The 144,179-nt window shown below is 29.1% G+C and overlaps 2 protein-coding genes, 1 long non-coding RNA gene and 1 other non-coding gene across 6 annotated transcripts; 3 read left to right on the plus strand and 1 right to left on the minus strand.

The window, feature by feature from the left end:
- The first annotated feature begins 17,502 nt into the window (after positions 1-17,502).
- On the plus strand, positions 17,503-17,574 carry TRNAH-GUG (transfer RNA histidin (anticodon GUG)). Its single transcript has one exon. It is a non-coding gene; the product is annotated as a tRNA-His (tRNA).
- An 8,537-nt stretch (positions 17,575-26,111) lies between these two features.
- Positions 26,112-47,337, plus strand: LOC107447417 (TELO2-interacting protein 2). 3 transcript variants are annotated; one of them, XM_087167773.1, is made up of 12 exons: positions 26,112-26,249; positions 26,650-26,747; positions 27,974-28,133; positions 29,574-29,780; positions 30,818-31,005; positions 32,289-32,414; positions 34,642-34,782; positions 38,478-38,627; positions 43,988-44,094; positions 44,996-45,081; positions 46,153-46,226; positions 47,178-47,337. In XM_087167773.1, the coding sequence occupies exons 2-12, from the start codon at positions 26,652-26,654 to the stop codon at positions 47,268-47,270; spliced, it is 1,428 nt and encodes a 475-aa protein (XP_087023899.1). In that variant the 5' UTR covers positions 26,112-26,249; positions 26,650-26,651; the 3' UTR covers positions 47,271-47,337. The 3 variants fall into 3 exon arrangements, with proteins under 3 accessions (XP_087023899.1, XP_087023901.1, XP_087023903.1); XM_087167775.1 differs by having other exon boundaries at positions 26,239-26,368; XM_087167777.1 differs by lacking the exon at positions 26,112-26,249 and adding an exon at positions 26,440-26,482.
- Positions 39,936-94,089, minus strand: LOC110282957 (uncharacterized). Its single transcript, XR_002376755.4, has 3 exons — positions 94,009-94,089; positions 48,980-49,084; positions 39,936-40,071 (listed from the first exon to the last, which is right to left on the minus strand). It is a non-coding gene; the product is annotated as an uncharacterized LOC110282957 (long non-coding RNA).
- On the plus strand, positions 64,704-96,350 carry LOC107447415 (uncharacterized). The gene is made up of 7 exons (XM_043040883.3): positions 64,704-65,082; positions 77,897-80,455; positions 81,760-81,878; positions 84,342-84,433; positions 90,170-90,447; positions 92,977-93,131; positions 95,272-96,350. The coding sequence occupies exons 1-7, from the start codon at positions 64,974-64,976 to the stop codon at positions 95,434-95,436; spliced, it is 3,477 nt and encodes a 1,158-aa protein (XP_042896817.2). The 5' UTR covers positions 64,704-64,973; the 3' UTR covers positions 95,437-96,350.
- Positions 96,351-144,179: the final 47,829 nt, after the last annotated feature.

Consider the following 144,179-nt stretch of genomic DNA (forward strand, 5'->3'; position numbering starts at 1 on the left):
GTTAAGATTGTTTTTGATCATTGCAATTAATTAAGTAGCATGGAAATGTTTTTTTTTTCTTAAATTGTATCGGAAAGTCGTTTATTTCGTTAATATCATTTAAATTTAAAGTAAATGCGTCATGATTTTTTTTGCCATGTATTTGTTTCTATATATTTATAAAAGTTACTAAACCATATTGCAGCTTTTAAACATCAGGAACTAAGCTATTTGGCTAAGTGTTCTAGTTGTTTACATTTTTTGCTGAATACTTGATTAATTAATTCAGAATTTTAAAGAAAATAAAAATGCTTATTAAGTTGGTTGAAAATACTTAAAAATTAAAATGGTGTTTATATTAGTTGAAAATGATTAAAAAAATTAAATGAATGTATTAACTGAAAAGCTTATTAAATTCGTTTAAAATCCGAAATAAAAAAAGTTAGCAATCATTTAAAAAAAAATGCTAAAGCAATGTAAAGGCTATTAAAATTAATTGACGAAACTAAAAAATTAAGAATATTTATTAAATATAAAACTGCGTAGAAAAATTAATATGATTATTTTAAAATATTCAATATTGTGAATTTTAAATTTGTTATAAAATTATGTTAAATTAATTAAAACGACTTAAATCAGAAAAAGAAACTTATTGTTGTCCTATGACGGCCCAGGGAGAAATAATGTTTCCGTATATAATTCGATTACAACTTTTAAATTACCTCAAAATATATTTCAAACATAAAAAATGGAATAAAATGGAGCAAACAAGGTTTATTAATCTCAACATCAAAATTAGCCAAAGCAATGTCAAATATAAAAAAAAGAAAGAAAAAAAAAGAACAATGGCATTTGTTAAAATACATAAAATTTATGATATAGTTCAGAGATGGCTATTAACGAAAAAAGAAAAATTCCATGGCCTAGTTATTTTCTGTGTACTACAATAGTAGTGACAAGAATGGAGTGATTTTTATGTTGTCTTCATCATTTTCTGGTATTCAGCTGCTGAAAAGGTGCGGAAATCCATTTTGCGGATAATAGATGCGGACCCGCATCGCTTAGTGTGAATATGTTTCCGCTCCGGAGAGCCAAAGTAAAAACTTAACACGCTACGATCGCATTGATATTGATGCGCTGAAGATGAAGAGTTATTTTGGTGTCTGCACTTGAAAACAAATTTATGCAAATTGAGGAGTAGAAGTGAAATTTTTGAAAAAAATGTAAATATGTATGATACGCGTCATGTTTTTTGAAAGCAAGATTGTTGCCTTTTTTATGTAACATATTTTTATACTGCGAATATTTTACCAAAATGTAAATGCTTACGATACGTTTTGGGAATAATTGTAGTTATTTTTTTTCAAATAGTTTCCATTTTGATTTATTGGTGTAAATGACTGATTTAATGAGTGGATGTCGCAAGAAGGATTAATGAAACACGTGTTTTTGGTTTTTCTTGACATTGAACTTGATTTAGAAACAGCAGATTTTTTATTCTCCCAACCTTTACTAATCGTGATTTTTAGCGATTATTAATTTAAAGGCACTATTTCATTACAACAAAATTTGCTTTTATTACAATGGAATAAATTACTACCTATGTGTTATTAAAATGATTAGAAAATAATGCATTGATTAGAATGTATTAGTAGATAAGAATGCATTGAAAAGCGTGACTCAATAGGAAGAAATAAATGAGGTGTTATTTCAATCGTTGACGAGACAATTCAGCCAGAGAATGGTTCTTAACTCTCTATTAAGTTTTTTTTTTCAATTTTTTAAAAGTTTTATAACAAATGTAAAGATTTACATCTGGCAACATCTAATCTCTCTCTCTCTCTCTCTCTTTACTATTTTTTATTATCATCTAATCGAACGTGATCTCATGAGGGAAAAATAAAATTTCTACAACAATGGATAAATAGTCAATATTAAAAGCAAAAAAATCTGAAAAAAAGATCACGAAAAAGCACTTAAATTCGAAATAATTTTCAAACGAATTACAATTTCGAAATAAAATTTACGTTAAGTTAACAAATAAATAATTATAAATGGTTCTTTCAACTTGTCACATTTTAACTCCGTGATTGTATTTCAACTAGCTACATGTCAATCAAACATGGTATTTTTTCCTGCAAGTTTAATATTTCTCGAACTAATAATTTAATCTTAAACCGTTTTATATCGTCGTACTTCCTGTATTATTTTCAACACACTTTCGTAAGTTCAAGTTTCTAACTTTTAAACATTTTGTGCAGCGAAGCAAAATGTAGCAGAAGAAAAAAAAATGATAAAAAAAATTCTCCAAAAAGCACTTAAAAATGTCATAGCTTTCGAAAAAATTAGAAAGTAAAAAAAAAAACAACTCTGCAGTAAGTTTATAAACAAATATGGCACACTCAGCATGACAAATTTCCTTCCTGCTGGCTGTAGAGCGGCCTGCATGATATTTTTTTCTTCAAGCATAACAACTAATAATTCTCGAACTAACTATCGAATGTTAATTCTTATACCTGTTTCGAACATAATAATACCGTACATTATTCTGCGCATCTTCGCAATTTCAAGTTTCTAAGCCTTACAGTTTGTGTGCAGCATGGCAAAATGTAACGTTAAGTTGAGCCATAAAGAGTAGCGTCGGCGGCCCTTACAATTTTATTAATCTAGAGAGGAAACTGTATAATTTTTTTAAAAATATTTTTGTGTGTTTGGCTTATGATTTAGAAACAGCACGATTTCACATATTGAGTAGCAGTTATTATACGAAATTAAAAGACATATTTCTTTAATTGTTATGTTTATATGATTCTTCACAATGAAGATTTAAACTAAATACTTTTCTATGGTCATTCCTATTTTAAATCTTGTTTTGAACGAACAGTATAGATTAAAACGATTTTGTGTGATAATTATTTTTTTTATAGATATATTGACAATTTTTAAGCGCACTGAAAAATTTTATAAGTGCTTAAAAAAAGAAAGTTTAATCTAAAATTGTCTCAATGTATTATAATCTAAAAAAATAATTTCAAACTTAAAATTCGAAAAATATTCAGATATTTATATTTTTAATTTACATTTAATCCATTTTTCCACTATCTCTTAGGATTTTTTGACATTATAATTAGGATATATTTTAAATTATAAATTTTTACAAAAATAGATCGAAAAATTACCAAGAAATGCCTTTAAAGCTGGTAACTTTTCAAACATAATAGTTTTAAATTCTACATACCGCAGATTCAGGTACAATGATAACTGATATAAATTTTCAAAAGATTTTTACCTTATACTTTAATGTTAAAAAAGTATTTATTTTTTTCGGAAATATTTCAAAGATATATCGTTTGAGAATCTCTAATTTATCTTAAAATTGGTTTTGAAATTCCTTATTACCTAAAATTGTCATAACTAGAAAGTTTATTTTAATCAGTTATTAATTTTTCCCTTTTTTAAAATTTTAACAGCCCCATATTGTATTCTTTGAAGGAGAATTTTTATTATATGTTTCGGTATTCAATAGTTTTTTATTATTTTTATTTAACAATAATGAGCAAAATTAAAGCAAAATCAATTCCCACTTTTCAGTTCAGACGTTGATTGGTAAGAAGATAACCACCTATTGAGTGCCATATAACATATGATAGTTTATTTAGTACATTGATGAAATGTTGAAGTACTATTGAGCACGCAAAATAAATGTTTACGTGTCATTATAAATAAAAAAAAATGGTAGGTTTTGATATGACTGTCATTTCGTGACATATTTTAGTCACAATTTTTTTTCCGTTCGTGATTTTGCTGACCTTAGAAAGCGTAAATAATTGCTAATAAAATAATATTAAAATAGAGCAAGGTGGTTTTCGTCACATTTTGACTAGTCTAACTGTGAAGAGTGTGATTTTATTTATATGAAACTAGATAATGTAATGCATTTTCAAGTTTGTTTTTATTTATTACATTTCGTTTATGCTTATTTAAATAAAACTATTTATTTAAGCAAATATCGAAGCAATGGAATAAAGTAATGATGTCTTGATTATTATTACGTCACAGAATTCTCATTTTTCTCTATAGAACTATCGTCGAATATGACTAACCTAGACTAATCTAGTTAGACCTTAAATAAAAGAAGTTGGATCTAACTACACCATTTGCGGTTGGTTTTCATTTTAAAAACATCATTAAATAAGACAGAAACAGCTTAGCAAGTAACTTTGTACGCTAAAAGAACGTATGGTGAAAAGTACCAGAATATGGTGAAATTTACCGAGTTTTTTCTTTATGGGAATAAGAAAAAGCTCGGTAATTATTATCGAAGCAGTTTCGTCCAGATTTTGGTAAAATTAACCATAAAATATGGTTTAATAATGCTAAAATTTAATAATTTTATCAAAATATCTTTGAGGATGGCATAAAAATAATTTATTTGGTTGAGTTTACTTTTCAGTTTTGTATATTTTACTAAATATGTAGTAATAAGAACTATAATTCTGAAAATCAGAATCTCCGGTGACATGTAAATGAAAAATTAACCAAATGAATGGATTAAATAACGCATATCTTGGTTTTACTAACCATAAATATGTACTTTTTACCAAAAATGTTATTACCATTACCATACAGTACTGTAATTTTACCAGAATTATTTCTTTTTCGTACTATATGATTCTGTGCTTATGATTTTATTTATTTCTCTCAGGAATTTTTGTTGGCATTTTGGATTAGTTTAAACGCATGTATTATAGATAATGGACACCCTATGCCAAATATAAGTTCGCCAAAAATGGCACTCTTTGCATGTTGTAAAAGTAAATACTTTATTTTACAGACTATTTAAATTTTCTTTTACCATCAATGAAATTTCCATTCTTGTAGTGGATTTTAAACATTAACATTCACTTCCATGTCTTCATAATTTAAAAAAAAAAAGGCTGGGAGATTCTGGATCAAATAAAAGTCAAACTAATTTGAGCACTTTTTACTGAAGAGAGGCGTTATGTATTGCAGAAAAATTTCAATGATTAGCTTGTAAACTGTAATGGGAGCAATTACAACCACTTATTATAATTTCAGTTAAAGTATAGATTAAAATACAGATTCTGTTTTGGGAATATAAGTTGTTTGTTAATAAAAATATCATACTTTTCTTTTAACATACATTTAAGAAAAATAAACTATTCACATAAAATATGGATATAAAAATCATTGTGTCGTAAAAAACGAAAGTGTTAAAAATGTTGAATACATTATGCAAAAAGGTAAACTCATAAATAATGAATATATTCATAAACTATGAATGTGTCACATTTCTTTCAAAAATTATCAGATGAAAGTTTAAGATATGAATATTTTATTAGGAATGAATAAAAGGCAATACATAAAAGTTAAACGCGTAAAATATGAATATCCCATAATATTTACTTTCATGCACAGCTTATATCTTTTTGTGATTTTATGCTGAATTTCTTTTAAGTATTTTTTTGAGCTTTAATAATTTTACAAGCCTTTCTGATTGTTTTATTTTGTCAAAAGACTAATGACTAAATGAATGCATGAATTTTTTTTTTTTTTTGAATTTAATGTTTTTATTGCTGAGAACACTAACTTAAAATTATAACTGAACATTTTTAAGAAACATGCATGTGGAAAAGGACTTTCAAATTGAATTTTTTATTTCTTAAAACACTAGCTTAAGACTATTAATGAACAAAACAACTTTTAAATATGGTGTTTACTAAGAACCAAAAACTTTAAAATTGAAATTATGAAACCACTAGCTTAAAACAATAACTAAACAAAACATTTTTATAATTTTTTTTAATTAAGATTATAATGGTTTTACTACTGAAAAAAATCTTGAAAATATTAATCAATAAACAGATTTCTAAATATGCTGTATAAAAATTGAAACTGTGATTTAAATGCAATATCGGTATAACACTAGCTTAAAAGATTTCTAATTATTTTATGGTCTACTTAATTTTTTAAGCTGTTTCTTATCGCCTTAAATTCAGCAAACGTATAAAATATTTTAAAATCATTACTGCTTAGATAATTACGATGGCACGATAATTAGATACGATGACACGATACTAGGCTAAATAAACTGTCAATATAATGTGGACTTTTATTTATTTAATATATTATTTCTAAATTAGTATTGTAAAAAGTTTGAATAACGCATGCCTGACGCGTCGTTGCAACTATTTTAAATCAATGCAAATTCATTTTGAAAAGTTTGGAATAAAATGTTTTGCAAATGAGGTACTCTTATGGCCAATCGTCAAATCAGCTGCGGATTTATAACAAGTGACTTTGGGATAAAAAATAAAAATGAGAAAAATACCTTGTCAATTTCTCTTTGGTTATAAAAAAATTCAATAAAAAGTTGAAGAAAATCACAATCACTAAGTGATAGCCAATGGACGAATGATAAGTGCATGAAAATCCTTGTTCATGGAAAATCTTTCATATCCCATAATTTTTTTCTAACTTCGGCAAAGGAATGCAAGTTTAGCTGGTAGTTTAAAATCCTCGTATTACTTATCTAAATCTTCGACAAATTATTTCCCTCCATATTATGGCCCTAATTTAAAGAAGCATGTCATAATAATATTTAACCTATTATGAAGTGGTAGTAATTGATGTTGTTTCTTCACATAAAGGACTAGGTCCTTTGAAGTCAATCCTTGGTGACGTATTACCACTCTGGTATCTCAACAATCACAAAAACAAAGAGTAATTTGCGAAATGTTCTTGAAAACTCAAAAAATATCTCATTCCATTGAACCATCCAGTGACTTCCTTTTCATGCTCGTCATATTTCAAAGCCTAATTTAAGGTTGCAGAAATGAAGTAGACACACTTAGTCTGTAAAACATTGTGGTATTTTCATAATGAGGAAGCTCATGTTAATGCTGTTGCCAAGGAAAATAAAAAAAGCCATAGTTTAAGAGATTACACTTGAAGCAATACGATGATTTAAAATAATATGTATAATCTTGCTTTGAAGAAGTATCTAGGCCTTAGAACGGACAAGTAACTTAAATATTTTAAAAGTTATTAAACTTTCTTAAAAATCATCAATTTGGAGAAATTTTTCCATCTAGATGAAAATTATCAAAATCACTGCCTTACTTTTAGTTTTAGCAAATTTTTATGAGCCCCTGCAATGCAGCATTAGAGTAAGTTTTCAAATATTAAAAAAATTAGACCATAAACGCTTTTTATTTTCACAAAACTGTGGCTTTTTTTCCATATTGACACTTTGCGCCATTTTCAATAAAGGCGTAGACAGCGCTGGCAGGCTAAACTTGATCTAGCAGTCATGAGTAACAATTTCAAACTCATAGCATTTATAAAAACAGTATATTATTTGCAAAAAAGCATTATTTCATATTACGACTGAGTCTTCGAATCCTTGGACTTTTCATGGAGTTTTCAGTAAGGTGGATTATTTTAACTAGCTTAACAAAAGTCCGTTGCAAAGCAGAGTTCAGCTTGATTTAAGAAAAAATATATAAAGGGCTTAATGATTTTTACTCTTTCAAAAATTATCCTCCACTGCTGAAGCGTGGCTCTAAAGAGTCAGTAATTTGATTTGGTATCACCAAGATATCAAACTGGGCTTTTATTATTTCTTTCAGGAAAGTAAAAAGTTTCTTCATAAACTTTTCATCCTAAAAACGGTAATTTAGATACCTGATACCTTATTTGGTTCAGGGATAGCTCCATATGCAGTTTATATATATATATATATATATATATATATATATATATATATATATATATATATATATATATATATATATATATATATATATATATATATATATATATATATATATATATATATATATATATATATATATATATATATATATATATATATATATATATATATATATATATATATATATATATATATATATATATATATATATATATATATATATATATATATATATATATATATATATATATATATATATATATATATATATTATATGTATATATATATATTTATATATACACTATTGACAGACGAAGTATGTGAGGATCTGTGATAACATATAACCACCTAATAATTTAATAATTTCAGCTTTTGCTTATTTGCAATGTCTCGGGAACTATTCAAGGAAATCAACAACAAAAAAATTCCGAGCGATTTTAAAACTCGTTTACTCAAAGTTAGTATAATGTAAAATATATTTGGTAATTATTTAGTTTAATAATGGTAGAAAATATTTGAAAAGTAAAGTGCACACATTTGTACACCATTTTAAGGCATGTTACTTTAAAAGTTAAATGATTAATTTAAAACTGAGTAATTTGAAAAGATGTAAAAATTAGAATATCTTACTACTCAAAAATTTTTCGACCATCATTAAATTCAGTAATAAAACACACAATATTACCTTTGAGTAAACTTGTTTTATAGCAGTGTGAGAAAAAACTGTTTGATTCACTGAAATAATTCCAGAGATATAGTAAATTAAACAAAAAGGGAAATTAACTTTAGGGCGTTAAAATTGTATACTCTATTTTTCAGATTTTGGTTACCCCTATATTTAGAGGCTGAAAAATCCTAGTCCAACGAAAAAAAGGCATTTTTATTCAGATTAAGTATGATTTCCTATCTGATTTTGCATCTCTTAAAATATCTTCAACTTAAGTTATTTAGCTGATTTAAAATTAGATCATTGAAACAATGAGACTGTTCTTTTATGAGTAAAAATTAATTCATAAGATCAAAAGTTAATCAGGTTATTCTTTTCCCCACGAAGAAAGAAATCTGGTAAAACTATCGCACTGTTTGGAAATGTCATTTCTGGTGGAAAAAAACAAAAAACAAGAAAAGCATAATTCTGGTTAATAAAACTAAAATATACGATGTTTAAATCATTGCTTTGGCAATTTTTCTGTTCATATTGTAACGATATACGGAAAATTCTAGCTTTCGGATATATAGACCTTATTATCACACATTTAGTAAACAATATAAAAATTAGAAGTAAATGCAACCGAATAAATGACCTTGTTACCACTCTCTAAGATATGATAAAACTACCAAATTTTACCACATTTTATCGAATATTATAAAATCTTACTTCATTATTAATTTTACCAAAATGATTACCAAAGCTCTTCAGTAAAAATTTCAGAGCTTTTTGGTGCTCCCATAAAGCTATATATACGGTAAATTTTAACTTATTATGGAAGTTTTGACGATGCTTTTTTTTCGGAGTGTCATTTTGCGTTTTGCACATTTTTCAATTTTTGTAAATAAAGGGCCTGCATATCCCGGCTGGTAGGGCGTAGGACTCGTGTTTGTGAAAACGGGAGTTCGAATTCAGCCGGCTGAAGAATCCCCGTGTAATAAATGGTGACTGGTGCATGTAAATTATGTCGGGGTCACATAGTCTTCCAATTTCCCATAACAAATTAATACCTCTGGGGGAGCAGTGATGGCTCAGGGGACAGAGCGTTCGCCTTCCAATGAGGCGAACCGGGTTCGAATCACAGTCGATAGAATTCCGCATCCAGCTTGCACCGACCACAGAGCTGACGTGAAATATCCTCAGTGGTAGACGGATCATGGGTTAGAGTCCCCCTGCGTCAGGCTAACTATGGGAGGTTCTCGTGATCTACCTCTCCTTGTAACGTAAATGCGGGTTAGCTCTATCAAAAAGTCCTCCGCGAAGGCAAATTTCTCCCAGTACTCGATCCAGGAGTTCTCTTATCTTCTGGATTGGGTTCAAAATTACAAGGCTACGCAGTTAAACATTAGTAGTCGTAAGCCCATAAAATTGGGTCGACTGTTCAACGACGGTTATAAAATAAAATAAAATACCCCTGGGGATACTGATCCAAGATTTCCTTGTCTTCTGGATTGGGTTCAAAATTGCAAGGCTACGGAATTTAGCACTGGTAGTAGCAAACTCAAATTTGGGTCGGCTATCCAACGATGGTTATGAAATAAATTATGCAAATAGCGATACTTCAATTTATTAAATTTCTCCGAAACTATACATATGTTTTTAAAATTTTAGCAGCAGTAATAAATTTATACGAAATTTAGGAGCGTTGTTAACACTGAACTCATATTAGTCTACTGAAGTAGGGAGTGTCTCTTTATCTAATTTACCTCACAGAAATGTTATTGAGAGAGGATTAAAACTCCCACAAAATTTTAAAATAGGGCAGATTCTTAAGACTGATAGATATGCGGTGTTAAGGTCTTTTTAACTTCTACGAAAGCTTCTAAATAGTAGAAAAATTACGTAATTCTGATTTTATGTATCGAAAGTTTAATCTAAGAAATGATAGATTGATTTTTAAATTTTCATCATTTTTTCAAATCATTTCTGAAATAAATTCCCTTTATTATTTTTAAAGCAGTCTGCGTAAATCTTTCAGCTATATAAAGCACAATTAAGGCATTTTTCCCGGTGCAAGCTATATAATATACTTTAAAAAAGAATATCTTTCATGATATTACTGTTCTTATACATTTCATAATTTATAAATTGTTAAAAACTTTTTCGATTTATATTAATTGTATCTATTAACATATTTTTAATTATTCAAAAAGTAATTATATGGTTTTAAACTTGATGTAATTTGTTAAATTAATAAAATATATACAAAATAACTAGCGAAATGTTTATGTTCCTATATATATATTATTCCTTTTCATCGAAATTATAGTTTTTCTTTTTCTTTAATTTTTTATCATTTAAGTGAACTTTATAATTTTAGAAGTTATCAAATTGTTATCAATCAAATGTTTTCTGTTGTCTCAAAACTATAGCCTTTTTATTTGTTCAGCACTGTTTACTTTTTATTATATAAGTACAAAAAAAAATAACTGTTTTGTATTAAAATTGATACAATTATTTAATCTAGTACACTAAAAACAACATTAATTAATTACATTTTCGTGCTTATATATGATATTGATGAAATTATATTTTTATAACTCAATATTTTAAAAATATTTTTCGCTGCTTCGAAAATTTTTATTTTCATTAATAATAATTATAGATGCAAATAAAAAAAATATGTGTATTTGGTAGTTAAATTTGATACACATTAATGTATTTTTCATTTTAAGAAACTTAATCGTTTATACTAAAGGCAATACAATATTTATTAAAATATTTACTTGGAGGAACTTCCTTTTCTTAAAACTAATCTAATGATTTTATCAGACTAAAATTAAAAGTTAATTTTGTAATACGAATGAAAAATTCACAAATCTTAAACCAGAATATTAAATGTCTCATAAATTTGTACACATTAATGTTTTTTTTTAAAAAATTGAAGTGAAATAAACAGTTTATTGAAATTTAATATTATTGAATATTTACTAAATATTTATTAAACATTTATATAAAAATTTTAATTTAGTAAATATTTATATTGATATTTATATTTTTTTAATTATTTATATTTATTAAATATTTATATAAATATTATATTTATTAAATATTTATATTGATATTTATATTTTTTTAATTATTTATATTTATTAAATATTAACATTGAAAAAAACTTCCACTAAGATTTGTGGAAATTCACAAATCTTGAACCAGAATATTATATGTCTTATAAATTTGGTACACATTAATGTTTTTTTTAAATTGGTAATCAAGTGAAATAAATACTTCATTAAAATTTAACAACTTTGAATATTTACTAAATATTTATTAAATACTTATATAAATATTCATATTTATATATTCATATTCATATTCATATAAAAAAATTTATATCGATATTCATATTTTTTCATTATTTATACTTATTAAATATTTATATAAATATTTATATTTATTAAATACAAATATCAATATATTTAATATTGATATTTATATTTTTTTAATTATTTATATTTATTAAATATTAACAATGAAAAAAACTTCCACTAATAAGATTTGTGGAAATTCACAAATCTTAAACCAAAATATTAAATTTCTTATGATTTGGTACACATTAATATTTTTTTTAAATTGGTAATCAAGTGAAATAAATACTTCACTAAAATTTAATAGCATTGAATATTTACTAAATATTTATTAATTATTTATATTTATTAAATATTTATATAAATATATATATTTATTAAATATTTATATTGATATTTATATTTTTTAGTTATTTATATTTATTAAATATTAACATGGAAAAAAATCTTTTTTTTTTAAAAAAATCTTCAAACATCCAAAACTTAAAATCCGATTATTAGTTCAAAGTAAAAATCCAAAATTAAATCTTTGACACGAAATAAACTTTTAAAAAAAATATAAATAACAAAATATTTAAATAAATGTAAATTTAAAACATCCTACTTGCAACAGAGAGACAGCCGCTATCAAAAACCTTTTGAAAAAATATCCATTTATAGTTTAATCCTTTCCGCAAATCCAACTCATCCTGGACAGTTCAATCTTCAACTAAAAAAACTCACTAACTGTTGACATTCAACCAAAAAGCTAGCATTCAAGTTCAAAAGTTTCTACTCTAGCGTTGCAGTGAAACTGTGCCTGACACTCTGGTTGGATAAACTCCTCTCAACACCACAACTCTCTCCCGCCTTAGTGACACACAACTGAATAGAGTGAGTATTTGTTATAACTCATAAATGATCCACTGAACTACATTAACCATTTGTTGTACAGATCAGCGGATAAGGGATGGACGCTTTTTTTTTCTTCTGAAATTGACCAGGTCAACCATGGGTGGTGCAGGAATTCTTGTTCGCGATGAATGATTTACCCCTTTGAAATCTGGAAATTCGCGACTGTACATAAAAAGGGAAATTTGATTTATGCTATATGAACAATGCGATATTTATGCGAGGGAAATTATATTTTTGACTAATTTTATTCATATGGTAAATTGTGCAAAAGTAGTTTTCATTGAAAATTTATATGATTGACTAAAGAGAGGAAAGGTATTTGCAAATGTGGTAATTTATTTATTTTCATCCGGTAGGGTACGTTTGTCTGTCAATATTTTATCAGTGAAGGTGAGGATTGCATATTTTGAAAACATCAACTTTCATTTTAATTTTTATTTTTCACAAGCTATAAATATTCAAATTACTTTCAATTCTGAACCGAAAAGTTCAGTAGCCTATGAAGAATTTATAATATAAAAGGAGTCCATCAAATGATGGAGTAAAAAATATTCTGGTAAAATTGCCGCATTTAATGGTAATGACATTTCTGATTTTAAAAAAAAGAAGAGAGAAACAATAATTCTGGCTAATAAAAATAAATATACCGTATTTGAATCATTCATTTCATAATTTTTATGTTCATATGGTAATGGTTTATGCGAAATACTGATTTTCAAAATTATAGCTCTTATTACCACATGTTTAGTAAAAAATACAAAACTGAAGAGAAATATTTACTAAATAAATGGTTTTCATGCCATGCTCTAAGGTATTATAATAAAATTATCCCATTTTGTCACATTTTCTAATTTTTATCTCAGATTATAAAACCATTTTTCATTGTTAATAATACCAAAATCATTACCTTGGCGCTTCAGTAAATAACCTGGCAGCATTAAGTCTATGGTTAGGAACATTTTATACCTTTACGGTTTTGAAGCCGTTTAAGTCCAACTGGTACGGTTAAAAAACCGTGAAAACAAAACTATACGGTTTTGTAACCATTTATGACTAATATCTTTTTTAAACCCTAAAAATGAAACTTAAATGGACATAAGAGCTCTGTGGGTGCTGCGCTCCACAGTGTGAATGATAGTTACGCATTCTTATTGTACATGGTCACCGATTGAAGAGTGCAGGCCACTGTAAACTCTTCATGTATCTATGGAATGAAAGAAACATTTTAGGATCAATGCTAGGATTCGAACCCTTGTTCAGCCGGTCTTGAGATTGACCGATTAACCCTGCCAGCTACAGAATCTACCCAGCTGCACGTAACAAAATGGCTTTATAAGGTAAGCCTAATTGGCATCGATAGAATTCTGGTTATTTATCCGTATTAGAAAAAAAACAGTAAATAAACGTTTTTCCCTCTCACTTAACAGCTTGAATATCATTTATTTAATGGTTATTTGACTGTTTAGGTTGAATATGGAAAAAATAAATTGCTATTTTACCATTGTTGCCAATAAATTTCTAAATCTACCATTAGAGTGCCGGTAGCTACTTTTTACCGTAAAATCCATTTTTACTGGAGCATATGTTACGGAACAAAAAATCTGATATACCGTCATTTTTGCAGAAATAATTACCGTTAAATCACGGAATCACTCCTAATTTAATAAATATTATTGTAACAATTGTTGTGTTATATATTACAGTGAAAATGGATTTTGCAGTAAAATAGATTTTACTTATGATGCACCCAAAGTGCTGGTATTTTATACCTTAACTTACCAGTACTCGATTACTGCAACTTGATCTGGAATTTTTTACAGTATATAAGCTTGTTATATTTCTGAGCGTATTGTATAGGATTTGGGATACTTATTTTGGTTCAGTGCTTAGTAAATCAGTGGTTAATGAATGTGTATAGTGAATGTGTATAGGGTCACAAATAGCAAACAATAATTACAGCATCTAAAGTGATGTTTTTAATTTTTTCTCTGAATGAGTTTTTAATCTTGAGTTTTATTTTCATTCTTTTAATTGTGCCCTTTAATCTTAGGAATGATTTTGGAAATTTTTTTATGTCTTTATGCTCAGAAGAATGATTGAAAAGTTGAAATATTGAAACTGTACGGAAAATTATTTCTCTCCATTCTCTCAAAATCATATGTTTTTTAGAAAAGGAATGGTTTTCCTTATTTCATATTGAAAATAACTATATTGTTTGGCTATCAAGCTATAGTAATACTAAGCTCGGTTTTCCCATATAAAATGTTCGTAAAAATGAAAAAGAAATTTTAAAAAGTCATTTTACAAACTAACAATCCTATTACGAATTAATTTCATAAAATAAACCCCTCTTACTTAGAGCTAAATTCAAATTGCTTACTTAAATACCTTTTGACTTTACATATATTTTTAGTTCAAAAGTATGTTAAAGAATATATTACATTGAATATTGAGAATTAGCCATATTAGATATAATTATTAAATTTTAAATTTGAATAAGATATATCTTTTGATATACGAAGGCATTTATGAAACATTATTTGTGTATATGAACAAATATTGAAGAAATATAAGTAAAACATGATGGGAGAAAAAAATTCTGGTAAAATTACCGTACTTAGAGTTCGGTAATTTTACCAGAAATTTTTTGGCAATGACATTTCTGTTTTTTTTTCTTTAAAAAAAAAAAGAAAAAGAAAAACATAATTCTCGTAATAAAACCAAAGTATACGATATTTAAATCATTAACTTGGTAATTTTTCCGTTCTTATAGTAACGGTTTATCGAAAATTCAGGTTATCAAAATTATACTTCTTATTATCATATTTAGTAAAACATATAAAACTGAAAAGTAAATTTGCACAAATAAATACTTTTTTGCCATGCTCTAAGAAATCATGATAAAATTAAAAAATTTTGCAACATTTACTAAATTTTATCACATATTATAACACTATACTTTATGGTCAATTTAACCAAAATCATTACCGAAAGCTTTGGCAAAAATTATTGACCTTTTTGGTGTTCCCACAGAGCCAGAAAGACGGTAAATGTAACCATATTATGGTAGTTTTGATCACACTTTTTTTCTTAGTGTGTGATAAATTTACCAATGAAGTTAAAATTGCAGAGTTTGGTAAGCATAATCTATGATCACATAGAGATTACACACTGTATCAAGAAAATTAAGAAATCAAGTCTTTGATTTATTAAATAACTTAAGAGCATACAGAAAATTTCTGACCTTTTACGGAATAAGAACAAATACGCTTGTTGAAAATTATTATTCAGCATATTAATATTTTAAAACAACTCTCTTAAATGTTATCATTCTTAAATAAAAAATACGCTTTAAAAAACATGAATGAACATAGAAGTAAGTGAATAATTAATTTTATTTATCTTATAATTAATTCGAAGAGAAGGAAAATATATGATTAATTCATTTGTCTATCCGATTTGTCAGCAGAAATAAACATTTTAAACAACGAACGACTTAAATAGAACTTCCAGACCAGATGAAGTGAAGTTTGTTTTTCTTAATTGAAATAAAGATGGTATTTGTCGTAATCTAAAAGCAATATTTCACTCCAATAGATCGGAAACAATGTTAGGTAAATATCACATTTTCATAAAATAAAAATAGTTCTGCTTAAAGTATAATTATTGTCTGTTACAGCAATTAAACTGAATGAGCAGGCAAAAAGAGTGAAATTTATGAGCTCTTAAACGAACATTCACACACGACATTTACTTCTTAACTTAAATTTGTTTTCCCGATAAATATAACTACTTTCGTTTAATAGACCGGGATATGAACAATACATGAGAAATACATCAAATAAATAAGACAAACTTTAAGATTGGAGCTTAATGCGTGAGCCTTTGATTATGAGTTCTCAGACGAACATTCACTCCCAACATTTAGTTCTTAACATAATTTATTTTCAAGATAAATCATATTTTTTTCTCTTATAATATAGTACGAATAAGGTACAATAAATAATGAACTCCTCAATTAAATAAAAGATAAACCTTAACTCCTTAATTATGAGTTTTTAGACGAGCACTCACTCACAACATTTACTTCTTAACTTAAAATTATTTTAACTACAAGCCGGCCAGGTGGCCGAGTGGTTAGCGTGTCTGACTGCGGAGCCAATGGTCGCGGGTACGAATCCCGCTCTGGGCATGGATGTTTCTCTCTCTGTGTTGTGTGAATGAGTGAATGTGGCCCACCCTATGAACGGGTTTGTGGCAGTATGTCGTGGGTAACGTTGCTCGACTCCGTGACTTTGGTTCACAGGTGCCCACTGGGTAACGCTAATTGAGTAACAATTCCGGCATCTTCTATAGCGAAGAACGAAAAGTTCAGTGCCTACCGTTATATATATATATATATATATATATATATATATATATATATATATATATATATATATATATATATATATATATAAATTAACTACAAATTCCTTTAACAGGCTGGGGTATGAACATTTCTTAGAATGTCAAAATTGGTAGTTTTCCTATATTTTAATATTATATAAACAGTAACAATGTATATATATATATATATTACAACAAAATTAAATTTATCCAAAGGATGAAATACCAGCTGTATCACTTAAGGTGATATCTATTTCCTGTGAAACCTTATTTAAATATTGATTTACATAAAATATAATATGTTACACGTGGTAATGATATATTTTTCGTCCACAACTTGGGAAAAAATGGACGAAATTCTAAACGAATAAAGTTAATTTCACTGTCTCGCTTCAATAAGCTGAAAACCTATTTTTTTTTTTCCTTTTCTTAAATTGCTGAACACGAATAGATTTGATAAAGAAAACGTTCTGATAGTTACCAACGCCGTGATCGTATAGTGGTTAGTACATTGCGTTGTGGCCGCAATAACCCAGGTTCGAATCCTGGTCACGGCAAGCGTTTTATATTTTTCTAATAAAAATTTAGAAAAGAATTTAATAATAGGTACAATTTCTGATAACGTTCCTCAGATTGTTACTCTTATTAATTTATTTATTAAATTCCCGGGGATGTCTGATCGATACGAATTCCGCAACCGGCTCGCAACAGCCACAGTGCTGACGTAAGATATTCTCAATAATAGACGGATCATGGGTTAGAATACCCTAACTGCCAAGCTAACCAAGGGAGGTTCTTATGGTTTTGATCTCCGAGTAACGCAAATACGGGTTAGTTCCATCAAAAAGTCCTCCGCGAAGGCACATTTCTCCCAATACTTGATCCAGGAGTTCCTTTGTCTTCTGGATTGAGTTCAAAATTACAAGGCTACAGAGTTGAACATTACTAGTCGTAAGCCCCAAATTGAGTAGTCGGTTCAACGACTGTTTTAAAATAAAATAAAATTATAATTAGAGAAAGTAAGAACTGGATTTGCCTTGCGAATGCATAATAAGTTAAATTAAAATATTTTACATTTAAATTTGAAGATGAAAAAGCCTTTTTGAGCTTCAAATTTTTCTTTTTAAAAATATCACATTTTGTTTTGATACACAAATAAATCCAGATATTTTTTGTTCCTTTAATGAGGGAATTCTTTTCACAAGGAAAAAAATTGTAGTTTGATTTAAATTTTTGCAATTTCTATTGCGTGTTGATTTATAAAACTTTTAAGTATTTTTTTAAAAAATAAATTCAAAATTACTAGTAAGAAATGCTTTTTCAAATTAAACCATATAATTTTAAAGTTGAAGCATAAATGAATATTTAGTTTAAAATAGTTACCCCCATTGCTCTTCCCATTACATTACTATTCAAATAATTATGCCTGTTCATATTTATCTGAATATTTTAAACTGTTTAAATTGGTAAATGGTAATTTTGAGGATTTTTTCAGGGATAAGTATAAAATTTTCTATAGTGTGCTTATTATGTCAAATTGTTTCTTGATATCATTTTTACTAATTGATCAAATGAGTATTTGAATTTTAAATTTTCAAATTTTTTTTTCGACAAAAAAATTTATAACTTTAAACGCAATGTATATTTTAGTGTTTTATCTTTATTACTATTATGATACATATTAAAATCTTATATATATATATATATATATATATATATATATATATATATATATATATATATATATATATATATATATATATATATATAAATGAAAGACTGTCTGTGTGTGAATGTCTTTTATAGACTCCTTCACCAAACCGATGAAATTTGACGCACAGATAGCTCGAATTACGAGGATAGTCACGGTCGCGACATTAGAACATTCTACGACAAACCGTTCGAGCACGATGAGCTGAAAACGAAATGGAATTTTCTGATTGGTTAAGAGTGACCATTGTTTTAAATTTTATTTGATCAAAAAGAGTTTATTGCCCGCATTAAAATATTTTATGTTGATGTTAGATATATTCAATGAACTACATTAAGTGGTAGCACACGTTGTCTACGTCACCAAATTTATACTTTTAAATTTATCTGATACCTCGCGTTTTTTTTATTTACATTAATTCTTTTAAAACGTATTTCTGTAAAAGAAATAATTGGCTCTAGTGTAGAATCGAAGATCCCTCGCATTTTTGGCGATAATTTTCGTTTTCTAGATTCGTTTCTTATTTCTGGTTACCATGATATGGATAGTGTTTTCAACACTAGGGCGCGCTGCAAGCTCTTTACTGCATATACTTCCAGCTTACTGTTTCCGGTGTATTTCGAAAGCATGGCTCACAACGTGATCATTGTGTAATTTGAGACTCTCTTGAGTAGTATTTCCTGTATACGTATATTTGTTACCTGATTTATTTGTGTTTAAAAAAAGAATCGTCAATGCAAGACTTGAGAATCGTCATTTGAAAAAAAGAAAAAAAAAAGAAAAAGGAATTGTTATGAAACTCACCTTTTTAAGAATATATCAACTTCAAAATTTAAACCGAAATGATTTGTAGAATGAACTTAAGCTCGCTGATCTAACAATATGCTAACACTAACGTATGATGGTGCACTGCTTGCAACAAGAACAAACAGTAATAAGCAAGTAAAAAGAGTCCAAACCAGGACTGTCAGTAACCATCTCACCATTTCACCGGCTCGCACCAGCCATAGTGCTGACATAAGATGTTCTCAGTGGTAGACGGATCATGGGTTGGAGTCCCCTTGCCGTCAGGCTAACCGTGGGAGGTTCTCATGGTTTTCCTCTCCATGTAACTCAAATGCGGATTAGCTCCTTCAAAAAGTCCTCCACGAATGCAAATTTCGACCAATACTCGATCCAAGGGCCCTATTACCAACTCATCGAATTTTATTCCGCTCGGAAACGATTCCGATCGGAAACTAGCTTTCATCGGATTGCCAATTTCGTAAAATCCACTTTGCCGTAACATGAGCATATCGGAATCCGGAATCGAAATCGCCATTCCGCACGATTCCAGTGAAATTGGAGTTTGTAGGTGGGACTAACTTTGACCAAGTAGAAAATTACTATAATTCTAATTCATTAATCTGGCAACGATATGTTTGTTTTCTTTTCTTCTATGCGAGCTATCCTGCTAATGAATCTACCCTGCTAATGAATTGCCCTCAATAAAATGCTCTTCATTTTGTTTTGCTTTGACAAGGAAGAAAGATAAAATAACTCATAATTTGTGTAAATATTTAAACATTGCTGCCTTTATGTTTTTTTAAAATTTTTTTTAAAGAAAACAATCATATTCTGCGTTGCACGTAAAGGGAAAACACGAAAATATCTTTCAGATTGCTTGACGCTTAAAGAGTGCCAGCTTAATGTTCAGGAATCGTAATGAAGTCTTTTTTGTATAATGAATCATTTTTTAGCATCTTTGACAGACAGTCAGTTATATTTGTGAATATAACGAGATGCTCTTTATATTTTTTTTATTTATATTTATAACTCATCCCAAAAATCAAAGTAACTCGCAATTTCAGTATCAGCGAAAAACAATGTTTGTAAAAGTTACAAAAATAATTTATTTTAACCGTGATTAAGTTGAAATTCAAATGATCAAATTTTGCGTTGCACGGAGAGAAAAACTACGAAAATGTTTTTCAGATTGCTTGGCGGTAATTGGATTTCAACTAAATGTTCATCATTATCTCAATGAAATTATTTTTTCATAAGCAATCATTTTTTATTATTAATCAGGCCTAGCCGTTGTGGCTCAGAAGATCTGGAGTCTCCTTGAGGTCATGCTAACCGTGGGAGGTTTTCGAGGTTTTCCGCTCCATGTTACAGAAATGAGGGTTAGTTCCATCAAAAAGTCCTCCACGGAGGCAAATTTCACTCAATACTTGATACAGGACTCTCCTTGTCTTCTGGGTTGGATTTAAAATTACGAGACTACGGAGTTGAGCATCAGTAGTCGTAAACACAAAATTAGGCGACGGTTATAAAATTATGAAATAGATAAGTTATCATCTTTCTGAAGATAACGAAAAGCTCTTCTTTGTAACTCAATCCGTAAAACAAAATAAGCCGCAAATTAAGTATCGAAACACAATTATATTTAAGAAAGCTATAAGAATATCCTATTTTAAATAAAAATTAACTAAAATTATCAAATTTTGTGTTACACGCTAAGAAAAACTACAAAAATGTTTTTCAGATTGGATTTAATCGGTAGTAATGACAGAAAACAGCGCCATTTTGATCACTGAAATAAACAAACTGCTATCGGAATTTAGATTTCGCTTACTCTAAACCTGCCGGGATCGGATTTGTAATTATTTCGCATCGGAATTTAGTTCCGAGCGGAATCGTCCTGCAGTGGACTGATCGTTAAGACATGGTTCCCAGCAGATCACCGAAGTCAAGCATCACTGGCTGCGGTCAGTGAGTGGGTGGGTGACCACTTGGATCAGTCTGCGTAGGGACCGAGGGTGTGCGGTATTGGTCCTCGTTAAACTTTGCTACCGTAAAGTGCTCGACTTCGCGCGCAGGTCGTCGGGCTACCGAAGCGGGGGGGGGCCATCCCCTCCGCAGAGGATCAAAATTGTGATGGCATGTCTTCTGATCATCCTCCGGGATGCTTCCCAGACCGTCGCCAATAGCCCATTGTGCAGCTCTAGTGCGATGTAAATTAACAACAACAACTTTCGAGCGGCATCAAGAGCTCGTAATACGGCCTAACTGATATTCACGGATTTATGACGTCACGAGAGCTTCATTTCGATCGGAATGGCTGGAATTCAAACGTAGTTCGCCTCATTGGAAGGCAAACACTCTATCCCCTGAGCCATCGCTGCCTAATATGTATTAATTGAAATAAAAAAAAGTTATCTATCTGTTAAAAAGCACAGTTAATGGAGAAAAGATACTTATTTGTTTCGGGGAACCGTAAAAACTCGCCATATTATTATTGACCTAATGCTTAATTAATATTGATAATATGCATTAATTGAAATAAAATAAAATAATCTATGAGTTAAAAAGCAAAGTTAATGGGTAAAGGTAAATTTGTTCAGGAAAATAGTAGAAAATTGTCATTCACAGATGACATTTAATCTGTACTACCGACGGTAATATGTACCAATGCAATTATGGTAATTGGTGCAGTTTTGATAAAAACTCTACAACTCTTTTCTGTAGTTACAGAAAATATTTTTTCCAGCTGTAGCAAAGATAGTGAATTAACATTTTAATGAATAAGAATCAAAAGAAATTTTTTTCCACCACTTCTTGTAAATATTCAGACAGAGAAATGGTCATGCTCCAAAATCCTTATCAGGTTCTAATAAGAGTTCTATTTTTTTTAAAAAAAATAAGTAGTTTCACTTGGTATCAAAGTTGCCGTTCTGCTTGCCATGCAGAAACGCTTATTGAAATTTTCAGCATTGGGCCTCACATAAGCCTCATGTGCGGGTAGGGGGGACGGTGGGTATATGTCTCTCTCAGTATTTAGAACTCCCTAAAAGTCCCCCCTAATATTACAAATAGCGAAAACTCTCGTGAATTATTATCAATCCAAATTTCTTAAAATTAAAAACAAGAGCAAGATTTAATTAATAATAATAATAATAATAATAAAAAAGATGAAAAACAGAACAAGATAAGTAAATCACAGTTAAAGTTTTTATTCTTTTTTTGTGCGTAAACGTATTTTTATATCTTTATGGATAGCTCGTCAATTTCCAATTAGTTGAATAACTAAAAAATTATTTTAAAAAAGAATTGTGATCACCGCTACTCATTGGCAAAATGGTTGCTGTCTAATTTTTTTTTTGGAAAAGCAATTTCATTGTTTTCATCTTGAACATCTTTAACTGTTAATCCTGAACTGCTATGTAGTACACAATTTCGGAGCCATATTTGAATACAGCTCAGACACATTCTGTGTAAATTCTTTTGAAGACTGAATGGACATTGAGCAGAAAATCGAGATCAATATTAACATTTTCGGATTGGTAGAATGGTGTTTGAAAGAGATTGTAAGCTGCATCATACACCCGTTTCGGATTCACAAGTTCATACATGAAATATGATTTGGAAGCTAGGCTTTTTTTTCAATTTTACACGAATAGTGAATGAATCATTTATATTGGTTGGAAGACAGTCTACGGTTTTGTACAAGTCATTGGGTACATTGACAATTGATCATTTTATCCCTAACTGGTAATCAACACCCAGTTCTCGTATTTGCATGAATGGGGCTCGGAGAGCCACCATTCGCTTTTCGGTAGGGTTCAAGTCTCTCAACCGCTTGGTACTCTTGTAAGGGACAGGGTTCGTGCTTGGTTTCCGAACGGAATCCCTTCGTTTTTCCGTCTGTGTGTAACGCTTTAGGTATTCCCTTCTACGTTCTTTAAATTTGGCTTTTTCAACCTCGGTAAGTTTAGGCCTTGTCATCGTTTTTTTCTTGCTTCAACTCTAACTTTTGGGACCGTGACCCTCTTTATTTGTGATGTTCACCTGAATTAGTATTGAGAACGATACAGTTTAAACTGTAGGTTAGAATTTCCGATTCTTAATTAAAACAATAAAAACAAAAATATCGTTCAAATGATGAAATTCTCTTTTATTCACAACTCAGGAAGTATTTATGGGATCTCTCTGGTCCCATATCTCGAAAATAAACTCACTAACTTAATGCATAACGAAATTAAAAGTGAAAAAAAAGAATTCTAAAAAAAATTCTCAAACAGTAGCGGTCACCATAGCAACGCATGTAATGACGACGCATGCGCACTGTTTACTATTACTCTTGATTATTGCAGTTGAAAAGTGTGAGGACGCCATCAAATCTAAACCAAGACCCCTTTTGCCAATAGGTAAAAAAAAAAAAAAAAATCGTCTTTTGTTGTTTTTTATTGACAAATGTATTTTTTCACAAAACTCAAATGCTGAAGGGTTATCTAATTAGGTATGAAATATTATATTGATATAGTTGCTTATTATTAAAACGGCACCAATAGTACGCAGTTTTAATATCTATACTTAGGAAATAAGTATTTTACGGTCCCTCGAAAGGGATATGCACCAGAGAAAATTACTTGAAAGTAGTAAATTTTGATTACCATAAAGTTGGACGCGTGCAATAGCATCATGCATGCCAAGTGATACAAAATACATTTTATTTCTATTCTGATAGGATTAACTCATGGAGTCTAGTGGATTAACTCCATGGATTAACTACAAAAAACGATTTTTGCTTATTTCTATAACGTTAAGCCCCCAAAAAGGGCAACAAATAATATTAGATTTAAAAAAAAACTGAAATTATTTTAGCTATATTAACTAAAAAACTTAGTAGAAGAACCAGGTAAGTGATATTTTTAGAACGAAAAATTTTTTTATGAGAACTATTTTACTACCAATTTATTAGAAAATGGGACTAATTCTTTTCCTTATTTTATCTACCACGGCCTAATTTGAAATAAAAATCATGCAAGCATACTTCCACTAAGCTCTTTAATTGTGACGGTACTTTACACTGTTGAGCGTGATTTTGTGGTATTTCTCAGTATACTGATTCATTGATACTTTACTTTTTTTTAAATCACCATGTGAGAAGAACTTATAACTATAGTTATATTTCTTTAACTATAGTTATAGTATAATTATAGTCAACCGTATAACTATAGTCACCCGTATAACTATATTTCTTAATAATTTTGATGGTTTTTTTCAAAATCAGTATAAAATTTTTTCTAGTGTGCTTATAATGCTAAAATTTTTGTTAACCTCAATTTTATTAATTGATCGAAGGGACACATTAAAGGCAATATATGAGTTTCTCATGCCTTTATTTTCCTTTAAATATCCGATATTTTAACCATTTTTAATAACTTAAAACACATTGCTTGCATTATTTCTCTACTTTTATTGCTTCTTTGTTGTGCTCCAAAATTTTAAATCCCTCTTAAAATTCCAAAAACATATTTTTGAAGAGCGAGACAAGTTAACTCTAATTAAGCTATCTCTTGAAGCAAAAAGTACAAACATCAAAATATTTAGGATAAAAATATACACAGTGATTAGGTAGATAAGGATAATAAAATTTTTTTACAAGAATGTTATCAAATCTAGTATTTCTTTTTCTTTTTTCCAAAAAAAAAAATATTGAAATTTTTTTGCAAGAACTTGTTGCTATTTAATTTAAATTTATTGAAATAGCATCGATAGCTGTTAATTTTTTCCCAATAAATAAGTATTCATAATTATATCACGGTATGTAAAATTAGTTCAATGCGAAATGGAAATGACGATAGGATTACTTAAGTGCATAAAGTTTGATTCACTATCATAATAAATTAAAAATTTAAGTTTTTAATGTTTTCAGTTTTTTGAAAAAAATAAATGCTTCGAAAGTTACTAAAATATTGAATTTTTATTTTCTTTTATCATTTTCCAATCAAATTTTCTTAGTCTGTTAAATCATTTTTATCACATTTCTTTAGTGCTGCCATCTGAAGTAATTGCCTCAAAGGGAAAACCTGCTTTGATTATCTCCTATACGTTTCTCCTAATGTTATACTTACTGATATGGTATAATATTTGTCACTTTCAATGTAAAATACTTATAAATATATTTTTTATTTTTATGACGACAATTTACAAAAGAGACAGGAAAAAGTAGCTGTCCATTTTGATAGTAAATTAGAATTACTCTGGCTATCACTGGAGTGATTTACGCCAAAATTTGGCGAGATCTCTGCAAGTGCCTACAGGGAGTTTTTTGAGAGGGCGTGGTCAAAGAGTTAAATAATGACGTTTTCACGTATCGTCAAAAGTGGGATGGGCAGACAGAAAACAGTTCGTTTTTTAAAACTGGAAATGGAAACTGTACAACAAATATTAAAACAAATAAAAATAGTTTTAGTTCTACTATTTTTCAAACTCATGAAACACAGGGGAAATTTTCGTACCGTGATCTGCGCTAAAATTGCTGCCAAAATTTGGCAAGATTCCTGCTGGGAGTTCTTTGAGAGAGCGTGGTCAGAGTAGAATCATGTGAAAGTGACTCTTGTTTAGCCCCACCCTATCAGTGACGATTTCGTCTTTGGATGTGCTGCTTGGATCGTCTGGGTTGAATCACGTCTTGGCGAATTTAGTTGGCAGCACCAGATCACGATACTGAAATATCCACTAGGGATCGAACAAGTAAATTATTTTTTAGCATTTTCATTATAAAATATAGAGCATTAGATGCTTACTAAAGTTGTATGATGTACTATACACTGTATTATGTACACAATGTATAAGTTTATCATAAACAAAAAGTTTGTAAACATAATTTTATTTATATTATCAGTTTCTAAAACTGAAATAAAAATGTTTGCCACAATCCCATTAAACGTCTCTAAAAATATGAAACAAATTTTTTCAATTTACAAGTATAAAATTGATGTTTTTTTTAAATATGTACCCACTTTACCGTACTTTATTATTATTATTTTTTTAATAATTTCGAGATAAAACGCTGATTTTTTGCAAACAACAATAATGTTAACCTTTCGTTACTTTTTAAATGTTTTTTTTTAATATCTTTTAAATTTTTCAGGCATGGATGAAGTGAGTAATAAAGAAATCATTAAGAAATATGTAGATATTATTTCACAAGAGAAGTTACCAGTTGGTGAAACAGAGTATAACGAATTGGTAAGGAATATAACTAAATTGAATGTGAATTCATGAAAAAGTTTCCTACTGTGTAAAATTTGATTTCGTGTGAACAAACTTTAGAATCCTCACTTTATAGACCTACTTGGCAGGGCAAATTTTTATTTTGATTAATAATTTTATTCTTTTTTTTTATAAATTTTGGTACTTTTTGATTAGCTGGGTGTAAGAAAATTCAAATGTTTCTTTACTTTTTTAAAATTTATTTAATTTTTTTTGTTTAGATTTATTGTTTAACTAAACAACTTCTGTTTGATTGCTTATAAAGTAAATGAAGGGAAAGAATAAGTTGGTGCAGGCCTACATTATTTACTTGAGCCCAGCTAACCGAAAGGTATTAAAAATTTTCATTTTGGAATAGTAGATTTTTCAATTACAGTGCTGTCTGGCTATTAAAATCACACCAGTTCTTAAAACCATTTGATTTCATTAGGTGTCTGATTTTATAAACCAAACACTTAAGAAAAAAATATTTCAAAATTAATCTTTATAATTACGCTAAATTAATTATTATTTTCTATTGTTGTTGGATCTATATTTGATGGTTAATTAAAGGGTTTTAAAATATTAGCATAGCTTTGGGTGATTAGAAGGTTTGAAATTAAAGAATCATAATCACTTAAAAGCTTAGTAATTTTCAATATTTCTCTTTCTTTACTGTGAAGTTCATTTTAAAATATTAAGCACTTTTCTGACCTCTTTTGAAGATATATTTACCACATCTATGATTCTTTATGATATTCTTCTTATGATTGATTATGATTTTCTTACATGATTATCATATAAGAATAAATTATGATCATAATTTTTTAACTCTTATCTTTAAATTTCCCTTAGAAGTGTAATCCACAATTATTACTTTATTCCTTTTGTTTATCAGGGCTGCATAAAAATTTATGTTTTCAAAACTTAAGAAAATAAAAAATTATATTTATTCAGACAAAAGGAAAAGCTGAGTTTCCATTTTTTTAAATGTATCTTAACAAAAATTCGATCTTGCAAATTACAATAATGAAATTATTAAAGAAAGGGTAGTTGTTGCATTTTTTGATACTGTAGCAATTCCATTCCAGATTTGATGTTATAATCTATTGATATTATTAGTGGCAGTTACTGTGGTACTTATCATATTTTTATTTTTGAAAAATTATAATTGAATTGTTTTATGAAGAATGCAATATTTTAACTCATAAATTTTTTTGTAGGGTCTAAATATTGATGAAATAAGCTGGATTGTGTTTAACATAAAAGATTTCAACAAATTATTTACAAAACCTGGTATAACTGACCATCAAATTTTAGTGAAATTATATGAACTTATTGTTGGATTTGGTTTAACAAACTTTATAAAAGGAGAGGAAAGAGGTAATTAAAAGAAATTCCATTTTTTTTTTTTAAATGTTCTTTAGTAACAAAGAAGTACAGAGTCCCATATCCAAATGTCCATTTGCCGAAAGAGTCTCTTTTCTGGGTACTTTTTAATAATCAAAATAAACGAAAACTCTTTTACCTTTATAAATTTTTTTTATATTTTCTTTGTACTTTTGCAACCTGTTAAAAAAAAAGTATGCACGGTTAACAATCCTCCTCTTTTTTGCTTCTTATAATTTTACCTGACTTCCAATTTTTGTTCAATTTTAATCTAATTTCCAATATAACATGAAAAAAATTAGATGTCTACGAAAGGAAATTTAGCATTTCACTACAGTTCCAAAAAAAAAAGAATTTCATATTTTTTCTCGCATTACGTATAAAACGGTTGTTACTGCCAAGAATCACACACTCAATTTCAGAGTGTGAAGAAATTTCCTATTTTGAAATAGAATTGCTGATTTGAAATGAAATTGTTTTATAAAGCAGATCTTAATATGATTGTTTAAATGCGGGATTTGGAATTTGTGGATCATAATAATATTATATTAAAAATTGAATTGAAAATTTTAAAACTATGTGGAAACCCCAACTGTTGAAAATGCAATCAACAAAACCACACAGACAATAAATTCATCACAAATTGAGTGCATCAAAAAGTAATTCTTCCATTGTGCGATTCAAAATTTCCTGTGTATGATGATGTAGCATTAAAAAACTATGCAAATCCGTAGCATTAACTGCCAAAAATGCAGTCGTAAATCCATGTGGGATTGGGAGTGAATTGTCAATAATAAAGTGTGAAATGCGCAATTTGATCAATCGTTGCTAATCGAGTACTTCAAGAAATTATTAGTAACTGAAATACATGATTCGCAATTTGCTTTACATTATAATGACATATTAAAATATGTTAATTTTAAAAAGTGTAGGAAAATCTGTAACAGAAGATGTGAAAATAGCGCAACCATGCTTATTACGTGGATTTATGCATTGATTTAAATTGACATTAATCATGATTATTTGTTATTTTTTATTGAATAAGAATGTTTTGATAATTGTTTACTTTAAGGACCTATTATCTGGAAAAATCTGACATTTTGTGACTGATTATAATATGTTTAAAATTAATAAATTTTTCTGTGCAATTTTTCATAAATTTTTCGTGCAAATTCCATTTATATATAAATGACTTTTGGACTTCAATTTTTGTATGTTTACCTTCATTTTTTTTAATTTGCTAGAAAACAAATTAATTTACAGTTTTAAAATTCGTAGACTCATATCCGACACATTTTGTTTTCAAATTGAAAATAATAACTTTTGGGGTAGTCAAAATGAATACTAATAACTGTTATTATTAGAATGTTTTTTCTGAATATTAACCAACCTTATATACATATGTTAAAATGTGCAATATTTTTAATTTTTTAGACTACAGTTCAAGTGATTTTCCATATACTGCTGGCAATGCTGTGAAGTGTTTTAAGTATTGTGATCATTTACTGCATTCCTGTAAAGATCTACTATTAGAAGTGGAGAGGAATAAAGCACAGATAATCATCAAAAGCTTGATTCTTTGTGCTACACATAGTGATGTCCATATTTGGAGCAGTGATTGTTCAAAAAAATCTAGCTTGGGTAATAATACATTGTAGTGAATTTGATATAAATTGTAAATTAAATGTTTTGAAATCTTAAATTAATATTTGTGTACTTGTGAAAATTTTTTTTTTTTTTCATTTTGTAAAACGATTTTTATTTAAAATATGTTGAATTAATGCTGCTGGACATGATTCATACTTGATTCAACTATAAAAAATTGCATTTGTTTATTGATACAAAAGAATCTATTTTCTCAAACTAAAAAGTAACAAAACTAGGAACATTCATTTCCTGTAAGAAATTATTCCCATTATTTTACTAGAGAAAGGTTGTTCAGTTTTTATAACGCAATCAATCATTTTTCAAAACCTATAAACAAATGTTAGTTTTGCAATTTCCTTTCCATCTTCCTTATAAAAATTTATGCCTGATTTTTTTTCTTGAAAATTGCTCGTATTATGAGTTATCCATACTGGATGAGTGTTGAATGTATAAAATCTATATATAAGTGCATATATTAGTAAAGTACAGAACCTGTTATCCGGAAATCAGAAAGCCGGAAAACCAAAAAACCGGAACGAAATTCGATAAATTTTCCCGCAATTTAAAAAAAAAATTTTTTTTTTCCTCATAGGATTTTACCTTCTTTTTTTAAAGATGTTTACCTTACCATCATTTCAGAAATAATCATTAGTGTATTACCTCATCGTTTTTTCTTATTTTTAAGATTATTTCCAAATATTTATTTTTTTTACTTGGGTTTAACACTAAAAAAACGGCTTTTTGTAGCGATTCAGAAAACTGGAAAAATCAGTTATCCGGAATAGCGATAGTCCCGATCGTTCTGGATAATCGGTTCTCTACTGTATATAATATATATAAGAGTAGAAAAATATTTTTTTCTAATTAATAATTGGTTGGAAAGTTATGAAAAATATTTTTTTGTACAATATAAAATTTTTAAGCATTCAATGTACAAACTCAATTTTAATAAATGTTTTTTAAATATTATTTTATATATACTTTCATACTGTTATTACATTTTGCCATAAAAATTGTTTTATATATTTTAGATTTTCTGAAGTCTTTATTATCATTCTCAAACCATGAAGACTTGCCAAGTTTGTTGTGTGATGACAGCTTCTATCCTACAATTTTCAAAAGAATTTTAAAAGAAATACGTCCCTATTTTGAGAAGGACAAATGGTACAAAAATCCAAGTAGTTGTTACATATTTTCATGGTTTTTACTTCAAGTTAATGTAAGTTTACAAAACAATACGTTTTGCTGAAAAAAGAAATGTTTGTGGGAATTTTTTAACTTTTATTGTACTGTGCTAATTATTTTAATTTTTATTTTAGAACTGTTAAATATTATTTTATTCTTATTTTTATCTGTTGTTTAAAGCAAATTTCACCAATGCGGCTGGAGACATATTTCTCGCATCAAATTTATTTTTTGCACCTGTAAAGTTTTACCAGGGGAGAAAAAACTTTTCGTAAATTTTTTTTAAAAGCTATTCATTTTCTTGCTGTAAAAAAAAAAAATCCCTTCAAGAAATTAATCACTGTATAAATCTATATTATCAGTGAGTGTGGAAACAGTGGGGATAGTTACATCTCTATTATGTATTCTAAATTTAGGAAATATACTGCTCCAGCATTTTTAATACCTATAACTGATTGTGAAAAATGTTGTGCAACTCAAAATACAATACATCTAAAAAAATAAGTTTTGCTTGGTCATGAATGTTTAGATGACCTTTCTAAATTCTTTTGTAATGGACTCCCTTTTTGTATCTCTAATTAAAATGCCAAGAGTGGCATGTATTTTGCGTATACTGTTAGAAAGTGAATTCATTACTGTTAATGGTTAAATGGTGAAGGGGGTGGAAATAATATGGAGTAACGTTTTTTGGTTAAATAGTCACGCAGTTCTAAATTGTTCATTTTGTATAATTTATCTGATAACTATAATCTGTGTTATGAAATATGTAATTTACAAACATAATCTTCGTTTTGGAATTCTCTACTTCATTTTAGTCCTCAAAAACTAATAGAGGAGTGAAACTACAGTTAAAAAAAATTTTTTTTGGATAACACTGGTGCAAAGTAATATACAACATATTAACTCGAAAAACTTTATGATTTATCTAGTTCACTTCCACAGAGAAAAAGATTATACAAAATCTCTCAAGTATTTTTATTAGATTAGTTTACCCCCTATACTTTTTACACCTTCCTATAACTTCCGCACACCTCTGAGTTGGATTTTTTTCCCTGTTGATTTGATGTTGTCATCAATGTTGATATGTCATTTTATGCCTGATACAGAGGAAATCCTTAATTTCTAAATAAAGATTTTTTGTAAAGTGAAAAATAATATAATTATAAAAAAAAAGTGATCTTGCATCTCAAGATTTATTTCTTTTATAAATTCATCTGTTCATAATAAACTTCAAAAGGTATAAATTAATGAACATGTCATTATTATTGTGAGGTGTGCATAAATTTAGATTATTTATAAGTATATTTCTCTTTCTAGCATCCTTACTTAACAGACTATTTATGTGAAGTTTTCTCACCACCACATATATTTATGTTGGACAGTCATCAAAAATGTCATCATCTTATTGCCATAGAGTGCTTCAGTCATATACTTGATAATGTTGTAAGTTTATTATATTTAAAATTTTTTATATATTTATGTTTTGGAAAATTATATAATTTGTTTACTGAATATATTTTAATTTTTTTTTGAAAATTATTATTCTTTACCGTTTTTAATTAAACTGTTTTATGTTTGCTTTACTAAAATTTCATTTGTAAAACTCTCAAAATTTACAATCACATTAAAGCAAAATTTTAAAAAGTTTGCTTACCCACGAGGTCTTATCAAATGTTTTAAGTTTTGCAATATTTTACGTACTTAATTTGTGAAAATATTTATTACATGTTATTTCTTTTTTTCATGAAAAAAGTAACTCGTTTTAAAAATGACCATTATTTTTACATTTCAATTTAACAAATGATACAAATATTTTTTATATATTTTTTTTGGCAATCTAAATCTTATCAATCTAAAAAAAATCAGGAAAATATTTAGGACTTAAGCAAAAATATCAAATTTTTTTTTTAGTTAAAATGAATAAATTTATGTTTGATGCTCCTGATAGTCTGATATTTTTTTCCCAAATAATTGATCTTGTAATAATTTTTTTTCACTTCATATGTTATATAAAATATTTTTTGTTTAAAAATAAAGGATAACTTAATTAATAATAAAATATATGCTACTAGTTACAAAATCAAAGAAATTTAATGAAATTATTTTGGAAAAATCAGAACGAACTTTTTTTTTGTGTTGGTGGTCACTCTGTAATTATGTTTCAAAATATTTTCAAATGAAAACTTCTCTCAAAAAATATATATACTTGTTAAAACAATTATTTTCCTCTTCCTTCTTTTTATAAAAAGAAGTAGCATAAAAATGTCAATTTCAAAGCATTAAAATTTCACTTTTCTTATTTTACATATCTACATATATTTTACATATATTTTTTAACGTCATTTAATTTGTGAAATTTTTATGCCTTTTGTGCAATACATTGTTTCACATAAAAATAGAGATTTTTTTTGAATAAATTATTGTCAGTTATTGATTTCTTTCTTTCTTTTTTTTTTATTATGTGGCGGCATTTATAAATTTTGTAGGTTGTGTATTAGCTTTGTAAAGGTTGCAAAAAAAAAATATTAAAAAATCTGCCTTTTCAAAATAAAAGTTTGCTTTTTTTAAATTTCACAAAGAAAAATATTCATTTTTATGCTTTTACCTACCAATGCAAACACGATTTTAAATTGCATTCACACCATTTAAAATCACACATCCTATTAATGCAATTTAAGATTGAGCATCGTACATTGAATTTTCAAGATTTTATATCAGATATCATGTTTTGTATTCATGCAGTTTAAAAGCCGCTATTATGATTTGTGTTGAAATGACTTAAAATTTATATATCGAAATTCATATTCACGTGATTTTAGAATATAACATTGAGATTCATGTTCATTCTGCTTTAAAATCCAGCATCAAGATTCGTATTCACTCCATTTTAAAACCAAATATCGAGATTTGTGCTCACGCGATTTTAAAATCAAAAATTGAGGTTCAAAGAAGACAGAAGACTTGGGTTATTTTTTTACGCAATTATTCACAAAATTTTAAAATTTAACATCAAGGTTCATCTTTACACAATTTAAATAAATAAACAAACTCTTGCATCGATATTTTTATTAATGCAGTGTCAACATTCAAAGATTAAAATGCTTCTTACAGGAACTTTTTTCTTGCTTAAATTTCCGGTATTTTTTCAATTATTTAAAAAGTGTTTTTGCAAGTGACATTTTATTTCTCTTCTCAATTTTTTTGTTTTTTTACCATAGTCATCTCTGTGGTATAAATAAATATCGAGTTCTATTAAAGTTAAATGTTTGTAAAAAAAATACTTGATTTTCAAACAAATTTCCCAAAAAAGAGGTCATGACAAAAAGTCGTAACTTGTTACGAGAGTTAATCAATGTGTTTCACACAATTAGGTAGTTTTTCCTTTTAAGTCTGATCACAGCTTACTGCACATTTTTAGAATGTCTCACAAAATTAAAAAAAAAAAGAAAGAAAAAAAAGAAGTGACACTCTGTAAAAAGTTAAATTGTGAAACATTTCTTTAAGTATTTTTTTTCTTCATTTGTGTGAAAATGCGATTACTTAAAGAAAGTTAATTACTAACCATTATTCATATACTATTTAAAGTTTTTAATTGTTATATTAGTGCTCTTTCTTGACATTATTTGTTAGCATTTAAGATCAGATGAATAATTTCTTTTCCTTTGCCTAGCCTCCAACTTTGATAAAAATTGACAATAGAGCAGATGTTATTTATTCATTATTAAAAGGTTACATGCACAGTTCTGATGAAGATATTATAGCTGCATTAGCACCTTGTTTTTTAAAATTGCCAGATTTCAAGTACCAAAAGGTAAGATAGTTTTTCCATGAAATTTTGTTTCATTCTTTCATTTGTTCTTTTACTTGAATTTATTAATATATAGTGCTAGAAAAAAGTCTGAGGCCAGCACTGTATTAATATGATTACTGCAAAATAATAATTTTTTTTAAGCTTTGAATTAGTTATTTGTCTAAGAATATGTTTAAAAAAATGTAAAAAATTTTTTAAGTAAAAATTATAATAAAAATCAGATGATGTTACAAGCTGGAGAAAAGTTTGTGGGGTCTTTTTTAAAACTTAAAAAAGTCAAGATGATAAACTGAAAAAATATGTTCTGCTTTCAAAAACTTTACAATACCCAACTTAAGATCTTAGTTTTTTAATCAAAATTTTTATTGTCTTTTTTATATCTTAGAATATTTCTAACAAATATTGAATGGAAATTTCTAATAAATGTCAAAGGTCTAAAACCATTATGCAAAATTTTTTTTGTCAAGTCCAATAGGTTGCAGAAAGAAAGAAAAAGCAAGTGCCTGTCAAAGCTGACTTCTCGTTGCTAATCTCACATCATTAAAGCAGTGATAAAAAAATTTGCAACTTTAACAGGAATTCAATCGTTGCTGCAGTATTCTGTTGTATAAAAAACACAGTTTGAAATGCTGGAAAATTGTTCATTTTTAAAAAAATTTCAAATTAAAAAAAAAAAGGCATAGCTGATAAAATTACACATTGTAGAGTATTTATAGTTTCATCATGTAATGGTATTACATCAAATTTATAGTCTAAACTTATATTTACTGATGAAAAAAATTTAATCTAATCTTTAGTTAAAAAGATGTATATAAATAAAAGGCATAAGACAATTTATCAACTAAAATCTGTAATCAAAAAGTGCTAATTTCCATTTTTTAAAACCATGCAAAATCATTTAACAAAACGTCTTTTAGAAGTTAGTTGGTTAACTACAAAAATAAACTACTAAAACTATGATTTCAGAAGTATTTTTAATTAACATCAATACTAATGTATAACCTTTCTTCAGGCTTTTGTTGTAGCCTAAGTTAAAAACTATAAATTAATAATATAAAAGCATACTTAATATTATGTCTCTTTATATTATTAATTTATATTAATATCACATGTTCTTTAAAGTTTAAATTTTGAAACAATGACATTTCAAATTGCTAATAAAATTTGTTTTAAGAAATTAAAAGTGGTCTCAAACTTTTTCTCACCACTGTAAGTTCATTTTTTAAACCAAAAGAATAAATAAATAAAAAAAATGAAAAATATGACAACCAAAGCTGATGTCGTCAAGGGGTGCCAGTCCCAGAAGTCATAAATGCAAAACCTTTTCTATCGAGAGAGCACGACAAATGTCAAAGTTGCTCTCTCTGTACTCCAAAGGTTTTGCCAAAGTCTAGGTAAAAAAAAAAAATAATACAAATTACAATACAAATAAGAGAAACCAAATACAAAAGTATAATACTTAAACCAATACAAAATAATACAATGTTCAAAAACTTACTTAAAACTAATAAAACTTACTTAAAACTAATAATAATTAGGTATTATACTTAAGTATTTGGTTTTTGTTATTTGTATTGTAATTTGTGTTACACTTTTGCATTTGGTTTTAGTAATTTGTATTATATTTTCTCTTTACCTGGACTTAGGCATTTGTCGTGCTCTATCAATAGTAAAGGTTTTGCTTCTGTGACTTTCAGGGCTGGTACCCCCTGACGACGTCAGCTTCGGTTGTCATATTTTTCATGGTTTTTCTTTATTTATTCTTTTGCTTTCAATTTCCTTTTGGAATTTCTTCTGCATAGTGCATTTTTCCACTGGAAGTGTTGTTTCTAATTGCTTTAATAACTTTGATTTCTCTTCTTATTATTCATGTTTTAAATTTTCATTGTTTTTTCTTTTTTGATGTACAATAACGTAGTGCTTTATATACTGTATAACATTTTTATAATACATTTTGCTTGTTTGCATTTACTTAAGGTTAATCAGATGTTTTCTAGCCCCTTTCTTTTTTTTACAGGCTATTTTATTATAGTAGTTTTAAACATGGGGGCAAGTCTTCCGCCCACAGGACGGATTTCCGTCTTTCGAAAATGTCCGCGGACGGAAGTAAGACGGAAACAAGACAGACTCGAAGACGGAAATCGAAAAAAAAATTTCTGTCCGTAAAAATATTTTTTAGGTCTACGTTATTGGTCTACTTTCTTTTGTTCTGTTGTTATTTTATCAAAAGACAGATGAATAAATATTTTTTGTACAGTATTTAAACTTGATGTATTATGGTAAAGCTTTCTTAGTTAGTTTGCTTACGTCGAGGGGATAATGTGTATGTTAGGTATTTCAGTCAAAAAATTTTCAGTCTTGGCCTTTTTTCCAACTTGCACCCATGGTTTTAAATTATTTTCAACATTTGAAAACTTTATTCATGAAGAAAATTTGCTTAGTTAAAATTTCATGCTTATAATAATAATATTTTTCAGGTGTCTTTGTATATACCTAAATTGCTTGATTTTTTCAAATCTGATAATTTTTAATCCTTGTTATTTATTCTGAGTCAATTTTTTATATTCTATTTTTATGCACAAAGTTTTATTTTTTCAGTTAATTCAAATACCCATGGTAATCAGTAGTAAAATTCTATTGTAAGTGTTTTAATAAAAATATGTACACAATGTTAGATGACAACTGCAATTTTAATAATTTTAAAATATGTTCTTGAACTTTTATCTTATGTGCTCTCTATCATATATTTTTATTTTAAACATCTGTTGCATATTTACATAATACAATTTTATGATTATTTTGAAACATATGTGACGTTGAGGGGCTCATTATCGCTCCTAATTTTCAAGTTAAGGCTATTTCCCTTACACATAAAAATTAATTAATATATATGTTAATGTTAATCTTTTTTGTCCCGCTGAAAAAATCAACAATTCCTCTCCTTTTATTAATGCATTCTTCCACTACGTTTTGTGTATATTTTCACTGCACTTACATTAAAGTATTTATGATATAACAAATAAAATTATTAACAGTAAATTTTTGTCATACAATTTCTTTAAATTCTCTTTTTTGTCATTTCTAATACAAGATAGTCAATATTTCAATTTTTTTCGTATTTCTGTAAATAAAAATACATTATAATGTTAGGTTAAAATTTATTTTATTTTAAACAAAAAAATTTTTTCTTGAAATTCTTTTTTATCTGTCTTTTTTAATGTAGTAGCCTGTAATAGCAACTATATGTATCCTATTTACATGGTGCATTATATCACCAATCTGAACTATATACCATATTCAGTAGCTCAGTATCTTATCTATTTCACAAGTTCAGGCAATTTCTTTTATACATTTTGAAAAATAAGGAAAGTATTAATCTTCATTTTTTTGCTTCTTCATAAAAATATTTCAATTTATAATTAAAAGTATGTAAAATATTTCTATGAATTTGTATATTAATTCATTATTCTCTTTTAATTCTTAAAATCTGCATCATTTTATTCCTTCTTGTTTTCTACAAATGAATATTTTACTTATTTTGTTTATTTTCAAATTTATTTCCATTGTTGATTTTATTATAAGTATGATTGAATCTAATATGAACTATTATAGAATATAGAACTTATAGAATAAGATATGTAATATGTTTTAAAATTTTATTTTATAAGTTCTTAAAATGATTGTGTATATTTCAGCTGACGCAGATTTCTTGGAATCGTTATGATGAGTTCATAAATGTGCTTCTAATAAGGGCAGATATGGAATGCAAACTGCAGATCAAGTTGCTCTACCTTTCTCATATTCATTCATTTATTCAAATACTACCACCCTTTAAACACTTAAAGGTATATAAGTTTAATTTATAATTTTCTGTTCATTAATATATATTATTTGGGATTTGTATTGAAGAAATAATTTCTGATTATTGTAATTGTAAAAAATGGTAAGTTTCTTTATATTGACTGGTTTGCTAACTATTTTGCATGCTAATATTGCAATTCAGTGGTTCTTAAATGCCATTCACTATGTAAAGAAAAAGTGAGGAAAATAGTTTAGAAAGAAAATTAAAATTAAAGTTGTATTAAGGAAAACTTCACAATTTAACCATTAGTTCCCTATTTTAAATATTGATGCTTCTCCCGTATTTTAAAGATCTCAAAATCAAAATACAGTAGATTATCCCAGCCATTCCCCAAAGGTGTTTTGTGGTACCCTATGATTCTGTGGAAAGGTTACCGAGGTTCCGTGAGTTAGGGCCTTTTTTTTTAAACAAGTAATCATTTATGAAACGCGTAATAGGCTTGTATTCAACCAATAATCGATCATTTATTTAATAATTTGGTTATTATTAATGTAATCATTTAAGTAAATTGTCAATAAAAAATTTCAAATTTTAATGGCAATATATTTTATTTATATAAATTTTTGATACAAATATATTCAATAAATTACTCAAAGAATACACATTCACAAATGATTGTATTAGTATTTCTCATCAAACTTTAAAATTAAAAAAAAATTAATCAAATTCAAGAATTTTGATTGTTTTTCTCTGATAATCATTCTCATCTTTTCTGACAGTTCTTTTCAAAAACAACTATTCTTCAATTTTATTTATGCATACGCCATAATAAAACTAATAGACCAAAAGTTGCTGCAGACGACTTGCACTTGCGAATTTAACTGCTTTACATAAAACCTAATTTTTTTACTATTAATTGATGAAATATGACAAAATTTCATTCTTCACATTAAATGTTTCTAAATTAAATTGACGTTTTATTTGTTATTATTTTTTTTAGCATATTAACATCTGCTAATTGATTTTTTTAACGGTCAGGGTTCTGCCAAAAGAAGTTAGATTTTTTAGAGTTCCGTAACTGAAAAAAAATTGGGAACAGCTGGGTTATCCAACACACACAGGATCAGGGGATTTTCGGAAAATAGAAATCGTCAAATAATTGGGGAAACTTCTTAAATCAATTTTGTAAATATATACTTAAAATGATTAGTGACTATAATAAAGTTTAGTTAAAAACTTCTGTTTTATTTTTCTACCACAAATATTGATATAATATGAAAAAAAAATTGGCAAATCTTTGTCTTCAGCTTAATTGTCATCTTTTAGCTGTTAAGTCCTCTCTCATCAGTAGTTACATTAAAATGAGTTGAAAAAGTAGTGTTTAATGGCACAAGGTCCATCATCTCTAATTATGCTGAAAATTTTCAACTTGCTTTGAAATAATTGTCAGATGCTGCAGAGTTGAATGATGGGGGCTCTATTTTGTTCTGAAAAAAAGATGCGTTTATTCAGGGAGATTACATGTTAGAGCCTGGTTTCATAATCATCATTAGTTCACATATATACGGTGTGATTATTAAGATTGTTCCTTAGCACATCAGAATCTGGTCATAAGATTAAAAGTTTTATGATTTATTTTTATTTTTCCCATAGTATATTTCGATTTTTATGTTTTTATATATAGTATTTGATTAATTAAATGATAAACCCGGATTTTTTTATTTATGGCAAAGAAATATATATATATATATAAATATATAATATATATTATAGTGGCAATATATATATAATATATATTATATATATAATATATATTTTAGTGGCAAAGAAATAGAAGGAACAGGGAAGAAGTTATGGAGTCTTATAAGTCTGGAAAAATCAGAGAAATGTCACGGAACTACAATAAAATGTTAAAAAATTCGTGGGAAATGAATTAATTTGAGTTTTGTGGTTCTTAAATTACAATATTTTTTCTGAGAATATTGTTCTAGTAATTTTTTTTCTGAAAAGAAATTCTTTATTTTCCATTTTAATAATAAGTAAAAATGTTTGTGTAAAGAGTATCAGTAATGTATTTTATAAATAAGAATATCTATTATATATAATTCTCTTACGTGGCTCCCAAATTTTGGCTGTATTTCTTTTCCGCCGGTGGCAACGTTTGCTTTGTTTTGTTTACGTTTTGAAAACACCAAAGCATTCTGCCTTTTAATGATGTGTTTCTGATCTAATATATATAATTCTCTTACGTGGCTCCCAAATTTTGGCTGAAGTACTTTGTACAACTAAATAAGATTCTTTTCACAACAGTTAAATATTTACTTTATTTTCTTCATTCATAGAGAAAACAGTCGGCAAAGAATTCTGTTAGGTTAAAAAACATTTCGCTAAAAAAATAACGAATTCTAAAAGAAATAAAAATAAACAACTTTAAAAATAAAAATGCTGTTGCCAGCCATAGAATTTTTTGAAAGTTAACTTAGCAACATAATTCAAAATGACATAGAAGCGCAACTAGATCAAAATTATGATACCTGAGCGCTTGACGTAACAAATCCTTCAATTCTATAAGTGTTGTATCGCCAAATGCCCAAATTAACAATTGAGTTTTTAAAGAAATTCTACAAATAGTTTTAAATAAACAACCTACTTCTACAACTGCTTCTTGAAGAACTTGGCTCATTGATTAAAAATATTGTTTTAATTTTACAGTACTAACTATACTTCTACTTTCATTATTGCTATGACCCTCTTTCATTACATTTTACAACTTCATGCTAAATTTGAGGACTTTAAGTTGTTTTGTGGTTGAATACTGACATTTAGAATTGTGTATGTAAAAAAAATAATATTTAGAGGTTAAGAGTTGCCTCAGAAAAATTTGAATTGTTGACATTGAATTTAACAATGGAAACAATCGTTTTTGTGAAAAATTGAATTGTATTATTAACATCAAAACTAAAAATATTGTGTTTCAACTTAACAATACTACCTCAATTTATACTTTAGAATTGCCTCGGAGAAATTTGAATTGTTAGAAATGACTTAAACAAAAAGTTTTATTTTAACTGACAAATACTATATTATAATTTTAACTTTTTCTATGACTATACTCCTATTCTTACTCTTTTCTTTGTTTTTTATACATTTTATATTTTTGTGATAGAATAAAAAACTTATAGTTGTTCTGCTTCTGAACACAGATGAAAACACAAAATGATGGACTTCATCAACAATCAAAAATATATACATTTATTTTACAAATTCCATATTATTAGGGTGGCGCCCTTCAGAGAATTAAAAATACAAAATTATCTTCATCAAAGCCGATGCTTTACATCCGGCGTTCAGTGGCAGACTACTATTTCATATTGTTTTTTCACATGGTTTTAGCCCTCTGTTGGGAAAGACTTTAAAACAAAACTTACAACAGTTACTTTTCTCAACAACTGAAATTTAGAACAGTGTGATTAAGAAAAATATGTGAACTGTTTGCAATTTCAAATTAATATTGAAATGTACAGGTTTAGAATTTTCTACAGTGAAAAGTTTTCGGAACCTCAGTATTCGAAATAGTATACAAAAACTAGACGTTAAGAACGTATCCAATGAGCGAGCAAAGCGAGCATTGGACTGCGAAGCAATCCGAAATGAACTGCAAAAGCAGTTCCGGGGGTTGGCGAGCAGCAGCGAGCAGGGGGCGAAGCCTCCTAGTGTAATATAATTTACATCTAGGAATACAGCAAATTAAATAATTAATATTATAGTTTATGCATCCGGTTACAAAAAATAAGAGAAACTCAATTAAAATTCAAAGTTAAATTCAGTCTGAAGAAAAGGGAGCTTTTTTTTCTGAGTGTTTGTAGCCGTCCTGTTAATATCATTTACTATGAACTGCATAAAAAATTGTTATAAGTGTGATGCTTTAGCAAAATATCTGATTTAATTTTGCAGCATTTTCAATTTGAATTCTTGTAAAATTGTAATTTTTCTGTAGCAATGAGAACTGCATCTGATACAAGAATATGAATTTTATAACTTAATTTATTTTGTATGTAAAAAAAAGTTATTTAAAATCACGAAAGCAATTCTGAGGCTGTTAAAAATGCACACCATTGCGATGAGCTTTTTTATTTTTTCATAGAAAAAACTTATGGTGTTTAGATTATTATTATTTTTTTAATACATAAATTTGTAGAGATAAAACCTGTTCTATTCCTTAGCATAAAAAAAAATTCAACAATTTTATTTTAACATATATGCAACAGTTCTACAATTTTATTTTATTTTGAGAAAAAAATTGAAAGTGATATTACTAATTAAAATAACTTTTTAGTGGCCTCAATATTTTTTTAAATTTTCTTTTTAAGTTTTCAAACATATTATGTTCATAATTTGATTTGTAGAATTACCTCTTTAAGTTCAGATTATCTCTAATTTGTATTTAATAAATTGTTAAAAAAAATTTCCCCATCAGAAAATTTAATTCAATTATTTTTTGTGATTTTCTTCATTATCATTTGCTAGGTAGGCCTTAATCTATTAAAATAAGAAGAAAGTGAATGAAATAAGAGTTAGGCACAGTATTGAAAAAGAAAGTGCGGTGATTTGGAGGTTGTGATTAAGCTTAACTGGGAAAATTTGCTAATTGAAATTTTTGTTGTAATCTGCAAATTCAACAAATAATTGTGTCATATTTATCCTTGTTTGATACATTGCATTCATTCATTTTATTTTTTTTAAGTAGTGAGAGGGCAACATGTGATAATAATAAATGTGTATAGATTTTAAAATAATGAGAATAGTTCCTTGCCAACTTGTGCAAAATGTATTTCCTCTCATTGTTGCAGCTTTAGAAAACTTGCATTTTGATAAATCAGTGTTAAAGTATTTTCAAAAGTATTGTCATTCATATTCATATTAAGCTTTCATTGAATTTCATAAAAGAATAGAAGCACTTGATATTTTTTTCAATGGCAAAAGTATCAAAATTACTCATTTTTATGACTTACGACTCAAGTTTATTTTCATTCAGTTTGGCTTTTTCTGATATTGAGTAATTTACTTATTATATTTTTTTTTAGAAAATTTTTTGAAAGTATAGCTAAGTTTCGAAGGAAACTATTTAAATCAAAAAAAAAGTTTTTCATTTTTTGTCTATTTTTGTTGGTTATACTTTTGTGTTAATATAAATAGTGCAATTAATGAAAGCAGTCAAAAGAGGCTAATGCCATATAATAATGTCACTGATTGCTGCCATAAAAAAGAAATACTGTCCCCAAAGACTTAGCAAAACAGTTTTCACATTGTTTCACAACTTTTGTTATAAAATCATTCGTACATTAGTTATAATTTGATCTATTTACTTTGTGATTAAAATAGACTTTAATTTTGTTAAAATAGCGTCTATGGAAAGTGATTGAAGATGGTCTCCTGAAAGATTCTAATCCTCTCTGTTTGATAACTACCTTAAAAATTTTAAAAGATGTGATTAGAAGTTGTTGGCCAAGGTATGAAATTTAGTTATATTGTCTAAGAACAATTGTATAAAATTATGTTCTTTAAACAATAAATTTTTTGTGTCTATTAATATTTTTATAATTCAGATTGTCCCTTTTTAATTGTTTTTTATGCAACATCAATGACAATTACCTTTTTATTTTGTTTATTACATTGTGAAATAAAAATTAATCTGAATAGTTTTGTTTTTAAAAGTTTTTGTAACTATTCAGTTTTATTTTTTAATGAATAATTTTTTTTAAACATTATGTATGTTGAATTCTCATAAATTTTCTTTTAATGTCATTATTTGTCAATTAATAAATCTTTAAAAAAATTAATTATAAATTAATTTTATAACTGTATAAAATATTTATTTTTTTAGAAAAAGAACCTATTAAATATTTAAATTTTATTTAGTATTATGGATTCACAAAGACTTCTTTTACCTAATATTTACAAATTTTAATACTCTATATTTCAGTTCCTAAATATGTGCTCCTATACATAAGTTTTAGTACCTTTTGTTATTAAAAAAACGGTTCAACAAATCGACACCTAAAATTATTTAGCGTGCAACATTAATGTCAACCTAGAAACTTTCTTATCTAGGTTATTTAATTTTCAACAATGCTTAATTTAATCATAGTTAAAAAGTAAACTTTGATAATAATATTTTTTATTAACCCACTGGTGGTTTAGAAAAAGTGCAAAATTGGGAAAATGTTTTTCTCCTATACACTATTTCCCAATCAATTAATATGGAAACTATACAACTTTTTATGTTCAGAACCGCTAGTGGGTTAAATCATCTTTTACTCATTTTTAAATCAATATATTTTTTTAAATAGAAAAGTACATCTAAATACTACCATATATTTATTGATATTAGTAGATATTTCTTTCTTTTAGGATGTCTTACTATTGCTTTAGAATATTAAAATGTTTAGCTATTTTTTTGGAAGATTTTGACGAGCAAAAATATACTGATAAATGTGGTATGTATTTATTTATCCTTATTATTTATGATAATTATATTCAAAAGTTAATTTATAGGTTGTAGGTAACTGGTAAGATTAATATAATTTCCTTTTAATTTAGCAGTGTTAATTTAAATTTATTTTTTTCATACATTTAAATATTTTTTTCACTGAAAAGATCTAAATCGTTTGCTATTATGCATGTATAATTTCTCAAATATTTAAAGTATTTTAAATTTGTATTAAAATTTTTACATTTATACTTGATTGTTGCCTAACCCCTGTTAGTTGTAACTGACAAATCGATTCTTAGCATCATAATGACATTTGTAATAGCTTTCATAATTTAAAAGAAATTTTTTTAAAATTAAATAAAGATATGACTGTAGTTTCTTGTTGAAAAAGTAGGAATCTTTATTTTTTGTTAAATTGTAAATGTTGTCTTTTTCTTCAGTATTTATTGCTGAATATGTTTTTATGATCTCTGTTTTTAAAATAATAATTGATTAAAATTGATTACTTATTGTTAAATATTTGTTAAACAAGCTTAGTTTTTACTGTAATTTAAAAGCTGCATTGAAGGACAGTATTATTTCTCACTTCTTTATATTAATGTTAATTTTTAGTGCTAAATGTCCCTCATTAAAACGAAGCATCTGCTTTGTGGTTGGTCTCTAAATAGTTTACTTTACACTACATATTTTGCACTATATATTGGTTTATCTTTATTAATATTGAATGGTTGGATGGAACTTAAAATGAAATACTTGTTTTAAATTCTTTGGAAATTACAAAAAAAAAGAAGAAGAAAATAAAAAACTATGAACATAAAGCAGTTATAAGCTAATTTCAATATGGAACTTGAAAACTGAATAAAACTTACTTGTAATTTTCTTTTCAGCAAATTTTAGTATATGTTTTAAAAAGATATCATTTGAAATAAAAATTTTAGCATTTTGAAAAAGTTACATTTTTGTTGCTGATATTAAATCACTTAGATTAATTTTCTAATAATTATTAAGTGATATCTTTTCTCTTGTATAGCATTTAAGATATTGTTTTGTTATAAACATAAATTTTTATTTTCAGAAGTTGAAGTAATACACAAATTGTGTGAAGAGTGCTTGTTTCTTTTAAAGTGTGCTTCCAAAGAGGAATTTGAGGTATCATATTTTTCATAATTTCTTTAAAAATTTCTATTTTAAACTAATTATAAATAAGATTATTTTTTTATTGAAACGGAGTTTATAAACTCTTTCTTTATCTCCTTAAAATTAAACATAAAGTTAGTTATTTTTTGCTCTTATACATAATTAATAAATAAAGTAGTAACATAATTAGTAATAAACAATTTATACGATCAATGGAATGAAAAGTTTATGCAAATATGGACACTGTCGATAATGAATGTAAAGTCAAGAATTAAGTATTAGATAGTTTCCATATCATTTCATTCTGTAATTTTCATATCATAAATGCCTATTTTATTATCAAGTGCACCAGTACATAATAGACTAATGTGAAATTAATCTATACAAATATGTATGTAGATTTACTTTGTCAACTTTATACAGAATTCAGTTTTGCCCTATTATGTTATTTGAGGTATAATATTCAAAAGTAAAAACCTAGAACTTTAAAAAAAAATTATTAAAATTTATAAAAAAGTTTTCTCGCTTGATTGCTGATGAATTCTACAATTGCAATTAAAATAAATATCAGCATGCATGTTATCGGCAAGCATATTTTCAAACTTCCTACAGGAAATATATAAATTTTAATATGCTTAAATATTTTTGAAAGACTCTGTATGTGCAGTTAAAAGTAATTTTTTTTATGGGGAATATTATTTTAATGATTCTATACATAAATTCAAATTATAAATGTATTAGGATTGTTTCAATTTATCTTTATTCCCACCAAAAACAAGTATTTTAACTATCATTTTGGTAGCCTGTTTTGGGACTAAAAGAAAATACACTATTTATTTTGCTATTACGATTTCAAGTTCAATAATTTATTTAAAGTGTCATAGTGTTCGAAAATGTACCCGACTGTATTTTATCTTACACATGCTTTTTTTTCTGCTTTTATTAACTTTTAACTATTTTCAGGGCATTGTCACTAAATACATTGAAGATACCAAAGATGTTGATGCACTATGTGTAAAGGTATTGCAATCTGTGATAGATAAAACTGAATCTTAAATATTTAATTGTAACCTGTAAATAAGAACTTAATTTTATAAATAAATGTTATGTTCATATATTGTTAGTTTATTGTTTAGTTTTTTGTTGTTAATATTGATGTAATGTTTATTTAACTTAAAACTGCACACAACTTGTTTATGACCTTAATCTACATATAATGCTCTTCAATGACCCCACCCCTATAATGCGTAGGTTATGATTTAAAAATAGTTTTTGATCCTTGTAATAAAATGTATCAGTTGCTAATTCTTACAAATATGAAATAGCAAATATTTTTTGTTTTGTTATAGACACTTAAATTAGTAAAAAATGTGTTTTTTTTATTTGTTGTCTATAAAATAAATTATTTATAAAATATTCCTAGACAGCTATGGAACTGGAGCAGAAACCTCCAACAAAGGAAAGTATGTTTTTTGCTCTACATGTTCAAATAGTATTCTTATAACAGTCAGAACTCTGAAATATTTCTCACTTAATGAAACAAAAGATTTAGAATAAACAGTAATCTTCCATGGTACCTCCCGGGGGTAAGTACAAAAAAAGGATGGATACTAAGACTCCTAATGCAAACAATACTGGAAAAGAGAATCCTTTTGCATTTTTATCTCAAGAATTTTTTCAATAGTTAGAAAGTATAACTTGTAATTAAGATTTTTTTCCTAGCTTTAAGATTTTTCATTGGGGTTTTCATAACAGAATCATTTGTATAAATTTCCTTGTATGTTTTTATCAGAAGTTTTTAAATTGTAATCATAAAAAAATTAATAAATTTATTTATTGAGCTTTAATGTTCGAGGGAAAATGTTTTTACAATTATCGAAAGAAAATGCCGTATCAAACTTCGAGTAATGGAAAAAAATACTCATTATTATTAGCTGCATTTTTGCCTGGGATTTAATATTATTATGAATTGCCAAAAGCCAGATTTTCAAATGATAGAAATTTTACTGTACTTAACACACACATATTGAGTCTATAATTGAAGATTAATTTGATATGTTTTTTTTTTTTTTTTTTTTTTTTTTTTTTTTTTTGTAGAATGTAGCGTACCAATGGCACATTAACTGATTTTTTAACATTGCACGTAAAAGTTTTTTACCATATGTATCTGTAAATCAAAACTCTTGTTGAAAATTGTAGAGAGTGCAAAATATTTTGACTAACTTATGATCGGATTTTCACGTACTAGGACTCAATCAAGGGTTAGACCTCAAATTAGTGCTGATGATATTTTAAGCTACGAAATCAGACATAATTTATTTTTTTTGGTGTATTCGGATTTTTGACCCTTGAAATGTAGGGAGTAACAGTCATATGGTAAATATGATCGCAGTAGTTTGGTCTGGAGAGTGTTTGAAAATTTGTGGTTAATTTTACTTTTTGTATATTTTGTTCTATTATGTCAACTTTTTGAACAAATTGAAAAATTTTTGCACTCAAATTATAAAAATTAGTACATCCAAAGATAATTCCCGCCAAAATTTTTTTAATGCATCTTAATTTTCTTTTTATTGCTTTGTTTAATAATAGTCGAAAAATTTCCGATTGTAAGAGAGACAATTTCTTGCTTCATTTTTTCATTTTAAAGAATATAATTTTAAATGGAAAAATATGAACGAATATGAAATCAATAAAATAGTTCTTGAGATATCAGAATTTAAATATACTTCCTTTTTATCACTTTCTTATCCTTCATGATATCTTACCTTATTTTGATTTCTTATGTTTCCCACCACTGCCCCTCGACCAAGTAAGTCCCAGGATGCGCTCTTCAGTAAGCAATGTGATGGCTATTCATAATGACTTGATATCTGCAAAGGATACAAAGACACTAATTTATAAAGGTGCCTGGCAAGACCGTGCTGAGTATAGTTAAAACATTGTGCGTCTCGACAAGCTTGTTGGTTATGTTAATTTTAATTTGTTCTAAATATTTCCTACTTTTTTAGAAGCAGTTTGAGTCCTCGGTTCCCTTTGATGTCAAGACGAAGAAGAAGAAAAAAATCCCCTAATAATTCTTTTTATTGTACTTTGGATTTTCTGAAGTTTCTTCGTGGTGGGATTGATTGGACATTGCTACATGTTAGTTAATTTGCCTTTGTGTAGGTCTTTTTGATGAAACTAATTCTTTTTGATGAAACTAATTTCTTAATTAGAATTAACACAAATGCTAATTCTAACTAAGCATTTGTGCTACATGGAGAGGAACACTGCAAAAACTTCCCCTGGTTAGTCTAACAGCAAGGGGATTCTGACCCATGACCGTCTACCGCTGAAGATATTATAATACGTCAGCAGTGTAGTCAGTGCGAGCTGAGGGTGGAGTTTGTATCAACCAGCCATTGCTGGGATTCGAACCCGAGTCACCTCATGGAGAGACTATCACTCTATCAATACCTTCTAGAAAAGGGAAGGTCTATGCACGGATCATTTTAGTAGTCCGACGTAACGAACATAAACTGCGTAGTGAAGAAAAAATACGAAAGATGTAACTGCGTTCGGGACTACTAAAACTAAAGGATCGGATTTCTTGTTTATGGTGACCCGTGAAGAAGCCTTCGATTACCTAGGAGGCGTTGGCTCTATCCTCTGAGCCACCATGACCCAAAATGATCATATTCATTTGTTAGAACTTTTTCATGGTTAGTTGATAATCTAAAACAGATCAGGATCCTGGTGACAGAAATCCTTCAGCAAGGCAACGCGCTCTGTAAATTATCACAGCATTTGCAGATTATTTTTCCTCTCAAACAAATGGAGTAAACCTATTGACTGAAAGAAAGGAAAAGTTTTTCCTTCATCTATGAAAAATAAAGAATAGTTTCTATCAGCAGGTACCTGCCCATCAGATATGTAGTTGGGCCGGAACTCCCCGGTAATTTTCTATAAACAAAAAGTATTTTGCTTATTATTTTTAGGTTGGTTAGTGGCATAAGCGGAATAAAAAAGGCCCTCCTTCATCTTATTTGCTTATTTTTGTTTGTTTATTCATGAAAAAGTATTGAAAAAATCGTTTAAGGAAAAGTAATTGGCTCAAAAAGTTTATGTGAGAATGAGTAAGCTATATAATTTTAAATAAATGGGTAGGTATATTTCCTGAGGAGGGATTTTTTTTGTTTGTTTGTAATTTTTTGAAATTATTTGACTTATTCATTCAAATTGCGTCTTATCAAATCAATATAGTGGAATATTAGATAAAAAAATTTATCTGTTATCTCCTGTTTTCAACAATTAAGTTAATAATAATGAAACAATAATTAGAGTAATTTTATAATAGATGTGCAAAACTTTATCAGGAACCAGACGAGTTAGTATGATGAAAATCAGAGTTGCCAGGGTTAAAGACAGAATGGATTAATCCATGGTTTAAACCGTCCTCGTTCAAAACTCGTTATGTAACAATTTAAAAAAGTTATGTAACAATTTAAAAAAGAAAAATATTGCAAAAAATGAAAGGTTAATTTTTGAACCAGAAACGGAATGAAGACAAGTTTTTGTTTTATTAAAAATGCTTATTATTATTTTTTATATTACATTATTTTTCATTATTAAAAGCACATTTATTCATATTTATATTCACTTTTGTTGTTCAATGAATTGTGGAGCTTTAAAAGTTATAAATCTTTTCCTACTATATTATTTTCCTTGTTAAACCAAATTACATAAAAAGTATCAAATATTTATTGATATATGTAGTTATTATGTGTGCATTGGTTACACCTATAGAATTTTTAATTTTTACCAAAGTTCAAGGTTTTGGACACTTTAAGTCAGTTTCAGCCAGTTTAGGACAGTTTAAGACAGTAAAACCCACGTGTCCTGTCCAAAACCCCAACCCTGATGAAAATATAATGAAATTGATTAAAAACTTCAAGAATTTAAAAGCAGCGCTGTGAGGGTTTAAATATATACTGTTCTCCTGAATAAAAGCTTCTATTACGTTCGGAAAAAAATTTCTAATAAGAGAAACGCGTTTTTGTACCCGATGCAGTATGCAGCGCTTTTTAATTTGCATAATTCAAATACACTTTCACTATCGATACTTTTTTATATTAATACTCAAAAGTCTGATCCTTAAATTACAGTTATTTTAATTTTATGAAATTAATTTTTTTCAAATGCACTTTGTTTTATCTCACATTAGACTCGCTTGACTTACAGCTATAAAATCAAAAGTAATTATAATTTATGAAATCTGAAAAAAATTGATGAAGTGTGAAATTAACGAAAAATCTGCTTAATTTGAAGAAGAAAAAATTTTTTGCACCGTAACTAATGAACATTAGTTTTTTGTCATTTTTCACTTCAGTAATAATTGACGTCATAAGAAATTACGCTTTGATTTAAAATTAATTATCATTTTAATTATGCCTATAAGCTATTTTAAAATCATTGACTTTTGACATAGATGAGCAGTCGTGAAAACAATTTAATGTAAGCATATTTTTCAAAAAGTTTTATTTTTAAAAAACAATCTTTTATCCCATAAAAAAAATCATTAGATAACTTTGAACTTTGCCTAATTGATGTTTTAAAAAAGTCATTATTAAAATTAAAAAAAAAAACATTAATTATCTTTCACATTGTTATAAAAACTTTTTGATAATTTGAAAATTTTAAATAATTGAATTTTTAAAATTTGAAAAAAATTATTCGACCAAAAATTATTCGACCCATTTCGTTTATATTTTGTATTTTGCCTCACAAAACTACATACTTCAAAATTATGTAAAAAATTGTATACTTTGCGATTCTGAATTTTTCGACAATTATTGAATAAAATAGTAAAAAATAGGAAATAATTATTAAAAACTATTTTTTGCATGGAATTGTCTTTGGATAAATAAATTTTAATGTTGTGTGCAAAAATGTTTCAATTCACTTGAAAAGTTCTCATGTGAAGGCGAAATAGTCAAAAAGTAAAATTAACATTAAGGAATCCAAACTTTGGACCGCTCTCCCTGCCAAACTATTGGGACCAAATTTCCCAGATGGCGGCCACTCGCTATTAATTTGCTGGTTAGAAATCATAATCCGTCGAAAAAAAGGCATGTTTATTTAGTTGTTGTTCATTTACGACGCACTAGAGCTGCACAATGGGCTATTGGTGACGGTCTGGGAAACATCCCTGAGGATGATCCGAAGACATGCCATCACAATTTTGATCCTTTGCAGAGGGGATGGCGCCCCCGCTTCGGTAGCCCGACGACCTGCACACGAAGTCGAGCACTTTACGGTAGAACAGTTTAACGAGGACTAATACCGCACACCCTCGGTCCCTACGCAGACTGATCCAAGTGGTCACCCACCCGACAGCAGCCAGTGATGCTTGACTTCGGTGATCTGCAGGGAACCGTGTCTTAACGATCAGTCCACTGCGGGACGCATGTTTATTTAGAAAAAGTACGTTTTTGTGTCGAATTTCGTTACTCAAAATATCTTCTGCTTTAATTAATTAGCATATTTGAGGTCACCTTCCCCTTGAACCGTCAAGATTGAGTCCTAGTACGTAAAAATCCGATCACTAAATCAAAAGTCATTCAGAGTGTTTTGCACTATACACGCTTTTCTAATGTGGTTACAGCATCCTCCTACATCACCAGAGATGCTTGGTTCAATCTCCAACGAACTTATCTATCACCCATCTGTTTGGGTATGTCTCCGTCTAGATAATCTTGTTAGCTCTAGAAAGCTATTTACATTATAAAATAAATAACTAAATTAATAAATAAATAAATAAACTGCCTCAAAAGATTGCGTAGATGCACCTACATGATTCTTCTTCATGCCTACGAGGTATTATTCAAAATTATGCTAATATTCAAAAAGTGTGTAGATATCGCTACCTCTTTACAGGAAGAAAAGTTTAAAAATTTAATCAGACCAACTATTCCAAAAATTCGAAATCGTTTGCTTAAAAAAAAGAACGTTATTTTTCCTGATGCAAAGTATTAATTTTTAATCAAAAAATTATCTTTTTTATGCACTTTTTCGGTTTAGTTCACAAATTATGTACAAAATGTTCATTTTTTTCCCCATTAGAAAATACTAATGCAGATTTTTTCTGAACATAAATATTCGAAGACGACAACATAAAGATACTCTTATTTCTATCGCCAAGTTCTTTTACCTTTGGTGGTAAAAGACCTTGGCTTCTGCGTCATAACCTTTCGTGGCTAAAGGAAATTCAAAATTAATTATTACTTACATAGTATTTTCATTCATTTGCATATTTAAGATATATTTTCTGTTTGTTTGAAAGGTAACTCAATTATAATTATATTATATTATAATTATATAATAATTATACTATAATTTATAATGAAGTCATTCATGACGTTTGAATGACAAAAAAAAGGAAAAAACTGAGGAGTTTCATAACAAACGCCTCCTCGGTGACCTTTAGGGTGGGAAAACAAGGGTGGTCACAGAAAGTGGAGGGAGGCTACAGGTAGGTTTCCGATGTCGGCCTTCGGTGAAGGTCATCTGATTTTTCGATCCTTATTTTCAATTTAAGGCCGCATAGTTTCGCTATCGTTGGTTGAGTTGCGTCTCAGGTCATTGACTTCTTTTTCTGTAGTAGGTTTCATGCTTTGCGTTGGTGGAAAACAATCATAACTTAGACGTCAAGTTTGATTATTTTGTAAACCGTACTTAGGCTACCGGGGTAACTAAAGCTACTTTTCCTGGGTAAATTTTGAACGCTGAAATAAGCGACACTGTTATGTGAGAAATCGTAAATTTCACACATAACAGTAAAAAGTTTATTTTGTAAACCGTAATCCGGGGTTACTTAGGCTACCTGGGTAACTAAAGTTAGTTACTTTTTCTGGGTAAATTTCGAAAGCTGAAATAAGCGACACTGTTATGTGTGAAATTGTAAATTGTCGAACCATTAACTCCTTGTTTTAGCGAAGATTTGGGTCACATATTTTAATTAGTACTATGTATGCTTAGGTGTAAGCTTATAGACCTTTACTCAATGATTGATTTATCATAAAGCTTGGATATTACTATTTAAAAATTAGGATTAATTTAAAAATGAATCAAAAACAAAAAAAAAAGTTAAGTGTGTAATGTGAGAAAATGCTCTAATTTTTATTAGAAATTTTTTTAAAAATTTGATTGGTTGCAATATAAAAATATACTTCATAAATCAATATGAAAATATATATCATAACTGTAGTTTGTATTTCAAAGAAGATAAAGTTGGATTTTCTCTAAATATTAAAAAAATTGTAAGCGTCGTTGCTGTATTCAATGTTCAACTTTACGTTACATCATGTTTTTCTGTTTAAAAATTATAAGACTCAGGAACTTTAAATTAAGAAATTGTGTATAAATGTGCAAGGAGTGCGAAGGAATGAAAAAAAAAAAAAATAAATAAATTCTATAATTAATTCGGGAATTATTTTCTGTTAAACTTTAAGTAAAAAATAATCGGAAAATCAATTACAGAGTTGAAATTTGACGTGCATAACCATTTTTATTTATGAAACGCGAATTTTATGTTTTGAAATTCTACATTATGCTACATTATTGTTACATTAGCGCTTTTTCGCACTTATTTTTTCGCCTTAAATAATGGTTATTTATCCGAGATTTTAATTTTATACGCATGGGCTTGAGTTAATGTCAAAAGTAACAGAAAAAAAAAATGCATTTAACAAAAAACAGAGAGGGAGAGTTGTTAGATATAAAGCGTAATATTTGTATTGAAATTTTTGAAAATATTAAAGGCTCATGAGAGTTAAAAACGGTTTCCAATTTGAATTGTAATTATGTGATCTAAGGTTATCGTTATACTCGTATATTGGCAAAATCTAAAATTACTTTTAAGTTATTACTTCTTATTGTATCACACATTCTGTATTTCTTAGTTTAATTTTTTTCCAAAAACAGTTCACTAATTTCTCAAAGCTAGGTATCCGTTTATTTCGTTACGATTAACACGTTGAGGCAGAATTTTTATTAAACATATTTTTCATATATTTTTGTATTAATTTAGGTCAAAATAAGTGAAAAATATTATTTTTATTAATTTATGGTTATCAAATGCAGTATGAGTTTCCGGTGTTTCTTTCTGCGTTAAAGGTGAAATCTTCCTTACACTGCTTACTTCCAGACAATATTTTAAATTTATACTTATTTACAGTTATTTTTAGATCTGAGAGAAACAGTTATTCATTATTGAAATTTCTTTAATTTATAAAATCAATTATCGATACATTCTTAAAAAAAAATTTTTTTTTACAAACTACTATTTATTTGATTTTATATTTTAGTACGAGTATAATTTCGATAATCTAAAATATTTTAAATATTAGATTGTTTTTTACAATTAAAAAATACCTAAACATATTTTTACTTGTAATCTCAGAGTACGAAAAAAATATATAAAAGAGACACCGGTGTCCCATATGGGGTTAAAGGGTTAACATGTAAACAAAATGTGCTTACATAAAATTACATTTATTTTATATTTCATAAACAAAATGATCTTTTTTTTTATACTTTTAAGGGGAAAAAAACGATGACGAAAGAGAAGAGACGACGGAACTGGAAATATTCCTAGTCAATTTACAAATAAATAAATAAAAATTCAATTGTTTACATAAATTTAATTACAAACATACTAAAAATTCTAGTTGGAAAATATTCTATATTTCAAAATCTTTCACAAAAATGGGGACTGCTTCTGTAGTAAGAATGGGTTAAATGTAGGGGAGAGTTGGATAAAACGGGATAGTCGGACAAAACGGGATACGTCGCCTAGGGACCAGACTATTGCAGCTATCTAGTGGACAACGACAGAAACGTGTTATTCGATCGTTATTATATCATTCTCGGTGCGTCCCGCCTCGAGATCACTATTTGATAGAAAGTTGTAGGTCTCAGAATTTTTTTACTCTATTTTTTTGCCATTTTCTACATTTACGTGCGTTGTTTTTTACATTGTACTGCCTACATATATGGGAATAAAATTCCGGTGAATATTAAATTTAATTAACCATTTATTTACCAATAATTTTATGAGCAGTCTATCGAATTTTCTTTTCACATTTACGCAGCAACCATGTTTGTTTCAAAAAGTGACGAAGTCGGACAAAACGGGACACTTGTGAGTTGGATAAAATGGGATAGAGTTTTTCATGTCCCGTTTTATCCACCCATTTATTTATTGGATTTTTACATTTTAAAATAGCCACATATTAATGTAGGCCTAGGCTTTTTAAACAACTTATTTATATTAACTATATATATTTTTTGAATAATTTAGTCTCTTTATATAGTAATGAAAAATTTGTTTATTAACGTTCATTATTAAGCATTTTATTTTCGACTCTAGGATTTCACATCTTTCTTTAGAACTAATTGTAATGTATTTCTCTGATGAAGACTTTTTTATACATAAACAATTATTATACATAAACAATTATTTATATATATGCATTATTTATTATTTTATCTTTATATATATATGCAAAAAATTAAACATTGTAAACCCTATCCCGTTTTATCCAACCCAGGTATGCTAAAACGGGATATGTAAGAGTTTGGAAATGAATTTTTTTTTTCTATTTCGCTGTCATTAAAATTAGTTGAAAATATGTTTTTTGTGTGCTTCAATAAATGTTGTAGCTACAAAAAAAAATAATGTATTGTTTTCCTAAACAGATATTCCGTAGTAAATAAAAACAATAATGGTATCCCGTTTTATCCAACTCTCCCCTACTAGTTTAACATTACTTGTAAAATAAAACTTAAAAAACAATATCAAACAATACTTAAAAAATTAAATTTGTCACTTTTTAAAAAAAAAAGATTAAGGATTTTCAGTAATTTAAAATTGTGAATTTTCTATGAAATTTGAATTGTTATTCCATAAAGCAAGTTAATGTAATCATTGTTTTTTTTATTATTATTATTGTTGAATTAAGTTTAACGACATTTAAATCAATTTCATCGTCGGGTCTCAATTCAAAATGCACGAAATTTTTACATAAAATTTATATAACATTACATTGAATGAAATATTATTAAAATTATTTCAGAATAAACTGAGTTTAAACTTGTTTTCTCTGAATAAAATGTTGTATCAAGAAAAGTAAGAATTCCAATAGCTAATGACACTAATTTTTTTCAAAATCGATCTTTATTACCTTGAAAATCTCTGCGTTATTTGCATCTTAAAAGTTGTTTCATTTTGTTTTTTCAAAAGCTCAGAAATATACGTTACATACTAATTATATATAGAGAGTGATTCACAATGAATATTTTTAAAACTTGTTAGTTTCATTTTTCTGCATATTTTTAACACGACGATTTATTGTTATGCGCAATATCTTATTTTGTTTTTTCCAAAAATTCAAAAATATATGTTACATACTAATTATATATATTGAGTGATTCACAATGAATATTTTTAAAATTGGTTTATTTCATTTTTCTATATATTTTTAACACTGCGATTTCTTGTTCCACGCAATATCTTAATTTGTTTTTTCCAAAAATTCATAAATATACGTTACATACTAATTATATATAGAGAGTGATTCACAATGAATATTTTTAAAACTTGTTAGTTTCATTTTTCTGCATATTTTTAACACGACGATTTCTTGTTATGCGCAATATCTTATTTTGTTTTTTCCAAAAATTCAAAAATATACGTTACATACTAATTATATATATTGAGTGATTCACAATGAATATTTTTAAAATTGGTTTATTTCATTTTTCTGTATATTTTTAACACTGCGATTTCTTGTTCCACGCAATATCTTAATTCGTTTTTTCCAAAAATTCATAAATATACGTTACATACTAATTATATATATAGAGTGATTCACAATGAATATTTTTAAAACTTGTTAGTTTCATTTTTCTGCATATTTTTAACACGACGATTTCTTGTTATGCGCAATATCTTATTTTGTTTTTTCCAAAAATTCAAAAATATACGTTACATACTAATTATATATATTGAGTGATTCACAATGAATATTTTTAAAATTGGTTTATTTCATTTTTCTGTATATTTTTAACACTGCGATTTCTTGTTCCACGCAATATCTTAATTTGTTTTTTCCAAAAATTCATAAATATACGTTACATACTAATTATATATATAGAGTGATTCACAATGAATATTTTTAAAACTTGTTAGTTTCATTTTTCTGCATATTTTTAACACGACGATTTCTTGTTATGCGCAATATCTTATTTTGTTTTTTCCAAAAATTCAAAAATATACGTTACATACTAATTATATATATTGAGTGATTCACAATGAATATTTTTAAAATTGGTTTATTTCATTTTTCTGTATATTTATAACACTGCGATTTCTTGTTCCACGCAATATCTTAATTCGTTTTTTCCAAAAATTCATAAATATACGTTACATACTAATTATATATATAGAGTGATTCACAATGAATATTTTTAAAACTTGTTAGTTTCATTTTTCTGCATATTTTTAACACGACGATTTCTTGTTATGCGCAATATCTTATTTTGTTTTTTCCAAAAATTCAAAAATATACGTTACATACTAATTATATATATTGAGTGATTCACAATGAATATTTTTAAAATTGGTTTATTTCATTTTTCTGTATATTTTTAACACTGCGATTTCTTGTTCCACGCAATATCTTAATTTGTTTTTTCCAAAAATTCATAAATATACGTTACATACTAATTATATATATAGAGTAATTCACAATGAATATTTTTAAAACTTGTTAGTTTCATTTTTCTGCATATTTTTAACACGACGATTTCTTGTTATGCGCAATATCTTATTTTGTTTTTTCCAAAAATTCAAAAATATACGTTACATACTAATTATATATATTGAGTGATTCACAATGAATATTTTTAAAATTGGTTTATTTCATTTTTCTGTATATTTTTAACACTGCGATTTCTTGTTCCACGCAATATCTTAATTTGTTTTTTCCAAAAATTCATAAATATACGTTACATACTAATTATATATATTGAGTGATTCACAATGAATATTTTTAAAACTTGTTAATTTTATTTTTCTGCATGGCGATTTCTTATTCTGCGCAATATCTTATTTTGCTTTTACAAAAATTCAGATATATACTTTACATACTTATTATATATATATTGAGTGATTCTCAATGGATATTTTTAAAATTTGTTAATTTCATTTTTCTGTATATTTTTAACACGGCAATTTCTTGTTCTGCGCAATATCTTTTTGTTCTACTTACGACCACATCAATGATTTAACTTTTTAATTGCGGCGAGTTCCGGATATCTTACGCATCGCTAAATTTCGCCTCTTGTAAGCAACATTTCGGTAGGTAACAATTGACCCACTTATGTAGTAAGTAAACGAAATTCAAAAATGAATTATTAAAAAAGTATGAAAACGCAGAGTCTTATGTATTTCTTTTTAATACACGGAAATTTAGATAACGTAGGGGAGAGTTGGATAAAACGGGATACCATTATTGTTTTTATTTACTACGGAATATCTGTTTAGGAAAACAATACATTAATTTTTTTTGTAGCTACAACATTTATTGAAGCACACAAAAAACATATTTTCAACTAATTTTAATGACAGCGAAATAGAAAAAAAAATTCATTTCCAAACTCTTACATATCCCGTTTTAGCATACCTGGGTTGGATAAAACGGGATAAGGTTTACAATGTTTAAATTTTTGCATATATATAAAGATAAAATAATAAATAATGCATATATATAAATAATTGTTTATGTATAATAATTGTTTATGTATAAAAAAGTCTTCATCAGAGAAATACATTACAATTAGTTCTAAAGAAAGATGTGAAATCCTAGAGTCGAAAATAAAATGCTTAATAATGAACGTTAATAAACAAATTTTTCATTACTATATAAAGAGACTAAATTATTCAAAAAATATATATAGTTAATATAAATAAGTTGTTTAAAAAGCCTAGGCCTACATTAATATGTGGCTATTTTAAAATGTAATAATCCAATAAATAAATGGGTGGATAAAACGGGACATGAAAAACTCTATCCCGTTTTATCCAACTCACAAGTGTCCCGTTTTGTCCGACTTCGCCACTTTTTGAAACAAACATGGTTGCTGCGTAAATGTGAAAAGAAAATTAGATAGACTGCACATAAAAATATTGGTAAATAAATGGTTAATTAAATTTAATATTCACCGGAATTTTATTCCCATATATGTAGGCAGTACAATGTAAAAAACAACGCACGTAAATGTAGAAAATGGCAAAAAAATAGAGTAAAAAAATTCTGAGACCTACAACTTTCTATCAAATAGTGATCTCGAGGCGGGACGCACTGAGAATGATATAATCACGGTCGAATAACACGTTTCTGTCGTTGTCCACTAGATAGCTGCAATAGTCTGATCCCTAGGCGACGTATCCCGTTTTGTCCGACTATCCCGTTTTATCCAACTCTCCCCTACAAGAAAAGTTGAGATTTTAAACAAACAACTTTATTTTACTACTGGTATTGGGTAATATTTAAATAAAGAGCAAAAATTAATGGACGTTTAATTAAGTAAAAGTTTTTAATTTTTACTCGATTAACAAAACTAAGCACTTTCAGAATTTTCATTCTGAAATTACGGTAAAATGGCCGTCATCAGTCTGTCCATCCAATAAACCATAAAGTTTGGATTATTTTACACCTTTACGGGCTTCAAACTGTTTGCAACTGGTACAGTTAAAAAACCGTGAATATAAAACTGGACGGTTTTGTAATCATTTACAGCTAATAATAATTAATTAAATAGTTTCCGAACCGTAAAAATAATTCTTAAGCGGACATTGAAGATGTGTGGGTGCTGGGCCATTTATGCGTGAATGATATAGTAGTTTTATATTCTAAGGTCACCGATTGAAGAGTGGTAGAAATAGAAGAAATATTATGGTATCAACCCTGGGATTCGAACCACTGCTCAGCCGGTCATGAGATTGACAGATTAACTCTCACAGCTATCATAAGCATTTCATAGGGTGGGTCTAGTTGGCTCGGATAGAATTCTGTTTGTTAAACCCTATTAGGTAAAAACTAACAATATGCGTTTTTTTCCATGTATATTTGACTGTTTCGGTTGATTATGGTAAAATAACAATTAAATAAATTGCTATGTAAAAATTTTTACCTAGAAATTTCTAGCAGTTTAATATTTAGTTACTTAAGCGTCACAGTTTCAAAATGAATAAATTAAATTAAGTAGTGCAATAAATGACAATTTAATTAATGTATATTATTGCTGTTTTGTTAATGAATCTCATACATTACCTACATCACTTTTAAGCCTTATTTTTAAGCATTAGAAGTATAAGCCCACTTCATTTTTAAGCATTAGAAAATACTCCGTCCTATTTAATTATTAATTCAAATCAATAAAAAGTACTTTTCAAAAAATGCGTAATAGCATTAGAAAAGTAGAGAGTTTATAAATTTTTTTTTTTTCCAAATATATTCGGAATGAAGCAGTTTCTTTATTTTCTATTGCTGATAAATATTTAGTGAACAAAATTATAGAACATAATAACTTAAATATCTTAATAGGTCGATATATTATTATTAATTCAACACAATAAAATGAAATAAAAAACTATTCATAAAATTTCGCGATATCACAGATGATATAGGTCGATATCTTCTGTGATATAGACCTACATCTTCTGTGGAGGAGTTTATGGCAAGACGAAATTTGCCTTAAACTATATTCAATATTTTGAATAAAAGGATTTCATTTCTGACATGAGAATATGATCAAGAAGTCACAACTAGTAGAAGCAATATTTGAGGCTGTTGCATTATGGAAAAATAAAAACGAGAAATAGTTTTTGAAATAATGCAACTATTTTGCGAGTAATAAAAATTTAAATGACAAGTGATTGATTGAATCAAGTAAAAATGGCAACCAAATATATAATCTAGCTGAAACACTTCATTTTATTAAATTACAAATAAAAGATAAGCACTTCTTGATACAGGGGAAATTTTCTGGTCAATATCGGTCTCAGGGCGACTAAATATCACGAGTGACAATTGGGTATAATATAGCTTACGTCACAGGTTGTGTTGTTCCTACTAAATTTAACCCATGAACGGCATTTTCTGCGAGCCTAACTTCAAGCCACAAATAAACAAACGAAGTGTTCGATCGTTTATATAGCTGCTCGCCAGATTTTATTGCATTATAAAGAAAAGTTATTGAAACTAAATACAACTAAATAAACAACAACAACTAAAACAAATAACAACAACTACTAATAACAATAACTAAATAAACAACAACTAAATTCCATTCGTTTAGCATTGCGTCATATGTTGTTCCTACTAAATCGAAGTAGTTGTGTTTTTTTCATATTATACCCAATTGTCTAAACTCGTTGCTAAATCGTCATATTTTCGTCGAAATTGCCTTTATTTGTATTTTATTCTTATTTTTTTAATAAACATGGAATTATTATGAATATTTTTAATATACTAAAAATTACTTTATCTCATGCTTGTTTCTTAAAATTTTTTCTTAATTTTAGAAATGAACCTTATAAAATATATTTCGAAAAAGGCTTGGAAAGAAATATCTTATGTTATTATTACGCAGTTTTCGTAATCGCCTAAAATTTACAATCCCACTCATGTTTTAATCACATTTTTTGAAAGTAGGCACTATTAAATATGCTACAATTCTGTCCACTAGCCAATTAAAAAAAAATTCTACTTTTTACCTTATGGTTTTGGTTAAGTTCTTTACTTAAATTATTCCATAGTAGAAATTGCTAGAAAACAAATTCGTATTTACACATCAACTTTACTAACGAATTATCCATTTTAAAATTGAAATTGTAACCTATGATTATCCATTCCTAAAAAAAGTTAAAAGTAGTAAAATTCCTATAATTACATGGCGAAAAAAATTCCGGTTAAATTACCATACTGTATGGTAATGACATTTATGATGAAAAAAACAACAACATAACTTTGGTTAATAAAACAAAATATAAAATATTCGAACCATTCATTTGATAATTTTTCAGATCATATGGTAACGGTTTTCAGGAAATTCTAGTTTTAAAAACAATAGTCCTTATTACCACACATTTAGTAAAAAAATACAAAACTGAAATGAAAATTTAAGAAAATAAAGGATTTTTATGCCATGCTCTAAGTTATCATGATAAAATCACCAAATTTTTTCACATCTAATCAAGGTTTATCACATATTATAAAGCCAGATTTTATTGTTAAGTTCACCAAAATCATAATCCAAGCGCTTCAATAAAAATTACCGAGACTTTTGGTATTACCATACAGCCAGAAACACGGTAAATTTTAACATATTCTGGCAATTTTAACCATACAGTTTCTCTCTTTGTCGATAAAACCTCATTTTGCAAAAATCACAAACCAGACACTAAACGAAGAGAGATTTTAAGATTTTACTGACTCACCATATCCTGTAATCCTTAATGAATACCAATTCTTTAAACATTTGAAATCATTATTAAGGAATAAATGCATTTTTGAATAACATGACTTTTAAACAACCTTTTCTGAATTTATCGCTCTATATAAAAATTTATTTTGAATTGATAGAAGAAACAAATTTGCTTATAATTAATATATAAATCAGTAAGACCATTCGTACATATAAAAAAGTTTGTTTATAGATTAAACAATCACAAGCAAGAAGTTTATATTTTAGAAGACGCCAAAACAAGATGAGTTTTTTAATTTTTATTTTATATATATATATATTGATTTAAATCAGCTGAAAAAAAAACTGCTGCATCAAAACGACTTGGTGAAGTTTTTTCTTTTCTTTTTTCCATTTTTTTCCCTTGGAAAATGTAATACTTGTTACTAAATTAAAAAGAAAAAAAAAAGCAGCAATCGTCCAGCAACGAGTAATAAACATGATCGATTTAAAAAAAAAACTCAAAGTAAGAATCGAAAAATTAAAATAAAAACGAAAGTCAATGTTTGAACTCTACATGCGAAACTTTAGACCCATTTTTAATAGCTTTAAACCATCCTCTTCTTCTCTACCAGTTAATGCATTCCTTTTCCTTGAAACAGTAGCCGAGGGTAAAAAACTCATTTCGTAAAAAGAGAAATCAATATTTAGAAGGAAATTAAAAGAAAATAGCCCATTTTATGTATCCAATTAGATAACAATACTGTGCAAATCAATCCCTCAAAAATCAATGCCAACTGAACGTCTGGACACAACGATAAGAATCAACAAGGCGATGAAAATCTTCCAGGGAATTTGATCCATCCCAAGTTCCAATTTAAATCTGTTCGATATAGGGGATTAAATAGTTTATTGAGGCCGGGTGGGAGGAAAAAAAAAATTCGGTAAATCGAGAGTGAAACACCAAAACCGAAATCTAGAGTGGGAAAAGTCGAGAGCTCTTTTTCATTCGTAGCCTTGAAGCCGGTTTCTTAAAAATCTCATCAACATCATCCGTTATACTCAGTCTCATTCGTGAGTTACTCTCTGACCGGCAAGTAACGTTTTTAAGTTTGATGTCTTTGACAAGTGGCTTGAAAAAAGATTGGTCGCAGTTAACTATGCTTTGATTTATAAATTTGAAAAAAAAATTTTTGTCGCAAAAGTTGGAGTCTTGCATCAAAGGAAGTAGTTTTATTGGATTCATATAAAATGCATCGACGTTGGAGGTGCAACTTAAGACATGTGACCTTGACTTTGACTTGTGCCCTGACGTTTATCGGTCATTGCAGTAGTCAAGATCTAGGAAGTCTATTTGCAGGTAAAATAAAAATCTTCTAATTTATGGAATTATTGAATTTTTTCATCTCATATGCTTGCCAAATTGTTTGATTGCATTAAAAGATTACATTTAGACTTCGATACTTATGCGAAATATTTTCATCATTCATTCTTTTTATTCATTTTTCTTCATTCATTTTAGTTATTTCATCTTTATTTAGGTAAAATAAAAGTAAAATATAAGTCTTCTAATTTATGGATTTATTGAATTTTTTCATCTTATATGCTCGCCAAATTGTTTGATTTCATCAAAAGGTTACATTTAGACTTCGATACTTATGCGAAATATTTTCTTCATTCATTCTTTTTATTCATTTTTCTTCATTCATTTTAGTTATTTCATCTTTATTTACTTATTTATATGTTTTACATTAGACGGAAAATAGTTGATCTAATATTTGAATAATAATTTAAGAATTGAGCAAAGAAAAAATACAAAAGAAATATATCGAATATTTTTATTTTACTTCTGCGTGATTAAACCTAAATTTATTACAGCTAGTAAGCTGTAATACATAGTTTGATTTCATTAAAAGGTTACATTTAGACTTCGATACTTATGCGAAATATTTTCTTCATTCATTCTTCTCATTCATTCTTTTTATTCATTCATTTTAGTTATTTCATATTTACTTACTGATTTATATATTTTACATTAGACAGAAAATAGTTGATCTAACATTTGAATAATAATAATTTTCATAGTTGAGTAAATAGTTGAGTAAAGAAAAAAAGTAAAAGAAATATATCGAATATTTTTATTTTACTTCTGCGTGATTAAACCTAAATTTATCACAGCTAGTAAGCTGTAATAGTTTGATTTCATTAAAAGGTTACATTTAGACTTCGATACTTATGCGAAGTACTTTCTTCATTCATTCTTTTTCTTCATTCGTTTTAGTTATTTCATATTTATTTACTTATTTATATATTTTACATTAGACAGAAAATAGTTGAGCTAATATTTGAATAATAATAATTTAAGAGTTGAGTGAAGAAAAAATGTAAAAGAAATATATCGAATATTTTTATTTCACTTCTGCGTGATTAAACCTAAATTTATTACAGCTAGTAAGCTGTAATAAATTTAAGTTACAGTAAGTAGCTTTATTACAGCTAGTAAATTACTTGTAAGTAATTTCACTAGTGATTCGTTCATGAAGTCATTGAATTCCTCGTTGATGCTTACCAAAAATAACTTGTCATAGATTTTGATCTTTACTGGGTTTTCCCTTTTTATGTAATTAGTCTTACATTGAATCGCTGTTAGTCATGATCTATATGATACCGAAATTTGGTAATCATACGTCTTTGACGAAAAGTAACATTCTTAAAAAATTTAAATTTAATTAAAATTTAATTTTTTTATGATTGGAACAAAGCGCTTCATTAAATTAAAACAGAAAATGTTTAATCAGAAGTATTTTTTTTTATTATTGTGATTCTTAGAAAATATCTGAACATATAAACTGAAATTAATAGTTTGTTCATTTTATTTGCTAATTATGTAATTCTAGAACCTCATTTCTGACTATAAAATGAATATTCAACAAATTTTAGTTATGCTGATCTTGAGAAATCGGGGTTTATTTAGTTTTCAAATAAAATACTAAGTCTTATATGATTAATGCTTGACGGATTTTGTATACCAGAAAATGAAACTTAGGAAAAGTTTTTTTCACGATTTATTTAAAATATTTGTTTTTTTTTTTTTTTTTTTTTTTTATAAAATGTATAAACAAATATTTTTTTAAAAATATTTGTTTTAGTAAAAGTTTGTGCTCAAACTTAATATTGATATTCTGATTTATTTCTCATTGTTTATGAAGATTGATCAGAAATAAAACTATTTAGAAAGTACTTATGAAAATATTTTTAAGTTTTTGAATGTATTTTAATAATACGCAAATTTTTTTATACCTAAATTTATTATTAAAAAAAAGCTGGGTTAACGTTAGTTTTGTTAAAAAAAAATTTTTTTTTCTTCAAAATTACTTACTCCCCATGTAAATTACTAATTACTCCCCATTTAAATTACGTAACGTTACAAAATTTGAGTAAATATGCATCATACACTAAACCAAAAAAAAAAAAAAAAAAATGGTCAAAACTACTAGAGTATGGTAAAATTTCCCGTGTTTAATGCTCTATGGGAACTCCGAAAAGATAAATACTTTCTACCGAAATGCTTTGGTATTAACTTCTGGCAAAATTAAAAATAAAATATGGTTCTATAATGTGCGATAAAATTTGGAAAATGAAGTAAACTTTCGTAACTTTATCATGATATCTCAGAGCATGGCATAAAAACCATTTATTCGGTAAAATTTAATTTTCAGTTCTGTATTTTTTACTAAATTGTGTGGTCATAAGAACTGTAATTATGAAAACCAGAATTTCCGATAAACCGTTACCATATGACGGACATTGACATGTCCTTACCATTCAGTATATAAATTTTACCAGAATTTTTTTCTCCGCGTACTATAAATTAATGTTACACTTTACACTATCAGTAAAATAAGTACATTTCCTTTCTTCACAAGTTTCAAGCTTATTTAAATGTATTTTAAAATTTAATCTAGTTAAGAATGTAGCTATTTATTTATTTTTTATGTTCAAGTATAACATCTAAACTCTCCTAGCCAAAGAGTGAACATAAATATGCTATGTTCAATAAAGTAAATGTGGTACGTTTTGTCTAGATGCAGTAACACTAGACATACTAACATTATTATTTTTATTACGATAATTAAAGCTCTATAAAGTAATTTTAAATATATTAGAAACATAGAAGCTATTTTTATTTTAAAGTACGACTTTAAATTAGCTTATTTATTTATAAATCAATTTTTTAAACGATTAAATAACAATTATAATATCAATAATTTTAGCAGATTAAATTTATTTGATTAGTTTAAGAGGTAATAAAAATTGTCTTCTTGGATGAGGACAAATACTCTTATGAAAAGACTTATGACTAAGGAGGAAGACTTATGACTTAATGACACAGAAAGACAGAGTAAATTTTAATTTATGAAAAATAAAGAAAATCATGAATAATTTTTTTATCCGAGCCAATTTTTTTTTCTTTGAAAATGACTACTATGATACTGAATTATCTTAACATGAATCATAATTTATGTGTGGCAAACGGCAACAACTAGGAAGTTTATTTCGACTGGATACTACCAAAATACAAATTTTAATTGTAAACTAATATAATCATTAATTAACCATTATGTGCAGCATTACAGTGAATTTTAATTTACTAAAAATAAAGAAAATCATGAATAATTTTTTATCCGAGCCAATTTTTTTTTCCTTTGAAAATGACTACTATAATACTGAATTATCTTAACATGAATCATAATTTATGTGTGGCAAACGGCAACAACTAGGAAGTTTATTTCGACTGGATACTACCAAAATACAAATTTTAATTGTAAACTAATATAATCATTAATTAACCATTATGTGCAGCATAACAGTGAATTTTAATTTACTAAAAATAAAGAAAATCATGAATAATTTTTTATCCGAACCAATTTTTTTTCTTTGAAAATGACTACAATGATACTGAATTATCTTAACATGAATCATAATTTATGTCTAGCAAACGATAACAACTAGGAAGTCTATTTCGACCGGATACTACCAAAATACAAATTTTAATTGTAAACTAATATAATCATTAATCAACCATTATTATGTGCAGCATAACACAAAACATCGATACGATACCAATCAGTCTAAAAAGGAAAAAAAAAGTATTCTAACAATAGGCAGCTTCTTCCGCCTATAAGGTCACCATATAGTTCAGAGAAGCACTTTACTCGGAATAGTAAACTCTGACAGACAGACAGACGGTATAATGTTCCGTTATGTAGAAGATTTCATCGATTGAGTGACAATGACCCCTTACTCTTTTGTTTTCATTTGTGAAATCTGTCTCTCCCCCCCTCACCGGAAGAGAAAACTTGTTTCTTTAAGTGCTTCCTTAAGAAGATTTAATAAAAATAGAAACAAACTTCATATAACTGGATGATGAAGGAGAATAGTAACGTGAGTAATCTGAATGATTTGTTCCGCCTAAGGGTTTAAAATCATTTGCATGATTGATTGATAATGACCGGAAGATGATGGAATATCAAAGATAGTTAAGTAGGTGCACTAAAAAAGAACATTCATGTTCTTACAATGTGTTTAATTATAAGGAAATTTAATTCAAGAACTGTTAGAGAAATGCAGCGTTGAAAGAAAAAAAAAAAAAAAAAAAAAAAACATTTTGAAGTCAGTGACGTCACAGGCTTTTGTCGAAACTGATTGGCTTCTGAATCGACAACGTTTTACGAGCGATGACGTCATTAGCAGGTATCCAATCGTGTGCAAAAATTCTTTAATTTGCTTAAAAAGTTCTATAGATAAAATTAAATGCTTACTGATTAAAACTAATTGTAAAGGAGCCAAGTTTTGACCACTGATTAAACTATTCAAGATTACGAAATACCACAACATTTTGATAGTAAACATTACGAAATTTCAGTATGTTGAGGAAGTTCGTTTTTTTTTTTGTCTTTTTTTTTAACTTAAAATATCGTCTGCACTAAATTAGCATATTTAATATTGTCTCTCAAAGCATTAAGATTTCAGGTTAATACGTGATAATCTGTTTTTAGATCATATGTTATTAGTGTTCATTTATTAATTATTATTATTATTTGTCTCAATATACGAAAAAGTGTTATAAACATATCAATCGGTGGAAGCTTTTGATCGATATATTGCTCCCAGTTCTATCACAACGTATACCCGGTGTCAGTCGATTAGAGATATCTCGAAGTTGAGATAATTTTCTTTTATAATAAATTGCAGACTATCAGAAACTTTTTTGGACAAGCAACTTCCATTCGTTATTGTGTTAGGCATAATTTAAGACTGTGTTAAGAAATTTTCTTCGAAAAACTGAACCATAATCTTTAACCATATTCTTAATAAGTGGTGCTGATTTGTTCTCTTTCAAAGATTTAACGTACAAAGACAAGTTAAAGCTTGACAATTTACAGAAAAAGAAAAATGATAATATTTTTTTGACAGCTTACACAAAGCGTTTGATAGATTATGTAATTTGTGAGTCAGATTTAAACCCCAACAAGTTCAACAGACCGCCAGAGCAAGGAAAATAAAATCTGTCAACGAATCTTGAAAAATAAATTGAATTTTAGAGGTCACTTTAATAATTGAATACTCGTGAAATTAAATTCAAATCTTTCTGTATGAAAAACGCACGAAAAACTGCATAAGTTTTTTTTTTCAACATAGTTTGCTTTTATGAAGTATTGAAAAAAAATATTCTGCTTTTTTTTTCCCCTTCGTGAATGTTTTATTTTTGTTTCATTTATTTGTTATTATTAAAATTTCTTCGTTTATCAATGCATATCGAAAAATTGTAAGAGAAAAGTCTTGGATAAGAATATATGCTGTGAATGTTAAAATGTATTATAACGGCTTTCAAGAGAAGTTGAAAATTCATATTCAGAAATAAAAAAGTTGAATGTTCAAGCTTGTTCAATTATATGGAATAAGATAAATCGAATAAAGTACTAAGCTTATTTAAGCAGAGTATTTTGCGTGGAAAAATCTTCTTTAATACAATAATAAATACCCTTTGAGGAGAATTGCCAGGATGTAGAAACCAGGAGGATACTTAAAAAGATACAATGAATGATTAAGAAGAAACATTTCATGCAAATGAATACTAGAACTCTCTCCGTTTCCTCATAAATTAAGTGTTAGAAACAAAAACAAAAAATAAATAAATAAATAAAATAAATAATAATAATACTTTGCATTGAAAAATAGAACATTTGTTAAACGTAGTATTTATTTTTTTTTTGATAATAATTTTCCTTTAAATGTTATTCGTGGGCTATCGATTATTATTGTATTATGCAATTGTATCTATTTAGAAAATTTTATGAATTAAATTTCTTTAATTCCATAAATATTTATATATTTTGTGTGGTTATGATGTTCTTTTTAGTGCGATGATAGTATATTAAAGTAGGGTTATGTTATATTTTTATTTTATAACCGTCGTTGAACAGCCGACCCAATTTTGGGTTTACGACTACTAATGTTTATCTCTGCAACCTCGTAATTTTGAACCTAATCCAGAAGACAAGGGAGCTCCTGGATCCGGTATTGGGAGAAATTTGGCCTCGTGAAGGATTTTTGATGGAACTAACCCGCATTTCCGTTACATGGAGAGGAAAACCACGAATACCTCCTACAGTTAGCCAGACAGCAAGAGCACTTTAACCCATCATCGGTCTACCAGTGAGGTTATTTTACTTTATTACAGAAGTTGGTGCGAGCCGGGTGCGGAATTCGAATTGACCAGCCATCTGTGGGATTCGAACCCAGTTCACCTCATTAGAAGGCGAACGCTCTAGCCCCTAAGCCACTACTGCTCAAAGTATGTTTATTTTACATTTGAGAAAACTAATGACGATGCATTTTTAGGATTGAAAAAAAAAATTATATTCTCATTGAGACATTTGAAATTTCAAATGCACCTAAGAGCTTAGTTATATGACGATGATGCGTTAAAGTATAAATATATATGTACTAGGAGACTCCACCCCCTGCTCGCTGACGCTCGCCAACCCCCGAGAATTGCTACGTAGATCCTATGTGGTTCACGCCGTGAACCATGGCTCGCTGCGCTCGCTCGCCAATGAACACAATGTTCTAGCACAAAGACATAATATATTATCATCAAAGACATAGTATTTCATCATCAAAGACATAGTATTGTACTTATGTAGAAGAATTCTACCAATGTTCTTATTGGCTTTTAAAAAAGTATATTAGCTATTTAGATTGTACATGGTGAAAAAATCAAAACATTAGCTAAATAAGAAACATATTAGCAAAATAAATTATCAAATATTGCTTCACTAATATTCTGCATTTTAAAGCGTGAAAATTCAATGCATAAATAAACGCGAAATATAAAAAAAAATTCAATGCATTCAATACAAACACTTAAACGTTTTTTAGACGTTTAGGTAGCTCCCAGTAGAAAAATATCAATTCAACAGCGGCCTTTTAAAGCATTCTCACTTCAATTAATTAATTAATTCCTAATTGAGTTTAAATTAAATATTGTCATGTTTTTAGTGCATGAATCTGAATTGAACAATCTGATAATGCTCACTCTGGTTATTGTTATCTGGTTGCTCACTACGTGCTCTTGCGCGCCGAATCCAATCAATTAAAAATGAAAACTGTTGCCAGCGCGAGAAAAGAAATATCATCGGTTTTATTGATACATACATGCATACATACGTACGTATTAGCGTTTTATATAATATAGATAGGTAAGTTGGCAATGAAATGGTGGCAATGAAAATATTGCGTACTAAATTATATATTTCAGTTTCACAGTAAGATCTTAATTATACATAATTCATATTCATAAGATATTTTCATTAAAATATCATATTATTAAATCTCTCTATCATAAAATCTTATGAGTTGCGTAAGTATTTGGAATTGTTTTCCGTTATTGCATCTTTATTAAGTTGTAATTAATATTTTGTTTAAATTGCAATTTTAAACTGGGCAATCTTGACCATAAGAAATCAAACCTTATAAATGCGACATTCCTTTTTGGATGCGTAAAGCTGGTTTCAATAATTTAATTAAAAAAAATTACTTGCAGTCAAAAATAAAGCCAATTTAAGAGTCATCTTTCGCACTTGAGCAATTTTTAAGTAGATTTAATTAAATGAATAATAAAATTGCTGTTATTATTTTTTAAAAAAAATGCTACGTTTAAATAAATTTCTGAAAGCATAAATGAAAGTTAAAAAATTTTAATAATGCAAAATTTTTTGTTTTGAAAGAAACTCTCTACTTTCGTACACTGGGGAAAAAAGTATGGTGAATACTAAAAAAATAAGGCTAAACTTACCGTTTTTCTGGCTATATGGGAACACCAAAATCTCAGTATTTTTAGCCGAATCTCTTTGGTAATGGTTTTGATAAAATTGATAAAATGTGATTTTATAACGTGTGATAAAATTTGGTAAATGTGGTAGGATTTGGTATTTTTATCATGATACCTTAGAGAATGACATAAAAACATTTATTCGGTTAAATTTACTTTTCTGATTTGTATTTTTTCTAAATTTCTAATAATACGAACTATAATTTTGAAACTCAGAATTCCCGGCAAACCATTACCATATGAACGAAAATATTATTAAATGAATGGCTCAATTACCGTAAATTTTGGTTTTAATAATTACAATTATTTGTTTTTTACCAGAATGTCATTATCATACAGTAGTATAGTAATTTTACGAGAATTTTTTGTCGATATATTTATGAAAGAAATCCCGTATTTACAGTGTTTTTAGATGCCTATATCTACCATGGTTCAAGTTATCTATCATATTAAGACTCGGAAACTCATTACCATATTTTCGGAACTTAGATTATTCTAAAAACCAAACGATTGATTAAATGCTGCCAAGAGATCGAAAAAAAGGTTGAGAGCAAACGATTCATTATTATTATTTTTTTTAAAGAAATATTATTGCCGATCTCTTTGGCGACGATATTTTTTCAATGGAAATTATATTTTTATTTCTTTTTTTATTATGATTAACGATTTTGAATATTGCACGCATAATCTCAGTTTGTTATTAATGTGGTTATAAAATAATTATCTTATTTATTATTTTTTCTTTTTAAATCCATAAATTTCTAGTAATTTTTTGTATATTCAGGTTATTTAAATTTATTTTTAGTTAATTAAGTAAATTTTTGTTTATTTTAAGTAAATTAATTCCCATTCCTCGAAACGGATGTCATTTAATTTTTCAGAATTCCTATAGATGCATTAAAAAATACATGTAATATAATTTCGATTTTTCCTACTTGTTTCTTAAAAGACTGTAAGTCACACTTGAGCAATATTGCAGAAGAGTTTACTTATTTATTTTTTTTTGTTTAAACAGGACACGTTTCTCGCATGTCACTTATGTTAAAGAAGAAAAAAAAACCAAGTAAAAATAAACTTTTGTTCTGTTTTGATTTCATTTTTTGATAGATGCGGTTCTACTTTCTTTGCTCCGTATACCACACCTTTGTGAACATCCAAAGAAATATCCACTGTATTGTAAAACACATCTATTATACAAACTTATTCTGATTCTTTCAAACTTTTTCTTTCATTTGTAAATCTTTAAGAAATTATAATAGATTTAAGGTTCTCTATCTCTATAGAACTCAAAGTTAAATTATTCAAAGTTAATCGACTTTTCAAAAAATTCTACTTGATTTCAAAAATGTGATCAAACTTTTTTTTTAAAATTAAAAATTTGTTTCACGAAATTTGTAATTCCTTTTGTGATCTTATATTTCTTTTTATCGACTATTGTGTTTTTATTTTTATCTGAATTCATAATTTATTTGCTTTTTGAATTATTATAACTTATCATTATTTAAATAACATCAAAAATTCGAAACTTATTGCAAATTCAGAGTTTTAAAAAGACATAATAGCTATAATAGTTCGAAATGAATTTAATAAAATAATACGATATAAAAACAAAAGCCTTTCAATATGGCTGATATTTTATAGCGTTGCATTCGAAATTTAAAATGTATTTATAAACTTCCATCTTCAATCTTTACTTTCTTTAAGAAATGTGTAGAATTTTTATCTGTTACTAAAGTTATGAAATACCAATTTTTGAGAGGCATCTCACCTAAAAATCAAGATAAATTTTCTTAAAAATACAGTTTTTTTAGTAGAGAATTACTGCTTTTTTGAAAACTAAAACATTGAAGAAAAATTTTCTAGGAGAGTACTTTAATCAAAATTTTTGTCACGTTTTAATAGATGAATAGTTTAAAAAATCCTCCCATAACTTTTACGATTAAAAAAGAAACAGTTTTCATAAAACTTGCAAAAAAAATCTTCCATTCCTTTCTTTAAAAAATAAATAAAAAAAACCTGCATCGATTTATTTTATTTAAGTTATACCTTATTTGTTTTACTTCGATTTTAAAAATTAAAAATAAAATCATAAAAAATTATTCAGCTTCTTATGCTTGGATAAAAATGTGTGTAGTTTCTTATAGATGTAACGCCTTTTTTATTTTTCTCTATTTTTAATGAAATTTTAAAATTTATAATAAGTAACGTAGCTGCAACATGAACCTACAACGCAAGAAAAAAATATGTACAATTATGTCTAACTTTACAACTTTTTTAAAAATATTTATGCGTCAAGTCTAATTTTCGCACTTATGTTATCTAAGCTATGTTATCTAAGCTATATGTTATCTGGACTCCTCTTTTAAAGCTTAGTTTAAATTTGCAATATGATAGTGAACTTTCAAACATTATATTTCCAAACGAAATTTTGGTAAAAGCTTTTACTATCCATGGCTCAGACTCCTTTAAAAATAATAAAACTGACTAACTTATTGTTTTCATTTCAAAATAAAAATACTCAAAATCCGAATTTCACAATTAAATGTATTTATTTGAAATAGTCAATTATTATGGCGATTACTTACATTACATATTAAAATAAATTTCGTAGTTTTGAAATTATTTTTGATAAATTTTTTTTAAGAAAAGTTAAAACCACGTTAAGTAAATAAAACTTTACAAAGGTAACTTATGGATATTGGATAATAATGAAATCAAAATTTGAATCAGCACTTGTTTTAAAAAGTAAACAAATTTTGAAAAAATTCTAAAAAATAAAAGTGCAAAATAACTTTTCATTTTGAACGGAAACTATAAATAGGAAAAATGCCGATGTTTTCAATTTTTTTTAAACGCGAATAAATTGAACAATCCAAATCCATGTTTGAACGATAATAGATATAAATAATTAGTTTAAATTTAAAATTTAAACACTTTTTTTTTACAAAAGTATTTACTGTTACCAATTTTATAAAGTTTCCTTTTTACTTCCTTTTTTTTTCGTCTCGTTCATGTTTTTGAACAATTAACGGTTTACAATTTCTCGCGTCATTAGTCAAAACTCGACCAAAACCATCAGGTTAAAATATGAAGACTGTTATGTTAACAAAATTCCGGTCTGGTTTCAAGGGAAACAAAAACTGAAATTATAATTTTCCCACCGAAATAGAACACAAAAAAAGTCATTATATACAAAAAAAAAAAAAAATTTTATGTCTCTTATTAAAGAGAAGACGTTGTATTTTCTTAACATTATATATTTTAGCTTTACTAATTTCTTTACTCTCACACGTGCAGAAATTATTTACGCACTAGCAATTTCTGTGGCGCCTTTTTATTTCGAAATTATATAGGAGAAATTATTCTTTCACGCCAAAAAAAAAAAAAAAAAAATAGACTGTTAAATTTTTTTTAAATTTTGTAATTCTGAAGAAACAATTATAATAAATAACTATGAAATACAAAATATGTAAATTCTATAAACAATTATAATATATAAATGCTTTTGAATTAATAATGGAAACAAACTATGCTTAAACAAAGCGCTCTTTCCTAATTCAGAGCTTTTATCATTTAATTTTATTTTTTATGTTAGTATGCGAAAGCTGGGTAAAAAATTTAGATTAATTATATTTTTATGTTAAGGAAATATTGATTAAAAATGCCTTTTTCTATTAAACCTTGCAACGCCATATTGTTATTTTAACTACTTAGTAATTTTAGCTAGTTTAAAATCTTTAGGGAATCTCATGATAGAACTCGAAGTGAATAAATAGTTAATGCTAATAGACCTGGTTATAAATTAATAAGATAAGTAAAACTAATTCTTAATGAAAACACTGTACACTGTAAGAAATTTCTCGGTAAAAATGGTTAAATAGCAATTTATTTAATTGTTATTATATCCAATCAAAACAACTAAATAACCATAAAAAAATATTATATTTGAACTGTTAAGTAAACGTTTATTGATTGTTTTTACCTGATGCAGTTTAACAACCAGTATTCTATCCGCACCAACTAGGCCCACCTCACGAAGCTATTTTGTTCTGTGCAGTTGGGTACATGGGTACTGTACTTGAGAGGGCTAATACGTCAATCTCATTGCCCGGCTGAACAGGGGTTCAAACATTTTTATAAAAAAACTAATTTTTTTTGTCTTAGTTTTTTTTGACTTACTAATTTTTTGCTATAATTTAAACAATATTCAATTTATAAAAACAAAATTTTTGAAGTAATTTAAAATTAATACCAAAATTATTGTTTTAAAATTTGAGAAAAATTTGCTGTAAACTGCGCATGATATGAATATTTAAAGTAGTTATTTCATACTGTGCATTTACGAGGAAAATTCATTTTTTTTAATAATTTTGTTGTGAATCGAAAGCTTAAAATAATAAAGGATTTTCCACGAATTTTATTGTGCATCACGAGACAAAATTTAATAACAAATGATAACACCTTTCAATAATCGTCTGGACACCAAAATGTGATGAAAGAAAGAAAGCATTCGAAAGAAAACATACTTTTGTGGGGGATGATCCTCCACAATGCCTGTGTCATTATTTTTATAAATCTTTTCCTAAGTCGTGCACTCCATTTGTTAATCTTTAAAATGATAATCATGTTAAAGAAATTGTATTATTTTAATGTGTGGAAAAATAGATTGTTAAAAATTTAGTTATAAAATCAACTTTCAGCTTCTTGCTTTCATTTGCTACAGTTACACACTATATAAATTGTTATTGCTTAAGAGACCTTTTATTATTTTTTTCAGGTTTATTGGGTGCTGCAGAAGTACCAATGAATGACACATTTAACTTGGAAAATCAAGTTCCATGTCCTGGAGAATGTGTACACGCCTTAACATCCATTTTGTGCACTAGGGTTATTGAACAATTTAACTGTGGCGCAACTTATTTAAGATGTTGCGTTAGTAGTGATTTTAATTTCGGAACTGTAGTTGAAACTTCAGCACCACTTCCAGAAGAGACGTCGACGGAAAGTTCCACCGAATACGAAGTTTTCCTAATTTCAACGACTCCTAACAGGGGTAGTACCATAAATCCTATTCACGAGACTGTCCCTTCACCATCGTCCATTACTACTTACAAACCAAATAACACTTACCATCATCCCCCTACACCAAAACCATCAAACTTTCACACACAGCCAAATGCTACTATCAAGCTTAAACCATGTTCTGGTATTTGTGTTGAAAATATATTTGTGCGATATTGCAGCAACACTATTCCAGAGTGGTGCGAAACAGGATCAACCTGTTGTGCATCCCACCATCAAGATGAGAATGAATTTCCACACGATACATCAACTGCTGCTACTCCCACTCCTAAACCAGTTGGATATGATAGTGAACCAGTTAAGCAAGAGAAACCGGAGGTATCTACTATTCCTGAAAAGATAACAGCTCCACTATGCCCTGGATCATGCGTCTCCCCACTGTTCAGTCTCTTATGTGATTCAGTTGTTGAAGGATATCATTGTCCAAATGAAGGTCGATGTTGCATTAGCAATGAAGAATCTGAACCTGAAACAACGACAACAACTACTCCAAGTTATCCCAATTTACAATCCCCCTGTCCTGGAGCTTGCATACCCGTATTTTTGAGAGGGATGTGTAATCGCCCGTCTGAAGTTATAATTCAATCCGATTGTGATAGAGATTTTGTTTGCTGTTATCAACCAGATGTAAAGGATAACTTGCATATCGATGCTCCTCAAATTCCCCTTTTACGTCCAGGCTCTCCCCCTCAAGGCTATTTGAATAGTCCATATGGACCTCAGAGCAACAGGCCTCCAATGCGTCAGCCAAATCTTCCCAATCCTCATTATCAAAGACCCCAAGTACCTTATCCCTCAAACCCTGTCCCTCCTCCAGTGTTAGTTCCCCATGTGCATAACCAGCATAGTGCATCGGAAACCCACGTGCAAAATAACCATCCTGGATTTCAACATGCTCATAATCAACCAAGTGGAACTGATTCATTTAGTCACGATAGTTATTATGGATATCAAAATGTACCCAATGAACCAAGTGGACCTAATTCACAAATTCCTAATAATAATCCCGGTTTTCCCGCAATGCAGAATAAACCAACTGGTTCTGATTCTTATAATCCTTCATTATATCCTCCAATGCGAAATAAACCAATAGCACCGGATCAAAATATTTATAATGATAGTCCCAACTATCCCTTTGCACCACAAATCCCTTCTCACGTACAAAACTTACCCGATGGTTATGATATTCACGAAGAAGTTGATGGTCCTAAATATATACCACAGATACAACCTAACCAAGAAGTTGCATATGGAGTTAATCCTTCTTTACCTAACAATTTTCCAAATTATCCGAATGGTCAACAGAACTTCCCTAGTCGACCTCAATATCATAATAGCTCACTGGATCATCATCCAATCGAACATGGTGGACCTGATGTCGATCAAATGGGTCATCATTTTTATGACAGAAAGAAGCAAAATATTACGCGGTTAGAATTTCCACAGACATTTGTTAACTCGCAAGAACAGCCTCAGTCAGGAGTAAATTATGGCACACCTACTCGCATAAATCCTCCTATTATTCAAAATCCAAAACCAGTGATGCAACCCGAAGAGTTTACAATGCATAAAAAGCAGAATGGTGATCCTAATCGTTTTGTTGACGCACCAATACGTTTCGATTCCGATCGTGTCCGACCGATAATAATTGATCTCAACAATAATCCTCCGAACCTAGAAAAATTCCATCCCATTATTACGCCAAATCAACCTCCTTCGACATCATCAGAAAACAATAATGATGATTCGAAATCAGTTATTCACATTCCCTTAAACGTTCAGTTAATGGAGAAAATTCCTGAGCACTCAGTGCCCCATTCTTCCGAAGCAGCAGGAACCTCTTTCGTACCAGTTCAAGACAATTTCAGACCATATCCAATGCAGCAAACCTCATCAATTTTGAACCAAGCTAAGCCATCATCGCCAAATCAAAAGCCAACGAAGCCACCAATTGCTCCTAACGTAGCAATCCACAACTCCATACCAGCCAGTAATGTTTCACCCAATAACAGCGAACCATCTCACGTTGACAATACGAAAAAGGATTCCAGACCTGAATGTCCAGGATCATGCATAGGTTCCTTTTTAAGATTCACTTGTTTTGGATCAAGTGTTATATATGATGGATTCGGCTGTGAATCTGAAGGAACACTTTGCTGCACACCTGTTGAACACGTTCAGAAGTATGAAGAACACCTCAAATTAGGAAAACCATTAATTATTTCAAGCTCTGAGGAAGAAAAGAAAATGGAAGGTAATTTTTTTTAAAATTCCGAATAATTCTATTAGTAATATCATATTTTCGTTTGGTATGGGTTATAAGTTCTTCAGAAATTTTAGCAAAACTTAATTTGAGGTTAAAATTTCACACAAAAATGTTATAAAAAGTAACGTGACTTTGCTTAATAATACCCCACAAAGATATCTTTAAACGTAATGTCAACTTTTTCCAAAAAAAAAAATTATCTTTATCTTTCCTACCGGTTAACTTTAATACTAGTTATGATTTTATTTAAGTTTATGGTGAGAGGATTTATCTGGGACATTGCTGGTTCCTATATTTTAAAACTGAATTTATTGAAAATTTAAAGACGTGCAAAAGATTTTTTACAACTACGAAAAACTCAGCATTTTAAATTTTATTACGGATTTGTCATGATTTAGTTATCTGTAAAATTAAACTATTTTTTGTATAGCTTGCACCTGACAGTTCTGTGCCAGTCGGGTGAGGAAGTGCAGCAGGCAATTTTGAAATTCTTTAATTACGATAACAAAAAAAGAAGCTTTATCAAACTGGTACATTCAAATTGGTTAATCAGTGAAATGATTTTCTAGATGCTGAAAAGCTGACTTTTTCTGATAGATTGCACAATTCATACTTTGTATGACAGGCCAAATATGAACCGTACAGTCATAAAACGGAAATATTTGATCATCCCTTACAATTACGATAGCAAAAAAAAAAGAAGCTTTATCAAACTGGTATATTCAAATTGGTTAATCAGTGAAATGATTTTCTGGATGCTAAAGCTGACTTTTTTTAGATGGATTGTACAATTCATATTTTGTATGACTGATCAAATATGAACTGTGTACTGTCATAAAACGGAAATATTTGATCATCCCTTACAATTAAATATAACAATTATTTGTAATTTAAAAAATAAATAATGAAATCAGCAGTTAAAAATAATTTTAGATTTTAGAAATTACAATTAAGTTTTATGAAATAAAAAAGCATACAAGAACAACATACTAGTTATTATAAAGCCCATATTGTTTACCCATATAGAACCACATGGGCACTTTATTATACTATGTGACCACTATATTGGGTTTCACCATATTTGAATATGTTGGGTCTCATAATTTATGGATATGACCATAAAATTAGACCCCTGAAAATGGTGATATAACAAACATATATTTTCTTTTAACTTATTCAAATTGAATTTTTGTCATAATATATTTTAATTTTGTATCATAGGACTCATAATTTAAAGTGTGATTTATATTAAATCCTGATTAAAAAATTTAATTTTTTTTTTTTTTTTAAAGTTGCTTCTGCCGTTCGAAGACCAGGTTTGTATGTGTGTGGAATAAAAGGAAATCAAAGAAGAAGAGTTGGACGTGTTATGGGTGGTAAATCTTCTACTCCGGGTGAATGGTGTTGGCAGGTAATACATGTAACATCGTTCATCCATAAAGTTTTTTTTTTATTATTATTTTTTGCTTGTTTGAGGACTTGTTAATATGATAAAAAAAGTATAATGTAATAAATTTAGTTCCTGTTTACATCAATCAAGGAATACAATTATAAAAAAAAAAAGCAATTTTCATTGAGGAATAGTTCTTATTACAATATAATTTAAATTTTTATTTAATTATAAAAAAAATAAGTATTGAATTACTCTTTAAAAAGATCTCAAATAATTGTTTCAATTAGTGGGAAATAAAATGAAAAGAATGCTAAAACAGTTGTAGTTTCTAATTCAAAAATCAGACACTTTTAAAACTAAATTTAAAATCATTTTCATCAGCTTTTTTTTTTGTAAAATATTTTTATTTTAATTTAGTTTCTCGCAACTTTGTGGTCATGTTGGTTAACCATGACCACAAAGCCATGTAGGTTATTGTACATGCCTTTACCCCACTAACGGTTCTGCACGTAAAAAGTCGTATAAAAATCTACACTCCTCTCCGCATAGCAAAACCGGTCTTCTATGATATTAGATAGGGAAATAGTGCATTGGGGGGAAAAACACTCTCAATTTTGCCCATTTGTTAGATGCTCAGTGGGTTAAAAACGTAACTCATATGGAACTCTACCAAATAATCCCTCCGTTTATATGGGTCTCATACATGACTCATATAGACCTTACCATATGAGAAAACTTATGTATAATTTTAGAAGATACCAGACACTGAAGAACAACATACTCATTTATATGAGGCCCGTATTGCTTACCCATATAGGGCAGCATAGACACTTGATTATACTATATGACCAATATCGGATTCAACTACATTTGAGCATGTCGGATCCCATAATTTTATGGATATGACCACAGAAATTGGATCCCTGAAAATAGTGATATAACCAAAATTTTATTTTTCTCAAAACTGGTTCTTGTTACTTATTCCCTTCTACACTGTACATGCGTTGACTTTGCGTGCGACTGTAAAAACGTAGGTTTATTGTTATTGTTTTAAGCAAAGAAAGCTAAAGTCAAAATTCATTTTCTTCATAAAAGAAGAAAAAATTGATTCGGAAGTAATGTTATTTCATTTTTTTGCACTCTTGGAAATGAACTTTTTATTTCTCTATATTTTATACCAAAAGTAAGGAGACAAACAAAATTTAGAAGCCATATATGACTTTCTAAAGCATTTTATTAATTTCCATACCTCTTATTAACGATGGTATGGGCATTAAAGCCACACAAACTTTATTTTGCATTTTAATTTGCATCCATTTTTGTATTTATATTAAATATTTTAAATGAATTTTGTTAATTTTAATTTGATAGCTTTCCACATTGTAACTATGTGTTTGATTCAATTTATTATAAAATTAAGTAGGGGAGAGTGGGGTCAATTGTAACATTTTTTACTTAACTATTTTTAACTAACAAAATATCCAATATATTATCAGTATTAATTGACAGACGAGTAAAGTAGACTATTCTCTACTAGAAAGAAAAATAAATACCTTATTTTAAATGTTATTATATTAGTAATTAACAATTTTCGACAGTCGTGCACTTGTTACAATTGTCCCCACTTACGGGGTCAATTGTAACAGTTCATAAATTCATCTAAAACATGGTTAATTATACATATTATCATAGTGGTGATATATTTTTTTATTGATCAAAATAGTAGTGATATTTTAGGAGTAAAAATAATAATGAGCAGAGACCTAAAGGGTTAAACTTTTAACTTTAAGGGGTTAACAATTTTAATTTATGCTGTGAAAGGTGACAAATAAAATAATGCACATGCAACATAATATAAATGGTATAGGAAACTATTGGTGGTTCTTAAAGAGTTAAGTAATGGTTTGTAAGCATAAGATTATTTATTTTCAGCTGTTACAATCGTCCCTTTACTTATTGTTACAATTGTCCCCAAGACGCCATTTCAGCTTCATTTGTTAAAAACAATGCTAGTTAATTAACTAAACTAATCTTTTTTTTCTGAAATGTTAATTAAGGTGTCCACTTACATATTCGGTTAATAATTTTTATTTATTTAAACAAAATTACTTTTTTGCAATATAATATTCTAATACCAAAAAAGTTACTTACGTAGCGTGAAAATATCTTTTGTGATATAACTCTTTCAAAAGTACCTAGAAATGGTTGCCAGCAGGGGTGTACATGTAGATTCATTAAATACACCTTGTGCGCCACCTAAGAACCAAATCTAGAACCCGATACTCGAAATTTTTGCTCTGTTACAATCGTACCCTGTTACAATTGACCCCACTCTCCCCTACTGTTAATTGTTTGCTTATATATAAATTGTTTGCTTAGAAATTTGTCATTTATCTTTAGTTTAGGAACATACAAGTACAGTTTGTTTTATTCCTCTTAATTCTTCCTGTAACAATTTCAAACTTTTTTTTAATTTTTTAGGTTGCTTTAATCAATGCCAAAAATCAATATCTGTGCGGAGGAGCACTTATTGGCAGTCGTTGGGTACTTACAGCTGCTCATTGCATTACAGTGTAAGTAATTTGTTAATATTGAAATATAATTCAAAAAAGTATTTAGCTTGACTGGTAAACCCAGCCACCTCTCGCTTTCGCTCGACACCTTCGAGGATTGTAGCAAGGATCTCAATCTGAGTTCACTTCTCTCACTCATTTTGACTTAGTTTCATTTAATACCTGGGCTTTTATACATCAATTTGCTCCCTTCTCACAAGCTGTGTTCAAACCTCCATACCGCTCATTTCACCCCAGCATTATTCAAGACGCTAGCTTTTTTTGCCTTTCTTTTTTATATCTTATTTTAAATATATATGAGGCTAGAGCCGTGATAGCTCAGGGGATAGAGCGTTCTCCTTCCAATGAGGTGAACCGAGTTCGAATCCCTGCAAAGGCTGGTCGATTCGAATTCCGCACCCAGCTAGCACCGACCACAGCGCTGACGTAAAAAATATCCTCAGTGGTAGACGGATCATGGGTTCGAGTCCCCTCGCGTCAGACTAACCATAGGATGTTCGCGTGGTCTTCCTCTCCATGTAAGGCAACTGCGAGTTAGTTCCATCGAAAAAGTCCTCCATGAAAGCAAATTTCTCCCAATACTTAATCCAGGAGTTCCCCTTGTCTTCTGGATTGGGTTTAAAATTACAAGGCTACGGAGTTGAACATTAGCAGTCGTAATCCCAAAAAATTGGGTCGGCTGTTCAACAACGGTTATAGAATAAAATATATGATGTTAAATTAATGCTTCGTTTTCGCTCGCCCCACAATTGGCTACTGCGTAGTTTTTTTCCGATCGCCCCACTCAATTTTTTCTAATATCCGAACCATATTGGGACAAATTACAAACAGCAAACAAAGCAAGATATAGGAGGGGTTTGACATTCTTTCCTTCTGCACAGCTTTAAGGCTAATAAATTAAAAATACATAAAAAAATTAGCTACTGTTATACGCCTGTGTGGTCTGAATTTTATATTTTAGGCCTCTGAACTACATTCTCGAGATGAAATTGGCACACAGAAAAGTTCACAACAATAGACCTTCCGAACACAATAATCGAAACACAATAATGTCAAAACCTCTCAGTATTTATTAACATAGATATTAACAACAATCCCCTTAGTTAAAATGCTGTAAATTTTTTTTCTATAAGGGCTGACTATTTGACCATGCTTTCTTCTTTTAATAATTTAAATACCAATTCGAAATTCCCTATATGTCGGAAATTTTCTTAAATCATTCGATGCTAACATAAGCGTGGATGAGACACAAAAATTATAAATCACTTGTGATTATTTTTTTATGGCATTATTTTTTCTCTCCGCGAGATAACCATTTTGAAACTGCAATAATAATTATAATTTCTCCACAATTGATTCAAAACTTAAACAAAGTGTGATTGATTTTGTTGCTTATCTTCAGACATAGTAAGTACTTAACTGAAAAAAAAGAAAAACTCTTTATAAATAGTTTTTCCCCCCCTGTTAAGTTCCTCATTTATTTGTACACTTCTATAGTTATTTTTACACTGTTAAAAGTTTCTCGGTAAAAATGGCTAAATAGCAATTTATTTAATTGCTATTTTACAATATTTAACCAAAACAGTCAAATTACCTAAAAAAAGATAATTTTCAAACTGTTAGGTGCGAGAAAAAAAGTTTATTGATGATTTTTACCTATTACGGTTCAACAACTATAATTCTATCCGTGCCAGCTAGGCCTACCTCATGAAGCTATTTTGTTCCATGCAGCTGGTATATAAAGTAACTGAGAGGGCTAATCGGTCAATTTCATGACCGGCTGAACAGGGGTTTGGAACCTAGTGTTGATGCCACAATATTTCTTCCATTCCTTCAAAACATGAAAAGTTTCTAGTGTTTTACTCTCTTAAATCTTTGACCCTAGAGTATCAGAATGCGAAACCATCTTTAACACATAAATGGCGCAGAACCCACGAAGCTCCAATGTCCGTTTACGTTTTATTTTCATGGTTTAGGAACTATGTTAGTAATAAATGGTTACAAAACCGTAAAGTTTCGTACTCAAGGAATTTAACAGTACCAGATGCAAACGGCTTCAAAACCGTAAAGTTAAAGAAATGTTTCTAACCGTAAACTTAAGGTAAATCGGATGGGCAGATTGCTGTCGGTTATTTTATCGTAATTTCAGAATAAAAAAATTATAACAGTGTAGATTTCGGTAATTTCGTGGCATTTTGAATTTCAGCTCTTAGTTTAACGAATTTTTAAATGTTTTCAAAGCAAAAAGTTTTAAAGTCAAGATCTAAATACTTCAATTATTACATGACATTTAATGTCATTATACGGAATATCATTTCAAAATTATGACATAAATGAGTTACGAAATAAAAATTATAACTGCGCAATAGAATAACATATATATATATAGATAAGAAATATAAATATGATGCTTGAAATGAAAATTATGATAGCGCTTAGCTACGCAATATTGACCCCGATATGTTGTCGAGGACAGAATCTGAACTGGTACTCCTCTTTTCCAATTTTTACAAAACACTGACGAGAGAAATATTAGTTACAACAGTTAAGATTTAACATACTTTTTAACGTTTATTAATTCTGCTGCCAGGATTGAATTCACGACCCCTGACATACACAAACAGCTTGAGCGATACTCTAACCAACAATTACTGAAACACATGTAGTTTATTATTTGCATGAAAACATATAAATATATAAACATAAATTTAAAAATATCTTTCAATTTTGAAAATTTTTTAAAGATTACGTTTTAAAAGTTAATTTATTAGAGTTTTTATAATAAAAAAAAATACCAAAATATTTTTTTACTTGTAACGCCTAAAAAAATATACGAGGGCATACGAGGGCACTCGTTTATAAAAGGGGCACTGTTGGCCCATCTGTGCTAAAGAATTAAAAAAATATAAAGACAAAAAATATAAAATTTTGCTGTGAACAAGCTCAAGATTTTATTATTTTTTTAAAATCTTTTTTGTATTTTTTTTTGCATTTTGCAGAAATAATTTACAAATACATTAATGTGATACGTTTTTTTACATATTATTTTACCGATTATTTTACAGATAAATTTACCGAAATGTTTCTGGCAGAAGATATACATTTCTCAATCTTTCAGTGTTTACGATTTTGAGAACTTATGTCTGTGGGGGCAGCATTAACATTTTAAAAGCTTATTTTTGCACATTGTTTTCTACCGATTAGCGATCAAATCTTTTAAAAAGCTTATCTGATTACCGTATCAATAGCATGGTACACCCAGTGACTTCTACTGAAATAATCTTCTTACTATTGAGGAAAATAAGCTATCTAATGCCCTTTCACTTAAGCACTAATGCATCAGATGTCTCGAGGAAATGTATTCTTTATGGCCTATTAAACGAAGAAAGCTCCACGGCAGATCTATTCCTCTGCGACTTTAAAACATTTGATCTTGAAAATAACATCATTTGTATAGTAAAAGATACATTATTTCAAGTTTAAGCTAAGCGTAACTTATTGCTCGAGGAAAAAAGAAAGTAGATCATTTCTCCTCACGATATTTAAGCATTTAAAAAATCGTCTAGATCACTAATGTTTTGTTTAAGCCTCAGCATTTTAAGAATGCTTTTCAAATGCGTGTTGATTATCACTTATCTGATTGACTTTTAAAATGACTTATTTACTTAAAAAAAAAAACTAATATTTGTTCTTCTGTTATGGTTTATTATGTTTATGTTTCCCTACTTAAAAAAGAAGTCGTGCTAAATAAACCTCGTAAGGCATCTTAAGCACGAAATCATTATCAAATTAATCTTAAATGGATTTGGATAATATTTGGTAAAATAAACACAAATTTCGTTATTGTTATTGTTGTTGTTCATTTACGTCGCACTAGACTGCACAATGGACTATTGGCGACGGTCTGGGAAACATCCCTGAGGATGATCCGAAGACATGCAATCACAATTTGGATCCTCTGCAGAGAGGATGGCACCCCCGCTTCGGTAGCCCGACGACCTGCAAGCGAAGTTGAACACTTTACGGTAGAACAGTTTAACTAGCACCAATACCGCGCACCCTCGGTCCCTACACTGACTGATCAAAGTGGTCACCCACCCGCACACTGACCGCAGCCAGTGATGCTTGACTTCGGTGATCTGCTGGGAATCGTGTTTTAACGATCAGTCCACTGCGGGACAAATTTGATTATTGAAAAATAAAAATGTTTTTTTCTGAAAAATATAAAATTTTATTATACAACTCGCAAAATACAAAAATACAAATTTGGTTATTAGGAAATAAAAATGTTTGGTTATAAAAAATTATGAAATTTTATTATACAACTCTCAGAAATACAAATTTGGTAAAGAAGTTGTTCGTTTGTTATTGTTTATTATGCTTATGTTTCCCTATTTTTTTTTAAAAAAAATAGAGCTATAAATCTTTTAATGCATCTTAAGCACGAAATCATTCACAAATTATATTAAATGGGATAGGATACAACTTTAAAATTGCATAACTTGTACCGCATACATTAAATAAAATAACTGTCTTAATAAAGTACTCGAAAAATTCGTATAGAACTACTTAAAATAGAAAGCTAAGTTATTTTTATAAGACGATGCCAGTGGTATACATTCAAAATTGGATATTCATATTTCCATTTTAGCTACTATAAAAATTGGCTGCCGTAAAATTTTCATTTATATAATCATACAGTGGCTAAGTATTTCACTTATCCTCGACCAAACACCCCATATTTACAGCATGTGTCACATTTTGTAATTCCCATCATCATAACAGGACTAATGCATCTCTATCGGATATGAAAACGTGAAAAAGTACAAATATTGAAGCGTTTCTCAATTTTTAAATTGGGCATGCAATTGATAATAATGTGGGCATGCAACTGTTAAAGAAGTGTGTTTTGTACAAAACATAATTCATCTTGAATCGTCACAAATCCTACAACGCTGCTCTGAAATTTTTGCATCTTAAACTAGTTTCCGTATTTCAAATGTTTTAATATAAAATAATACGGGGGAACAATTTTTTTTCTGTTGCAGGAAATTTTTTTAACAGATCTAACACTTTTGATTGATTTATACTTTGTTTGTTGATTGATTTATATTGATTTATGTTTGATTATATACTTTTTGATGAAATCAGCGATCGGTTACTGTCTCCAAGATACAATTTTCTTTCAGCGTTTTAACATTTTTATGAAATTTTTTTGTTGCAAAGTTTAAAAATGTTATACACACAACAGAGGGTAGCATAAATGTTTCGACAAATTTCTAGAAAAGAAGGGCATATCATCAGGATTAAGACTGCGAAGCAACTATAATGCCCGGAAATGTTGTCATACGCTGATAAAGGTATTATACTATTACGAACTTTTTCTTCGTGTGCTTCTAAATAGGTTATAATAGTTGAAGCACACCTAGTGGCGTGCGACGACTTTTCCAGAGATGGATTCCTATGCAATTTTAATCCTGATTATATGCTTTAACTACCCAAGAAATTAGTCGTAATATTTAAGTAATCCACTGTCATACATAACGTTTTTGAACTTGTAAATATCGACGAAATACAGACTAAAAGTCTCATTTAAAAAAACCGAAAGCCTTAGGAACAAAACTAATTCCAGATTTGAAGTACCCGAATTAAGAAACCAAGTATTTGTATAAATGCAACAAAAAATGTATTCCCTGGTGTAATTCGATTTAAATGTATTTATTTTTTTTAATAAAGGTTGGTCCGCAATGGTGATGCAATCTATGTGCGAGTAGGAGATTACGATTTAGCAAGTCAATATGGAACTCCAGGTGCTCAAACACAAAAGGTTTCCACATCTTACATCCACCACAACCATAACGGGCAGACACTGGACAACGACATTGCTCTATTGAGGCTGGAAAATCCTGTTCAACTTCAAGATAGCGTGTGCTTAGCCTGTTTGCCGGCTAGAAATGCAGAAAGCCCCCCTGGTACACGGTGCACTGTAACAGGATATGGTTACATGAATGAAGGTACAGTACTGTATTGAATTCAAATTCATTAGAATACTTGGATTAAAATGCTTTATGTTAAAAACTTTTTTAATTTAATTATATTAGTAATTTGATGAAACGATGTCTTTAACTGCGATACAGTTGTGCCAACTTTGATAAGTTTATTTCAGAAATGAGAAGAATAGTCGAATTCTTGGCCATAGACGGCGCCACTGAAAAACAAGAAACGCACACTGTGCCTTAAATTTGCTCGGTTTCACCAAGCAGGCTTGCTAGTATGTAACAACAACAAAATAGTAGTAAACAAGAACAACAACAGAAATGAATATATTATAGCTGTATTCTGATATTAAATTTGTTATATCAGGCACGTCCGGAAAGTAAGTACCGCTTTGTTCCACCGCCACTGTAAAGGTTGTGTCGCAATTCTGTGGATGTACACATTGTCTATTAACTATCTAGTGACGTCATTTCAGCTAGATTAGCGTTTTCATGTGTAAGTGAAAGAAATGTTTAAGACGATTGCTAATTGCGCCGATTTTGAAATGATGTATGTAATTGGGTTTTTAATGTAAAGAATCCTAAGACCTTATTGTGGATTAAAAGAGATTTAGGTTAATATGTAATGATTGAGACGAATAATATGAAAGTGGGTTAGACAATTCAATGATGGGTACACCCCTATTCATGTCGAAGCATGGACTATAATCTATCTATGGAAAGAACTCCCTTCGCTTTGCGTCTAGAGCAGTGACGGAGAATATGGTTACAAGGTTTAACTATTTCAAGTAGAGTTGTTTGATGAATATTTAAGACAGGTTTTGGCTCGATTCGGCAAGAGAAAGGGAATCATGAGAGAGGTAAAAAAAAAAAAAAAACGCTGTTTTTTTGACAGACGGTCTTAGACTTTGAGGCGAAGGAAGTTCTTACTATAGACAAACTATAGTCAGCCTTTTGTTGTCAATGATAGTTGCATGAGTGAATGAGAAAATTTGTGAAACAGATAGTTTACTATGAACATGCTTTTGTGGTGAGTTTCCTCGAATTTCAATTGACTGTTTGCATGAGATTGTCACAAATCGATGATGAGGTAAAAAAAAAATTTGCTCATCCTCTGACGGCATCTTTCTTTGAAGAAAGTATAGACAAGTTTAATTATGTATGGAAAATGCTTTGAAAATGTTTAAGCTATGTTAAAAAAAAAGTTTCCGTTTTTTTTTTCATATAAAAATGAATTTTGATTTTATGCAAGTTTTTCCAAACTGGTACTTATACTTTCAGGACATACTTCGTATATTGAAAAAAAATTCCATTTACTTTATAAAGATGTATGCTTAAATATGTCAATGTCAAGATATGTATATGTCTATGTATGACAATGTACAGTAGTCATCTAGAGCTGTGGTCTCCAACCTTATCATTTACATCCTTAAAAACATACTACGTAGAAAGGTAGAAGGGATTGGCAATAGGAAGGGAGGTTCTAAGGCAATATATTAAATATATTTTAAATAACAAAGTTTGAGTATACTAAAATATACTAAATATATTTTAAATATATTCTAAAATATATTAAAAATAAATTTAAAATATTCTAAAATATATTCATGTGATATTTCTGGAGAAGTTAACTACACATTTCTGGCTTCTATTTGATTCACTTCTATTGAGGACAGCCCCATACGAAGTTAAACTTCTGACATGTTTTAACCATTTTAACTTCGTCATGTCTTTGATGGTGGTTTTAATATTTTGCGGTTGATGACTCATTTTTTTGAAAAATTTTTCTTCCATCGTAAAACTAATTTCATTTTTCATGTAGTTGAATGCGGAACTAATTAGGAATAACGCAGGAATTTTTTTTAAAAAAAAGTAATATTGATTTACGAATAATATGGGCATGTGAAGTTTATCCTCTCCCCTGAGGAGAACTTTAGCTGCTACTCCTAATAACTTCACGTAATGGTTTCTAAATTATTAGTCGTATAGGTTTGAACTGGCTTAATTCGATTCGGGGCAAAAAATAAAGTTTGAAACAATCCCCTAACTAGTAATTTTTTAACTCTCTCCCTCTTTTGACTCCTTGAATAAATTCAAGATGGTGACTGAAGGTCACTTCGAAAGAAGGTGCAAACGTGATTTATTCTTGATTTGAAAACTTTGTTTGGACTTCTAAAAATGCTCCCATTATTTAGATTGTTTACCTGCTTATATTAACTTTAAATCTGTTTTTTTTTTTTTTTGAAAGAAAAATTCTGAATTTGTGGTATTTTTTAAAGTATAACGTAACCCTTTTCTCCATGAGAAAGTACTAAAATTTAGCGAAAATGCTGCTATATATTTAAAAAAGAAGAAAATACCAAATTTTTTTCTTCTAAATAAACACTATAAAAATAATTGACATTATCATCGTTAAAAAAGAGTGTTTTGCGGTTTGATAAAGAAAAGGCTTGAGGATTTTATTTTGTTAACAGTTAATAATAGTTTATGACAAAACTTCTGTCAATAAAGGTATTCATGATATTAAAAGTGTTTCTTTTCTTTTAGGTGGTCCCGTAGCTCTTAAAATTAGAGAAGCTGTTTTACCAATAGTGGAAGAAAAATTATGCACTGAACAAATAAATAAAGTGACCGAAAAGAGGTTTATTTTACCTACAGGTAGCTTCTGTGCTGGCGGAGAAAGCGGCAATGATGCCTGCCAGGTAAATGAAACTCAAAAAATAATTTGTAATGCTTCCCATATAAGTACTGATTGATATGATTTTGAAAAGGCGAATTTCGTTTATATTGTAATTGTATTGTGTATTATATTGTGTATTGCATTGCTATCGTAATTTTCGATTTTAGATCAGCAAACACATTAAAAGTATCGAATGTCAGGCGTCCCAAAAATGACTAACGATTTGGGAAATCATTTAAAAAGGAAAAGGTGAAATAGATTAAAAGCTTGCTACCGTTTCGCGCAAGAAACTAAAAAGTTAATCCTCCATTTGCAGCGTCAAGACAAACATTGCAATTGGAATAGTTCATCCGCATCAGAAATCATCATTTTTTAATGTTTTCCGTTTGTGGCGCCATCTGTTGACACATTTAATAACTACGTTTGAAGTTAGATGTTAAAAGAAACAAAATTCTTGTTTCCTATGACTGTTTTACGAAATTGAGAAAAATTTTAACCGATTTTTAACATTACTGAAGTGGCAGTATTGTATCATTAAGCATTGTAATATTTATAATTTTTTTTATATATTTTAGATTAAAGGTTTTTAAACCTTTCTTAGTATTGCTGGGCAGAAATTGAGAATGCATTTTCACACATTAATCCAGAATACTTGATACATAATTTGCATTTTCCTTTTTCTTCGGTGCGAAGATTTTAATGAGCAAATTTCATAAAACATAAGAAGCAAACAGCAATGTTGAATTCTACTCAGTTTCTACTGATTCGATTCTGAATCATAATTTTACAATAAATAAAAACGCTTGCATTTCCAGAAGGAAAATTATTACAAATTGATGAAATACCATTTATGAATATTTAAATAAATAAAAAATAAAGTATTTGAAATCCTTACTTACCTAAAAAGCTTTAAAAAAACAAAGTCTGGACAAAACTCAAACAAGCATCATTTCATTCATCAACAGTAGTGCAGTCATCTACTATTAAAAAGAGAAAATGTATTACTAAAGAAATGTTTGTAGATTAAAATGTTGCCCATCTAGAAACAATGGAAGTTTTAGGCGAAGAGATAAAAAAAAACATTACTGTTTTGTTTTGTTACAATTCTTCCTTCGAATTAATAAGAGTTTTATCTAAGTTGATAAAGAACCTAAAATGTTATGATTCCCCTTGGTATCAATGGGAGTTTTAAGAAAAAAGAATTAAAAAAAAAAACAACAAGAAAAAATATAAGTGTTACGATTACCCTTGGAATCAATGAGATTGTTTGGTAAGAAGATTAAAAAAAAACCTTAAGTGTTTTGATTCCCCTTGGAATCAATCAATGGGAATTTTATTATGTTAATGATTCTCCTTGGAATCAATGGGTGTTTTAGGTAAGTAGATTAAAAAAAAATCGAAATTTTTATGATTCCCCTTGAAATTGACTTCAGTTTTTGGACCTTAATTTTATGATTCTCATTGGTATGAATGAGAAAACCTTAAATTTTATGACTCTCATTGGTATGAATGGGAGTTTTAGGTAAGGAGATAATGTTATGATCCCCTTGGACTCAGTGGGAGTTTTAGGTAACAAGATAAAAAATCTTAAATGTTATGATTCCCCATTTGAATCAATGAGAATTTTGTTATGATAATGATTCTCTTTGGAATCAATGGGAGTTTTAGGTAAGAAGATAAAAAAAAATCGTAAATGTTATGATTCCTCTTGAAATTGATGGGAGTTTTTGGCAAGAAGATAAAAAACTTTAGATGCTGTGATTCTCCTTGGAACCAAGGAGAGTTTTAGGTAAGAAGATAAAAAATAACTTCAAATGTTATGATTCCCTTTGGAATAAATGGGAGTTTTAGGTTAGGAGATAAAAATTCTTAAATGTTATGATCCCCTTGGCACAGGCTGAAAGAATTTGGCAAATTTAGTAGCAGCAGATTCGAAAAGAGCCCTTACTACTTGTGATGTGTCATGCATAATCTCAATATATACACTTCGAGATTAAATAAAAAATTTCTTTTTAAATTTAAAAAAAAAGGAATTGTACTTTACTTAGAAGTTAAAATTTCTCGGGTATCTTGGGCGGGATAACCATTTAAATTCAGCAATTTATACCTATGCAATTCAAAGCTTTTATATTTTAATCTAATGTATAAACATTTGGTTTCAGGGCGATGGTGGCGGACCTTTAACGTGTGAAAATGAAGGCTATCACGAATTAACAGGACTTGTATCATGGGGATTTGGATGCGGCAAAAAAGATGTTCCTGGAGTTTACGTCAAGGTGTCTTCTTACATCGGATGGGTGAACCAAATTATAAGTGTTAACAACTGATGATGATGAAAATTAAGTACTGGATCGCTTACCAAGTTGCATCATGATCAACTCATTTTCGACCTTTCATCTTATCAGAACACCATGTGTACATTTAAAGAGTTGTAACAAATTTTATATAAAGATGTCAAAACGAGCATTTATTTTATCAAAAAATGCTCATGCGCAGTCGGAACTAAATAGAAATTCATAATGTTTTAAGGACAATGGGATACCTGTAATTGACGTAGTGTTGCTATATCAATCCTGATTGGATTGGTTGCTGAAACGTGATATTCGCTTTCGTTAGTAACTGTCCTTTCTGTTCTGTTTCGAGTGAACCAAGCCCGTCAAGCATCAATTTTATTAAATGATACATTCTATATTCATACACAAAAATTCTTAACAATGATTTCAATTCTTTCACTATACAATTTTTTACTTAACACAAAGACAGACAAGAAGCCATGTAGAACATAAATAAACTAATTATGTATCGTACTTGCTAGGTACACAAAACAAAAATATATCACGATTACAATAAAATACATAAACAAATAATGAATCTGACGGCACTGTATTAGAACATCAAGTTAATTAATATTTTAACTTATTTGGAGAAACTTGGCTCATTTTTACCAAGCCATTTTGCTTATAAGCGATCAGCTAGCGCTGATGTCATAGGTCACATGTGTGGGTATCCGTGGTCTTCTTTTTAAAGTGCAAGTACCTAATTGGGACTCTAAGCTGGTATGGATTATTTTTTGCTTTCGTATTATTGAGATTCATATTTTTCTATAATATTATTTTTTAATCAAAACAATTTACCTGATTAAGATGGAAATCTGATGAAAGAATTTGAAATATCACTTTCTTTTGCTAAGTATATATTTAAGACAATGCACTTGTTTTAGTGTTAGACAAACAGCAAGAAATGGAAAATGTAATTTTTATACTTAAATGTAGCAATTTAAGATTATAACGGAATTTTACGAATTCTTTTTGAGTTTAGATAATTATACGTTTTTTGATAAAAAAAAAAAAATGCTTGTTTTGACATGTTATCTATATCCTTTCCATAAAGTTTGGAGCAATTACAAAACATTTCACTGTATATAGATACAAATAACAGCGTTGTTTGTCACTACATATAATCAATTTCATAATGAAATTTTGTCTTTTTGTCTAACATGTTTCATTTTATGTAAATTAAATGCTGTTCTTGTAAAATTATTCTGCAGGGCAGAATTAGAATTTAGAAATTCATTCAAAAGTCTGTGCTTAGGAAGTAATTTAAATAATCTTTTGTATTATGATAAGGTTGTGAATGATTTTTCTTAATAATCCTTTTTTTAAAAATAAACTGTTTAAAAAAAACTAAGCATGCTGTAGTCTCACGTTTGTTACTCACAAGACACAACATCATGCAAACACAACGAAACTTTTAATAAATAAATAAACACAAAGGAGTAAACTTTTAGCATACGAAAACTTTTTCTATTCGTTTAATAATTTTTTTAATGTTGTTTGACTGAATCAGGAGAGAAATTAGAAGTGCACTAAACGTTAAATCAATATTTACAAACCTTTAAGCAATCTTAAATTAATTACTTTAAATAAAATTGCCATTTAATGTCTTAAACTGTGTTTGTATTTATCGAAATGTGTGTTAAGTATAAGCTCTCAAAGAAAGAAACTATTGTCACTGAGTTTTGATTTGATTTAGCACCGTAAGCGCTAGGCAAAGAAGGATACCGATATCGGCTATGTACTCTGAGTTGGTTATTTTTATTTGATACGAATTGATAATTTCGCATGTGGATGGTAGTATATAATACCTCATAATACGTCCCGCAGTGGACTGATCGTAAAGACGCGGTTCCCAGTAGAACACCGAGGTCAAGCATCACTGGTTGTGGTCAGTAAACGGGTGGGTGACCACTTTGATCAGCTTCCGTAGGGACCAAGGGTACCAGGTATTGGTCCTCGCTAAACTGCTCGACCGTAAATTGCTCCACTTCGCGCTGGTCGTCGGGCTACCAAAGCAGGGGAGTCATTCCCTATGCAGAGGATCAAAATTGCGATGGCATGTCTTCAGATCATTCTCAGGGATGTTTCCCAGACCGTTACCAATATACCATTGTGCAGCACTAGTGCGACGTAAATAAGTACCCTCATGATACCTAATCACGCCAACTCTCAGTTTTATTTCAATTATTAAAGTTTCATCAGGACAGTTCTCAAGTATGCACCTGAAACGGGGACCTTGTCCCAGGCTGATGAGAGAACTCTCACAATTTTTGAGAGGAAGATTCGCCGTTCCATTTTTGGTGGCTTTTGTGATAACGAAGTTTGGAGAAGAACCCACTCTGAACTTTATTCAGAGAATCCGACATTCTGAAGTATCATAGGGTTCAGTGTGTGAAATTGGCCGGACACATTTTAAGAATGAATGTTGATCAAACGACGACGAAAAATCGTTCTGGCGAAGACAAGTTAGAAGAAGAGGCAGACCCAGATTGAGGTGGGCGAACTGCTTCCATATGGCTGTGGCGCGCAGAAGGAAGGACTGGTCACGTCTTCTTGTGAAACCCAGGATCCATCCAGAACTGTTGAGCTTTTGATGAATGAAGGAATTATTTCACAATCGCCAGTCCTTCAAACTTCTTCAAATATTTAACTAAAATTAAACAGGATGTTTTTAAATGTGGTTTGCTTTTCATGTGGAATTTTTAAAATTATTTTTTACTAACTGACAACAACTTGACTGAAAAATTTGTTTATGAAAAATATCATTCATTCAAAAACAATAAATGCAATAAAAAATTGCAATAGAAGTTACATTAGTAATATACATTTTTGAATTTTATATTGAATCGAAGTAAAATTTGTAATGTTATCAGGGACGCCGGGATGGGAGGTCACTGTGACCCCCACAAAGGTTTTCACTATTCGGCAAAATTTTCTTAACTATTCGACATATTAACGAAAATTCATTTTCTCTCATTTTATTTTGCAAATGTAACTAAAATTATTGAGTACTGCGCCTTATCATGATTTATCCCTTAGTGATTTATTTAGCTCAGTAAAACTATTAACGAGCTTCAAGATCATAATTAATTATAAATATGGAGAAAAAAAAACTTCCCTTTACACTCTATACTGACTCTAAATATCTAGCTATAACGTTTTCTGGAAACTAATGCTTTTTTACCAAGCATTGTAAATGATGAATTTCTCAGTTTTTTATTATAACATATAATTTGCGACGCACTTGATAATTAATTTTCCTCCCAAAAATACTTTAAAAAAATTTAGTATATATTTTTAAATATTCTTAAAACATAATTCTATATCTTTAAAACATAATTTATTTAATATATTTAAATACAGAAATATACAATTTTTTCGCAGGTTACACGAGATATTTTTCTTATTGCGAATACTTGGTAAAATTCAAATTGACTGAGACGATACTGATACCCAATGAAACTTATTGTAATATTGTGAACCACAAACTCAATGAACCATAAATTCGATGTTTCAAATGTTTTCTTCTTCATTCAGCACGACAGCCCCTTACAGGCCTTGGCTGTCTCAACCACACGTAGCCTCCAACGCCTTGTCCATGGCGACTTTTTTCCAGTTGTTTATCTTTAATACTTTTAGATCTTTAGCAGTGTCATCCAGCCATCTATGTTAGTTGCAGGTCTTCCTCTAACCCGAGATCCCGAAGGATTTTAAAAGGTGGCGATTCAGACTGCATTATTTTCTGGACCTCTCTAGATATCGCCAAGCCATCTTAATCTATTGCTTCGGATGACCTGCACTATCTGTGGCTGTCCATAGAGTCTATATAATTCAAAGTTGTATATGATTCGCCAACACAGCCTTTTTCCTGTACTGGGCCAAAAATATTTCTAAGGATCCTGTCCATGTTTCACTTGCATAGAGCAATACAGGTAGAATTAGATTCAAATGTTTTACATTTATGAATGTTTCTTTTAAATTGGAAATTTTTTATTTACCGATATGTTTTGGATTACGAAAAAAAATATTGAACACTGGTTTACTGATCATTAATAACAAAAGAATTATATCGGAATACATTATTTCACAGTTTTCTCGTATTATAGAGATGATTTAAAACTACTGTTTTGAAAAAAATTAATCGAGGAGTCTCAAAGAAAAAAAAACTGTGCTCTACGACAGCTGTTTAAATTTAGACTGTTAATAGTGGCTCTTCTTTATATTTAGAATCCTTATGTATAGTTTCCAATTTTTAATATGCATGGGGGAAAAAAAGATTTAATTGTATACATCTACATGGAGGGTAGCGTTCTTAAAAAATGCTTAAAGAGGCTTATTTTCGATTTTCGTTTGTTTAAAGCCCTTAAAAGTGCTTTTTTCATTGGGTGTTTTTAAAAGGTGCTTAATTTTCCCGTTCCGAAAATGAGAGTTTTTCATTACCATTTCGATTTTCACCATGTATTATGCAAAAAAGTGCTTTTCACATTGGTCTATGGCGTTTTCACAATTCATTTAATCACAATCCATTTCGGCGTATAGTCGGCTCATAGCGTATGAAAGCGCCTATCATTTTACATGTTTGATGAAATATTAGCGAGTTTGTATGTCTGTCTGCTGAGCTGGGTTCGGTGAGATTATTGCACTCTGGTGTGCAACTCTGCTGCATTCTCAATTTCGGGCTTCTTTTTCCACCCTCTGATATCAAGCCGAAAAATCTCTTGAACATTTTATGATGGATAATATAATCGAGAAAGGAGTCGTTCTTTGTCAGAAACTAGTTATTTTATCACGATCATGTAAATTCTTTGAAAATTATTTTGCATTTTGTTAATGTATATAGTGCTTAAAAGTATTTTTGAGTGCTTAAAAAGTACTTAAAAGGTGCTTATTTCTTGTTAAAAGATTTGGCTACGCATCCTGATTAAAAAGAGAATGCAAGAGAAACGCCTAGTTCATAAAAACTGGTTGAGACCTCGCATCGAAGGATGACAAGCATTTTTAATAAAAGTCAAATTAACGAATTATCAAATTGAAAAATAAAAATACAGTCGGACTTCTATTTAACTTAGTCGCTAAATCCCGATAATAAGTTCGTTACATAGAAAATTCGCTAGATAGAAAGTCACCTTTTGAAATATTTAAACGACACAAAACACGTTTTAAATACAAAAACACTAGACATAATTAAAATAGCAATTAATACACCTTTATCTTGCAAAGTAGTATCTACTATATATTTTAAAAATCTTAACCATAGAAGAAATCCGCATGGAAAGCAAGAATAGAGCAAAATATTATACAGTATCATGGATCTCAAAGAAAAGTTCGTTAAATAGAAAATTCACTTCTCTTTTTGAAAGTTATTTTACGAAGAAATTTCCAAAATGTTCTTTGTTTCTCGAAAACATTAGCAAATCAGAGAAATTTGCAAAAGGAAAGTTCGTTAAATAGAGGTCTGACTGTATCAAGAAATCTTTCTTTCGATCTTTGCATGGTCAGGTTTCACCATGGGAGTGAAAAGAAATGGCACTGAAGTTCATTAAACTTAGGATTTCAAAAATTAAAAGGAAAAAGCTGTTGCTAAACATCCCATTATACTTTAGAGTCTGGATGAATGGGACATCTCTTGGAGCTGACATTCTACATTTTATTTATTTCCTCGTTTAGTATTAGTGTGGATCAATGGTTATATTTGTCATAATAACTAATTTAATTAATTGATTAATTATATGCTAATCAATTAAATAGTTAATTGATTGGCATAAATCTACATTAAGTCTTATTTGAAGCAATTGTGAAGTAACTGTGGCTTGCAGAAGGGCGTGGAAGTTACTTCCCGATTTCTGCACCTTAAAAAAGGGTATCTAAAAATTGAGCAAAAATGTATTAAATTGTTTCGAAACTGTTATAGTCGAATTTGAAAACACGCATACTCATTATTAGGTGTAGTAACATGCTCAAAATTAAATAGTCTCAAAAATGACACATGATGTAAAAATGACTCATCATTTTCATATGTAGCAAATATTCGAAAAAAAAATCTAATTGGATACAAGTTTACAGCAGTTATCTTTATTCCAAATTTACTTCAAGAATAAAGAATTTCTTCAGATTTTTAATCAAAACTTTCCTACCTTGCTGTTATGTTTATTTAAAAACCTAAATGGATTCACAGAGCTGTTTCTATTTTAAGCATATATGTCACTGTCTGTACTCAATAATGAGTACATGGGAGTTTAAAAATTCGACTATATTTATTTCGGAACTATTTTGACACTTTTTTGCACAATTTTGTAAAATCCTTTTTTTACAGTGGGCAGAAAAAAAAAAAGGATATAATTACTGGTGAGAGCGAAACTAGCCTATTTAATTTGGAACAAAAAGAGAAACATTTTGAAATACAAATATTTATAAAACTCTAAATTGATATTACAAATTCATTTTTATTTAAGTAATCGTAAGCAGATATATATTGAAAAAAATTTATTATTTCCTACGAAATATTTGTTAAATTTATCTTAAAGAGTACCGAAATTTAAATTACCTAAAACTTCATAACTGAAATTTTTTGAAAGTCATCTTTATTCTTCCCGAAATATTTTGCATAGCGTAATTTTTATCTGTTATAAAGTTTAATTTTATTATAAAGATAATAATAATAATTAGATATATAAAACAAGAGAATCATAGGTGAAATAAAACATGTATAGTTCATTTGTAGGTTAACAGATGGCAGCACTGAAACAACTCAAAAAACTTGACTAGGAAAAAATTAAAAGAAAATGAAATATTCTTAAAAAAACTAGAAACATTAATAACTGAAATTTTTATCTTTATGATTGTGACACATATCATATGAATTTATGCTATCGTCATTTCCATTTCACTTGGAACTAATTTTACATAATGTAATATAATAGAGAATAATTTTTTTTTTATCTTCTTTTCAGTTTGCTTTTTTTATAGGGAAGAAATTAACAGCTATCAATTCTATTTCCTATTTCAATGAACTTAAATTAAATGTAATACATTTTTGCTAATAAATTTCAGTATATATTTTTTAAAATTTTTATAATTATTATGAAAGTAATTATTAGAAATGCTTAAACTCTAGCAATAAATTTTCATTAACTGCCTAATCATTAAGCAGAATTTTATCTTAAATATTTCGATTTTTGAGCTTTTTGCTTTAACAGATAATTTCATTAGAGTTAATTAGCCACATTATTCAAAACTATGTTTTTGAAATTTTACGATGGATTTAAAATTTGAAGTACAACGAAGAAGCAAATAATAATATTAATGATAATAACAAAGGAAAAATACTGAGATATACAAAACGTTTAAAGTTGAAAAAAATATTTAAAATATTAAATATTTAAAAGAGCAAGAAAAGAAAAATACTCGTATATTAACACCTACATGTATATATGATGAATTATTAAAAATAACACCAATAAATATAATTTAGCAAAATAAGTACACAATAGAAAAGTTCATACTTGTGTTGAAAAAGCATCAAAATTATTAAATCAAAGGCCTTTAAACAGTTTAAAATATACAGATTAAAATGAACATGAATAAGAATTCAAAATTTAAAAAATGCCATAAAATGGTAATCAGGATATAACTCTTTTAAACCAAAATTGATTTATGTTTCAACTTCAAAAATATATGGTTTATTTTGTAGAAGCATCGTTCACTAGTAATTTTGTACTTGAATAATATACGCATACACTGTTTCCACAAAGAATCCACTCATCAAAGAAACATAAAATACTCTGGACAGAATAGGATTTTCTTTTTTTTTTAAAAAAAAATTTAGTTCAAAACTCAAAAAAGGCTTTTTCAACTTCAAATTTTATTTTAAGTTAACTTATTATGAATTCCCCAGTCAAAATGTATATTTTATATCTTAGAAATCATTTTATGAAATTAAAAAATGTTTAAAAAAGTTTTTGTCTTCAGGAAATATGTTCAAAATTTTAAAATATCAGTAACGATGTTATCGATATCAAGAATAGAAGAAAAGGCTTTATCATTTTACGTTTTATCATGTGGGAGTTGCGAGTGCAGAGAGCAGGGATGGAGCATTCTAGTCCATATAGTAACGTATCAAGTTATATTAAGAAACAGTTCTTTGTTTTATTAAAAAAAACATTTATTTCACACCACAAATACAGTAACGACATTAAATTACCCTTAACGGGTTAATAGTAATCTTTCAATAAAATATAGAAAATCCCGTAACGAATAATAATAATAACTACAAACTTGCAAATAATAACTTATAACAAATAATGTTCTTGTTGTTGTTGTTACTTTACGTCGCACTAGAGCTGCACAATGGGCTATTGGCGACGGTCTGGGAAACATCCCGGAGGATGATCCGAAGACATGCCATCACAATTTTGATACTCTGCGGAAGGGATGGCACCCCCGCTTCGGTAGCCCGACGACCTGCGCGAAGTCGAGCACTTTACGGTAGCACAGTTTAACGAGGACCAATACCGCACACCCTCGGTCCCTACGCAGACTGATCCAAGTGGTCACCCACCCGCACACTGACCGTAGCCAGTGATGCTTGACTTCGGTGATCTGCTGGGAACCGTGTCTTAACGATCAGTCCACTGCGGGACTATAACAAATAAATTTAATAGAATAAACTTACAAATTCCAAAAGCCAAATACTACTCCAAAATATCAGCAACTCTCTGTTGTTCTAATTTTATCGTCTGCTTTTTTTTAATTATTTATCTCTTTATGTGATTATTTTATTTTATTCATGCTTTTGCTAGCCCGTTATTTTTTTTAAATATTTTTACTTTTATTCAAGCTTTTGCCAGCCAATTATTTTTTTAAATATTTTTAGACTTTATAATATTATCTAAAACACTAATGCGTGCCTGTCAGGGCTCAGTATTGGCAGGATAGTCAAAACATTTTCATAACGAAATGAAACTTACAAATGCTCAAACATCTTTTTCGAATGCATTTATTTTTAATGAGTCGATAAAATGATATTGACTGCATGTCTACACTTTTATTTTAGCTTAAAGCAAAAATCAGAAGTATTAAGCGTTAAACCGCTCTGCACCAGTGAAGGGAGAAAGAAGTGATTCCCACGCTCTTAAAGTAATATGTATTAACGAGTATGTATACGAACTAATACGAGAGTACTGAATGGAGATCTCATCCGTGTGATCTTGGCCTGCGGGAGTCAGAAAGGCAAGCTAGTTTTATATACGATACTGTGGAGCGCTGAGGGAGAATCGCGTGATCACGGTCCTGAAGGGGATATTGACAAAGAAGCAGGGCTAGTTTTATATACGATACTGTGGAGAGCTGAGGGAGAATCGCGTGATCACGGTCCTGAAGGGGATATTGACAAAGAAGCAGGGCTAGTTTTATATACGATACTGTGGAGCGCTGAGGGAGAATCGCGTGATCACGGTCCTGAAGGGGATATTGACAAAGAAGCAGGGCTAGTTTTATATACGATACTGTGGAGCGCTGAGGGAGAATCGCGTGATCACGGTCCTGAAGGGGATATTGACAAAGAAGCAGGGCTAGTTTTATATACGATACTGTGGAGCGCTGAGGGAGAATCGCGTGATCACGGTCCTGAAGGGGATATTGACAAAGAAGCAGGGCTAGTTTTATATACGATACTGTGGAGAGCTGAGGGAGAATCGCGTGATCACGGTCCTGAAGGGGATATTGACAAAGAAGCAGGGCTAGTTTTATATACGATACTGTGGAGCGCTGAGGGAGAATCGCGTGATCACTGTCCTGAAGGGGATATTGACAAAGAAGCAGGGCTAGTTTTATATACGATACTGTGGAGCGCTGAGGGAGAATCGCGTGATCACGGTCCTGAAGGGGATATTAACAAGGAAGCATTGAGTATTTTTTTCAAAGAAGTATTTACCATGACTATGCATTGATGAATAATCGCATGGCGCTATTGATAAAAAATGAGAACTATTGCATTATTTTGAGACTTTACATTTCGGTTGTATCGAACGTAATATAGATCCCCTCTTTGGTACCATTTGTCTGCCCCATTCGACGGCTTGGCGATCTTCTTTAAATTTAAAAGGGACATTATTCGTTATTTTATGATAAGTCTGATGTTCTAAATATTCATGGAAGGTTAAAAAAATACATGCTTGATCAAAATTCTTACCACGATAACGAAACATTAAGTATGCTGTGTCATTCTTTCATTTGTAAGCTGCCCAGCCTGGATTATTGCCTTTCTTTTGCAGGTTTAGAAAGGTGTGAAATGTAAAGTATGCCTTTCATGATTGTTTTTTAAAGTAAAGTGTCCAGTGTACACATGCCCGTTATTCCTTAAGCTGATGTTTTAAGTTTAAGGGCTATTGTCAGTTATATTCTTCAACGGTATTCCAATGCCTTTTTATCCTATGCACTGTTTTTTTTTAAGGGGAAGGGCTTACTGTTTGGTATTTATTGCGCTGACCTTTTTCTAATTTAAATTATGTGAAATTTATAGCCACCGCCGGTTGCGAAAGAAAAAAAAATTGCAAATACTAAACAAAACTAAAGGAATAAAATGTTATAGAATTAAAAAAATACGAAGTGTGACAAACTCGAAATACTTTTGATTGCATTTTGTTATATGAAAGGTAATATATTATTTTCGATTCCAACATCGAAAATAAATTCGCTGTCTGCTGCATCAGCCTAAAAAAAAAGTGCACATTTCTATCTTCTATTATTTTTTACCAGCAAAAGACGTAGAATAGTCTACTTCTACATTAGGCAACTTGCAATTGAAAGGTTAATTGCTGTTTACTTGTTGCCTTGTAATCCTGCACAACTGGCATGTCGACCAAGATAAATTTAAAACCCTAGTGTGCATGTAGGTTTTTAAATATCCCATTAAATTTCTTTTTTCAAGAAAAAAAAACATGAGCAATTTTTAGCATGAGAGCTTAAATTTGCGTAAATCATTACAAACATGCGAATAAAGAACCTTTGTTTTTTGACTTTGGCTATGAGAAACGGAAACTAACTGTAAGTTGGGAAGAAATGAAAGATTAAAAACAAAGCAAATAGTTTATATAAACAAATGAATTAGTCAAAATTTTAGTTTTAATTATTCTTATTAATTATGGAAATTCAATGGTAATTTAGAGCTATATTTTAATGATGCTTCATAATACAGAAAGAATCGTTTTATTAACGAAAATCATCAGATATGATTCTTCTTAACTTTCATTGCCTATATTATTATTAATATTGTTTACTTTTTAAACATATTACGAGTTTATGCTAAAATAAAAGTTTTTCCACCAAACACTGAAATTTATAATTGTGTACAGAAAAACATTTCATGACTTCATGACATATTTGTTTCAAATGTAATTTCCATATAGCATTTAACATAAATGAATTCAATCGTAATGTATATATTGAATTACACTTTCATAAAACAAAAACCTTCTCAGAATGTACAGGGTGTCGCAGAATTATTTGAAAAAACTTTAAGGAGTTAACTTTTTAATCTATATGGAGGACATTACAGAATTGCATAGCAACCCATAGTCGGAAACATCATAAGAAAGCAGTATGACAGGTATAAAAAAGAACGAGACACAAGACTGAGATCTTCTGAAATATTTACTGGTTAAGGATATTACATGTGCTGTGGCAGATAAGTGAAAACGTCACATAAAATGTTAAAAGTTTCCAATATTTCCAGCGATGCATACGCTACACCGTTGGGCCATGACTCGCTCTAATACAACTGGACAACTGGAATATTATCTGACTCGCTCTAATACAACTCGCTCTAATACAACTGGACAACTGGAATATTACCGGACTCGCTCTAATACAACTGGAATTTGTTGGATATCCGCAGCCACTCATATGGCCTGTCCATTTCGGAATTCACAGGTTTTGAGTACACAACACTTTTCTCAACGAAAGAAATTCATGCTGCTTAAATCAGGAGAGTGTGGTGACCGTGGAACCAGTCCACCATGCACAATCTATATAGAGAACAACACGTTTCCTATTATGGGTTGCTATGCAAATCTGATTCCTAGTGACGTCCCAATAATCCTGGGACATCCTCCATAAGTTTCATAAAATTAGGCACCCCACACATACAAAATTATAGGCTAAAAATACATTGGTATCAATGAGCCATTAAAGGCAATTGGGATTGCGAAATGGTCCGCACAGAGCTTCCGAAACAGTTTCCCGAACAGTACCGAGGATTAACGAACGCAGTGAGTAGAAGGTGGTGCTTCTCTAGTCTTTTTTTATCATGTAGAACGGTGACGCAAATGCATTATGTTAAAAAAACGATGAAATTTATTTCTCGCACTGACGATAAAGAATTGAAAACTGAAATATCAAGCGAGTGAGCAGTCATAAAGATGAAAAAAAACAAACAAACTTGGAACTATAAATGACGTATGCTTATATGAAGCTAACTACGTCTATATGCATCGTCAGTGATAGAGTTGTTAAATAAATCAAAATAAATTTTTTAATTTCTCAGAAATAAATAAAGTAAAATTTACTACATCTTTTCTTTACTTTTTAAATTTTATCAATGAGGAGAAAAAGTAAGTAAAATAAATAGTTTAGTATTATATGAAAAAAGATGAGTTTTTTTTTACCTACCTTATGCTAGTTACTTATTTAATTTCAGGAAACAAATACAACGATTGAAGTTCTAATAACAAAATGTGTAAAATATTTTTAACTAAAATATTTGAGCATTTGTAAAGAAATTTAAATGAAAATCTTGCTTATAAAAGAAAGCATTTTTGTTAAGCTATTGAATTATATTGGAATTCTCATACATTATCGATAAAATAAATGTATATATCCACAAAGTACACTGATAAAAAAAATATATATTAATATTCTTTCGTAGTTTCATTATTTTCAGTACAGTTTGTTAAAAATAAAATGCAATGCACAATTTGGATTAAAAACTCACCAGGGTTGAAATTGAATCCCTCTTTCAATTTATCAAAAATCACTCAGATTTCTTAAAACGTCAAAAAGTCGCAATAGTCTAACCGGAAGCTGTTTACTGATTGAATTTATCCGAAATGCATATTTGAATAAAGTTAAAGCTAAATACGCGATACAAAAGATTAAAACTAGAAAATATAACTTTATAAAAATTGAAAAGTTTAAAGAGTTTTCAAATACATCGAATATTTTAGATTAAACAAAATCCAAATTATAATAAATTCATCTAAAGAAACTTGAGATATTTTAAACAGTTTTAACAAAATAAAAATGGTAGATGGAATTAATTTTTGCTTAATTATGCATCCTTAGAAATTACAAAATTGCTCCATTATTCAATCGTAGAAAATTGTTTATACTATAGGATTTTTTTTTCAAAATTGCATTTAAGTCTCGTAGTTTCATTTTAGAAAAAAAAAAGGAAATCCCATGCATTGTTACATAATTGAAAAAAAAATGAACGGATAGAAATAATATCACTCGTATTAATCGTAATAATAAAGAAATATTGTATTTTAAAACGCAATGTGGCAACTTAAAATCAAAAAATAAGTATACCAAGTTGTCTTTGAGTAACAATTCGTGTGTGCAATAATGTTAATGTTTTTCGATAATGTTAAAATTTCATTTACTTTAGCATTTTTAAAGGAGGAAAAAGTCGATTTGTATCGAGCACTCAAAAATAGGCACCCTTTATCAAGACGTGAATGAAGAAAATGAAATATATTTGAATAAAAACTCAAAGCTTATAAAGATAAAATGGAAAATAAATTAACAGCGGAAAAAACTAGAAAAACAGCGGTAGCCGAGAAGTGAATCAGGGCAGGCTGCAATTCCAAGCACTTAGGGGCGGGAGCGAAAAAGGAGTTCGCTCACTAAGGAATTGGAATTTCTATGGTTGAAGCAAGGTTCCAAAGCATCAAGATGAGCTTATGTGAGTAAGGTGGAAACTTCTTTTATCGTGACGGAAATTAAATATATGTCCAAAGTAAGGCAATCGAATTATCGATATCGGGCATGTCTATTGTGTTCTTTTAACCCAAATTTAAAAGTATACTTGGTTTGTGCGATGTTGCCAATGTTGCATTCACAAATTATGTGGTAAAACCCTCCATAAAAATTGGATATATTGTAGCATCAATTGTAAAAACGAGGGTACCACGGATTTATATTTTATCAAATTGGTTAACTTGATCTATAACAGACAGGTGAGTCCGTTTACACGAAACTTCATTAATTACCGATTAAAAGTATGTCATTCTTGTGTGAACTGAATATTTTATTATTATTTTAGTTTTGCTTTTTTTGTTAACAAAAATTAGATACTTGTGATACTTTAGAATGAATTCCAGTATAAATATGACGTACCACATTCTCCCCCGCTTGCAAAAGTCCATAAAAAATGAATTAAAGGAAGAAAAAAAAACTTGAAGTATCTATAACGCTATGGTGCTCTTATCTTTAATTAATAAAACGGAATTTCAATATTAAACATGTAAATCAACTCAAAGAAATTCATTACAGGATCCTATGAATATTCAAGAAGTAGTAATTTACATGTTCCTACTGCTAACACCTGTAGAATTAAGAAAGCTGCTGTCAAACGCAAATAAAAAATACTTTACTAAAAATTCATTTAGTTTAGTCATTTAGTGATCCAAAAAGCTGCACACGTTGTAATGAAGTCGAATTTAAATTCCAGACATAATTATTATTCACCAGTGATATTCTTTTTTTATTAGCGAACGATATCAACTTTTGGAGGAATGATTAAAATCCAACAAGTTGCCATTTTAATTATTCCACAACACAACGAAGATTTGGAGAGGCGTGTTATTATCTTACGTACATCATAGAGCGAAATATGATCCCTCTAGGGTTAAAAAAAAATTCTAACAGAGTATAAGATCTGATCCAATTCGTAAGCAGAAATTAAATGTTAACTCCTCGATGCGAGAAATCTGTCGGGTTGGTACAACCCTGAAACCATCTGAGGGGAGTTTAATTAAAAGCAATTTCATTCCACTCCGTTGCGTTTTCGTTGCCTTGAAAGATGCAGGGCTACAATCTCAACCAGAGGAGAAGAAATCCTCCTTGATGGAACATCTTCTTCAGATTTCGTTTTTGATTCTTCAGATACGACACCATCTTAGCTCTAAAAAAATAAAGGGGAATCAGCCGCTATTACATTAGAGAAATGTAATTATCCTAATGTAAATGAAAGGGATCGACTACAAATTTGAATAGATGGTGTTTTTCGATTCAGAAATATTATCCGTTGGTTCAGTTCGAAGTTGCAATCATAGATGGCGCTGTGCTGTCTGATCTGAGTTTGAAAATAAAAAGGCAGGATGCTCAACAAGAGACCCTTTCAAATGAGTGTTTCTTTCACAATTAATCGTAGGGAACATGCGTTAATGGAGCCATTTTCTTTAATGATATTTATTTTTAATATCATTAAATAAAATCATTTTAAGACTTAAATTTTTGTCATCAAAAACAAATAAATGAAGAAGTAAAGCTAACTTTCTGACATTAAAGAACCAGCATAGGCGTGAAGACTTTATTTTAGGATTGACCTGTTTGCTAACAAGTTTAAATGGCATTAAAATTTGATAAAAAAGCATTTTTTTGGCAAGTTTTAATGGCATTAAAATTCGATAAAAACGCATTTTTTTAAAATCGTTTTTAGTTCAATACAAAAATCATAATTTCGCATTTTAAAATTGTGTACTTTAATAGAATATAAACAAAAATAGTAATAAGAACATGCAAATTATAGTTTAGGTTGCAAAACACTACCGTTTTGGACCGCTCTTTTAATATTTTATTGCTGTTGTACAGTGTACGAAGAAACAAACAAACCCGGACTACCAGAATAACGCTTGATTTAATGATCGGATCTTCTGGTTATAGAACTCAATCTTAATGTTTCGAGGGTGTGACCTTAAAAATGCTAATTAATTAGTACATACGATATTTTAAGTTACGAAACCAGACACGAAACGTATTTTCTCTGAATAAACATACTTTTTTTTCGACGGATTCAAATTTCTACCCCCCAAAATATAAGAAGTAGCCACAATCTAGGTCCCCATAGTTTGGCCAGGAGAGCGATCTAAAGTTTGAACCCCTTAATGTTAATTTTACTTTTTGTGTATTTCGCCATATCGCGAGAAATTTTTAAGCGAATTGAAAAGTTTTTACATACAAGTATAAATTTCGTTTATCCAAATATAATTCCATGCAAAAATTAAATTTTAGTAAATATTTATTACTTTTTATTATTTTTAATTATTTTATAAATAATTGTCGAATTTTTTTTTAAATTGCAAGGTGCAAATTTTTTGCATAATTTTAAAATATGTAATTTTACATGGAAAAGTAAAAAAAAATTGTGCGAAATAAGTTGAATAGTTCCCGAGAAATTGAGTCTTAAATGTACGACATTTTTAAACAAACATCATTTAAAAACAGGACAAATCCATCGATTCAAAAAAGATATGTACATAAAAAATTCATATATTAATTACAATTGAAAAACAAACTCAATATAAAACCAAGCGAAAGGTTTTTAGTTTATTCATTTCCTGTTAAGTTATTATTTGTCAGAAAAGTACAAAAATCAGATTGTATGAGAAAGTATTTCGGGAATATTGTACTGATTCAGGTTTCATCTCAAATTGGTCAATATATTGCTACCGAATTCATTGAATTTAACTCCCATGTTACTTTTATATCCTAAAAAGTTGAATCAGTTCATATTAGTTAAAAAGTACTTCTTTGAATTAGTACTCTTGAACTGATATGAGTAAAACTGATATTGGATTCATTTTTCCGAATTGAACCAAATGAATACAGTTATTTAACTATCCGATTTAGAGTTTTTAAATGATGATACCATTTTGGAGTTAAATGTATAAGTTAATTTTCATACATGTTTTAGGGGTTTTACTAAATTTTATAATTTTGAAATGAATTTATTCAAACTGTACTAGTTTAAGGCATGACTGATTCAATCAAAGTACTTGGTATTTTACAGAACTTAATTACAAAACGTAATTGAAAAACTTAAATATCACTTAATTATAAAATAAAGTGGTACAAACATACCTCTTTTTCTCAGCGTGCAATAAAGAGAGCTTCATGTGCGATAACTGATTATTTCCCGATATGATTGATTTTATTATAAACTGTTGCAGGTTATTTTTTAACTGCTGTACCACCAAACCGTTTCGATTTTCTCCAGTATCTTTTGAAATGTACTGCAAGTCTTATCTTTAGGTATGATTGTGTGTTTTGCGCAAAGTGCGCACTTTGATTACAGCCATACTCCTTTTAAGTTAAGTTTTCTCGTTCAAAATAAATTAACCAAAACATTTTGTGCAATACAGCCCTTTATTCGCGTTATTTGATCATTTTCACGTATGATTGATTCAACCGTAAACTGTTGTAGGTAGTTTTGTTTATTGTTGCACAGCCAAAAAACATTAAAATGTTTCTAGCAAATTTAAAAATGCATTATATACCTTATCTTTACGTATAATCATGCATTTTGTGCAAAGTGCGCACTTTGGTTACAGCCATATTCCTTAGAAGTCCAGTTTCCTCGTTCTCTATAAATTAACGAAAACAGTTTCTGCTATAAAGAGTCCATATAATGAGTAGCTTGATCTTTTTTCAGCAATATGTCGACAACCACCGAACATTTCTAATTGAGCATTATGTTATCGAAAACCACCGACATTTTCTAAGTGAGCAATTTGTTACCGAAAACCACCGACATTTTCTAACTGAGCAATATGTCGACAACCATCGAATATTTCTAATTGAGCAATATGTTATAGAAAACCACCGACATTTTCTAATTGAGCAATATGTCGACAACAACCTGTTGCTTTTTATTCCCAGACAAATCTTTCATATTTTGCTCATTTTTTTCTACTATTCTACGTTAATTTTAATATCTGAACTTTTGTTAATTTTCTGAATAATATAATTTCCTTGATTAGTTGTGCGTAATATAACGTAATATTTTTTCAACATATTGTTTTCAGAAAATAAGGTGTTGTTTAGATTTAATATTGTTAGAAAATAGTTAATTGCGTTAAAGCATCGCACTCTTTCCTCGTTTGTTTCTAAATTAAAGGAGTGCATCATTGGTAATTTTATTCTAATATGAAGTAAAATACCTTGTAGGTTAAGTTCTATTCACTTATAATTCTAAACACATCTTCTAAAACTCGTGGGTTTTGATTACAGAAAAATAAATTAAAACACCAAGAGATAGAAATAGATCCTGACAGTTTGACAGGTCGTCTGCTTCCCGATAAGATTAGTGCAATCGACTCCATTTTAAAGTCCCGCAAATCTTATTTATCAGCCTTCATTAGAGTCAATTTATCCTTTCAATTAAACCTTTCAAAGAATATTGGATTTATTTAGTACCGTTAGATTGGCTTTTCGGTTTTAACTTCTATGCTTTATATTTCAAGAGGTAGATGACTATAAATAACGACGAATTTTCCATTCCTATTTTTCTTCAAAATCAAATGGAATGTCAATGTATCGTTTAAGGCTATTTTACAAAACCCTTTTATACGCAAGGCTATTTTTGGAAATATACACATTTCGAAATTATCTTTTTGAAACACTGTCTATTATGCAACGCTTTATTAAATCATTCAGCTTAAACAAAAATTGCTAAAAGCTTATGTGAATAAACTTATTATTTGCTGATATTTTAGAGTATGTAATTTTAAAATATAGCTTAAAAATGCAATGTGTAATTTATCATTACAGTCAAAGGATAAAATTTAATATTTATTATTACAGTATATATATATATATATATATATATATATATATATATATATATATATATATATATATATATATATATATATATATATATATATATATATATATATATATATATATATATATATATATATATATATATATATATATATATATATATATATATATATATATATATATATATATATATATATATATATATATATAAAGTTTGTTATTTACCTTGTTTTTTTTAAAGAACTGTGAAAAGTATTATACACATTAAGTTACCCGAATAACCTATAAACATCTTTTATTAAACGAACCTGCACCCGAATGTTCTCACTATTAAACATATTTTAACCAAGTGTAACAAATTTAAAGCACAGAGGCAACGCCATTTTGGTAGCTTTTATTCAATATTGACTTTATTAATTGGGGATAAACCACACAATAACATTTTTAATTATCTTAGGGACATTGGTTTTTACAAATAAATTTAGTTTTAACTTATAGCAGAATGTTTCTTATAAAACAAGTTGTAGGTGCGGTATGGCCAAACATGGCTTTTGCACCAATAATTTTTAATAAACTAACAAATTAACTAATTAATTTTTTTAAACAGGAAATTAAATTTCTTCGAATGTTTAAAATATTTGTCCATTTTTGAATTAATAGACTTATCATCGTGATTAGATAAATTAGAAAATAGAAACACATAACGATAATCTTTCTTGCTATGAAATCTAAAATATGTTAAGATAGGTAAAACTCTGACCCACCCCAGGGGAGTATACGAAAATAAAAAGTTAAATTATTACTTTAAATATTTAAGCTAAAAACTAAAAATACAGTAAAATTTTGCCAAATGACAGTGGTGGTGATCAGTTAAAGTGAATTAACTGAAAATTAAGGTAATTAAAAACATGTTTTATCAGCAATGGAAGCTAAAAGCGCCGGCGTAAATGTCAAGAATTAAAATGATTATAATAATAAGGAAATTAGGCATGAAAATAAAATCACAAAACTCAAAATCAATGAGAGCAAAAAATCCTAATTGTAAATGTCTAAAAGTAAAAGGCTGAATAAAAGTCGATGTGTGAAGACTAAAATCACAAGTAGATAAAAGTTCAAAATGTAGAAGAGGCTAAAAGTTGATCGGTATAAAATACAGATGACATGTTCTATTGTTGGTTCATGACAGGGGTCAGTTGATCTGTGGCTAGAATGCCCTCGAGGGTTTGTTTTATAATTTAAATCACAATTTTCCTGCTGACCAATATAGCAAAGAATTGGTGGTTAAAATATATTAAGTAATTTTAAAAATATGTGTGTTAAAACTGTTCTCCAATTCACTCTCTCGTCACACAAAATAACACTTTTTAGCCAATAATGTGCCTAACAGTTATTCGTAACTGTTAGATTGTGTCCATCTGATACCAGTGAATATAAATTTGGTGCGAAATGAGAGTTGTGTGAGAATAATATTCATTTTGCAATCATTTATATCAACGTTCTCTGTTTCATTTCAAAATTACGATTTGTGGATGAATGAATGAATGTATGAATGTATGAATGAAAGAATGAAACACAACGATGTAAAATACAAAGTGCGAGCTTGCCAAAAGGCCTTTGGATGTTTGGATTATCTTGTTCCCTCAACTCTATTTTTCAACCCCTCTTTAGCCTTGTTGTAACTTGATTGTAATTTTCCACACCTATGTGTTTCCCTCTATTATTCTGTGTTTTAACTTTGATGAAGGTTTTCATGATTGAACCTAAACTATGGTACGTTTATGCAATATTATTTTTCCACGATGGTTAGCTTTATACATGTCAGTAGGGGAGAGTGGGGTCAATTGTAACATTTTTTACTTAACTATTTTTAACGAACAAAAAATCCAATATGTTATTAGTATTAATTGACAGACGAGTAAAGTAGACTATCCTCTACTAGAAAAAAAATACCTTATTTTAAATGTTATTATATTAGTTATTAACAATTTTTGACAGTCGTGCACTTGTTACAAGTGTCTCCACTTACGGGGTCAATTGTAACAGTTCATAAATTCAACTAAAACATAGTTAATTAAACATATTATCACAGTTGTGATATATTTTTTTATTGATCAAAATAGTAGTGATATTTTAGGAGTAAAAATAATAATGAGCAGAGACCTAAAGGGTTAAACTTTTAACTTTAAGGGGTTAAAAATTTTAATTTATGCTGTGAAAGGTGACAAATAAAATAATACGCATGCAACATAGTATAATAGATATAGGAAACTATTGGTGGTTTTTAAAGAGTTAAGTAATGGTTTGTAAACATAAGATTATTTATTTTCAGCTGTTACAATCGTCCCTTTACTTATTGGTACAATCGTCCCCAAGATGCCATTTCAGCTTGCAGCTTCCATTTCAGATTGGTACAAGATGCCATTTCAGCTAATAAACCTTGCAGTTTTTATTTTAGACAACAATTAAAGGTTAAAAATGAGAGGAACTCTTTAAAAAATACTGTGTTAATTATAATTAGATAAACTCATAATATTCGCAGTTTCTGATAAATACCTTGTTTAATATAAAAAAAAGCACTGATTGGCTTATTGCAAATATGTAGATACTTAATATTAAATATACATAACGATATTTAATAAATGCATACAATACTTAAATATTTGAACTTCATTTAAAGACTTAATATTAAATGCATAAATATCTTTTTTTTGTGACCAATGACTGGGTTTATGCAATAAAAGAATAACGGACAAAAAGTTCACTTTGCTTCTGAAAGTGCAAACATCTTTTCCAAAGCCTTCAAGCAAAATCAAGGAGCTATTCATCTAATTTGATGACAGACATTTTTTGCGCATTCATCCTTCTAAGGTGGTCAAATAAGATGATCCTTTCCGATTCACAGCTTTTATTTGCTTAATAAGAAAGGAAAAAGAGGTGAAGAAAGAAATCGACTCTGTCGCGCTAACAAATTTAACTTTTCTCTCTCAGACAAATTAAAACGCGAAAATTGCTTTTCTTAATCACAGGTGTAATTTTTTTTTCCTCTCCTTCTGCTTATCAGGTTTCGAATTGGGCGGGATAGTTCGAAGAAGTCGTGGCTGTATTTCGTCATTGATATTTTCATTATTCCCCCCCAGTGGAAAGAAAAACAGGAAAAAGAAGGAAAAAGTTCGGTAATGAAAATTTAGGAAAAGAATTGAACTGACGTCGAGTGAGTGATTTTAACCTGTTATTAGAAAATTCAATGATAGTAAAATCAATCTGTCACCAGAAAAAAAAAGAAATATCTTATATTGTATCTTCTTTTAATTCTTTGAAATAAGAAAATTCATTGATTTGCTACCAAGAACTTTCAGGAATAAATGCTGCAGTAAAGGAAATATACTGTATTGATTTTATATTATCTTGATTTTCTATAAAATTAATGCAGTTTAATGTAAAAATTAATGTTTATTAAAAATAATTTGTTTCAAACTTTGTTTATTAAGTAATATGCTTTAAAAATGGTAATATGATCCATATGTCAAATCTTTTTTTTTCTACGGCTGGCACGGAACATAACATTCGCTCTTCACCTCTGAAGATGCCGGAAGTGTTGCTCATTTAACGTTACGCAGTGTGCACCTGTGACCCATAGGCCACATTCACACATCACACAACAGAGAAAAACACACAGAGAGAAACATCTATGTCCTATGCGGGATTCGAACCCGCAACCATTAGCTTCACACTCAGGCACGCTGACCGCTCAACCACCAGGCCGACTTACATCAAATCTCGCACTCTTTAAAAAAAGAGTCTCTATATTGGGTAAACATTTTATGGTTTCACTGATTATAACTGAGGTGACTTAAATCAGCTTTGTTTTTAGAGTATGTAATACTGAGCAAAAAATCTATAATTCTTCGATTTTTCAGTAATTTTAATTGCAAATATTTAAAGTTAAGCTCTCCCGTAACTGGCAATTAATTTACAACGGATATATGGAAGATAAGATTCCACAATTGCATGGTCTATGGTATGAATACAGCAATCCTCCAAGCATTGTGCACCGGATGTCTTTATATCCTAGACAAGCCGGTACTCATTAATCTGAAGACCGCCACCGAGGATAAAGCCTAGTTCTTCAGAATGATACAATACTTTTATTTAGCAACAGTGGAACACATTTGCAGTACATCTTCTGCCATTGTGAGTATTTGCTGAGCGAAAAAATTATATAATACTGACCTTTTTTAAGTTTCTCGACTACTTCACCTAAGTTTCAGAAATTTTAGTACAATTTAGCTAAATTTTAGTTTAAACGGTAAAAAATTCCAAATCAAATTACAGTAAATTTTTCTGTATTCAGGATGCCAGTACTTTTTACTGTAATATATTCTTAAAAGAACATTTTCTGGAATAAAATATTTATTATACCCTAATTTTTACAGTAATAATTACCGTAAAGTAACTTTAAATATACATTACGGTAATATAAATATTACGGATGATGCACCCTAAATGTCAATACTTTAAATTGTAATTTCATTCGGAATTCTTTACAGTGCACAGGTCAATGCTCGTAGATGAAACGCTTATATCTGTGTCAAGTTCACGAAAAACTATATAGTTAAGATGGTGGATAATTCCCCCCCCCCCCCCAAAAAAAAAATATTCGAAACGTACTTTAAATATCACAATCAAGAAAATTAATATATGAATAGTTAAACAGTATCATTCTCTACATTAATACTTAGAATTACGCTAAAAACGTGGATACAGCTTTATTACTTCAATAAAACATATACAGCATTAATAATGCTATAAAGAACAATTTTTGTTAGTAATGGAAGAATTTTTATTTGAGTTATTATGTGATATACACCACAAAATTTACAATGAAACTTCTTGCAAAGTAGTTCTAGCTTTAAGTCCATGAAATTTTATCAAATTATACGCTTAATGCATCATATTTTACAAATAGAAATCTACATATAACGGTTGGCAATTTAAAGTTATGAAAGATTTAGTTTCTATTTAACTAGTTTTCTTTATTACGCCTGGCATTACACATTTCTTAATTTCTTCAACTGTGTGTTTTTTCTTCTTTTTTAAACTAAAAAAAACTTCTTTTTGTATTTATGAGTGAGAAAATACTTCTGTAAAATAAAGTTTAACCATTGCTTTAAAAGTAAAAGCAAATAAAACATTTCAAAGAATAATTTTGTTTCTAGGATTACATTTGTAACTTAACAGATAATACTTTATGATTTGCCAAATGAAGCTTTTCTTTTAAGCAATAGGTTTTGTATAGTGATAAATTTGTCTGATTGCTTTATTTGAAAAACAATTAAAACTGAAAAACAAAATACTTTTACAGTTATTAAAAGTATGTCTATTCATAGATAGTTCAGCTTAATATGTCTTTATTAATGAGAATTATATTCAAAACTAAATTATGGAAGCAAATTGTAAACTTTAATATTTAATGAATTATAATAAACTAAGAAGGACTATATATACTATATATAAAGAAAGGAACTACGGCGTTGTAAAAACATTTCTACAATGCCAGTCTTGTCGTTAGACGATAAAGTAAATATAAACCATGTTTGTAAAATTTTAATAATTGTTTATTGCTTAACCTCGAAGCTCGATGTATGGGTTCCCCATGTTCACACGGAGAGGAATTTGTGTCGTCGCGTTGACGTCTGTGATTCGCTTCTCAAACGTCACGAAAATGATCCATTTTTGAAGCGCATCATTACTGGGGACGAAAAATGGGTTGTCTATAGCAGCGGTTCTTAACCTATGGGTCGCGACCCAAAATTGGGTCTCGAAGCATATTTCTTGGGTCGCGCTGAGTCGAACCAAAAAAGTTAGTAATACACCAAATAATAAGTAATACCAACACCTCCTAGAAGAAGTCATTGTGGCTTACTCAGCCTAATTTTGACTTTTTTTTTGGGTCGCGACATGAACATATTTCTCAAATTTGGGTCGCGGCTTAAAAAGGTTAAGAACCACTGGTCTATAGCAATGTCAAACGCAAGAGATCGTGGAGCAAAAAAGATTAAACGGCTCAAAGCATTTCGAAAGCCAATATCCATCAAAAAAGGAGATGCTGCCTGTTTGGTGGGATGTTAAGGGAATAGTTTTTTTTTTTGATCATTTACCGGATAACACAACACTCAATTCGGAAGTCTACTGTCGTCAGCTGGACAAACTGAATGATGCTCTTCAACAGAAAAGGCCTGAATTAATCAACAGAAAAGGTATAGTGTTCTACCGAGATATTGCGAGACTTTATACAAATTTGGTCACTCGCCAAAAGCTTTTACAGCTTGAATGGGATACACTGCCACACCCACCATATTCTCCAGATCTGGTGTCTTCGGATTATTATTTGTTCTGGTCACTACAAAATGTTTTGGACTGCAAAACCTTTACTTCAAATGAAGAGGTCAAAAATCACTTGTATCAGTTTTTTGGCAGCAGAGACCAAAAATTTCATGAGCAAGGAATCATGCTACTACCAGAAAGATAGCAAAAGGTGTTGGACCAGAATGGCCAATAAATAATTTAATAAAATATTTATTCATTATACGAAAATTGTCTTTAATTCCCCCCCCCCGAAAAAAAATAAAAAATAAAAACCAAATTACTTTCTGAACAACCAAATATATATTATTATTATTAATTATTTACATTATTAATTATCAATTAATTATTAAATAATTATATTATCTTTTAGTTATATTATTCATTATTAATTAATTAAGAATTATTGGTTCGGAATAATACCTAATCTAAGAATTGTTTGTTCTTTGAAAATCTTTTAGCGAAGTTAATTTAAATTTAGATGTTATATCTTTTTTACTTGTCCGCAACTTGTTTTAAGAAGCTGATGTTCGTTAGCACAATTGCGGTATGAATAATGTACCACATCTCGTTGAAGTCAGAAATCACAGTCTATCTGAGGGGCTGTCAGAACAAGGTTGAACGTGCTTGTAACAGTCTGTTTACAGGTTTGCTCGTTACCTGAATTTAATTTGTTGTAACATCTCATTTCTAGTGAGAGTTGCCAACATAACAGAAGAATATATATAATCGTTGGCGTTACGTTACATATTGAATATCGATATTCAGAAACTTGTTCTAGTTGTCTAGGCAACAAAAAATAAGAGAAATCATATTTAGGAAAACTAAACATGAAATTTTAATTTTGTGAAGAGCGTTCATTCTTTTTACTGTATAATTGGGGTGCCTCTCTGTGAAGAAAAAAAAACGAGCTGTTCTTTGTTTTATGCGTAAAATGTGTTAAAAAATATTAAGATTAGATATTTGACATTATTGGCTGTCTTAGAATGGCATGTTGGATTTAATGTTGTTCTTTTGACATTATTTAATGCAACTACCATTTTTAAAACAAAATAATATTTATTTCTGTATCCCTCTATGACTTTCGATGTTTTCATTGATTTTTATTACTGTAATTGAAATAAAGATGCACAAGTGGTTATTAAAAACATATTTAAATTATGAAAATATAAATGGTTCAGGCTTTAAATTATCTTACGATTTTTAAAGCTAAATCGGAACACACTAATAACTTTAAAACGTGATAAATCATATTTTATATTTCAAAGCAAATATCTCAGCACATAAATTGGCTTCGTCCAGAAATAACCGGAAGTATAGATTAAGTGTAGTCGACATATTTAACCATTGTTTACGTTGATTATTTAACATTGTCGACTTATTTAACCATTGTTTACGTTGATTATTTAATATTGTCGACATATTTAACCATTGTTCACGTTGATTATTTAACATTGTCGACATATTTAACCATTTCTTACGTAGATGATGTTACCAACCTAAAAAAAAAAATAATGTTGTTTTTGCAACAGTCCATTGGACTTCAATGAGACAGCCTGATATGTAGGAAGATTTCAGATATAGTTACCCTTCGTTAGAACAACTGGATTTTTGCTGGTATATTTGAGTCAAAATGATATGAAAACTGCATAAAAAAAATTTACTTGCTGCTAAGACATATAGTACATGTAATAGGAATATAAGTCGTCTTATTTATTTTATGCGTTATTATGCTCTTAAATTTGTATCATATTATATTTATTTTTATATTCTTAAGTTCTTATTATATTCCAGGGCTCGAAAAACAGCCCGTCCGCCCGTCCTCGGCGGTCAAAAATTTCCCGCGGACAACGAATTTCTCGAATCCGACGTCCGCGTGGACGGCCATTTTCCCGTTTATGTTCGTGATACATTTCCAATTTTTGCTATTTTACAAGAGTCTAGCACCTCACTTCTAAAATGACCATCTAATCTAGAAATCCCGTTAATTCCTCCGTCAGACCAAATACGCATGTTGTCGTAATCGATAAACAAAAGAAAAGTTGCTCTGTGCATGTGCATTTGGACTTCTAACAAAGGAACTAACAATTCCTCTGATCATGTACCACCCAGCTCGAATTGATGTTTTCTCTGTCTGGTAGTACTGTAGCGGTTGAAAGGGTTTTTTTAGCAATGAACTTACAGAAAACGCATTACTTACTGGTCTTAAACATAAAGAAACGCAATTATGAGCATCCTCCGTCAGACCAAATACGCATGTTGTCGTAATCGATAAACAAAAGAAAAGTTGCTCTGTGCATGTGCATTTGGACTTCTAACAAAGGAACTAACAATTCCTCTGATCATGTACCACCCAGCTCGAATTGATGTTTTCTCTGTCTGGTAGTACTGTAGCGGTTGAAAGGGTTTTTTTAGCAATGAACTTACAGAAAACGCATTACGTACTGGTCTTAAACATAAAGAAACGCAATTATGAGCATCTACCTAAATGGAAAACCCCTTTCATATTTCTGTGTAGAAACCTCTGTAATTCATTGGCTTGATTGTGGAACTAGCAAACGTCATATTTGATTCATTTAAAAAACGCAGTACCCTCGGATAAATTGACATTCCAGATAACTTGACCTTTGTTATTTAAATTATTTCATAAAAGAAATACTAGGTTACTATTAGTAACTTAGTATTTCTTTTATTACTTTATAATGTAATCCTAGTATTTGAAATCCTAGTAACTACTAATTCATTGTGCAATTTATGTAAATGTTTGTAATAAATAAGAGAAAATTATATTTTATTTATTTATAAGCTTCGGGTTAGTTTCAAAGGAGGACGGGTACATTGCTGGACAAGCCGTCCTCGGGGACGGGTAAAATTTCTGTGTTTTTTCGAGCCCTGTTATATTCTCATTGTTACTTTCTTATATTTCTGTTTTATTTTTAGTGATGCATTTTATTAATATTTAGTATTCCACTTATACATCTACGTACATTAATTACATAGAATGGTTATGCGTTGAACAATTAAATGAATAATTTCGAATTCCAAATTCGTCCATCAACAAATTGAATATTAGAAAAAGAATTTTTGGAAAACTATTATATAAATTCACCCATTTATTTAACCAAACGGAAGCATTTATGTCATTTTTTCCCCTTCGGTTCATCAATAAATGGTTAATATCTTCCGTTGTCTCTATGATCCCAGGTTACGTTACACGTAATGCAGTTTTTATTGTTACATCGAACGACAATTCCAAATGATCGCACATTCCAACATAAAAAACACCTGTTAAACTTCACCTGGAACTCACGAAAAACGTTAAAAAAAAGAGAGATATTGTCGTTATTAAAAAATATGGCTGACGAACAGCCTCCCATTCAATTCTCATCAGGTAAGTATGAGTGGGAGGGTGGTGGGAGGGATCATGCGCTGTCAGAAGGCGCTACTGCTAATGAATGCTCAATTCCGGAAAGAGAACCAGAGACCCCCCACCCCGCCCCCGCAACAGGAAATTAAAATTGATGACGGAAAGCCAACAGCGTTATGATATCGATTAAACGGCCTCGGAAAAGCAGATATTAGGATGAGGCGTCACAGATGGAAAAATAAAAGACAACAAGAAAAAGTATAACACACGTTGCCAAAAAGTGAATAGGAAAAGTGGTGTGATTGCAAATAGCCAGAGGACTTGCCGTTTGGCGAAATGAAAATGTGAGGTTTGGCGTTTAAATTAGATTTGGGGTTTTGAAAAGTTTGGTTGTGTCAAATTAATGAGAGATAGATTAATTTTGGCTGTAAATTTTTATGCTGCGGGAGCAAAATTAAAGCGAATGTTGGCGTCATAAAGCGGGTTAAGAGAGCTCGAGAGAAAAGGTGAAAGTATACAATCTCGCTATCACTGTTTATTTAGCATTTTATTAAATTTTTGACGTACTTTTATTGCAAGATGTTAACTAGGTTACATTGTTATCTTCTTTAAAAGTTTATGTCTATTGCTTGCTCAAATAATAAATAAGTTATTTCTCACATGAATTCGTGGTAAAATACTTAATATTTTTTATAGTTTAGTTTTATATATATACTTCGAATAAAGTTCAATTTCGTTTACTTTATATGTCGAAATATGTAGGTTAAGAATCTTGAAACTTTACAAAGCGGCTTAAATTCTGATCCACCTGGCAAGCAGAAACATACCCAATAGTTAAATGAAAGTAAAAGATAAAACATCCACATATTTTTGCTCCTAAGATAGTAAGGAAAATTTTGAAATAAAAAATTTCAAGAAACTGAAGCATAATGTCAATGAAAAAATTTCATTAGATTCAAAAATCAAAGTGAGAAAAACTGACATATTTCCTGCGTTCAAAACCGGAATCCATTATCAAGATCGACTATCACATGTTGGTGCACTTAGATTATGGGCGCATAATTTAAGCACTCTAAACAGGTAGATTTTTTTTTCACCTTAGTTTATGAATTTAATGAAGTTTTTTTTTATTAAGAAGCTACGCCTTATTTGGAACCTATTTCTAAATTTATTTAATTTTTATAATAGTTAAATTATTAATATTTTATAATAATTAAATTGCTAAATTTTCACATTAGAAGCATACGGTAGCATAAATATGAAACATGGCTTATTTCCTTTTATAGTTTTATTTTTACGAAATATTGTATTTTACCACGTTTATATTAACTTGCCTTCGTGTATGTCTGTCCGGGTGGAATTTTGTAATCGATTTTAAACTAACTTCCCGACTAGCTACAGACTTCAAATTTGGCACATAGTTCAGAATTGGATGACAATGCATGAAAATGAAGAGAAAAAAAAACATACAAAGTAAAATAAAATTAAAATTAAAGAAAAATTAATATTTTTGCTATTGTCTTTTGTTGTCGATTTGATTATTTCAAATTAGTGTCACATGTCAGTTGAAAGGTTTTGAGTACAGTGAGTGAAAAAGTTGAGATTTTGGAAGAGAGTATAAAAAAAATAAAAATAAAAATAATATTTTTAAAAACCACGTTTTTTTATTGGAGAATAATAATTAAAAAACAAAAATTTGAAAAACGAAAAACGTGGGGTGCATGAAATACATAACAGTACATATACACATACACATACACATTTTCTTACTCATACACGTGCACAACCACATAAACATATACATCCACATACACATTCTTATACACAAACATATTCCACATTCAGATACAATTGCAGATATACATACACATATTCTCATGAGCACACATACTGTTACTGTTATGTATTTCATGCGTCCCATGTTTCTCTCTTTACAATTTTTGTTTTTTAATTATTATTCTCCACAACAAAAACGTGGTTTTTAAAATTATTATTTCATTTATGAATATAGACAAAATGAAGACATAGTCAACTAAATTTTCTAATTTGATCTTTAATAGTTAAAAAATAATTGAAGAACAACAATAACTAAACTATTCTTGGTAGCTAAAAATTGACGTCTAGAGTTTAAAACAGTGTTTCCCATTTGTCCTGATTTATAATTTTATACTTTAAATTGCTGAAAAAATTGTCATAAATAAGTCTAATATATTTTAAATAACATAAAAATATAATCTTAGCCTTTTTGATTAAGAACACCTTATATTTATCATTTAATTAATTCAATTAGACCATTAACCTAACTCAATTTATCTCCTAACTGAATTGAATTAATTATTGTAAAAGTGAGAAAAGTTATTTGACATACTTCCATGTCTCTGCAAGAGTTGAGGAAAATTAATGGATATTTTAGTAAAATCCATAGAATGCTATAAATGGGAAGGTTTAGATGAATTACGTTTCGTCAGGAATTATATATTGGCAAACAACATACTAAGAATTCCTTTGAAAAGTTTCTGAATATCATATGCGCCAAGTAAAAACGAAAAGTATTTGCAATAAAAGTATTTGAAATAAGAAATAACAAATTAAATTAAAATTACCTTTTTATGCAAATATAGAAAATAATTTTATAGGTTTAAAATATTAGTTTCGTGGATAAAAGATAGTTTTGATTTTATTTATAGCTTTCATGCTATAAAAAGTCTTAAAAATGCTCATAACAATATTTTCAGACACTTAGACAAAATATCAAAATTCACAAAGCAAACATATGTATACTAAATGCAAAGCTTAAAAACACAGATAGCAATGCTGTTACCAATATTAACCATTTCCGAATCGACGCATAGTATATATAAAAAAATATAATCAATAATTGTTCTTTGAGTTTTAATTAAATGCGTACGGAAAATGAAAAAAAAAAATAACTAGAGGAAGAAAATATATGCCGATGATCCCCATGCCGATGTTATTGTTGTTTATTTACGTCACTCAAGAGCAGCACAATGGGTTATTTTATATTTTATAACCGTCGTTGACAGCTGACGCAATTTTATGGGTTTACGACTACTAATGCTCAACTCCGTAGCCTTGTAATTTTGAACCCAATCCAGAAGACAAGGGAACTCCTGGATCGAGTATTCGGAGAAATTTGCCTTCGTGGAGGACTTTTTGATGGAGCTAACCTGCATTTACGTTACATGGAGCGTTTGACCACGAGAACCTCCCACGGTTAGCCTGATGGCAAGGGAACTGTAACCCATGATCCGTCTACCACTGAGGATACTTCATGTCAGCACTGTGGTCGGATGCGGATGTCGTATCGACTGGGATTCGCACCCGGTACGCTCATTGGAAGGCGAACGCACTATCACCTGAGCCATCGCGCCTCACATTGGGCTATTGGAGACGGTCTGGGAAACATCCCTGAGGATGATCCAAAGTTTTGTCATCACAATTTTGATCCTCCGAGGAGGGGATGACACCCCCGCATTGATAACCCAATGATCTGAGGACGAAGTCGAGCACTTTACGGTCGAACAATTAAACGAGGACCGATACCGCACTCCCTCGGTCCATTCTTTGTCTGATCAAAGTGTTCACTCAACCGCAACCAATGATGCTTGACTTCGATGCTCTACTGAGAAATGCGTTTTATGATCAATTGTCACTGACCGATCATTTTTGCTTATTACTATAGTTGACTAAATGCGAATCACTATGTTATATATGCTGATGCTGATGTATATGTGTATTACAACTATTAATCATTAGCATTTTCAGCAAGACGAGACAAACCGTGCATAATTTAACTTTGCTAATTTAGATGAAATTTGTCTTAAAATAATTGTTTGATTATTCAAATTATCTAAAAATTCTTCAATGTTGTCTATGTATATATTAAGTTAAGCTATAGCTGAATCATGTTTAAATTAAGGTAAGCTATAGGAGCACTCCTTTTTCCATAAGAGGGACGCAGTTACAAAAATGCTTTCAAGGGCCGCATTAAATTTAGGTTTTTAATAAATCAATAACAGCTTAATTATTTATTAATGTAATAAGAACAATATCAATTAGTTATAAAAATCATAAGAAAATGCATATACATAATATTTTAACACTTGAGGAAAGAAATAATGTTAAAAAAAAATTGGAATTTGTATACATTACCTTTTTTGATAAAATTAAATAGCGACAATTTTCTTTAACTCTCTTTATGCTGAAAAAGTATCAATTTTTTCAAGTAAATAAATTACCCTCTTAACTTTTAAATTACATCTTTATTTTTTAAGTAAATTATTTAAACATGTTAAAAGAAAGTATTTTTAAAAAATGATTGAAATGTTAAAAGATTTAAACATCTTGACTCCCCGAATTTATACCTCAAAATTTTTTTTCAGTGTCTTTTCTACGTATATAAAAATTAGTTTCAAAAAGTTTTAATATTTTTATGCTAATTATATATAGTTTTTACCAATAATTTTTTGTTGGAAGTCATTGGTCCACACCTGACCATTGTAGAGCCGCATTTGACGTTCTCATTCCTAAGTTAAAAAACATAGAATTGTGTGATAAAATTAAATTTTTGATCTTGATTTGGTTCAACAAAATCTTTACTTTCTAACAGTTTTGAAAAAAAAGTGTGCTTATCTTTGAAAAAAATTAGGTACATCAAGGCAACTTTTGATTCACAAATCCTTATCTGGAAATAGAAGATTAAGAAAAATTTGAAGTAAATTTCATAGTAGTATTTCATTTGTACTTTGAAATTAGGAGCGTGCTAGCTTTAATTGTATATTTAGTAGGTATAATTGCTAATTTAAAACTCAAAAGTCTGCGGGAATTAAGGTGTTTTCAGCAATAACAAAAGTTATGAAATGCTTTTACGAGAAAGTGTTTCTAAAATCTATTGAGAGTAAAGAGCAATTAATAAGACTTTCTAGATCTATAAAAAGTAATAATATACTTCGAGTTAATTATTTTTGTCAAACAACGTTATTAGAAAAAAAAAACATACTTAACAATAATATATTTCTAATAAACGTTTTAACTCTTCTCTTTTTTATAATAGACAATTGTATAACTTACTGAGCTAATTTAATCGTTAAAATGGATTTTATACATATTATAGTTCCTTATGGGCTTACAGTGTAATATTGATACAGTATAAGATTTTTTTTAAACGCTTTTATATTAAAGAATTACATTGCGGTGAAGGACTTTTTATTTCTATATTTTTGCTTATTACTATATTTACCTAAATGTGGCTGGGTGGCGCAGTTGGTTTGTCGTCGGCCTTCTGAGCCCAAGTCTGCGGGTTCGATCCCCGGCCCAGACACCGGATTTTTGGGATGCAGAAAATCCTCAGCGGCCATGTCGTATAATTATGCGGCACGTAAAAGATCCCTGGAGTGCCTTATTGGCTCTTGGCATTTCCGGCAAAATTAAATTCCTAGTGCACTTTAGCATCCAAATAGAGTCTCGGTGCTGCCATCTAGTGTGGCAGAAACTAGACGTCCAAATAAACATGACCAACGGTATCTCACCCATTGTGGTGGTCCTGAAAGAGTGGATACCACTTCTGGAGAACGCACTAGGTCTGCTCATCGGCAAGACCGATTGTGCAGCTCATTGGAAATAAAAATATTTACCTAAATGCAATAACAGTAAGAATAAGCAAAACAACAAGACGAAGACTTGTTACAAGAAATGAATTTGATGTTTGTAGTAGTATTGCCTGAAGGTTTTTTTATAAAATGTAATTGCAGATAAATTTTGACTTGTAAGAATGATACTTGTAGAAAACCAGTTTTAAAGTCCAAATATCTTAACAAATATATATGGCACTAAAGAGCGATTTATATTCATTGATGTATTTTCTAAAGTTTCAAATCAGCTTTTTTCTTGAAATCGGTGTTCGAAAACAGATAAATAGATTTTTGTTTGTTTGTTTTATAGCCAATAAAATTATTTAATTGTTAGAAAATTATTTTCAAAAACTTTTAGCGGGTTTATTTTTAAAAACAAAAAAGAAAAACTTTGGTGCCTTAAATAAGTATTTCAAAATTTGATGATTACTCGGAAAATTTTTAACTAATTTAATGAGTTTTTTTTAATCCATGAAAACCATTAGGGTGACCCGGGGTAATTCACGATCACTCTGTTTCTGGGGTAAATAATGATCACCTAAGTTTTATTTAAAAAAAATTTTTTTCTTTAAATTTGAGACATGGACAAGAATGCTTGTACACTTTACTAAAGTATAACTACATTTACTTAATAATATTTTTTTGTTTAATGTAACAAAATGAGTATCTTTTAAACTGCTCTCTGTATTTTGCATTTCAAAGATGGGTTTCAAAATGTGCACATTTCCGCAAATATTTTGAGTTACTTTCTTTTTCTTTGATATGAAAATAGTGTAAGCTTTTGTTTAATTGCTTCACATCTATTGTAAACATTATAATTGATTACAGGAAACTGTATCAAATGTTGCCCCCTACAGATGGGGTAATTATTGATCACTGGGGTAATTCCTGATCATTGTCTTTTCTTTTTATAAATAGTATTAAAATAGCTAATTGTCTTTTCTTAAATGACAGTTCAAATTTATTAACTGGAACAACTATAAAATATATTTTAGCTGCAATCGCAAAATTTGTTTTCAACTGTAAGCAAGACAAATGTATTTTGATTTGCACCATTTCTGGTTTGTCTTATCTTTCTTCCATCTTAATTTTATGTGTGTACATTGTTAGAATAATTTTTAAGTTTATAAATTAGCCTAATATAAGTATGGTGAGAAATTATGAATCTGAAAATGATACTAAGCTTCTTGAAAGCAAAATTAGTGAATTTCTTTTAATGATTGAAAATGAAAATTTCAGTGTGAGGGCTGATGCCCGAACTGTTGACATACCTTACTAAACTACACTCTCATTTAATGGAGATAAAAATTCCAGCAAAAGAAACCCATGTGGAAACTCTTTCTTATATTCCAGCAGAACATGAGAATGAGTTGACTGCTTGCCTAAAATGTATGGCACGTTGCAAAGATTTTTGGAAAATTTAAAGCGTTAATCTTTATTCTTGCTCTTAAATAAATCGTTTTATTGGCTGCTTAAACATATCTTTTCGGTTTATTTGTTTGATCTTGATGTCTTATTTATTAATTACCATTGTTTAATTATTTTTAAACAGTCCCTTTACTATAAAAATTGGTGATCTGTAATTACCCCAGAAGTGATCAGGAATTACCCCAGAAATTATCAAGAGAAGGGGTAATTCCTGATCACTAAAAATTTAAAATCTTTTAAATTGTAATTAGATTTTCAAACAAAACAAGGTAGCATAGGACTCATCTCATATAGCCTCAAACTACCAGAAAATATTAAAATTCTATCGTGAATAGTTTTTTCACAAAATAGATGTTTGCATTTTTTGATCAAGAATTACCCCAGGTCACCCTACAAGTTGCATTTCGATAAAGGAGCTTTCCAAACATATAATTCTAAAATTGCTTAGAAAATAAATTTTTTTGTAAGATTTTTGATAGTCTCACCTTTTTAATACGAAATAATTCATTGTAATCAATCCTTTTATGTATAAAAAGTAGATCAGTAATGCCTCGTACATGCAGGCTGTTTCATATTTTATACCGTATGTATGTTCTTCGAATCTTAGTAGTGAATTAAGTCAATAAAATATGCATTATAAAGGTCGAACAAAATTAATATTTAAGTAAGGAAAAAAAGCACTGTTGAATCTCACGAGTCATTTTCGAGTTCTATAAGTATAAAGGGAATAGAATAATTCACATAATAGAAGGGTTAATGTTGCAGTTACCAAAATAAAAGAACCCTTTATTTATCTTAACTACTAAATAAATAACATAAATGTAGCACAGCAAAAATATTGCGAAACAAAAAAAAATTTAAAATTTTATTGCTTAATTTAATAAACAAAATCTCACCTTGTGAGAGAAAACATAAGAAGAACTCCAACTACAACAGAAGAAAAAACGTTCTACTAATTCTTTCAAAAAACAAAGAGAAAACGTGAACCACCAATAAAATATGTCCTTTTTTAATTTCATGCTTTTTGCCAACCTTAGTTAAATATGACTCGTCAATCTTCAACAGCAATTTAAATTATGTTTTTTTTAGAATAATCGTCTGCTACTGCGTCTATCTTCAACAGTTAAAATAATAAAAAATTTTACTCGTGTACTCGGATTGGATCGTGTTTGCTTTCGTTAAAAGCCGCGTTAGCGCTCTTTCATCAAATGAATTGCTTAAACTTAGATAGATTTTACCTTTGACAGAACTCTATAATGATTCGTAATTGTCAGATAACGTTTTTTTCCCACACTTAAATATTTGTTTGCGACCCCTTATTTAGGTAATATTTAAATTTTTAGTTTCAATATTTAACAAAATTTCTAAAAGCATACGTTAAAAGAGGAAACACCATTACTTCTTTGTTTTGTACAATTATTTTTTTTTTTAAATTTTATTCTTCGTTTCATATTTCATGAAAATTTTTCCTTAAATTTACGGAATGTTATACCTTTAAACGGAATTCTTCCAGAACATTGAGCAAACACGTAATAATAACACAAAAACTACCATTATTACTTTTTTTTAACAATAAGGCATACTAAGAACAAACGTATAGCACTTTTATCAAATTCGAAAGCTTTGGGATTATATGAAACCAAAAAACATGTAACTTATAAATTTACGAATTTTTACTATATAAAGCAATTTTAGTTTTGATATTTACTTTATTTTTCCTTATTTTTAATGAAAAATGAAAGTATTTTCATCAGAAGTATAAATAGCACTTTAAATTAATTTTTTAAAATAATATTGTAAATCATGAATATATAAATGAGTCAGTCCCTTGGCAGTTAGTAAGATAGATTTAATTTTTGTCTGCAATATAGCAAGATTTATGTAGGACTTATTTATCATCAACTATTTGATATATTATTTGCATTTTAGGTACGTTGGGATTTAATTATACATATTTTTTGGAGCTTGTCATGATTTTCATTAAAAAAGATATTTATATTTTATCTATTAAAAGGAAACTAATTTCTCTAAACATTAAATTAAGTCTTTTTAAGTGGAAAATTGCATTAGGCGTAAAACGCGGAAGAAAATTAAGCACCATCAATAACTTTTAATTCAATGTCCGGATTTTCACTCTCAATCTTTTAATGGTTTACCTCAAATGAAAATTACGAATACGAAATAACGAAAATTAAAGAAATCAGACACAAAAAAGTACTTTCTCTGAATTATCTTGATATATGATTTATTAACTTAATGTTATCTAGATATTATCCTTAATTTCTCTGATATATCTTGTTTTTTAACTGATTCGGGTGGTCCTCAAAATAAGGAGAACAGCCGCCATCTGAAAAATAGGATTTCATTGGTTTAATCAATAGAGCGATCAAAAATTTGAACTTCCTTATGTTACTTTTACTTTTGCATAGTTTGCTATATTTTTAAATATTTTATTTTATAACCGTCGTTGAACAGCCGACCCAATTTTGTGGGTTTACGACAACTAATGTTCAAATCCGTAGCCTTGTATAATTTTGAACCCAATCCAGAAGACAAGGGAACTCCTGGATCGAGTATTGGGAGAAATTTGCCTTCGTGGAGGACTTTTTGATGGAGCTAAACTGCATTTGCGTTACATGGAGAGAAAGACCACGAGAACCTCCTACTGCTAACCTGACGGCAAGGGGACTGTAATCAATGATCCGTCTACCATTGGGGATATTTCACGTCAGCAATGTGGTCAGTACAAGCCGGATCCGGAATTCGTATCGACTGGGTTTCGAACCCGGTTCGCAGCATTGGAAGGCGAACGCTCTATCCCCATCGTTGCTCACAATTCGTTATATCGTGAGAACTTTTTAAGCGGATTCACTAGCGACAATTTTGCACTCAATGAAAACCGGTTATTTTTCCTCCAAAGGTAATTTCGCGCAAAAAAAAATAGATTTTAATGAATTATAATTTTTTTTTATCATTTTAATTAGATAGAAGTCAAAATTTTTAAATTATAAAGTATAGATATTTTCAAACTATTTTAAAAAAAGTGTTTCTAAGAGGTAAAATGCAAAATAGAATGAAATTGAACAAAATTGCTTCTGAGTTATTAAATGAAAAAAAAAAAAAACGTATATTTAAAAGTTAATTTCTCAAGAACTATTCGAGTGGTTCTTTCAAATTTTGAATTTTGCCATTTAAAATCCCCCTCTTTAAAATGATATAAATAAATTTGTATTCCTAACAATTAAAACTTTTTTCAACTATTATTCAATAAACTGTCTAAAAACAATAATTTATTGTTACGAGTTATTTTTTTTGGAGAATTATCGATGAAAAATCAATATTTGTAATTGCGCACACAAAATTTTTTTGAAATCTCTAGACATGGCAAAACTGCTCCCTTGACTGAACTGTTGGGATCCTATTTTCTTGTGTGCAGCTACCTCTATATTTTAAGGATTAAGAATCCAAATCCATAAAAGAAGTATATTTATTAAGACCATTAAGATAAAGTCTTAGTTCACGGAAATCCGATAAATAGATCAAAAGCTATTCAAAGTACTCGTATATTCCAATTTTTGCGCAGTGTTCATCATAAATTGCATTGTAATTTGCATAAACAACATTTTAAAAGTAGTTTCCAAACTGTGCACAATTTTCAAATTATTTGGTACAGAACTATTTTTCACCCAAATCGTATTTTATCATACCTTATTTTATGAAGGATTCTCCTTAGATTGAAAATAAAATGTTTTCTACTCTCTTGATGCTGATAAATAAGGAATTAAATGAATGCCATTTCTTTACCGAGAAACAAATTAATATTTTGAAATATTTTTTTATTTAAATTCAATTCAAGGAAATGTGAATCATTAAATCTAACAATAAAATTTTAATTTTATGGTGGTGATTAAAAAGTAATAAATGATTGATTTAAAATTTCTTTTCAGAGTTATTTTAATGTTTTAGAATAATTATCAAAATATTACAGAATTGGTTTCTTGCACCTCAAGAAGAAGAAGAAGATAACGGATACCCACACATGTGTCCGATGACGTCCGAGCCAGCTAATCGTTTATAAGCAAAATTGCGTGTTAAAATTAAGCTAAGTTTCTCCACATAAGTCGGAATGTTAATTAACATGAAGTTAATTAAATACGGCACCGTATCGCACATCGAATTTGTTGAAATGTAATTATTTCTCGTCTATGTCTTTTACTTAACTTAGATTTACTATTTGGTCATGTATTTAATTGTAACCGTGATTTTGTTTTGTTTTGTGTATCTGGCAACCTCGATGTATATTAAGTTTGCTTACGGTGTTTGTTATGGTTTGCTACATGGCTTCATGCCTGTCCTTGTGTTTAGGGTAAAAAATATATAGTGAAAAAATTGAAATCCTTGAGAAAGAATTTTTGTGAAAATATATAGAAAGTGTCACTTTAATGAATTAACACTTGATGGGCTTCGATTACTCGAAATAGGATGGAAAGAACAGTTGCTAACGTAAACAAATGCCACGTTTCAACAACCAATCAATATAGAGATACCCACAGTACGTCGCTTGCAGATATCCCATTGTAATTAAATTTTTAAAAAAATCACTGTTTAAAACCGATGTGATGTTGATTACATTTTAGAATGCTTATGCTCACCATGGGGAATAATCATTTATAGAGTTTTTTTAAAATTAAACTGTATGCAGTTTGACAAATAAAGACAGATAGTACAATAAAAATTGTTCAAATTTGCTAAGTACAATTTAATATGCATTTAGCAGGTTAAAAGAATAGTTTTTTACAAATCACAGACATCCTTAAGGAACGAGCCAATCAAATTTGGAGAGTCTCTTATTTTCTCTAATCAGCCTAACCTTTTTTAGGTTTATTACAAGGAATCCATTCACCTTTTGGCTAACTAATAAACATGTAGTCGTTAAAATATCGCTTATATTGCTCAATTAGTCTGAATTAAATGAAGTTTTTTGCATTGAGGCTCATTTTAACAAGCCAAAGCAAGTTAATGCTGATTGAACGATTTTTCCCATTTCCTAATTAGCCTTCAGTCATATGGGCTGATTGTAATGAGACAAATAATGCTAGAGATTTTCCATTCTAAATCATATAATAGTACATATTTTGTAGACAAATCTGAAAACCCGACGCATCTCTTTGGCTTATTGCAGTGCGCTTTATAGATGCATTAAAAAGTGATATCAGCAGCTTGCAAAGGGACTGATAAGCCAGTTAGCGTATGGCATACATGAATTTGTACCAAAGTAGCACAATTCACAAAAACGATATCGTAAAAACTTAGCTTTGAACATTGTACAATATCGTAGCGAACCGTTGTACTATATAAAAATGGACCTCTTTTATAACGTATATTCAATATCGCGAAACAATATTGTTTGATATGGTGAAAACGTTGGGGAACGTCGATCGATATCTCTCAGCATTTCGGATATCTCTTAAATTTATATTTTAAATTTATTTTTTGGAATTATAACAATTTCACGTCATTTTTTGTCTTTCAAATAATTGATTTTGATTTAAGAACACAATTAAGTTTAAAATGAAAAGTTTTACAAACAGACTTATAATGTGAAATCGACGGGTACAATATCGTACACACAATGTCGATTTTCGCCTATATTGACAATGTCGGTCGATGTAGACTAAAGCTGTTACAATACCCCTGTGCTACTAGGGTAATTTTCAAATCAACAGTTTGGCTATTGACTGTGAAGATAAAATGGAACAGAACGAGATTTTTTTCCATAGAATATTGAGTGTTCCTTTTTTCAAGTTTGATCAGCTAAATATTTACTTAATGACCTTCTGATTTTGCGCCACTGTGGCTCTAACTATTCAGTGTTTTATGCAAAACTCTTCAATCCATTACGGAGGCGTCTGATTGATTACTGCGGTTCCATCTCCCATTGTTCGTTTGTTACTGATGAGACGAAACCGTATGTCAGGGGTGCGTTACTTTATTCACACGGGCCGGCAAACGTTATAAAAGGAGTTAAATGGCACGGAGAAACGATCGCAGCAAAAGGAAAGCAATGCCGCGTAGCGAAAAAACGATAACGTTTATTTTAATGATCTAGTTTCTGGTTAAAAAAAAAAGAGTTTTCTGTGCATCAATTTAGTCCCTGTTTGGATTACAAACATGATGAATGCGAAAAGAAAAATAAATGGAGGGACATTATTAAAAAGGAAATGACATATATCATTTTCTAACCGCAGTTTCAGAATTCTTTTGTGCAATATTTCGCTAATTTATTAGCTTGGCGCTATATTACATCTAAAGCCAATTAAGAATAATAATTTGATGTAGGTATAGTGTTCTTTTTTTTAGACATTTTTATTACCTAGTAATACTTTTTATGTGCCTTATTCTTTAAATGTTTCTTGGCGAGCAGCATTAGTTAGATCCTTATCTCTTTAACTATTCCTAATGCTAACTAATATAATAATGTGTCATAACTGGCTGTCTTGTTTGTCACCGTACTCATTTTATTTTCTGCTTCGTAAATTTTATTTTATTTCTGTTATCCTATTGTTGTAGAACATACAATTGGGTACTTTATAGCCTTAATTATCGGGAAATAGTGAATAGATGCAATTAACCGATGTTTAATTTAGAATAAATTGTGACAAATAAGTTCTTACATTTCTTAAATACATTTATCTATTTATCTTTATTAAATACATTTATCTACATTTATCTACGCTATTTATCTATTTTATCATTAAGTAAGTATATATATATATTCCTTCTGGAGATTAATATAGTTTAGCTTATTGAAATGATGAATAGCATGTGGATTTTTTTATTGAAACAATTTGTAAATAGTAACATAGCTCTACGTCTAAGCATTATGTAGAATTGTTTTATTAATATGAGAAAAAATAATAATTTATTGATTTTAAGAACACATATGTACTCTGAGGTTATGTGAACACACAATTAGCTTTTAATGCATCATAAAATTACGATTAATCATAAAAATGAATATAAAAGTTTTAAGACGCTCAGATTTGTGCAGAAATACTCTTAATTATACAGATTTTTTGATTTATAGTGGTTTTTCTATCTATCACTATACTGTACTTCACTTGCCTTGATAGCAACGCCAGATGTGTAAAAGGGTCTAAGTCTAAATTTGTTCTATCTACTCGGTTGGGTTTCATTCGAATCAGAGAAAAAATGAATTCGAAACAATATCTCATTTGCTCAGTAGAAGCCTAGAAGCCTCCATTCTAAGAAATTTCCTCGGAGTTGCCCGTTTTATTGAAAAACTCATCAGTATCTGTAATTGTAACGAAAACCAGCAAAATTAATAAAGTTGGTTGTTAATTTATACAGCCAGTTCCTTTTCTTGACAAAAAAGTCCAAACCCCGTAATTCTAACGTACTTCATTTTATACTGCTATTATATGAAGCTTCCTTATTCAATTCAGTGGCATATACACATTTAAATTTTAAATTCCTTTAAATTTTAATTTTATGACTACTGTATTTTTTTTAAAATTCACCATGAAGAATTAAAATATCTTATAGAATACTTTCTATTTATTTGAAACAGAAATACATAAAAAAAGAACGATGCCATTTTTTTTATTGGCACGTCAACCTATCGTTTTCACTTCACAACTTCCAGAACTGGCAACACAAAGGCGACAAAATGCAAAATATACAGAGTGAAATATATTTTTAGCATTGTGCGAAACACTTTATCCGCTTCTTTACATTCGCATCAATCATAATTCGAAAAATCTCATTCGAAAGCGTATTATGCAAATGTCTTCTTTTCTTGGCGATACTCTTCTATATCCCCAAAACGTTTGGCGCTTTATCGAGAGAGCCACATTTATGCATTTGTGCATGCAGCAGATCTTTTTGTTATGCGAAAACATTCTTTTGCCCCAAAACGGTGTAGTCCTTAAATGGAACTATTCTTAGCAATAGATAAATATACGTTTTCCTCCTTTCATTTCTGTTGTAATACTGAATCGTACATAGACTTTTGGTTTATTGAACATCAGATCATTAAGTAAAATATTTTCCCCAAAATAAACGTTCTGAAAATGAATTTTTACTGCCTGACTAAATTAGGATTCAATTAAACAAAAAGTTTCTGAGCCACACGTGAAGAGTTTAATGAAAGAAGGTACCAAGTAAAATTCTAAAAAAGATTGAATCAGGGTTAGAAATAGGTTTTTGTATGGTCAGTTGTACGCATAGAGTTTTTTTTTTTGTGCATTTTTACATAGAAGCTGGGTCATTTAAGAAGATGATTTTGAATGGAAAAATGTGCAATGTAAACAATTTTCTGTTATTGTTTTCTTACATTCCAGAACGTTATTTTCCAAAACAAAATTCATAGGAATGTAATTTAAAACTTTACATTACTACACATTTAAATACTTTTCGTCAAATGTCAATACATTTCAATGTCAATACATTTCTCCCAAAAGAGAAATTAACTATAGTAGCGTGTTGAAAATGTTCTGAAAACGTAATAAATTCGATTGATTTTAAAATTTTCTTCCTTATTCAAGGAGCATAAATGATATTATAGGAATATTTGTAAAAGACGAAAAAAAAAAAAATTTGATTTAAACTTTATCTGGGTAAATAAAAATAAGTTTAAATGTCGTAGATGTTTTGAACTCGACCTTCAACTTAAAATTTAATATAAAACAATTATTACAATATAAATTTAAAAAGATAATTACACTTCCAACGATATAAATTTTTTTTTGTTACTTTTTATGAAATAACTGTTTAAAATTATAAATTAACCTTGCATAACTAAATTTAATCAGTGTTTATCTGTAACTATTCATTTGATTAGACAGTGTTTTAAAAACAAGTGTATTTCTATATTTCCTTTATTTCTTTCCAAAAAAAGTAGCGCAACTTGAAAATATATATCAATTCAAAAATAGAAATATAGTAAAAATTGTCTCGTGAACTTTTGGAAGATCTTGAAAAGTGTGTCTTCCAAAACTAGCCTTTTGTTACAGTAGCTGTATGCGTATTTTTGTCATTTAGCGTTTCTTAGATGGACAGAATAAAAAATATTTAGGATTGTAATAAAATACAGGAAAAACGCAAAAAACAATTCCACATTTAGTATAAAATATAAACCTAAGAATTAAATTTAGCCAAATAAATGGTTTCTATGCCTTGCTTTAAGGTATCGTGATAAAATCAACAAATATTTCCACATTTAACAAATGTTATCAATTTTATTTTATTTTATAACCGTCGTTGAACAGCCGACCCAATTTCATGGGTTTACGACTACTTACGTTCAACTCCGTAGCCTTGTAATTTTGAACCAATCCAGAAGACAAGGAAACTCCTGGATCAGTACCCCCAGAGGTATTGATTTGTTGTGGGAACATGGAGGACTTTGAGACTCGACAGATTTAACGTGCATCAGTCACCATTTACTACACGGGGAGTCTTCGGCCGAATGTTATCAATTATTATAAAAACGAATTTCATAGTCCGGGATAGCCTGTTCGGTAGGGCACTGGGCCCATGTCCAAGAGTTCGTAGGTTCGAACCCCGCCGACCGAAGACTTTCCGTGTAGTAAATGGTGACTGATGCACGTTAAATCTGTCGAGTCGCAAAGTCCTACATGTTCCCATAACAAATCAATACCTCTGGGGGTACTGGATTGGAGATCGATCGTTCTCTGATCCAGGTCAAATATTACGATCTTTGGATGAATGAATGGTACGAATGGGACCGCCCTTTAAACGGGTGTGACGCGTGCATGGCTGAAGACGAATTCGTGGCCGTAGATGTCGCCACTGAAAAACAAGAAACGCACCCTCTGCCATAAATTTGCTCGGTTTCACCAAGCAGGCTTGCTAGTGTGGCAAGTGACATTGAAACAGTCTGGGAAACATTCTTGAGATTAGTTCGCAGCCATGCAATCACGACTTTGATCCTCTGCAGAGAGGAAGACTCCCCCGTTTTGGAGTCAGACGAAATGAGAGAGAATTTTCATCACTTTGCGGTAGAGCTGTTTGATGAGTACGATACCGAGTATCGTCGGTCCCTTCGGAGGCTGATCACAGTTGTCACCCTCCCACTCACTGATCGCTGTCCATGATGCTTGACTTCAATCATCTACTTGGGATCCGTGCTACGATCTGTCCACAGTCGGAGCTTAGTTAATTAATCAGAAACTTTATAATATCTTCATTTGAAATAAGTAAATTGCAAATTATTATATTAAATTTCTAAGCAGCAAATTCTATGTAATTAAAGCATGGAATATTGTGATAAAACTCACTGATCACAAGAGATTAAAAATGTCTGGAAAAAATGTCAAAAGTAAAATTTTGATAATGTTTTGAAAGTAAATATCTGTCGTACTCAAAAATTATTTCGAATATTATTCCGCTAAGAGAGCAAATAGTGAAAGAAAGTCAATTTATCGAGACAGTTAAAAAAATTAGAAAAAAAAAATTAAACTGAACTCAAATGAATGTGTAGTTTATTTAAGGCTAAAAAAATATCAGACTTAACGATTAAAACTGAAAAGTTTGTTGCTTTAAAGCACTCCTGTGGGATTCAGAATAAATTAATATTTGATAACGTCCCGCTGAAGGAAAAAAAAAACTATTTAATTTCCTTCATAGTTTTTCTTTAATAACTTAGGGAAAATTGAAACCGTAATAAAATCAAGCTAATTGATTTAAATAACCTAGAAGAGAAATTTTAATAATGAAGTGCTAGATACCCCTGACTTAATGAATGTTTTTTGGTACTTTCCTTATTTAAGGCAATCAATTTAAGAACGGCTCTAATTGCTTTTGTTTTTAATTTATTATCTTTAGTAAATTTCGGAAAATTACTTAAATTCTTTCTTTTATTCTCACATTTTGTACTCAAAAAGATAAAAGCGAGTATTTATTAACGTTTAAAATTAAAGTGTTTTATTTGCATATTCAAGTAATTGATTTAGTTTGAATATCGTGAGATACGGATTCAAAATAAAGGATTTTTAATGGGTTGAGTTTTGAGATAATACAAGAGTGCCGAAAGAAAAATTAATATCGGGTATCTGAGATTTCTGAATTTGAAATCAGCAATGAACACGCTCAGAAATATCGATTTTCTTTTGTAATTAGCGCTATTTAATTAAAACTCTTTTCAGTTTTACTATTAGTAAATGAATTTGAATTATACTTATAAGAATTAAGTTTCAGCAATGGCGCACTCTTCAAAGAGAATTTTTCAGAACAGAAGCATTGAAATCTTTTTTAGAAATTTGTTTTTCCATTTGTAAATATTTTCCTTCTCATTAATTCTGCTGTATTATACATTTGTATTTATTGGTGAAAATTACTTTAAATCAAATTGCGCTGCTTTATATGATCCTAATTTTTATTTTATGCCATATTTAGCTAGCAAATATTACTTTTATGATATGAAATTAAAGCTTTTGATCATCTGAATATGTTTTGATCATAATACTTAATGTCGAATCATCATAAACTATTGAAATAAAATATTGTAAGTTGAAGGATAAAAATTTTGTGACTCAATTACTGTAGAAAATAATTTTCTAGAGCTAGGGTTCAAATCAAAAGTTAGAGATGAAAGAAATTGCTTTGATATTTCTAGTCATTGAAAGTAAATTCGTTTAAAAAATCCAATATCAATTTTTAAAGGAGGAAAGACATTTTGATTTTTTTTCTTTTTGTTTTGGGACAGATTTATAAATTTTTATTAACTGCGAAAACTGAAAGTTTTCAAATAAAGCGTAACCAAAGGGTAAGGCTAGGATCCCTTTTAGCAGTGTTTAATAGTATCATTTTAGAAATGTTGTTGCTGTTGCTTCTAATTGCACTTGCCACATATTAGCAAGCCAGCTTGATTAAACCGAGCAAATTTAAGGCAGATGGTGCGTTTCTTGTTTTTCAGTGACGCCACCTATGGCCAAGAATTCGTCTTCAGCCACACGCACACGTCACACCCGTTTATAGGGTGGACCCATTCATACATCCATTCATTCATTCACAGATCGTAATGTTTGACCTGGATCAGAGAACGATCGATTTTCAATCCAGTACCCCCAGAGGTATTGATTTGTTATGGAAACATGAAGGACTTTGCGACTAGACAGATTTAACGTGCATCAGTCACCATTCTTCGGCCGGCGGGGTTCGATCCCACGAACTCCTGGACATGGGCCCAGCTCCCTACCGACCAGGCTAACCCAGCCCAAAAAGCACTATTTGCTTCTTTAGCGCTATTGCTTTGGAAGCACTATTTGCTCCTTTGAAGATTTTAGAAAAGAATTTTTTTTAATCAAAGTTAATGCACAGATATTAGTGCAAAGTTGATTTTAATGTCTGCCAGCAACAACCTTCCTCACAAAGTCGAACAAGGTAGATAAATGATTAGCAAATAAACCATGCAATCTTAAAACAATGTTAAATTTAGCTATGCTAGTTTACGCCAGTAAACTAGCATAGCTAAAGGTCTTTTCCAAATTTTATGACCATCAATGAAACAAGACTTATTTGCGTAAGCTTGTATATACTTTATCCAACACTTTAAATGTGAAGGTTGGCTTGTCATTAAGCTTTCAACACAAACAAAATGTTGCATTTGAGAGCCTGGACAAAGCCAGAATGGAAAAAATGGAAAAACAAGGTTTACAGTATCTGTGAATAAAAATTAGGAAATTTTGTTTTGTTTGTAAAGTTTTGTATACTAATATTTTTAAAAAAAATATTAATTAGTCAAATATTCGATGTCAATCAAATAAAAATGAAAATCCAACGTTTGTTGTAATGTTGCCTGCTATCTGAGATATTTATACTAGTCAATATATCACAATAGAGAGAAAAGTCCCTTGCTTGCTTCGCTCATCAATAGCCACAATTGCTAGGGCTATTTTTTGTTTCTTACGATAAGCAGATTATTGCATTTAAATTAAAAACAATTCTCTGATTAACCTAAAATTTTTATTGCAATATTGTAGATTTAGTTCTCGATACCATTGAGATGAATAAAATTTAAATCGAATTATTTTGCTCGG

This window comes from Parasteatoda tepidariorum, chromosome 1 (genome assembly GCF_982258835.1).
Source record: "Parasteatoda tepidariorum strain Cologne lab strain chromosome 1, Ptep-v5.0, whole genome shotgun sequence".
NCBI classification, from domain to species: Eukaryota; Metazoa; Arthropoda; class Arachnida; order Araneae; family Theridiidae; genus Parasteatoda; species Parasteatoda tepidariorum.

Coding starts and splice junctions, on each gene's coding strand:
- LOC107447415 (XM_043040883.3), top strand. CDS start 64,974: ATGCATCGACGTTGGAGGTGCAACTTAAGACATGTGACCTTGACTTTG. Junction 80,456..81,759: donor GGAAGAAAAGAAAATGGAAG/GTAATTTTTTTT, acceptor TTTTTTTTAAAG/TTGCTTCTGCCGTTCGAAGA. Junction 81,879..84,341: donor CGGGTGAATGGTGTTGGCAG/GTAATACATGTA, acceptor TTAATTTTTTAG/GTTGCTTTAATCAATGCCAA.
- LOC107447417 (XM_087167773.1), top strand. CDS start 26,652: ATGGATGAAGTGAGTAATAAAGAAATCATTAAGAAATATGTAGATATT. Junction 31,006..32,288: donor GGTTTTTACTTCAAGTTAAT/GTAAGTTTACAA, acceptor TTCTCTTTCTAG/CATCCTTACTTAACAGACTA. Junction 44,095..44,995: donor ATTAGAAGTTGTTGGCCAAG/GTATGAAATTTA, acceptor TCTTTCTTTTAG/GATGTCTTACTATTGCTTTA.